The 144,179-nt window shown below is 46.1% G+C and overlaps 5 protein-coding genes across 9 annotated transcripts; 2 read left to right on the forward strand and 3 right to left on the reverse strand.

The window, feature by feature from the left end:
• Positions 1-39,456: 39,456 nt before the first annotated feature.
• FERRY3 (FERRY endosomal RAB5 effector complex subunit 3) lies at positions 39,457-76,127 on the reverse strand. The gene is made up of 14 exons (XM_075275084.1): positions 76,003-76,127; positions 73,345-73,533; positions 67,519-67,664; positions 65,857-66,038; positions 65,511-65,610; positions 64,120-64,241; positions 63,000-63,106; positions 62,709-62,906; positions 61,188-61,316; positions 53,330-53,404; positions 52,181-52,383; positions 45,651-45,708; positions 42,274-42,341; positions 39,457-40,029 (listed from the first exon to the last, which is right to left on the reverse strand). The coding sequence occupies exons 2-14, from the start codon at positions 73,520-73,522 to the stop codon at positions 39,937-39,939; spliced, it is 1,659 nt and encodes a 552-aa protein (XP_075131185.1). The 5' UTR covers positions 73,523-73,533; positions 76,003-76,127; the 3' UTR covers positions 39,457-39,936.
• Positions 76,128-77,476: 1,349 nt separating this feature from the next.
• RAD51AP1 (RAD51 associated protein 1) lies at positions 77,477-86,412 on the reverse strand. The gene is made up of 10 exons (XM_075275910.1): positions 86,396-86,412; positions 85,808-85,862; positions 85,614-85,680; positions 84,391-84,520; positions 83,794-83,942; positions 82,967-83,056; positions 82,579-82,728; positions 80,462-80,620; positions 79,871-80,014; positions 77,477-77,634 (listed from the first exon to the last, which is right to left on the reverse strand). The coding sequence occupies exons 1-10, from the start codon at positions 86,410-86,412 to the stop codon at positions 77,507-77,509; spliced, it is 1,089 nt and encodes a 362-aa protein (XP_075132011.1). The 3' UTR covers positions 77,477-77,506.
• A 3,600-nt stretch (positions 86,413-90,012) lies between these two features.
• RMND1 (required for meiotic nuclear division 1 homolog) lies at positions 90,013-101,608 on the reverse strand. Its single transcript, XM_075276450.1, has 12 exons — positions 101,587-101,608; positions 99,090-99,582; positions 98,626-98,734; positions 98,386-98,461; positions 96,493-96,532; positions 95,213-95,313; positions 95,020-95,126; positions 94,486-94,550; positions 92,883-92,959; positions 91,484-91,604; positions 90,719-90,835; positions 90,013-90,498 (listed from the first exon to the last, which is right to left on the reverse strand). Exons 2-12 carry the CDS (start codon positions 99,564-99,566, stop codon positions 90,466-90,468), a joined length of 1,323 nt encoding a protein of 440 aa, XP_075132551.1. The 5' UTR covers positions 99,567-99,582; positions 101,587-101,608; the 3' UTR covers positions 90,013-90,465.
• Positions 101,609-101,879: 271 nt separating this feature from the next.
• DCPH1 (damage control phosphatase 1) lies at positions 101,880-109,355 on the forward strand. Of its 5 annotated transcripts, none has more exons than XM_075275066.1 (6): positions 101,880-101,912; positions 103,541-103,603; positions 105,300-105,405; positions 106,244-106,485; positions 107,111-107,276; positions 107,992-109,355. In XM_075275066.1, the coding sequence occupies exons 2-6, from the start codon at positions 103,566-103,568 to the stop codon at positions 108,754-108,756; spliced, it is 1,317 nt and encodes a 438-aa protein (XP_075131167.1). In that variant the 5' UTR covers positions 101,880-101,912; positions 103,541-103,565; the 3' UTR covers positions 108,757-109,355. The 5 variants fall into 5 exon arrangements, with proteins under 5 accessions (XP_075131167.1, XP_075131165.1, XP_075131168.1 ...); XM_075275064.1 differs by having other exon boundaries at positions 101,889-101,951; XM_075275067.1 differs by lacking the exon at positions 101,880-101,912 and adding an exon at positions 101,914-101,932.
• Positions 109,356-111,545: 2,190 nt separating this feature from the next.
• Positions 111,546-120,929, forward strand: NDUFA9 (NADH:ubiquinone oxidoreductase subunit A9). Its single transcript, XM_075275069.1, has 11 exons — positions 111,546-111,641; positions 113,130-113,300; positions 114,333-114,430; positions 116,095-116,186; positions 116,408-116,549; positions 117,838-117,940; positions 119,049-119,116; positions 119,226-119,302; positions 119,787-119,882; positions 120,292-120,358; positions 120,665-120,929. Exons 1-11 carry the CDS (start codon positions 111,593-111,595, stop codon positions 120,833-120,835), a joined length of 1,134 nt encoding a protein of 377 aa, XP_075131170.1. The 5' UTR covers positions 111,546-111,592; the 3' UTR covers positions 120,836-120,929.
• Positions 120,930-144,179: the final 23,250 nt, after the last annotated feature.

Consider the following 144,179-nt stretch of genomic DNA (forward strand, 5'->3'; position numbering starts at 1 on the left):
TCCATCAAACACAGGATTACAATAGAAGATAACACCTCTGGAGAGAACACCACTGACTCATCATTGCATCACTATAAACAGTAGATGACATCACGGGTTATCTCCTCCCCCTCCCATAGACCTTAAGGAGTCGGCTCCAGTCTATTGCTCCCTGTGGCCATGATTGTGATGTAAAGCAGATCCCTTTATGCTGTTAACAGAGCAGAGGAGAAGCTCAGACAAGATGGCCGCCCCATTATCATGGACAGAAAATGGAATAAAAAAAAAAAATCTAAAATCAGAAAATAAAAAAACAGATTGTAAAAAAGTGGCATTAAATTTTATTTTTTTTAAACTTGGCGATATATTCATTTTAATGTTATTAACCCTCTTCCTGTTCTTTTCTATGCATCCCATACCAATGCTATACCTTGCTGTACCTACCTGACCCTAGAGGAGCCCCATATGATGTGACCGTGGCCGTTCCTACACTGACCCCATTACATGACTCCCAGCTCTTACATGGGCTCGGACGGCTGCATCATAGTATTTTCCCATCACATCGACCTCTCAGCGGCTGCGAAGAAGAAACAGACAATGTCTCATTGTATCTCGGGGGCCGCCCCGCACTTACATCACCAGGAGAGGAATCATATTGGAAATACATAGGTACTTGTTTCCATGGCCAGATTCCCTAAATGCACAAGGCTGAAATACTAGAACTGTAGTATAATCCGGTACAAACCAGGAGATGGGGGGTCACATTATAGGGCCACTCAACAGGGCTGAGGGCCATTGGCCCTTCACCCTTGTTTGCCAAGACTGCGATGACTTCGTTGGTTCACGATACAATGTGACCCCACATTATAGGGGCTTGGGGTTTGTTACCCCTCTATGCTCATCTTATCGTTCCTGGCCCCTTCAACAATCCCTAGTACAAAGACCATAGTACCCTTCTACTTAGAGTAAACGTGTTAGAGCCTGGTGCTTATCTGGGGCTCCGATGGGCCAGCCAGACCCTAGAGGTGAGGTCCATATAAAATCTGTTATTTGTAGAGGCGTTATCTTCTATTGTAATATTGTCTTTCTTGTTTCTGAAGTAAAGGAGTAATCCATTGCTAAGAAAACCCCAACAAAAAATGACAAGTGGTGGTCTATTATTAGGCTTGGTGGCCAAGTTGAAAATTGTCGGATTTAGTACTTTTTTTTTTTAATGTAATTTTTTTTTTTAATTTAGATATTGACATGGAAAGTTAAAGATAAAATCATCAAAAATTCTCATAAAATATGAAAATGTGGTTAAAAAAAAAAAAAAAAAAAAAGAAAGGAAATTTTTTTAGTGACATTCCCTTTAAGGAACCATTACTAGTGAGTATATATATAATACATCACCTTCTGTCATACGAAGTCAAAAAGTTGAAGCGATCCGATTCCTCCATATTCCCAGCCCTTGTCACGGCGAAGACATGACGAGGCAGGAATCTCGGAGTTATTATGTCTGCCGTGTCTGACCTCATTCCATCTTCATTGGTTTTATTCCATACAGCTGTGTTTACACGGAGTCCAAAACTAAACTTACCCCCCTCCCCATATGTTACAGTTATCACGAACCAGCTGCAACCGAATGTCTCTCACTGGCCACAGCCGGGTCTGACAAGTGCAGATTTAGCAGAGCTGAGTTTGTTATTCATGAAAAAGCAGCTTTGGCTGCGGAGGATAACACGCCATACTGACACAATGCACCAACCACAACCTACAAGAATGACATCTCTACAATCTTCATTTAAACCAGCAAATAGGACACACACTATATATACCTAGAAAAAGCGGAATCCACATATGGAAGGATCAGTAAACAGCATTTCCTCCAAATACCTCATTGCAGATTCAATGAAAGGGCTAATCCAATAGGCCACAGGAAAAGAGACGAAAGCTAGGTATACAGTATTAAATACTGATGATATGTAAAAGGGTTAATAATAACATCCCTGGTGGTCTAGGGCAGTAAAGGGGTTAATAATAGCATCACTTGTGGTCTACGGCAGTAAAGGGATTAATAATAACATCACTGGTGGTCTAGGGCAGTAAAGGGGTTACTAATAGAGATGAGCGACAAGTATTTGAAACTATAGTTTCGAATACCACGCTCCATAGGAATGAATGGAAGCGGCTGGCGTGCGGCCGGTGTCGGCGCTTAACCCTTTGCTGTTTGCTGAGCGAGGTATTCGAAACTATGTTTTGAATACTATTCGAATCAACTCTAGTTACTAAAAACATCCCTGGTGGTCTAGGGCAGTAAAGGTGTATATAATAGCATCCATAATGCTCTAGGGCATAATTGGGTTAATAATAACATCACTGGTGGTCTAGGGCAGTAAAGGGGTTAATAATATCCCTCGTGGTCTAGGGCAGTAAAGGGTTAATAATCACATCCCTGGTGGTCTAGGGCAGTAAAGGGTTAATAATCACCTCCCTGGTGGTCTAGGGCAGTTAGGAGGTCAATGATAAAACAGTCTAGATAGAATTCTAAGGGGCGATCATATTTTACAATTTATGTCCAGGGGTAAAGCTTCAGCTCCGAAATGTGAAATTTTTCAAATGGCTACACCCAATTTTAGAGCAGTCAAGCCCCTTTTGGATCACGTTACACTCCTTTTATGTCACGTCCCATTTTGTGATGTGGACACTCGATATTGAGATCCCACCTCTTCATCATTATGTGATCAATGCACTTCAAGTCCACATCACAAAAAGTGGCGTGTCACACAAAAAATAGGAGTGTATTACATCCCAAAGGGGGCAGGGGTGGGCCGAACAGGTAGTATGATCACTCTGTATAATTCTAGTGCCCAGGACACATATAGGATGACAGGGTCAGGGATTCACCCACCTTTTTGGGATGCTGAGTGGTCACCCCTATGTGGGAAACGGGTGAGAAAGCAAATCTGGGTGTAATGTATAAGATACCCCTAGAGAAGCTGCGCACCCCTGACATAACCGCCACTAACCTGCATATTCTAGTGGGTAACCCCAATGTTATCCGAGTACCCCCCAGCTATGCACACCCTTGGAGCATTCGGGGGCTGTTTATACAATTCAGGAATTTTTCGGATGCCACGTTGGGTCGCAGTAAGTGAGTGATCAAGTGATGTACCATAATCTACATTCTGCAGGATTCACGGAGAGCACATGACAAGTCACCGCAACGAGTGAGGTAAAGGTCACAGCTTTAGACAAGACTATTTAAAGGCACAGGCCTTACCCCGGACTCATCTTAGCAGACAGCTAGCTGTCCAAAATCTGAGAGGAACTGCTCACACCTCACATGTACCCCACATATACAATAACGCCAAAACCACTGTATACGGTACAAATCTGGGAAAACAGAAAAACACCAAAAAATTTACAAAAAATTGTAACGTCTGAAGCCCGTGACTACCTGTCTTCATATATGAGGGCTCTTGGTCCCAATTGTATCATCAATTTGTCTATAGTCTTGAATCAGACCATTGTGTATACACAGCTCCAATGCAGAGCTATCTGTCTACATGGTTACAGACTACAAACAAATCTTACATGTAGTCTGTTCCGCCCCCTCTTCTTGAGGATTTGTTTTCTGTTGTAAATTGTGTATACAAATAAATATGGGGCGCCTTGCTAGATAACAGAGTGACAAAAGAGGGCATTTCTTTCCGGAAGGGCCCAAATGCCCCTATATTACATGGAAGATCTAATTCTTTTTAGTGGAAGCTGTGTAATACCTCATTTCTCCTGTGGGAGTGCTGCAGGGAAATTGCACACCTACGCTGGCCACAGCAAAAGCACTACCTGTAATCTTTCTAACAAAAGTTTCCAAAAATTTCAACCTCTATAATGTCAAGTAAGTATCCTAAAGAGGACAAAGGGGTCCTGCTATTAAGTGACCCTCAGGACCCCTCCCATGCTTTTAGCTCAGCTCGGAGCTCATCGATATCTTCTAATGTATCTAAGACTTGGAAATTGGAGAATCCCTTTAAGGGCCCAAATGGGAAACGGATTTGTCATTGTATACAAAGGCTCTGTATTGTGCATTGTTCATCTGTCAGTCACAGCGGACAGAGACCGTCTGTGCCCCTACAACAAAGACGGATATTGGCAACACGAACCGGGTCTGGTAACACGACCCACCGAGCGCGGAGATGCGGGGACTAAAATTTCACATTCTTAAAGGAACAAGATAGCCGGGAGAGAGGCCGATTTTATTTTTTGGATAGATTTGACTATATTTAAGTACGCAAAGAAAAGAATGCGAGGCCTCAGGTCCCAACTGGGCCGGTCCTGAGGAATACCTGGTAACAGTCCCGGACTATACGAAATTTTTGTCTCAAAGGTCACAACCAACCTCGGGATGGGGGGATGAGAAAGCAAGTAAATGGAACAACCCTCAGCCTTCCTCCAGGGGCCATATTTTTAGGGCATCCATTCTATTGGCTGAAATATAGAGGGGACACAATAGAATTAGGCAGATTGGGAATCATTTCTGGAATGTTAAACATCTCCGGAGACCGATGGGGGCCCGGCCTGTGCTGGGGGGGGGGGGGGGGGGGAGTCTTAGGCCACACTTAATGGCCCGAAATCTGATCTCAGTTTCAATAGGGACAATTACACCGCCATTAGCACAGAAACAAATGGAGGGTGTACTGGTAAACTTGCACATTACGGGCCGGTCCCACTGCCCCCTCCTCGAATATATTCTAACTACAGGTGACAACTATGGAAACCTTAGGGGGGTGTTCACATGAAGGAATTTGTCGCCGATTTAGGGGAGAGAATCTGCCTCAAATTCCGTCCACTATTCATTTCAATGGGAAGCAGTAGCCGATTTCTTTCAGTTAGTGTTCACGCACAGGAATTTGAAGCAGTGCAACTATAACCTGCATTTTTCACTCTGACCACTAAGCCTATTAATAGGTTGACACTTGCCAAGGTAGATGCTAGAATGGAAAGGGTTATATCAGGTGCTGTCTGGTACGCTGTGGATCCAGTAGGTGGCGCTACCTCTCGTGACTGTTAGTATGAGGTCGCTGTGTCCAAGTCAAAGCAGGCAGGGTAGGGTTCCATATAGGAGAGGCATAGTTAGACGAAGCAGCGTCACTTACTTGATCCATGACACATTATATTTAATCCACTCCATTCCAGACTCTGTAAGGGGTTTTCTTTGCAGCAGTCACCTCATTTACATGAGTCTTACAATAGAAGATAACACCTCTATAGATAACACCACAGAGTCATCATTACATCCACTACTCATAGATGATGTCACAGCTTATCTTCTCCCCCTTCCCACACAAAACTTTCACAGACCTCGTGAGTTGGCTCCAGACTATTCCATCACAGGCAGGATTACAATAGAAGATAACACCTCTATAGATGGAGGAAAGAACAGGGAATCTGTGGTGGTCACAATACACTAGGACATCAATTCTCAGGCTGGATGATATCCATGAAAAGAAGACCCCCTCCTCTAATACTGACCCATGACGCTGAAGAGGAAACCCGTATAGGATGAGGTTACACAAGACTTCATCATGCTCCCAATAACCCAACAGGGGACCTAGAGTTTTACATGAAGGCGGAAATACAATAAAGCCCTGATCCGGGCCCAGGTGGCCGCCATATGCTTCTAGGGGACACGCAAGCTCAGCCATTCTAGGATATGGAAGAATTGGACAGTACTGTACCTTTAAGACATCGCTATAGGCTTTGTTCCAGACGTTACCTATGAAATCGGGGTCACAGTAAGGACCAGATAGGCATGTGAAGCACATTGTGAATGTTTTTTTTTTGTATTGTCCCTCTGTTATTCCTCCTGGAAATATATGAACATCTGTATGTTACGAGTTTGGGGAGGGGGGGGGGGGGGCACCCTCTGCCATCAGTGCAGACACTATAACTACAAACCTCTTTGACAAGAATGGTAGCATTCAGTTGTGAATTTAATCTTACATTTCCAGTAGGAATAACAGGGGAACGACACAATGCAGAATGCTAAGAAAGGCTTGTTTCAGAATTAGTCTTGCACGGCACCTCCTAAAGTAGACCTTTAAGAATGTAAAGATTCTGGCAGTACTTTACGTAATCTTAGATCCTCAAGGACCCCCCTAAATCCTCCCAAATAAATCGCCTCTTTATAGAAGGACATACTTGACAGATCTCCAAAAAGTCACCCCGGCCCATAGGGCATCACTGAGAGAAGACGCAGCACCTGAAAGCTGCCACTGTGATATACTCCTAAGTCCACTGTGCAGGTATATAGGAATCCTATAGAGCCCTGTTGTGTACCCGCCATGCCCAACGCAATTAAATATTTACTTTGGAAAGTTTCCTTACTAGACAGACGCGGCCATATAAAGGACGTGCGATAGGATGAGACAGTGATACAGAAATTCTTCCTAAAATAAAAATCTTATTGCATTAACCCCATTCCCCAATACTCACAGTTAAAGGGAACGTGCCACCCAAATTTTGTAAAGAATATTTAATGATTTTATGTTTAATTTATTTTTAATTTAACTTGTATAAAAAAAAATATAATATTTTTTGCAATATTCACTCTGGCCACTAAGCCAAAGAATGGAACAACACTTTCCATTTTGGTAGGGGTTTTCTTTGCTACACAGCAATAGAAGATAACACCTCTATAGGTAACACCGCTGACCCATCATTACATTCTCTATTGAGAATAGACAATGTCACAGTCACATAAGGAGTTACATCTTTGTCTATGGGACTTGTTAGAGGTGAGGAGGGGGCCGGCGGCTCACGGACCCCACTACGGTAAGCTCTTGAGTTATAACATGTGCGGTTTTATTACTGGTTACCATATGGACATCCTACAATACATAGGGGAAGTTGTGTAAGATTCTGTGACGTAGGGGAAGATCTGTCAGATTTATGGCCTCTGCTCCGCGCCTGTTTCCATGAATAGCCCTCAATGGGGATCATTCTGGGAAATGTGTGAAATTGGGATTTGTAATCCTGACGCCAACTCGTTTTAGGAGACAGGACGGTAGTTGTGACCGAAAGGAAATGTCTCACCAAAATGAAGTTTTCATATATATTTATTAATTTTCCAAGTCACTCCAATTCTGTCGTTTTCTTGGCAGCGGTCACCTCATTGACATCCCAGACTGGATTACAATAGAAGATAACACCACTGACCGATCATGACATCACTACTGACAATAGATGATGTCACAGCTTAGCTCCGCCCTCTCCTATAGACCTCAGCGAATCAGCTCCAGTCTATTGCTACCTATGGCCTTGACTATGCCGTAAAGTGTGTCACTAAATGCCGTTAACAGCGGAGGGGAGGTTCAGACAAGATGGCCGCCCCCATCATCATGGACAGGAAATAGAATTTAAAAAAAATCTACAAAATCAGAAAATAAAAACTGATTAGAAAAAAAAGTGATTGATCTCGATGCCTTAATAATTTAATAATTTTAATTTAAAAAATTGTCGGTTCATTCCTTGGGCTTAGAAAACCCATTTTCATGTTCTTTATTAGGGGATTATGAGGATCCTCTTTTTAGGATCCGCGTTTCCAGACTACAAAGAGTGTCCCCGGCTTTGGAGGACCAGACCCGTCCTGCATTACACAAGCAATGCATTGATTTGAATGGACACAGTGTAGTATTACATTTGACCAGCGGTGGTGCTGCAGGGAATTTACTGCCACAGGTTACAGTCTATTGCCAGTGGTCCCGCTTTGGGATCAATTTAGGGACTGTCCAGCGAAGAATCCCTTATTACGGTGCTTTCCATCACAGTCACATGGGGTGGGGGGGGATTGATACACCCCACTATATTGTTACCGAGACACAAAGTATCGGGTATGTCTGGAATGGAATGTACCATCCGTTCCACTGTAGGACCGGCTTATAGGGACGGGTGATAGCAGCCAACTATGTGTCAATGTATCCAACGAGATCCCATCTGCATTCCCCACTAGATTTACTGTCCTGTCCCGGATTAGGCACTAGCCCAAATTCTAAAGGTGCTGGTCATCAATTAACTAAATCATTAATACGAGGCAAGTACAGGTATGGGCACAAGGGCCATAGATGAGCTAGTCCAGAGTGAAATTACATGACCAATTTGCAGCTCAGTCCCATGCAAGTGAATAGGGCTGAACTGCAATACCAAGTACAGCCACTATACAATGTATGGCGCTGTGCTAAGATTTCAGTGAAGAGGCCGTAAGATACGGTGTTTTTTTCCGAAACAGCTGATTGGTGGGGGTGTCGGATGTTAAACCCCTACCAATCTGATTTTGATAACCTATCCCAAGGCCATTAAAATCTCTTTCCCACCTTTTCTAATATTTTATTATATCTTTACAGCTGTTTTGCAGAGCTTCAATATAAAAATGTGATAAATTTCTCCTTGCCTGCAGTCACCACTAGAGGGAGCCTGGGAGCTTACTGCATACTGTGTTACTATAGAGTTCTATGTATAAACAGTATGCAGTAAGCTCTTTGGCTCCCTCTACTTGTGACTTCAGGAAGACAAAATGGTATTCAGAGGATTTGGAGCCATTGTAAAGAGATATTAAGAAATTAATCAGCGCTGGTGTTCCTAGGTGGAGATTCCCTTTAAGGATGCCCGAACACAGCAGACGTCACCAGATGTGAATGTTTTCTCTATGGAGGGGTAGGGGGCTGCCTAATGTTTAGGATGATGATCATACCCGGGAAGATAAAATCCATCATGGCTGATTCTATCCTAAAAATGGCCTGAGAGCCTGTCTATTAGGGCTTGGTGCCTATAGTCAATAGCAGATACAGCCATGATAACAATAGGGGTGGGGGTGGGGGGGTCTTTGAAATGCAGATTTGCTGTGATAATGGACAGAAGTTGCCTCTTGTGACTTCTTTTGATCAGTAGATAAGGGAACATTGCCCTACAACAATGGGCTACAGGCTGGGCAACTACAACTCCCATCATTGTCCATTGACTTCATTGTTTGGTGCAGGTAAACAGATGGTAAGATCAGTGTCAGTCTGCTGTAGGTACAGCCACACCAGCTTAAATAATTGATGGCACCCTATATCACATTAGGATATCCCCAAGGGGTATGGAAGGGGTTTCTGGGGCATATTAATGGTCATATTAGTATGTCAATTTAAGATCAATGCGGATCAGACCCCCAGGACCAACTACATGTGACGTCACCTATTGGTCAAATGGCCTGTTCACAGCTCAGTCCCACTCAACTAAATGGGGCTCAACGCAATACCAAACACAGCCACAATACAATATATGGCGCTCTGCTTGATTCTTTGATCCTAAGGATAGGTCATCAAGGAATAAGTCTGAGAAACCCCTTTAAAAAAAAAAACACTCCAGAACTGAAGCTGTGGCAATAATAAACCAACACTGTAATGAGTGAATGCTACTAAAAGGAGCCATTCATGCCCATTTTTATATTTTTTAAACAGCACCACTCCTGTCTACAGGTTGGTTGTGGTATTGCAGCCCGCACTGATATACAGTAGAATTGAATGATAAAATTCTGTGTTCCTGCAGCCAACACTAGAGGGAGCATGGGAGCTTACTGCATACAGTGTTACTATAGAGCTCTATGTATAATCAGTTTGCAGCAAGCTCCTCAACGCCCTCTAGTGGTGGCTGCAGGAAGACACATAGGTCTCTTAATGCCTACTACAGCTCAAGAGGAACCGAGCAGAAGTAACCAATGGCATGTTGTCTTTTGGTCTAGAAGAAAGCAGCCATGTTTTTTTTTATACCAGGAAATCCCTTTAAGCATAATATTTTTAACCTGACTGGAGCTGAGCTGCAATACCCAGCATGGACAGGAGTGGCGCTGTTTCCTTAATTGAAAAAAAAAAGCCATTTTTTTAATAATCTCGTAAAGCGCCTTTAAATATTTTATTAGCCAGAATGTTTCACTTATGTAACGAGATTGTCCCCCAGGCCGAGGACATTCCTGACAAATGTAATTAGCGCTGCTATCTCTAGAGCGGATGTTTACGATGTGACAGTGTGGGGGCGCCGTTGATACTGTCACTCACACAGAGGGTTAATTCTCAGAACAAATGGTCTCCGATATTAAGCAGAAGCGCCAATACTGTCGAGGGCGTAGATGAGAATTTCTATTACATGGTTAGACAATCCCTTTAAATAACGGGACCCAAAAATCAATAAAGATTAACCCCCTGGTGGCTAATCATGTTAAGAGCATCACTAAAGGTCATCAAAAGTGCAAGGAAGGACCAAGCCACGGGGAGACCCAAAAATTCACAGAGGTGGTATCCAAAAGCTGTGCATGATAGGATATTGTATGGGCATCCGATTTTATAAGGGGGGCGCAATGGGTCTAATATGGAGGCTACATGCTCACAACAGTCTGCAGATGGGTCTCTCTTACTCTTGGAGGTGATATTCTGGCTTGGCTTTAATCCCAGATCACTGCATTAGGTTTCAGGAAAAAACAGGCATTGATCTGTAAGGGGCTACCCTGCAAAAGGTGGCGCTAGAGCACAATCCCATTTCATTATTCACCATGGCGCCATCATTCTGACACAAAGGTGTTCACAAGACATCAATTGACTTTTTAGGACATAGGAATGACAGCGGGGATCCCCTTTTATTGGCCAGAACTGTTAAGGACAACTTCATAAAGGTATAGTCGATTTGTGAAACCTGGACTAAATGTCATCTGTAGTCCCTGAACTGAGACCTGAACTCCAAGCATCATTTCTCCCACCCCGCAGGTCTGCTGTCCTATAAGCATGATTACAGGACAGGACGGCAGCCCCGCGGGGTGGGAGGATCCCCTAGCATCATACATGACCGATACTTGGAGTCCATGATCCTGCTCGGTGATCAGTCCAGGAAACATGACCGACACCCAGTCCGTGTTTCATGGACCTACATGCTCCTCCTCTGACAGATCAGGCCCTTCACCTTTTACATGGTCGCCCGATCATTAGTTAAAACATGTGGTTGGCCTGGAAACCCGATTGCAGGTGTGAACCAGGCCTTAAAGGGGCTTTCCAGGGCAGATACCGTAACATCACGCCCTGTATGGCGGCGGGGCACTGTTACTGCAGTTTGGTCCCCATTAAAGTCAATGGAAACTGAGTTGCAGTCACTATACGGGGACCAGAGCCCCTCATAGTACAGGAAGCGGCCCTGTCCAGCTGATCCACGCGGCTCCCCACCGGTCCCATGTTTATGGTGTACCCTATGAAGGGGTCTCAGTTTAGGCGACAAGTCACCTGACCGCGGTTACCTACTACAGCGTATCACAAGGAGTATCAAACAAGTCAGGTGACAACTTTTTGGGGTCTCAGCGATGTTTTGTCTGAAGAACTTGACACCGTACACTTTATATACACACGGAAATTTTTTTTCGCCTCTTCCAGATCCCATTTGTCTCCTATACTAGTCTACAGTCCGCCATCTTATAGAATCTATTGTTAGAGACGAGCGAATACTATTCGGAACAGCACGCTCCCATAGAAATGAATGGAAGCGGCCGGCACGCAGACTTTGCCGGTGGCCGGCCGCTTAACCCCCCGCGTGCCGGCTACGTCCATTCATTTCTATGGGAGTGTGCTGTTCCGAATAGTGTTCGCTCATCTCTATTTATTGTGTATAATCGTCCTCCAAATCCCCCGTTTCGCTGCCATTTATGTTCCATATACGGACAGTCCTATGGACTAAGACGCACGTGGCGGAAACGCAGTATTGTCGACGCGGTTAGAAAGAACGCTGCCTTTTACGGTCCCAACATAATGAATGAGATTTATTTACAAGCGTTTATGAAAACCGCAACGGGTTAGTTTTAGTCGCCGAAACGCTGAAGGAAACGCCACTTTTAGCTACAATGGGTCGCCCTGCGACACCTTCACTCAGGTTAGCGTATTGCAACTTCTTGTCGCAAAAAAGTAAAGCGGTGTCTGCCTCGAAGTCATGACGGTTCCGTCCACTAATATAGTCACAGGACAACATGGCGTCCTTCGGTCGTGCAACAGGAGTCGCCGCCGTGGAGAGGACAATAAAAAAAACGCAAATGTCGCAACTGCTTTTCCGTGGCGTTTCTTAGCGGCACCTTATTTCAGTCCGATGTCCGATAATCGCAAATATCGCCCATTCTATAGATGTCCATTGTCTACCCCATCACTGTAGAACTACAAGTCCCAGCAGCGCCCCCTAGTTGTACAGGCACATGTGGGGTCCTCCTCAGCTATATTGTGTCAGGGGTCTACCAGAGACTTAGTCCACGTCTCTTGGGATTGTTGAGGGGGGGAAAAGTTGTACAAAAGTTTCCCCAAAAAACTTTGGAGAGGTCCCAGCAGCGCGAGCCCCGGCAGAGAGGACACGTGACCCGCAGGGGATACAATGTATCAGCCCGGATTCTCTTACCTCATCCTTCCGGTGAGCGCGGCGGACGATTGCGATCTGATTGGGCCAACCCTCCCGGCACCGGGGGCCACTGACAATGTGATCGGTGGTCGGAAGTTCCAGACTCCAGGAATTGGAGGCAGCAAAAACAGCAGGAAACGGAAACTCCAAAGAGAGAGCAGGGGAGTGTGAGAGAGACTGAAGGGAGTGAGAGAGACTGACTGAGGGGGGAGAGACCTGAGTCACCACCGAGAGACTGCACCACACTGGAAAGTCTGACTGAGAGACCTCACAGTGCTATGGAGGAGGGGTGGGCTTAGCCTGGCCGGCAGGGAAGGGGTTACTAGTGACCTAATGCCTCATTTCCATATTAATACACTTTATTGCACCAAGAAACCCCCGGTGTGTATTGTGTCCTAGTCATGTAGCAAGCGTTACGCCGTAAGATTGTACGTATGTGGCGACTTAGATTTTACGACTGGCGCTTCCTACGCCGGTCGCCATCCATTTGCCCGCCGGTGAATTATTTAGAGGTTTACGCCATAATAATTCTGGCGCTATGTAAGAGGCAGAACTGAAATGGATGCCAATTGGGGACCGGTGTAGATTTTGGGGTTTAACGCGCGCCACTTTTTTTTGTCGATTTGTTGTCCGAGGCGTCGCTGGTCACTTTCGGGGCTCGGGATAAATAATTTGCCGTGAGAAAAGGTGTCGTAGATGGATGACTAAATTCCATAATATTTCTGATGTATCCACAATAGTGCCACTGCTAGCCGGTGGCTGTGCTTGGTATTGCAGGTCAGGATGGCTAGGAGAATTTTCCAGGACAGAACGAATAAAAGCAGTGATCTCATTGGTTAGTATGGGCAGCCCCTCCATTTTTTGTTTTGTCTGAACAAGTTTTTCTAGTTGAGGCCCCATCAAACACCTTCGGTTACCATAAAATATTTATGATCATGTGAAGACTGCTGGATATGTATGGAGACTGATGGATGTGCTTGAGATATGTCCGTGTTCTATGGGATGTGCTTGAGATATGTCTGTATTCTATGGGATGTGTCTGTATGCTATAGGATATGCTTGAGATACGTCTGTATTCTATGGGATATGTATGAGATATGTCTGTATGCTATGGGATATGTATGAGATATGTCCGTATTCTATGGGATGTGTATGAGATATATCTGTATTCTATGGGATGTGTCTGTATGCTATGGGATATGTATGAGAGATGTCTGTATTCTATGGGATGTGTATGAGATATGTCTGTATTCTATGGGATGTGTCTGTATGCTATGGGATATGTATGAGAGATGTCTGTATTCTATGGGATGTGTCTGTATTCTATGGGATGTGTCTGTATTCTATGGGATGTGTCTGTATTCTATGGGATGTGTCTGTATTCTATGGGATGTGTCTGTATTCTATGGGATGTCTCTGTATTCTATGGGATGTCTCTGTATTCTATGGGATGTCTCTGTATTCTATGGGATATGTATAAGATATCATTGCCTGTATATGAAGGAGGGGGGGGAGGGGGGGGGGTGGTCTGTGGATCCTATTGGATATGAATCGGATCTATATGGATGCTTTTGGGATATTTCTGGATACTATCGTCCCCAGCAGTATATGTATTGGATGTGTATGGTATGCATAGGGATACTATTGGATATGTATGAATCCTGTTGCATGTGTAATAATACTGTTGGATATATATGGCAGATACACGGACACTATTGGATATATATGGCAGATACACGGCCACTATTGGATTTATATGGCAGATACATGAATGCCTTGAGACGTGTATGGATACCATTAGTTATAGTTTTGGATATGTATGGGAAAGTTGGATATTTCCCTCAGATCGCTGATATTATGTCATGAGAAGACCTGATGGCCATGAATGATAAGCTATGGATTGTCGGAGGCCACTGTTATGAAACATCCCATTGTGTTCCTCCATTCCCACAGAATGATCTTTTTGTCTCCAAGAAATCTTGATATAGGATTGTGACTTTACGTCACTGCTTCCTTGGCATCTGAAGAAATCTCCAACACTCCTGGTGAACGATGTCCGTGTATCTCTGACTTCACCTCTTGGCAGGAAACAGAATAGGATCGCTTCCTTTAAATGGAGATCCTCAAAAAACTTCCTCCCAAATGCATCCCCAGAATTTGAAATGGGGCGGTTGCTTTCTTTCAAAAATAGCGCCACACCTGTCCACAGGTTGTGTGTGGTATTGCAGCTCAGTCCATTCATTTCAACCTAGGTAAGTTGCAATACCACACATAACCACTGGACAAATGTGGCACTGTTTTTAACAGAAAGGACATTCTGATGAACCCTATACAACCCCTATACTGTAAATGTGGGTATATTAGGATCACTTATTATTATTATTACAGAACTATTGCTTCCATCTAGATGCTAGACATCAGAGATCAGAGTTCTTTCTAGAACAGAGGCTACAAAGAGTGTCCTTCACTCTGGAGGACCTAACAAGTGATTTCAATGAGAATTGTGTAGTACATCGTTTCCCCTGCGGAGGTGCTAGAGATAAAGTGAACGCTTGCTGCCAGGTTTTCCTACAGACCACAGCTTGGTCAGTGGTGGTCTCCCGCATTATGACCCCCTGTGGTCAGCTTAATTGGCCTTGTCTGGGGGATACAATCTTCTGTTCTTTGTGTCTTCTTGGAGTCATTGTCATCATGTCTTGTCCTATCAGGTGACATTTGTCTATAGAGGCCGCCCATGTTACACATCAATGGGGTTACAATAATGGCCCCTGAGAGGCTGAGGCCAGAATTAGGATCTTAATTGACTTTCTTTTGTTACAAGAGTATACAACATATACTATACAAATACCTTTTATCTCCGCTTCCCCTCCCCCGCTGTATCCTTCTCCAGACCATCCCAAGGCTTGCTCAAATAATCTTTTGTCTTCAAGTTTTGATCCCAGACAGGAGTCCTGTGCGGGACTATACGTAACCCTACATATTAAAGCGGTATTCCCATTTTGCAAGCTAATCGGAAGGATATGGCATCCCTTTAGAGATTGGAAGCACAACCACCAATCCTAAGAATGAGAAGGCCATACAGAGCTACTTTAGCGCCCGTCTAACCCTTTCTGGCTAGCCAGCTTCATTCACTTTAATGGGGCTGTGTTTAGAGTTTTCTGCCTGGGGGTTGAGGGGGGTGAGGGGGGAGATTAGTGAAGGGGGCACAGGGCTAAATCAGCACAGTGGCCCCTTCATCCAATGTCAGTTCCCAAAATTGGATCCCCACCATATACCATAAAGTGATGTGAAGGGACCCCAGAGTCGGGCGTAACTACCGTGGTAGCAGCTGCCACAGGGCCCAGGACATTAGGGAGCCCGGCGACAGCCGCTGTTGGTAACGGGCCCTATTTACATACCGATCTGGGTTCCCACCCGCGGCATCCTGCGGAGGCTGCTGTGAGCAGGATTGGGGGGATTGGTAAGTAAGGCTGCGGGCCCCACAAACACTATTATGGGGTAGATAATGATCGGAGGCCCGGGAGAGGTAAGAAAACATAAAAAACACTGTTACTTACCTCTCCGCGCTCCAGGCGTGCCATACATCATTGAAGATGGCCGATATCAACAGGGATCGCATCGGAGACAGGGAAAGATAAGTAATGGTGTTTTTTGTTTATGTTTGTATCCTCCTCTGAAAAGACCCCAGAGTATAATAATTGTACATGTTTGTCCACTATGGGACATAATACTGTGTGCAGGGGCCACTATGGGACATAATACTGTGTGCAGGGGCCACTATGGGACATAATACTGTGTACAGGGGCCACTATGGGACATAATACTGTGTGCAGGGGTCACTATGGGACATAATACTGTGTACAGGGGCCACTATGGGACATAATACTGTGTGCAGGGGCCACTATGGGACATAATACTGTGTGCAGGGGCCACTATGGGGCATAATACTGTGTGCAGGGGCCACTATGGGACATAATACTGTGTGCAGGGGCCACTATGGGGCATAATACTGTGTGCAGGGGCCACTATGGGGCATAATACTGTGTGCAGGGGCCACTATGGGACATAATACTGTGTGCAGGGGCCACTATGGGGCATAATACTGTGTGCAGGGGCCACTATGGGGCATAATACTGTGTGCAGGGGCCACTATGGGACATAATACTGTGTGCAGGGGCCACTATGGGACATAATACTGTGTGCAGGGGCCACTATGGGACATAATACTGTGTGCAGGGGCCACTATGGGACATAATACTGTGTGCAGGGGCCACTATGGGACATAATACTGTGTGCAGGGGCCACTATGGGGCATAATACTGTGTGCAGGGGCCACTATGGGACATTATACTGTGTGCAGGGGCCACTATGGGGGATAATACTGTGTGCAGGGGCCACTATGGGGGATAATACTGTGTGCAGGGGCCACTATGGGACATAATACTGTGTGCAGGGGCCACTATGGGACATAATACTGTGTGCAGGGGCCACTATGGGGCATAATACTGTGTGCAGGGGCCACTATGGGACATAATACTGTGTGCAGGGGCCACTATGGGGTATAATACTGTGTACTGGGGCCACTATGGGGGATAATACTGTGTGCAGGGGCCACTATGGGACATAATACTGTGTGCAGGGGCCACTATGGGACATAATACTGTGTGCAGGGGCCACTATGGGGCATAATACTGTGTGCAGGGGCCACTATGGGACATAATACTGTGTGCAGGGGCCACTATGGGGCATAATACTGTGTGCAGGGGCCACTATGGGACATAATACTGTGTGCAGGGGCCACTATGGGGCATAATACTGTGTGCAGGGGCCACTATGGGACATAATACTGTGTGCAGGGGCCACTATGGGGCATAATACTGTGTGCAGGGGCCACTATGGGACATTATACTGTGTGCAGGGGCCACTATGGGGCATAATACTGTGTGCAGGGGCCACTATGGGGCATAATACTGTGTGCAGGGGCCACTATGGGGCATAATACTGTGTGCAGGGGCCACTATGGGGCATAATACTGTGTGCAGGGGCCACTATGGGACATAATACTGTGTGCAGGGGCCACTATGGGGTATAATACTGTGTACTGGGGCCACTATGGGGGATAATACTGTGTGCAGGGGCCACTATGGGACATAATACTGTGTGCAGGGGCCACTATGGGACATAATACTGTGTGCAGGGGCCACTATGGGACATAATACTGTGTGCAGGGGCCACTATGGGGGATAATACTGTGTGCAGGGGCCACTATGGGGGATAATACTGTGTGCAGGGGCCACTATGGGACATAATACTGTGTGCAGGGGCCACTATGGGACATAATACTGTGTGCAGGGGCCACTATGGGACATAATACTGTGTGCAGGGGCCACTATGGGGCATAATACTGTGTGCAGGGGCCACTATGGGACATAATACTGTGTGCAGGGGCCACTATGGGACATAATACTGTGTGCAGGGGCCACTATGGGGCATAATACTGTGTGCAGGGGCCACTATGGGGCATAATACTGTTTGCAGGGGCCACTATGGGACATAATACTGTGTGCAGGGGCCACTATGGGGCATAATACTGTGTGCAGGGGCCACTATGGGGCATAATACTGTGTGCAGGGGCCACTATGGGACATAATACTGTGTGCAGGGGCCACTATGGGGCATAATACTGTGTGCAGGGGCCACTATGGGACATTATACTGTGTGCAGGGGCCACTATGGGGCATAATACTGTGTGCAGGGGCCACTATGGGGCATAATACTGTGTGCAGGGGCCACTATGGGGCATAATACTGTGTGCAGGGGCCACTATGGGACATAATACTGTGTGCAGGGGCCACTATGGGACATAATACTGTGTGCAGGGGCCACTATGGGACATAATACTGTGTGCAGGGGCCACTATGGGACATAATACTGTGTGCAGGGGCCACTATGGGGCATAATACTGTGTGCAGGGGCCACTATGGGACATAATACTGTTTGCAGGGGCCACTATGGGGCATAATACTGTGTGCAGGGGCCACTATGGGGCATAATACTGTGTGCAGAGGCCACTATGGGGGATAATACTGTGTGCAGGGGCCACTATGGGACATAATACTGTGTGCAGGGGCCACTATGGGGCATAATACTGTGTGCAGGGGCCACTATGGGACATAATACTGTGTGCAGGGGCCACTATGGGACATAATACTGTGTGCAGGGGCCACTATGGGGGATAATACTGTGTGCAGGGGCCACTATGGGGGATAATACTGTGTGCAGGGGCCACTATGGGACATAATACTGTGTGCAGGGGCCACTATGGAGCATAATACTGTGTGCAGGGGCCACTATGGGACATTATACTGTGTGCAGGGGCCACTATGGGGCATAATACTGTGTGCAGGGGCCACTATGGGGCATAATACTGTGTGCAGGGGCCACTATGGGGAATAATACTGTGTGCAGGGGCCACTATGGGGCATAATACTGTGTGCAGGGGCCACTATGGGACATAATACTGTGTGCAGGGGCCACTATGGGGCATAATACTGTGTGCAGGGGCCACTATGGGACATAATACTGTGTGCAGGGGCCACTATGGGACATAATACTGTGTGCAGGGGCCACTATGGGGCATAATACTGTGTGCAGGGGCCACTATGGGACATTATACTGTGTGCAGGGGCCACTATGGGACATAATACAGTGTGGAGGGGCCACTATGGGACATAATACTGTGTGTAGGGGCCACTATGGGGCATAATACTGTGTGCAGGGGCCACTATGGGACATAATACTGTGTGCAGGGGCCACTATGGGGCATAATACTGTGTGCAGGGGTCACTATGGGGCAATAATACTGTGTGCAGGGGCCACTATGGGACATAATACTGTGTGCAGGGGCCACTATGGGGCATAATACTGTGTGCAGGGGCCACTATGGGACATAATACTGTGTGCAGGGGCCACTATGGGACATAATACTGTGTGCAGGGGCCACTATGGGGCATAATACTGTGTGCAGGGGCCACTATGGGACATTATACTGTGTGGAGGGGCCACTATGGGACATAATACTGTGTGCAGGGGCCACTATGGGGCATAATACTGTGTGCAGGGGCCACTATGGGACATAATACTGTGTGCAGGGGCCACTATGGGGCATAATACTGTGTGCAGGGGCCAATATGGGACATTATACTGTGTGCAGGGGCCACTATGGGGCATAATACTGTATGCAGGGGTCACTATGGGGCAATAATACTGTGTGCAGGGGCCACTATGGGACATAATACTGTGTGCAGGGGCCACTATGGGGCATAATACTGTGTGCAGGGGCCACTATGGGGCATAATAGTGCATGCACGTGGGGGGGGGGGGCGTTCGATCGGGGTCTTCGGCATCAGTCAGTGGGGGCCCCCATGTCAAAACTTCACTACGGGGCCCCGCCATTCCTAGTTACGCCACTGCCCAGAGTATAATAATTTTCCATAATGCAGGCCGCTGCGGTGGCCATTTTAGTTTGCCCCCAGACACATCTCCATTTGTTCCGAACAATTTGGAATATTTGGGTTCAACCTGGCTCATAACAAAGAGGTTCACCCATCACTAGATGCAATTTCCAAGGGCTTTTCTGGGAGCCATAACAGTAGTGGGGTCTATATGGACATGAACCAGAGCATATGTCCAACCTCCGAAATGTATGGAGCCATCACATGACCTCTGTAGACTTCTATAGGGCCAATACTGGACCTCTGTATGAATCTGACTTCATACAGGGAAGGTTTCTTGGCTCTATTCACACTACTGATGTTCGCGGCAAAGTGCTATCAATCTTCTGTGAACACTTGGAGCACGCCCTACATTTTGACCCATCGTAAAAACGTCTCTTGCGTTGAAAGTCAATGTACCCGTGAAAAAAAGCCCGCAATACTAATGACTCGGCCACGAACAAAAATGGCTGACAATCAGTACGCAGCCTAAACCAGGATGAAAGTAGTTTGGTTATCGGCTTTACAGCACACACCGGAGGTTGAGTCAATGCATCTTCCATTAGATTGAATGGATTACATATTTTTTCTCCTTCTGTCAATATTGATTAAAATCAGTCGTCTCGATTAAAAAGGAGCGAAGAAGAAAACAGGCGAAGGGATTCTCCGGGGAAATGAGGCTCAAGACAAGTGTAAACAAGGAGAATAGATGGTGACACTTAGAGGAAGGTGCGAGACGGAGGAGAAAGACATGAATTCTTCATTCAGACTGAGTGGAGTCACCGTAAAGACTGGCGGGTGCGAAGAAGGGATGTGATTCATCGGGGTGTAGGTTCAGGGTCCGTAATGACACCTTGGTCATAGTCAGTCTGTAGACGGGATGAAATTATCCTGTGAGACATTAGTAACACCTATTTATAGTATATAGGTATTGGGTAAAGGTGTCCATGCACTCAAATTAAAGGGATTTTCCTTATATACAGGGTGGCCATAATATAACCTCAGGTGTTTGGAATCGTGTGCAGGCTGACCCAATGGACGGAATTGCCTGAAAATTTGTATGTGTGCTAATCAAGGCATGGGGAAACGGACAGCATGAAAAAAAAAACCTAAAAATCATCACCAACTGCTTCCCCGTGACAATGACACCCGCATGACATTTGCATTAATGTTTCTGGCCAGAGTGGAAGTGGATACCAATTGGCCGTGGAATATCCTGTGGAGCGACGAAGCGCATTTTTACCTGAATGGAACAGTCAACACACAGAACTGTCGCATATGGGCCACCGAAAACCCATGTGCGCTCAAGGGGGTTCCGCTGCATTCGCCCAAGGTGACCGTTTGGTGTGGGTTCAACTCAACGTTCATGATTGGACCGTTCTTTTTCGAAGATTTGGGCCCAACTGGGGTTGCCACCTGTTCCGTCACAGCAGCGAGGTAGCAGACAATGCTGGAAACAGTGGTCGTTCCCCAACAACAGCGGTGGCAGTGTCTGCAGACAATCACCTTCATGCAGGGTGGAGCCCCTCCTCACATCGCAAATCCTGTGAAGAACGCTCTTCGTGCACATTTTCCCAATGACAGGATTTTGAGCTGCTCATTTCCTACAGCGTGGCCACCGCGCTCCCCGGATCTTACAACTTGTGATTTCTGGTTGTGGGGACACTTGAAGGAGCGTGTTTATCGGGGGAATGTCAAAACCCTGCCTGACCTCAAAGACCGCATCACGTTGGAAGTGCGCAGCATCTCACCAGAGACGTTACACGCAAGTGTCGAACACGTTCTGCATAGGATGACCATGCTCACCATGCATGACGGCGGCCACATTGAACAGTCATGCTAGTCGGTGGTCCAAATGGGACATCCCCAAGTATCGACAGACGGGTTTTGCGCCGCGCGCTCCCTGTACAGCGCCACATTATCCCCTGGTGGGGAGTTTTCGTATAAAATTTTTTTTTTTTTACATTTTTTCATGCCGTCCGTTTCCCCATGCCTTGATTAGCACACATACAAATTTTCAGGCAATTCCGTCCATTGGGTCAGCCTGCACACGACTCCAAACACCTGAGGTTATATTATGGCCACCCTGTACAGCATTTATTTATCCTTACTTTACAGTCACTGTCTCATATACGGCTCACAAGCTACATTCCCTATCAGTATGTCTTTGGAGTATGGGAGGAAACCCACGCAAACACGGGGAGAACATACAAACTCCTTGCAGATGTTGTCCTTGGCAGGATTCGAACCCAGGACTCCTTACGATAGGTCATGATATATCATTGGTAGAGGTTCAATACCCGGGACCTCGACAAATCAGCAGTATGAAGTGGGCACAGTATCCACCAGCTCTATGATGACATCACAGTCATGGGTCACATGCTACAACAGGAGCGGCTCAGCCCCATTCAATGGTGCTGTGTTTGGTCACAGTGCTCACCCAAATGCAGCCCTATCAACCAACGGATGGGGGGTCAGACCCCCATCAATCACAGGCTGATGACTAGGGATGGGCGAACCTCTGAAGATCTGTCTTGGTGGGCTTCAGATACTTTGGCCCAAAGATTTGTTTCGGATCGAACAAGATTGGATAGAACTGGAAGTGAAATTATGGAGAGGAGCCGAAATCTGCTAAAATTGGAACGACGTTTCTTATAGTGAGTGTCTCGGCTCATAGACTTCCATGTTCGCTCCAAGGTTGGGTTCACGTCTTTGTTTCTAGTTTTCTGTTCCGATACAGAAGCAGAGAACTCTTAATGTGTCATGTGACAGATGCCCACAGTGCCCAATGGACCCCAATGACTTGTGTTGCGTTCTGTTGGGTAGGGTTGAGGGATCGGGAAAAATTGGATCCCAATCGGCGATCGAGCAAATTTCAGGATCGGCTGGAAAATGATCGAAAATCGGATTTTTAAAACGATCCTGAAATCTCAAGATCAGCTCAACCCTACTGTCGGGTTTCACGATGATTGTCTGACGCAATAGAATCTACAATGGACGCTCCAAACCGAGCAGCCAACGAGGACGTGAACTGAGCACACAGGGTTAAGACTTGCATCAACAACCCGCCTATTTTATGTATAGACGGAGACGTATAGAAGGAGCTTAGGTGGAAACTTGAACAAAAGTATATTTTTAGCCCAAATCGCAGGAAGCCATGATAAATATAGAGGAGGAGGCTGTGTCCTCCATTCCCTGTAGTATGTGCGATACAGCATGCAGCGAGCGCCGCTAGAAACGCCTGCCCGTAATTTATGTGCTGTCTGAAAGGAAGAAGGCTTTCCACGGGAGGGGAATTGCCCAGAGCGGATGGAAGCACTTCCAAGATAAAACCTTGTGGTCAGACAGTGGTCTGACCACAGCTGCTCTATGGTAGGGCTCCACATCCTTTTGTTTTGATGGTTTAGGCTTGAGGGGAAAACACGTGTTGTAGACCGACTGCAATTTGCACTGTCCGTCGCTTAGACTCGTGCGCAGGAAATACGGTATTGAAAGACAATACTTGTCTGTTATCAAGGAGGAGGCGAGGGAATGAAACATGATTCAGATGGACCTTTCCTAAATCACTGTAGACTAAAGAGTCCCAAATGGACTATATGGGGCCCAATACATCAAAGCTGTACGACGATAAGTCAGGACAACGCAAACCCCTCATTGTGCTGACCATTGGGGACGTGACCCTTAGGTGGACACCAATGATCAAACACTGACGGTCTATCCTTTATGAGGGGTCCGGTTCACGGTTCTGTGGAGTATGGAGAATGTCTTGTCCACTTCCGAGACGATGGAACCGAACACCCCACTGAAATCCGTGCAGGATGGAAGGCACTCGGATGTCGTCCAAGTGTCTTCCATTAAAAAAATCAGAACCCCCTTGGTCTGCACACTCGGTCACATACATGAGGCCTTAAAGGGATTCTACCATTAAAAATCTTTTTTCTGTGGCTAACACGCCGGAATAGCCTTTAGAAAGGCTATTCGTCTCTTACCTTTAGATGGGATCTCCGCCGCGCTGTTCCTTAGTAATACCGGTTTTTACCGGTATGTAAATTAGTTCTCTGGCAGCGATGGGGGCGGGCCACAGTGCTGAAAATGCGATGAGGGCGTCCCCACCGCTGCCCGAGAACAGGATCCTGCGCCGCCTCCATCTTGTGCTGGATCCTCCCCTTCTTTCTTCGGCGGCTTCACCTCTGTCGGCTCCGACACTAGTAGAGCCGAATGCGCATGCGCGCAGTTGCGGCCTAGGAACTATGGCCGCGCATGCGCATTCGGCTCTACTAGTGTCAGAGCCGACAGAGGTGAAGCTGCCGAAGAAAGACGACGAAAGAAGGGGAGGATCCAGCAGAAGATAGAGGCGGCGTAGAATCCTGTTCTCGGACAGCGGTGGGGACGCCCTCATCGCATTTTCAGCGCTGGGGACCGCCCCCATCGCTGCCAGAGAACTAATTTACATACCGGTAAAAAACGATATTACTAAGGAACGGCGCGGCAGAGATCCCATCTAAAGGTAAGAGACGAATAGCCTTTCTAAAGGCTATTCCGACGTGTTAGCCACAGAAAAAAGATTTTTAATGGTAGAATCCCTTTAAGGAGAGTTCAAATCTGCGTCATTACACTAAGTTCACACTGGCATTTTAGGTTTCTGTTCTTTGGGTCCTATGGGGACTCGAAAGACGGAAACCCTATCCACGTCAATAGCGGTTACACGCAGAAACCCGTGGACCCCATAGACTATAAAGGGGTCTCCCGGTCCTTGCAGAACTTTTCTCTGTTCATTTTAAGCGAAACCTACGGCAGAATCTCATACAGAGAATCCAACGCAGATGTGAACCTATAACGGACCAGAAAAACGGATTAGCCCCCTAACGGTCACATTAACATGGCAAAAATCCTCCCAAAAATGTCAGTTTTTTTTACAACAGAAAACACAGTTTGTTTGTTTTTTACTCCATTTTCTATAGGTGATCGCTGCATGGAACAATGGCGGTCAGTCCGGAACGTACAGAAGATATTAGAAGACGTAAGTAAAAGGGAGACATGGCAGTGTTGAATATTAAGACTGAACTTTTCATGTTGGTATAACCCGACCTCCATATTGAGGTGTAACTTAAAGCTCCTCTTCACCAATGTAGACTATGTAAGGGGCCCCTACATACTATGTGCTATCTATAAACCGGTGTCTTCCTATATGGTAATGAGGTCCTTGGGGCCCCTGACACTCCAGGGCCCAGTAGCGATTGTGACCTCTATAGCTATGCCCCCCACCCTATGACATACTGTACCATTGTGATAGAGGAGCAGCTGGGGAACAGCCGGACACGTCTTTGGCCTCCATTACACAGATGTCACTTTCCTTCCAGGTTTCTTCTTTTGTCTCTATACCCAGGACTTCAATCTGATTCCGGTCTGTAAAATGAGCTTTACTTTTCCTGTCCTATGTCAGAGGTGATGGGTAGAGGAAGATGTTAGGCCTACGTGTAAGGCCGCCATACACGTAGGCAGAACAACAGCTATCTCTACTGAATTCCCTTTGGACATGCACACTCTGACGGGCCAACCATGGATGTTCAATGCACTGGAGATGTGGATAGGCATCTTCCATCCATTTTCCTCTGGCAGCGGTATGTAGGGCTAGCTTCACTGCAATTTAAGCTGGTGTGACCCATTAACCACGACATTCTTCTCGCCCCATAGGAGTCTCGGGGGATAAAATCCAAGAATCCTCTATTTGTGTGTGTCCCGTTAGATTTCCAATGTTGTATTGAGCCTCTACTTAAATAGTCTATTAGGATTAGGAATAAGTGTCTGTTCACTAGAGGCCGGACCACTGGGACCCTCCAAGATGAAGAGAAGAGGGGTCTGCAGTTGCCCCATGTGAATAGAGCATTGACGTGCATGCTCGGCTCTCATGGTCCCAAAGAAATGGATGGAACAGTGTTTGAGCAGTTCCCAGGCGATGGCAGTACGTATTATATTAGTGTTGGATGAACCCATCAATTTTAGTAAGACTGGTGTAACAATATGGGTCACAATGGTTGCAGTTGTGACCGGGCCCAGAAGCCAGAGGGGCCCATAGGTCTTCCTCATCACACTAGGGCTTGTTAAACTTTTTCGATCTCCTTTCTGATTCCCTCTGATGGCGCAGTCTGTGTACAGTTAATTTATTCCTCCTGGAAATAGAAGATTTACGATACACAGCCTTCCACTGTCAGAAAGGAGAATATTAACCCTTTAGTGGCAAAAGCTTATAGTCAAGGAGGGATTCTGTGGGGGTGGTTCGGGCACAAAAGGGGGCATGTAAATGAGGATATCCCAACTTTCTCCCAATGACCAATGTTGGGGGGGGGGGATCAAATCAACTTGTTCTCAAGGGAAATCTGCCACTGCCGAGGAATCTGACTCCCCTCTACTCAATCTGATGACATGCACACTTGGCTGAGCCGAGCCTGCATGTGTATGGAGGAATCAGACCAAATAGGTAGTCAGTAACCATTTAATGAGTATGGCCAATCTTGGCTATAAGGCCTTCACTGTCCACGTATACAATATCTGGAACAATATAGACCATAGGATGAAGAATGCGCCACGTATCCCGTTTCCTACTGTGACTGTGTCCTCTGTGCAAACGGATATGAGAAAATGAATTTTTACGGCATGCCAAGTATGCTCAGTATGTGCGGATGACCTCTTGTCTTTGTTAGGCGCAGTAAAGAGTTAAAGAAGTAAGAGGGAATTTTTTTGGCAGGAAAGGAACAGGGTTAAATAAACTGTGACACAGTCAAGGGCTGACTCCATCCACGCTGTCAGGAAAGATGTCAAGTTCCCTCCAGCTGTTCTTGGAGAGCTGTGTGCCCGCCGTCCCGAGGCTTCCAACAATTACGGAACAAAGTTTACTTCGGCCGCCACCTGCCTTATATGTGTCAAATGGACGCTAGCGTAAAAAAACATTAAAAAAATGTATCCTGATCATATTTGTCCACGCTGTAGGGATCCACTGACAATCTAATGTGTACAGGGGACGTACAGCTGGATCTCATGCCTAAGCCTTTCCTAACTTAAAGGGATAAGCGGCACCAGATATGTCTGCTGGCTGCTTATCCCTTCTCCCTATACAGTATATATACATGCTTGACCAATCCAAGCATGCATGTTTATGGGGCTGTCCTCTTAACTAGTAAGTAGACGTGCCTCTACGGCTGTCCAATCCCTCCCAATCCCTTTCTGCCCCCACACAGAATAATGCTCGTTTAGCAGTCCCGACATGGTATAATGACCCCATAAATTATCATGCCCTCCCACAGTGTAATGCCTCCCAGTGGCCCACATATGGTATAATGTCCCCCACAAATTAAAATGTGTTGCCCCCACACAGTACAATACAAAAAAAAGAGCTTCATGTCTTATATAACAGCTGTTGTAACTTGACTTATCTCCCTAAAAGTGTATGTGTGGGAGGCTTTTTACGAAGACCTTTGTGACTAAGTGATAGCTTCATATCTTATATAAAAGCTGCTGTAACTTGACATCTTCATAAATGAAGAAGGGAGATCAGGGGCTATGCATTTCTGTTACTCTTTGAATGAATTGAATCTCTTATATAACGGCTGTTGTAACCTGGCTTCTTATCAACATACAATTTTGGGAGGATTGAGCAGGGGCTATGCATTTCTGTGAAGGCTATGTGACTAGGTAATATAAAAGGTGATGTAACCTGGCTTCTTCTCCTCCTCACAAAAGTGTGTAGGGGTAGGGGGGAGCAGGGTATATGCATATCTATAAAGACTGGGTGAGTGTGACTTAGTGATAGCTTTATATCTTATATAACAGCTGCTATATATTGAGGAAATAGAAGGGGTTATGCATTTCTATGAAGCTTATATGACTAAGTGATAACTACAACTGCTGTTGTAACCTGACTTATATTCATAAATGTGGAGGAGGAGAGAGCAGAAGCTATGCATATCTATGAAGCCTGGGTGACTTTGTGACTACGCCTGGGTATATATATATATATATATATATATATATATATATATATATATATATATATTTCATATATTTCTATGACGCCTGGATATATATTGATATCTTATATGACATCTATTGTAACTTGATTTCTTATCTTCATAAATATAAAGGAGGAGAGAGCAGGGGCTATGTATATCTTTGAAGATTGGTTGACTCTGTGACTAAATGAGATGTTTATTGCTATCTTATATAACGGCTGTCATAACTTGACTTCTTATTGAGAGCAGGGGCCATGCCTTTCTATGAAGCCTAATTGATTGTAATACTGGCTGTTGTAACTTGGCTTCTGCCTGAGCCATATAAGTGTCTGACAACAGAAATCACAGTGATAGATGGGTCAGTTGTCAGCTGTCTGAATGTATTTTTGAGGATTTTATATAAATATTCTATTTTTTCTGTCTTATCTCCTCCACACAGAGCCTTGGATCTGCTCCGTAGCGGGAATCCTTGCCCATGTCCTAAGTTCAGTCGGCAGACTGTGTAGTTGCAGCCGTGCACGTATACTCATTGGCTGCCTGTCTGTCACCGTAAATATCCCAGACATATAAATCACTCCGTAAAAATCAACAGAAATGAACTTTTTTATTTTTTTATTTTCAAGGAAACCCTTTATCTGGGGATCTTGGGTACAATAAGGATTTCCTGTAATGCTCATTAACCTCAGCGTTGGGATCTGAGATCATGACAATAATGTACGCAGACGACGGGGCTCTTAATACACGGAGATTGACACCCGGCTTCCGCCCGCGACACTCTTTTTTGTATCGTCCGACTAATAAAATCTTGACCTAAATACTTGAATTGTTTCCCAAGGGGTCACCTGACAATGGGCCGTTCTTGGTGGAGTCGGTTAAGTCCAGACTGATCTGGTTTGAAGTACAAACATTTAGAGGAATCTCGGAGCCTTTAATACGCCGGATTTGGCGAATATTGTGTCACAAACACTGCCTCACTTGACAACAGGAAGTCATCGCTGGCTCAGAGGTGCACGTTACTCCATGTCCTTAAAGGCGGAAATAACCTCTATTGTGAGGGAGCGTTCACGTGTCTCCGTAAATACGTGAAGAGTGCAATATTAACCATATATAATACTCCATATATATATATATATATATATATATATATATATATATATATATATATACACACGTCTTGACAAACAGGAATGAGAGCAGCCATGTTTGTTCCTTGACAACTTGGCGTACAAGGCAACAGCGCCATCTAGATGGATGCCTATAGCAACAGCGCCAAAGAAAGGGGTGACCTCCAAGGCTTCCAGAATCGCAGACCGCTGGGGTAACAATCAGGTCTGAAAAGGGGGGCCTGGCCAACTTATTGAGAGCCCAAAGGGGCGAGGTGATATGGAAAGTGGGTGTGACAATGTCATGAAGGGGTGTGGCTTAATCCAAAAATTTCCTTGGCACCCTGCACATGCCATTTCCCTGGAGCGTGCCACCAGAATATTGGCTACTTTGTAGAACTGCAGCATTCGGGAGTTTCGGGCCTGGTAATGATCGCCCCACCACCACCTATTTCCGGACAATAAAGCCCCATTTACTTCCCCTTCAGAAGAAGTCTTCTTAGTTATACTGTCATGTACTTCAGATGCTCTGCTCCTTCCCTGATAAGTAGGGCAAGAAGCTATTTCCAGACCTCCCGACTTTTATAGGACAGAAAGAGGGACAAAATGAAATGTGGGCGGATCCCAACATATTTAGCTCCACCCACTTCTAAATTGACTTCACCCATTCCCATCCATTTCTCATTGGGTACACCCTCCACCACACATCTCTCCCCCACAGTACACCCATGCATCCCACATCTCTCTCCCACACAGTCCACCCTGCATCCCACATCTCTCCCCCCACAGTACATCCATGCACCCCACATCTCTCCCCCACAAAGACCACCCTGCATCCCACATCTCTCCCCCCACAGTACATCCATGCACTCCACATCTCTCCCCCACAAAGTCCACCCTGCATCCCACATCTCTCCCCCCACAGTACATCCATGCACCCCACATCTCTCCCCCACAAAGTCCACCCTGCATCCCACATCTCTCCCCCCACAGTACATCCATGCATCCCACATCTTTCCCCCCCACAGTACATCCATGCACCCCATATCTCTCCCCCCACAGTACATCCATGCACCCCATATCTCTCCTCCACACAGTCCACCCTGCATCTCACATCTCTCCCCCCCCCCACAGTGCATCCATGCACCCCACATCTCTGCTCTCACCCACAATCAACTTTGCACCCCACATCCCTCACAGTACACCCTGCATCCCACAGTACACCCTGAACCCCACATATTCCCCTCACACACAGTCCACCCTGCATCTCACATCCTCATCACCCCAGTACGTTAGACCACACATCTCTCCATCTCTTCCTGGACTGCACGGGATACAAAGACACGCCTCCCGAGTCACGTGACCGTCTGATGTCCGTGCAGGACCGCGGGACAGCAGTCTAAAATCGGGACTGTCCCATGGAAAGCGGGGTGGTTGGGATCTATGCCTATTACAATGAGCTGCCCCATAGTGATCACTAGGCCTAGACCTAGACCTGACTGCGAGGAGAGTAACCGAGCATGTGTGTCCACCAGCTCTAGACTTATTAGGTGGACATGCACATTACTATACACTTTGAACACCAGGTGGCGCCATACTAAGCAAGAAAATGTCATAACTCTTCACTGGATTGTTCTTTTAACCGCATCTAATGGCAAATAGTGTTCATTTATTCATCCCTTTAAGAGTGCCATCCAGCTGTATACAGGATGGCTGAATGTAAAGTATGTTACAGTTGTACAATTTTTTTTAGTTAGGGCAGACAGTACCTTTAAGGGGTTAAATACTCGTGGCAATACCAAGCGACTAAAACCGCCATCCTGCCATAAATGCCTCATGTCCTCCTGCACGTCTACAGGAGCAAATAGATCGTCATCCTTTAAATATGGCCGCCGAGGTACATGTCCGTTCTCAAGGACAGTGAGCAGAGTACATGGGAAGAGGCGCACAGGACTATTTTTAAGACCCCCGAATCTGCACGGTCGCTCATCCAAGGCATTTTTTTTTTTGTGCTGACATCTGCAAAATCCCCCTTTCTACTCCTGTCCGACCGTCCGCATGGCAGGAGAGACGTTCCCATGACCCAAGCGGGATCTCCTGAAGGAATCTGCCCCATAAATACAGATGTCACATGGGATGTTTCAGACATTCGTGATGAGAAATCTGCGCAAATGTATTTATTTTTGGTTATCTTACCAGTCTGCACCTCAAAGACGCCCAAGGATGGCCGCATGTGTCCCCCAAATACATGTGTAGGATCACGTACTGACTGTGTCCATGGGATAGGGACATTGCGTTCTGTTATACTGTCATGTGCCATTGTACCAAACTCTCAGCTGTGACAAGCAGAGTACAGGCTTAGGATGTAAATAAGAATAAAGCAGCACTTGTTCGGTGGGGGCCATTTATTTATATGGGGTCGCTGGTGTAGGGAGACATTAAACTGTGTGGGGCCACTGCTGGGGGGACATTAAGGTGTACGGGACCGCTGCTACGGGGACATTGAGGTGTACGGGACCGCTGCTACGGGGCATTAAGGTGTACGGGACTGATGGTACGGGGCATTAAGGTGTACGGGACCGCTGCTATGGGGACATTGAGGTGTACGGGACCACTGCTACGGGGACATTGAGGTGTACGGGACCGCTGCTACGGGGACATTGAGGTGTACGGGACCGCTGCTACGGGGCATTAAGGTGTACGGGACTGATGGTACGGGGCATTAAGGTGTACGGGACCGCTGCTACGGGGACATTGAGGTGTACGGGACCACTGCTACGGGGACATTGAGGTGTACGGGACCGCTGCTACGGGGCATTAAGGTGTACGGGACCGATGCTATGGGGACATTGAGGTGTACGGGACCGCTGCTACGGGGCATTAAGGTGTACGGGACCGATGCTACGGGGACATTGAGGTGTACGGGACCGCTGCTGCGGGGCATTAAGGTGTACGAGACCGATGCTACGGGGCATTAAGGTGTACGGGACCGATGCTACGGGGCATTAAGGTGTACGGGACCGCTGTTACGGGGCATTAAGTTGTACAGGACTGCTGCTACGGGGCATTAAGGTGTACGGGACCGATGCTACGGGGCAATAAGGTGTACGGGACCGATGCTACGGGGCATTAGGGTGTACAGGACCGCTGCTATGGGGACATTGAGGTGTACGGGACCGCTGCTACGGGGCATTAAGGTGTACGGGACCGATGCTACGGGGACATTGAGGTGTACGGGACCGCTGCTGCGGGGCATTAAGGTGTACGAGACCGATGCTACGGGGCATTAAGGTGTACGGGACCGATGCTACGGGGCATTAAGGTGTACGGGACCGCTGTTACGGGGCATTAAGTTGTACAGGACTGCTGCTACGGGGCATTAAGGTGTACGGGACCGATGCTACGGGGCAATAAGGTGTACGGGACCGATGCTACGGGGCATTAGGGTGTACAGGACCGCTGCTATGGGGACATTGAGGTGTACGGGACCGCTGCTACGGGGACATTATGGTGTATGGGACCGCTGCTACGGGGACATTGAGGAGTTTTTTTCTCTGCGCGGCCCATTTTGAGACCCCTGCTGCATGAATGGAGCTGAGCCACAGTACCAACTACCAGAAGGGTAACGCAGGACTTTCGAGAGGTGGGAGCTACCCTTATACAGTATAATGCCCCCCCCCCAGCACACAGAGCATGAGGCCTAGTACTTGAGTGGTGAGTATGGTTTCTCTTCCATTCCTGGTTTCGGCACTCACTACGTCACACCAATGCCAGAACCCGAAGCTGGGGGAGAACCGAGAACCAAACTGACTGCTCGCTCTCCAGGCCCTATTGGTAACCACAAGCCCTTCCATCAGGATTAGACTAGTATGTCTGGCCCGAACTTGGCTGTGTGAATGTGGCCCTACTGGTAAATGACCTGCAAGTCATCCCAACCCATGGACAGGTGTGGTGCTGTTTTTGGACGTAAGCAGCCAAGTTTTTGTAATGCTGGACAATCCCTTTAGGATAACGTGGTGCACCATTTTGATTAATGCCCTGACGTTCCCCTACTGGGTTGAGCAGTTATCTATAGATTTGACCCATTTCACAGAACCATAGTCTTCAGATGTTCATCCAGAGTCGGATTGGGGATCCTTGTGTCCACCATTCATATTTGGTTGTCTTCTGCTGGACCATTACTGTGTTAGAGCTTGGGCCCCCTGGAGGATCCTCTGGTGGGCCCGTCCGAGGCAGTGCTCACCTGTACAGATAAGATGGAGGACGGTATTCGGAGACAGTACATTTGCTCTGCACCTTCTCCTCTTTAGGACTATGGAGGGGAATGATGAAATATGACCAGATTAGATTTCCCCCGGGGGGTGACGCGGGGGCATTTTCTCCTTTTGAGACGTCTGGATTGTCATGTAAAGCTGCCATCCCCCGCTCCGGGCAGTGCCACATTCATCTCCTCAGAGTAATGGCCTTGATCTGTCACTTTTTGGTCAATCTACCGCACACAGCAGTAAACAGGGCGGCCAATCGGATGGGCCCGCTGCAGATCAGCGAACAATAGGGGCTCCTGAAAAGAAGTGGCGAAGAATTGGGCTTTTAGGGGAAAATCGGCAGGGGGGCACAGCACGCCAAGGAAATTTACATTTTTTGGACATAATCCCTTTCAGATTTTTTTCTTCTGCATTTTATATAATGTGCGTGTCAGATTAACTGGTGAATGCTGGAGGTTAGATCGCTGACCACCGGGAGATTGGCCATATTAATATAGGTGACATCATCAGTCAGTATTTCAGGAAGTTCTCACGTTTTTTTTTTTTCCTTTCTTTCTCAAGACGTACATTTAAAGGGGTCATAAAACATCAGGAAACATGACGGCTTTCTTCAACAAACTGCACCACCCCTGTTCACAGGTTGTCCATGGTATTGCATTTAAAGAGGACCTTTCACCATATCTGGGCACATGCAGTGTTATATACTACCAGAAAGCTGACAGTGCGCTGAATTCAGGAGGCAGAGCTGCAGAATTCTTTCACAGCATTGGTGATGCCCCCAGTGCTGTTTGAGTGCTAAGGACCGCCCCCAGTGCTGTGAGAGAACTAATTTGCATACCGATAAAAACCGGATTATATACCGAATGGCGGCGCGGAGAAGACATCTAAAGGAAGGAGAAGAATAGCTTTTCTTACGGCTATTCCTACGTTGTAGGCAGAAAAAACTGAGTTTTAATGATAGGATCCCTTTAAGCTCTGCGGATGTGATTGGCGCTGAGCTGTAACCTCTAAGGGTAAGTTCACACAGGGTTTTTTGGACCGGAACCTGAGGCGGAGGTCCAAAATACCGGTAGCCGTGGCCAATGTTGCACACTCCGCTCCGGATTAGGCCCAATGAATGGGCCTAGTTGGGAGGGCGGAGTGTCTTCAGGCCAAATCGTGAGGTGAAACGGCCTGAAGACTCTGGCTCCCGGAAAAAAACACCTGACCGGATCCCATTGATTTCAATGGGAGCCGTCTTTTCGGTCAGGATTTTGAGACGGATACAGCCTTAAAATCCTGACCAAAAAACTCTGTGTGAACTTACCCTAACGTGCCCTAATGCCAGTGTCATGGGTACCATGGACACGGAGTGAGATTTTTTTGGAGTTTCCAGAATTTTTCGCTGCAGGGAAAATAGTTATAGTTTAATACTATTTTTTTTTTTTTTTTTTTTTAATTGTTTAGCTGTTTTATTTATGTGAAAAATCGAAAAAGTGGGTGTATGACTTTTTGACTCCATTTTTTTAAAACTTAATTTTTTTAGTATTTTGTTACTATTGTTTTTTATAGCTCAATATGGAATTGGATGAGCAAAATCTAATATAAAAAAAATTCAAAAAATTATATAAATTCAAACATATATAAAATATTTATATTTCCAAAAATGATTTTTTTTTTTCCCCTTGAAAATCCTGAATAGAAATTCCAGTGCCAATTATGTAAATGAGAGGGTCCGCACTCCCCCGCATGTTATCGTTTCACGCCATGAAGTCATTTCCTCGGTGACAGCGGGCATCCTATAGTCCCATCTATAAATATTCTGCAGGGGAGTTGATTCAGCCGCCGGTCACTAGAGCCATATATCACAGTCGGATATAAATGCTTCTGGTTGAAGGGACCGTTTTAGCATCCCATAATTCCTATTTACCCACAGAACCAAGATTGCAAGAGCGCAGGCAAATCTATGAAAATATCAATTTCACTTCCTTAAATACATCTTCTAAAATGAAGGAAAAAAAAAACCCCGTGATCCGAAGATAAAGATAGAAGGGAACTGCGCAACGTATCATAGGCAGCTAGTTCCTGTGTTATACGTCCACATCTGTCCTAAGTGGGGAGAGGATTGGGCTGAGGGTCACGGGAAAGGTGTGGAGGGGTAAATATCTGGACCATAATGGACGGTGTATGTGGAAGGTCTGTATAGATAAGGGTCTGGTCTGAGGCCTGAATAGATCAGGGTCTTAAGTCTGTACAGATGGGATAATCTGGTCTGAATTGAAGGAAGTCTACTGTATGTCTGGTGTCTATATAGATGGGTCATCTGGTCTGTCTGTATAGGTCAGGGGTCTGGTCTAAGGTCTATATAAATCTGGGGTCTGTATAGATTGGTGGTTTGATCTGAGGTCTGTATAAACGGGACGTCTGCTCTGAGGTCTGTATAGATGGGACGTCTGGTCTGAGGTCTGTATAGACGGGACGTCTGGTCTGAGGTCTGTATAGACGGGACGTCTGGTCTGAGGTCTGTATAGACGGGTGGTCTGGTCTGAGGTCTGTATATACGGGACGTCTGGTCTGAGGTCTGTATAGACGGGACGTCTGGTCTGAGGTCTGTATAGACGGGTGGTCTGGTCTGAGGTCTGTATAGATGGGACGTCTGGTCTGAGCTCTGAATAGATGGGACGTCTGGTCTGAGCTCTGTATAGATGGGACGCCTGGTCTGAGCTCTGTATAGATGGGACGTCTGGTCTGAGGTCTGTATAGATGGGACGTCTGGTCTGAGCTCTGTATAGACGGGTGGTCTGGTCTGAGGTCTGTATAGACGGGACGTCTGGTCTGAGGTCTGTACAGATGGGTCTGGTCTGAGGTCTGTATAGACGGGACTGGTCTGATATAGATGGGTGGTCTGGTGTAGATTCTGTATAGATAGGACGTCTGGTCTGAGGCCTGTATAGACGGGTGGTCTGGTCTGAGGTCTGTATAGATGGGACGTCTGGTGTGAGGTCTGCATAGGCGGGACGTCTGCTCTGAGGTCTGTATAGACGGGTGGTCTGGTCTGAGGTCTGCATAGATGGGACGTCTGATCTAAGATCTGTATAAACGGGACGTCTGCTCTGAGGTCTGTATAGACGGGTGGTATGGTCTGTATAGATGGGACGTCTGGTCTGAGGTCTGTATAGATGGGATGTCTGGTGTGAGGTCTGTATAGACGGGACGTCTGGTGTGAGGTCTGTATAGATGGGACGTCTGGTGTGAGGTCTGTATAGACGGGACGTCTGGTGTGAGGTCTGTATAGATGGGACGTCTGGTGTGAGGTCTGTATAGATGGGACGTCTGGTCTGAGGTCTGTATAGATAGGACGTTTGGTCTGAGGCTTGTATAGACGGGTGGTCTGAGGTCTGTATAGACGGGACGTCTGGTGTGAGGTCTGCATAGGCGGGTGGTCTGGTCTGAGGTCTGTATAGGCGGGACGTCTGCTCTGAGGTCTGTATAGACGGGTGGTCTGGTCTGAGGTCTGTATAGGCGGGACGTCTGGTCTGAGCTCTGTATAGATGGGTGGTCTGGTCTGAGGTCTGTATAGGCGGGACGTCTGGTCTGAGCTCTGTATAGATGGGTGGTCTGCTCTGAGGTCTGTATAGACGGGTGGTCTGGTCTGTATAGGCGGGACGTCTGGTCTGAGCTCTGTATAGATGGGACGTCTGGTCTGAGCTCTGTATAGATGGGACGTCTGGTCTGAGGTCTGTACAGATGGGTCTGGTCTGAGGTCTGTATAGGCGGGACTGGTCTGATATAGATGGGTGGTCTGGTGTAGATTCTGTATAGATAGGACGTCTGGTCTGAGGTCTGTATAGATGGGACGTCTGGTCTGAGCTCTGTATAGATGGGTGGTCTGGTCTGAGGTCTGTATAGATGCGACTGGTCTGAGATCTGTATAGACGGGACTGGTCTGATATACAGTGGGGCAAAAAAGTATTTAGTCAGTCACCAATAGTGCAAGTTCCACCACTTAAAAAGATGAGAGGCGTCTGTAATTTACATCATAGGTAGACCTCAACTATGAGAGACAAAATGAGAAAACAAATCCAGAAAATCACATTGTCTGATTTTGTAAGAATTTATTTGCAAATTATGGTGGAAAATAAGTATTTGGTCACCTACAAACAATCAAGATTTCTGGCTCTCACAGACCTGTAACTTCTTCTTTAAGAGTCTCCTCTTTCCTCCACTCATTACCTGTAGTAATGTCTCCTGTCTGAACTTGTTATCAGTATAAAAAGACACCTGTGCACACCCTCAAACAGTCAGACTCCAAACTCCACTATGGTGAAGACCAAAGAGCTGTCAAAGGACACCAGAAACAAAATTGTAGCCCTGCACCAGGCTGGGAAGACTGAATCTGCAATAGGCAACCAGCTTGGATTGAAGAAATCAACTGTGGGAGCAATAATTAGAAAATGGAAGACATACAAGACCACTGATAATCTCCCTCGATCTGGGGCTCCACGCAAAATCTCACCCCGTGGGGTCAAAATGATCACAAGAACGGTGAGCAAAAATCCCAGAACCACGCGGGGGAACCTAGTGAATGAACTGCAGAGAGCTGGGACCAATGTAACAAAGCCTACCATCAGTAACACACTACGCCGCCAGGGACTCAGATCCTGCAGTGCCAGACGTGTCCCACTGCTTAAGCCAGTACATGTCCGGGCCCTTCTGAAGTTTGCTAGAGAGCATTTGGATGATCCAGAAGACTATTGGGAGAATGTCCTATGGTCTGATGAAACCAAACTGGAACTGTTTGGTAGAAACACAACTTTTCGTGTTTGGAGGAAAAAGAATACTGAGTTGCATCCATCAAACACCATACCTACTGTAAAGCATGGGGGTGGAAACATCATGCTTTGGGGCTGTTTCTCTGCAAAGGGGCCAGGACGACTGATCCGGATACATGAAAGAATGAATGGGGCCATGTATCGTGAGATTTTGAGTGCAAACCTCCTTCCATCAGCAAGGGCATTGAAGATGAAACGTGGCTGGGTCTTTCAACATGACAATGATCCAAAGCACACCGCCAGGGCAACGAAGGAGTGGCTTTGTAAGAAGCATTTCAAGGTCCTGGAGTGGCCTAGCCAGTCTCCAGATCTCAACCCTATAGAAAACCTTTGGAGGGAGTTGAAAGTCTGTGTTGCCAAGCGACAGCCCCAAAACATCACTGCTCTAGAGGAGATCTGCATGGAGGAATGGGCCGACATACCAACAACAGTGTGTGCCAACCTTGTGAAGACTTACAGAAAACGTCTGACCTCTGTCATTGCCAACAAAGGAGAGAGAACAAAGTATTGAGATGAAATTTTGTTACTGACCAAATACTTATTTTCCACCATAATTTGCAAATAAATTCTTACAAAATCAGACAATGTGATTTTCTGGATTTGTTTTCTCATTTTGTCTCTCATAGTTGAGGTCTACCTATGATGTAAATTACAGACGCCTCTCATCTTTTTAAGTGGTGGAACTTGCACTATTGGTGACTGACTAAATACTTTTTTGCCCCACTGTAGATGGGTGGTCTGGTGTAGATTCTGTATAGATAGGTGTTCTGGTCTGAGGTCTGTATAGATGGGACGTCTGGTCTGATATAGATGGGTGGTCTGGTGTAGATTCTGTATACGCGGGACGTCTGGTCTGAGCTCTGTATAGACGGGACTGGTCTGATATAGATGGGTGCTCTGGTGTAGATTCTGTATAGATAGGACGTCTGATCTAAGGTTTTTATTATGGACGTCAGGTCTCCATTTCTTTAGGGCTCTGCTGTGCAGTCTGGATATGTTTAGTTCCATTTCACTTTAATATGTGATGAAGGGGCGATCTGTAATAGTTGTGATTATAATGGTATAAATTTGGGGTTTGCCTCTATAAATGGGCAGGGCATAAGGCCAGAGATTTTGAGCAAGTGCCTCTATATGACTCTTTCCTGTATCTCTCTGATGTCCCTTTATGATGACTCAGCGGCCGAGGACTATAATATTGAGCTCCGCTTCCTCTTCTCAGACTATACTGCAGCTCAGTCCCATTCTAATGAATGGGGCTGAGCTGTGCTGCTAAGCACAGCCACTATACAATGTAAAGAGCTGTGATCGGTGAGTAGAGAAGAGGCCGCAGCACTCAACAGCATAGTCCTGGACAATCCCTTTAAGACGACATGATATGTAAGTACACTTACCCCGATATATACAGTAAGCACAGACTCCATCATTGTACTGGAATGTGTATTAGTATTGTATATCATCATACACACACAGACCACCCTGGGCCAGTGGCGCCTACTAATGCCCATTTCGGCAACTCTCTTAAGTCCAATATCCCTCTCGGTTGCCAGTTATATTTTCCCCCGGTCCCTACATCCGGTGACAAGTAACAAAGCAGAGATCACAAGGGACGGCCGCTTCTGTACAGGCTTAAAGGAGATATCCTGGACCATGATACTACTGACCAAGCACAGCGCCACCTATTGTATAGTGGTTGTGCTTGGTATTGCAGCTCAGCCCCATTTACTTGAATGCAATGTGACCAGTGGCTGTGATGTCACCAGCCCGAGAATAGGAAGTGGCGCTCCGTATCATAGTCCCGGACAATCCCTTTAAATAATTCACAGATATGTGTCATCCCGGTAACTTCAGCGCTTCGACGTCAGGGTGAGGGTGGACGAGACTCTGAAGATCTGAGGGAGCATGTTACTGAGCTGGTAGAACATTTCTTCGGAGATGTTCTGTAAAGGCAGAAAAGGAAGAGTCAGGAACAACGGATATGAAGGAAATGTGACAACAAGGAGGGGCCAGTCCTGATCTGAAAGAGTTAATACTGAAAATAATACATAAAATAAGGAATATTTCACTAGGCCATATTGGAGTCTGGAAATCTGATCTTCTCATCCTGAAGATCTGCTTGTTCAGAGCGGCTGCTGTGTATTAGCACAAGCCCACCATTCACTAAGGAAATGATAATTGGGGGAGCCCCCCTCTGGTCACAGAATGGTATTGCATGGCAGCCTTTCAAATGAATGGTAGACAGTGTAAGGCTCCGTTCAGATCTCGCTTTTTACATCTATGATCTGAATGGAGTCTAACACGTGGTCTCTTCTGGTTCATGGGTGGGAATGGGGGGGGGGGGGGTGTCTCCCCTGTGACATCCACATGTCCTACTACACATGGAAAGGGGTAGCCACCATAGGCCAAACCCTTTAAATGAACCGCATCTATGATAAATAACCACCAGGTGGCAGGATTTGATGCCTTTATTTCCACTAGGTGGCAATGTTCTATGAAGTAACTTTATATTTCTACCCAGTCACATAACTACTAAGTTCAATGAACCAATCACTGCATTTCCACTAGGTGGCAGTGTTCGGTGAGTCATTTATTTAGCACCACCGAATGTACCATCAGATGCTCCCCGAAGGGGGTGTCCGATGGTCCATTCTGTTCTGATGATTATAAAGCAGGTCCTAAACTGCACAATGGAAGCCACTATAGAGGAAAGTAGATCATGGAATGCACTAGAACGTCAATGCAGTGCATTCTGCTGAAAACTCACATGCACACTTGGTCGAGTGTAGAGACAATAGCAGAGGACAATGAGGTCACGTGATTGCATCATCATGTACACGCTTCTATTCTTAGACTGCCTTTAACCCCTTGTCCTCCACCCCATTCTTATCTGCCGTCTCAGGCCTATGACAGAAGGGTTAAAGCCCCCTCCCCGCCCTGTAAGGATACGTGTCCCTGTGTCACACACCTCTCAATGTCTCTTCCTGTTAATATAGATGATCCCACTAGACAAAGACCTAGAGCGAGAGGTTTTCCTTTTCATCTCGGTCACTGTGTCGCCTGCTAATAACTTAATGACCGCCGTGGGAACGCGAAGGACCGGCCGCACCGAGCCAAAGCGACCGGCGCTGACTGGATGTGGAGACCGTGGCCTTTAAGACATTGAACAAATACTTATTGTGTAAAGATAAGATGATCAGAGGATAAATAAGAGGTGGGGGCTGTGACTACCTCGCCCGGATGCGGCAAACCCTGCGTGGCGGCGATCAGACGCTTCTATAGTGTACGTGGAGATTTTCCAATATGCAAGATTATGCGGACTGACCCGATGTCTAATCGTGCCTGGACATTGAACATTATAGCCAGTGCTGTGCAAAAGTTTTAGGCAAGCGGGGGGACAAAAATGCTGTACAATATTGGATTATTTTTGCCTATTAACCCCTTCTTGACCCAGACGTTTTCTTATTTTCAATTATGGTGTTAACAAATTTATATCGTTTTTGAGACCCTGTATTTTCCGTAATTTATTATTTTTTTTTGCAGGGCCAGATATTTTTATTGATACCATTTTGGGGAATGTTTTGATGTTTTTTGGAGACGAAATGGCGACAAAAACGAGGATTCAGTATAAAAATGGCAAAGACCCCATTATAGTTTATGGGGTACGCGGGTAACTTCTGTTTTAGCAGTCCGGGATCCCCAGCAGACGCGAACGATGGTGCACGCCCAGTGTGAACCTAACCCCAGGAGATCTGATCACTAGTACAATATACTACAATGCTGATGCATTGCAGTCTATTGTAACATCCATAGAGTTCTATTACTGCCCTCACAGCAGGTAGAGATGGCTCTGGCTGTAGCTGCCCATGAGATTAATAGGAGAGCTGGACTGCTCTTTAAAGCTGCCGTTATATAGGGTCTTGAGGACGTAGAATTATAAGGGATTTTAATGGGCATAGACAGATGGCAGTCACAGGAGATTTCTGTCCCCACATCGCCCCTGTGAATAGGTCTGAGCTGCAATACCAACCACAACCACAAAGGGCACTATATCAAGTATGGCAGTAAAGGGGACATTATGGGATCCACTCCAGATGAGTCTCCCTATAGCTCTATGAGTGACTTATGTACTGGTGACTTTTCAGCAGCCCTGGATTGAATCGCTCATAGATTTTCTTCAGTCTTACCTGAGGTACTAGAAATTGCACAGTTCTCGAAACGCCTCCGTCCCAGGAAACCATTTCCATCATAAATCCTACAACAAAAACAAAATGGGAGATGTTACATAACATGGAGGACCCTGCACCGCTCTGTCATATATAATACCTTTTATCGGGCCTGGGCATTAAATGAATAGGAGCCACGGAAGCAGGGCCGAAAAATTGGACAGGAATAGGACTGGTTGTATATTTTGAGGCCCGGATCAAGTGTATGGGCCCATAGAAATGAATGGGTCAGTGTGGTCAGTGATCTCAGCCAACGTCGTCTACAAGAGGCCTTAAAGAATCAGATAATCTATATAAGTCCCCGCCCCCTTCTGGTGACCAGGGGAATATCAGGTAAGATGTCAGATCTGCAGCAGGAAATACGACTCCCTAAAACTACAACTTCCAGCATAGCCCGATATCTGAGATATGTTGTAATACCTGATGGACAGTAAAAAGATAGTCAATATGGCTGTAACTCCTATGCTGCTCATCATCCAGCTTTCCCAGATATCTGAGTACCAAATATTCCTGGTTATGCAGTGTTACATTTCTGTTCATGGGACCCCATAGGAAAACATTTATTGGGCCCCAGTGTACTATCACTACCGTACACAGCAAGATCAGAGCGTAAAACTGTAAGGGGTAATACACACAGTGATGTCACAGTACAGGGATAATACACACAGTGATGTCACAGTACAGGATAATACACACAGTGATGTCACAGTACAGGGATAATACACACAGTGATGTCACAGTACAGGGATAATACACACAGTGATGTCACAGTACAGGGATAATACACACAGTGATGTCACAGTACAGGGATAATACACACAGTGATGTCACAGTACAGAGATAATACACACAGTGATGTCACAGTACAGAGATAATACACACAGTGATGTCACAGTACAGGGATAATACACAGTGATGTCACAGTACAGGATAATACACACAGTGATGTCACAGTACAGGGATAATACACACAGTGATGTCACAGTACAGGATAATACACACAGTGATGTCACAGTACAGGGATAATACACACAGTGATGTCACAGTACAGGGATAATACACACAGTGATGTCACAGTACAGGGATAATACACACAGTGATGTCACAGTACAGGGATAATACACACAGTGATGTCACAGTACAGGGATAATACACACAGTGATGTCACAGTACAGAGATAATACACACAGTGATGTCACAGTACAGAGATAATACACACAGTGATGTCACAGTACAGGGATAATACACAGTGATGTCACAGTACAGGATAATACACACAGTGATGTCACAGTACAGGATAATACACACAGTGATGTCACAGTACAGGGATAATACACACAGTGATGTCACAGTACAGAGATAATACACACAGTGATGTCACAGTACAGGGATAATACACACAGTGATGTCACAGTACAGGGATAATACACACAGTGATGTCACAGTACAGGGATAATACACAGAGTGATGTCACAGTACAGAGATAATACACACAGTGATGTCACAGTACAGGGATAATACACAGAGTGATGTCACAGTACAGGATAATACACACAGTAATGTCACAGTACAGGGATAATACACACAGTGATGTCACAGTACAGGATAATACACACAGTGATGTCACAGTACAGGGATAATACACACAGTGATGTCACAGTACAGGGATAATACACACAGTGATGTCACAGTTCAGAGATAATACACACAGTGATGTCACAGTACAGGGATAATACACACAGTGATGTCACCGTACAGAGATAATACACACAGTGATGTCACAGTACAGGATAATACACACAGTGATGTCACAGTACAGGGATAATACACACAGTGATGTCACAGTACAGGGATAATACACACAGTGATGTCACAGTACAGAGATAATACACACAGTGATGTCACAGTACAGGATAATACAGTGATGTCACAGTACAGGGATAATACACACAGTGATGTCACAGTACAGAGATAATACACACAGTGATGTCACAGTACAGAGATAATACACACAGTGATGTCACAGTACAGAGATAATACACACAGTGATGTCACAGTACAGGATAATACACACAGTGATGTCACAGTACAGAGAATACACACAGTGATGTCACAGTACAGGATAATACACACAGTGATGTCACAGTACAGGCATAATACACACAGTGATGTCACAGTACAGGGATAATAAACACAGTGATGTCACAGTACAGAGATAATACACACAGTGATGTCACAGTACAGGATAATACACACAGTGATGTCACAGTACAGAGATAATACACACAGTGATGTCACAGTACAGGGATAATACACACAGTGATGTCACAGTACAGAGATAATACACACAGTGATGTCACAGTACAGAGATAATACACACAGTGATGTCACAGTACAGGGATAATACACACAGTGATGTCACAGTACAGGGATAATACACACAGTGATGTCACAGTACAGGATAATACACACAGTGATGTCACAGTACAGGATAATACACACAGCGATGTCACAGTACAGAGATAATACACACAGTGATGTCACAGTACAGAGATAATACACACAGTGATGTCACAGTACAGGATAATACACACAGTGATGTCACAGTACAGGGATAATACACACAGAGATGTCACAGTACAGGGATAATACACACAGTGATGTCACAGTACAGGGATAATACACACAAACAAATAGATGACTGTGTACACTGTGACATCACAGAATATGAAGAATTTAATTATGATGTCACATGTAGACATTGATATTCCCCAGTACAGTAATGGAGGTGCCGTCAGTTTTTCACATCCCCTTTTATCATCCATGGTTATCAGTATTTGCACCCTAGGCCTCAGTGATGCCCGCATAGTATTTGGGCTCCACAGCTTTGCTCATATACCCCCAATTCTCTGCTACATAAATAGTCAGAAGTAACATTCAGGAGACTGGAGAAGTTGGGTAGTGACTCCAGTGGAAGAGTATATGTGGTTTCACCCAACGATCTCATGAAAGTCTTTATATTATACACCCCATCTGATAGTGAGGCTCGGCCATTGGTATTGGGGTACAATCAGTGACCTCATGTGACCTGGCTATATACAGCACATACACAGGAAAGTGTCAGGAGCCAGGGATACGGCCAGGACCCCTCCGCTGACTGCGCTGCTTACGTGAGGTTAATAAAACAGATTAGAACCTTTCCAATTCTTTTCTTTCCCTTCGAGCCAGGACACGATTTCTCTGCTCATAAAATATGCCTGGATTGTAGACGGGAACAATGGGATCCAGAGACGTGTTTACTATGAGGTCCCACCATAAAAATTCACACGTTGCCTTACCTTTCACACACTTAAACACCAGCTCGGCTCTCTTCAGGCACCATGGTATAGTCATTTCCTAAAAAGACAGAAGCAATGCCGTCAGGAAGTGTTCATTATTAGTAGGAGGTGGCGTGTACGTGTGGTTGTGCGAGTGATGTACTCCATAATGGGGAGACTCCCTGCACAGGTCAAGAAAAATATACAACATTCTTAAAAGGAAATGGTTACCAGGACCGGGGCCCCCCAATACACCAGTATGTGCTTGTACAGCTGTGGGTTATGGTCCCAAACCTGCACGATATCAGTCCCTGCAGTCCCAAGACTTTGACTTTAGCAACATTTAACTCGCCAGGGATCAGTCTGGGACTCTGGATCTCTTGGATATGCTCAATGACAACTCCATTGAGTACTGATCCTGAGTTACATCCTGTATTATACTCCAGAGCGGCGCTCACTATTCTGCTGGTGCAGTCACTGTGTACATACATTACATTACTTATCCTGTACTGATCCTGAGTTACATCCTGTATCATACTCCAGAGCTGCACTCACTATTCTGCTGGGGCAGTCACTGTGTACATACATTACATTACTTATCCTGTATTATACTCCAGAGCTGCACTCACTATTCTGCTGGGGCAGTCACTGTGTACATACATTACATTACTTATCCTGTATTATACTCCAGAGCTGCACTCACTATTCTGCTGGGGCAGTCACTGTGTACATACATTACATTACTTATCCTGTATTATACTCCAGAGCTGCGCTCACTATTCTGCTGGTACAGTCACTGTGTACATACATTACATTACTTATCCTGTATTATACTCCAGAGCTGCGCTCACTATTCTGCTGGTGCAGTCACTGTGTACATACATTACATTACTTATCCTGTACTGATCCTGAGTTACATCCTGTATCATACTCCAGAGCTGCACTCACTATTCTGCTGGTACAGTCACTGTGTACATACATTACATTACTTATCCTGTATCATACTCCAGAGCTGCGCTCACTATTCTGCTGGTGCAGTCACTGTGTACATACATTACATTACTTATCCTGTATTATACTCCAGAGCTGCACTCACTATTCTGCTGGTACAGTCACTGTGTACATACGTTACTTATCCTGTATTACACTCCAGAGCTGCACTCACTATTCTGCTGCTAGAGTTACTGTGTACATACATTACATTACTTATCCTGTATTATACTCCAGAGCTGCGCTCCCTATTCTGCTGGTGCAGTCACTGTGTACATACATTACATTACTTATCCTGTACTGATCCTGAGTTACATCCTGTATCATACTCCAGAGCTGCACTCACTATTCTGCTGGGGCAGTCACTGTGTACATACATTACATTACTTATCCTGTATTATACTCCAGAGCTGCGCTCACTATTCTGCTGGTACAGTTACTGTGTACATACATTACATTACTTATCCTGTATTATACTCCAGAGCTGCGCTCACTATTCTGCTGGTGCAGTCACTGTGTACATACATTACATTACTTATCCTGTATTATACTCCAGAGCTGCACTCACTATTCTGCTGGTGCAGTCACTGTGTACATACATTACATTACTTATCCTGTATTATACTCCAGAGCTGCGCTCACTATTCTGCTGGTACAGTCACTGTGTACATATGTTACTTATCCTGTATTACACTCCAGAGCTGCACTCACTATTCTGCTGCTAGAGTTACTGTGTACATACATTACATTATTTATCCTGTATTATACTCCAGAGCTGCGCTCACTATTCTGCTGGTGCAGTCACTGTGTACATACATTACATTACTTATCCTGTATTATACTCCAGAGCTGCACTCACTATTCTGCTGGTGCAGTCACTGTGTACATTACATTACATTACTTATCCTGTACTGATCCTGAGTTACATCCTGTATCATACTCCAGAGCTGCACTCACTATTCTGCTGGTGCAGTCACTGTGTACATACGTTACTTATCCTGTATTACACTCCAGAGCTGCACTCACTATTCTGCTGCTACAGTTACTGTGTACATACATTACATTACTTATCCTGTATTATACTCCAGAGCTGCGCTCCCTATTCTGCTGGTGCAGTCACTGTGTACATACATTACATTACTTATCCTGTACTGATCCTAAGTTACATCCTGTATCATACTCCAGAGCTGCACTCACTATTCTGCTGGTACAGTTACTGTGTACATACATTACATTACCTATCCTGTATTATACTCCAGAGCTGCGCTCACTATTCTGCTGGTGCAGTCACTGTGTACATACATTACATTACTTATCCTGTATTATACTCCAGAGCTGCACTCACTATTCTACTTGTGCAGTCACTGTGTACATACATTACATTACTTATCCTGTATTATACTCCAGAGCTGCGCTCACTATTCTGCTGGTACAGTCACTGTGTACATACATTACATTACTTATCCTGTATTATACTCCAGAGCTGCACTCACTATTCTGCTGGTGCAGTCACTGTGTACATTACATTACTTATCCTGTATTATACTCCAGAGCTGCACTCACTATTCTGCTGGTGCAGTCACTGTGTACATACATTACATTACTTATCCTGTATTATACTCCAGAGCTGCGCTCACTATTCTGCTGGTGCAGTCACTGTGTACATACATTACATTACTTATCCCGTACTGATCCTGAGTTACATCCTGTATTATACTCCAGAGCTGCACTCACTATTCTGCTGGTACTGTCACTGTGTACATATATTACATTACTTATCCTGTACTGATTCTGAGTTACATCCTGTAGTATACTCCAGAGGTGCGCTCACTATTCTGATGAGCCGATCTGAGCGCACGGGCAGCACTACTACACCGGAGAACCGCTGCTACACCAGAGAACCTGAGATGCAGCAGAGCTGAGTGTGCAGGAGGGTTCAGCACATCTCTGATGCAGTAGAGCTGAGTGTACAGCAGGGTTCAGCGGTTCTCCGGTGTAGCAGCAGCTTGGCTGTATCTCCGGAGTAGCAGTGCTGGCCGTGCGCTCAGCTCGGCTGCATCTCCGGAGTAGTCGAGCTGAGCTCACGGCCAGCAGTGCTACATCTCGGCATAGGAATGCATTGACCAGCGTTGAGTCTAAGATTGGTCCACAGCAGTCTCCATTCTGGTCCGATCTTAGACTCCGCCTCCTCACAGCGTTGACTGGCCGAATGCTGTACCCGACCAGATAGAGCCCCAAAGAGCTAGGTGAATGACATTCCCCCCTAAATAAAGGTAACCCCTAGCTATCCCTGCCTGTACATCTATCCCTGTCTCACAGTCACATAGTTCACAGTCTCATATGACCCGGATATTAAATCCACTATTCGTATAAATTGGAGGTCACCTGATTTAGCCAGCCAATTACTTTTTCAGATTTTTTTCCGATGCCTCCGGTGTCGTAGTTCCTGTCCCACCTCCCCTGCGCAGTTATTGGTGCAAAAAAAGCGCCAGGGAAGGTGGGAGGAGAATCACATTTTTAGTGAGTTTGCCACCTCGAACTGAACATCTCGAACGGCCTGATATCCGATCGCACATGTACTCGATGGAACGCCGTTCGCTCATCTCTAATAATTACATGTGGATGATGAGAGTCGTCGTCTCCATATTGGAATTATCTTCACAACATATCTCTTTAAAATCCAATTCTGTAGAAATAACCTCTGCGAGAAGCCCGGGCTGTGAGAGCCATAATTCTGGGAGTGATATTTTTCAGAAGTCGGGCATCATCGTAATTTATCTGCCTACACGGAGCACACGCTTACATTTCATGCTGTCAACAGTACGTGTGGGCGTCTGACAGCGGTTGCAGCCCTGTATTTTGGATAATGATCACAACCCATCTGCTAAAACTAAAATGAACGGTCCTTTGTATTTTTTTTTCTTCTCCTTCGTGCGGCACCGGAGATGTTCTCAGGTCACCCGTCAAGGTGAGTAAGTTCACTTACAACCGTTTAAAGGGGTTCTCCACTTTGGACAGAAAACCCCTTTAATTCACCTTCCCTGTAACCTCTGTCCCAATCTATACAGTAAAGCTGATAAGTGCGTCACATAAAACAGGGTCGGTGAGCCTTAAAGTTCCTCTGTCTCCATGACCGTTGTGAGATCAGGTCCTTGATTTTGGTGAGCGGCAGCTGCGCTCCCCCGATGGACCTACATGGTGCTCTCTACCGTAAATATATGGGACATCTTTTTGATGCCGCTTTAACACCAGAACCCACAATTGTCCTCTTTGAAGCAGTTTTCCGGGACTTGCATATTGGTGACCTATAACTAGGATAGATCATTGATATGTGATTGGTGGGTCCACATCCAGCATCCCTACAGATCAGCTGTATAACGAGGCCCTTTCAAACAGCTGATCTATGGGGTTCCCGAATATTCTATTCTACACAGTCAGCACCCCTACAGATTAGCTGTATAACGAGGCCTCTTCACACAGCTGATCTATGGGGTTTCTGAATGTCCTATTCTACACACCCAGCACCCCTACAGATCAGCTGTAGAACAAGGCCCCTTCACACAACTGATCTATGGGGTTCCCAAATGTCCAATTCTACACACCCAGCACCCCTACAGATCAGCTGTATAACGAGGCCCCTTCTCACAGCTGATCTATGGGGTTCCCGAATGTCCTATTCTACACACCCAGCACCCCTACAGATCAGTTGTATAACAAGACTCCTTCACAAAGCTGATCTATGGGGTTCCCGAATGTCCTATTCTACACACCCAGCAACCAAACAGATCAGCTGTAGAACAAGGCCCCTTCACACAGCTGATCTATGGGGTTCCCGAATGTCCTATTCTACACACCCAGCAACCCTACAGATTAGCTGTATAACGAGGCCCCTTCATACAGCTGATCTATGAGGTTCCCGAATATCCTATTCTACACACCCAGCACCCCTACAGATCAGTTGTATAACAAGACCCCTTCACACAGCTGATCTATCAGGTTCCCGAATGTCCTATTCTACACACCCAGCACCCCTACAGATCTGCTGTATAACGAGGCCCCTTCACACAGCTGATCTCTGTGGGGTTCCCGAATGTCCTATTCTACACACCCAGCACCCCTACAGATCTGCTGTATAACGAGGCCCCTTCACACAGCTGATCTATGGGGTTCCCGAATTTCCTATTCTACACTCATCGATATTAAAGGTCCTTTAAAAAGGACCTTTCACTGCCTCCACCAACTCCAGCTCATTGGGCTCCGCTCCACTGATTCGGGTGCGGTTGGATCTTTTTCTGTAGCCCCCACCATTCCTGAACAATCAGTGTGGTCATGTGAGAGGGCATAATTGGTCATGTGATCAGAAGCAGTCCCCCCATCCGTTGGGTCGCTCCAACACTTCCATTCTTCCCAATTTTCACAGGCACTTACCTGACCATCGTAAAGCCAGCCCCCATGACACCGTAAACTACCTGTGAAAATGGGAAAGGAAGGATGAGGTGGAGTGACCGGGGGATGGGGGCTGGTTCCAATCATGTAACTAATTATGCTTTGCAGTATCAGGTGGGTGGTCCTGGGATGAAGCACCACCCACCTGACAATGGACAGCATAATTAGCCAAGTGATTGGAACCCACTCTGCTTCTTCCACCCTTTTTTTTTTTTTTTTTTTTTTTTTACTTACCTGTGCTATGGAGTCTACACACCCAGCACCCCTACAGATCAGCGTTTTTTTTTTTTTTTTTTCCTTAGTCTGGACCCCCATAACACAGGTAACTACATGCGAAAGAAAGGAGGGGATAAAGTTGGTATTCAGTTGATCCCCATCTGCACCCGGGCAAACCTTAATAAAGTGTCACAAGTCTGCACCCTTTGGATGTCCTACAGGTCGCCGGAGGTTATCTCCGAACCCGAGCATTGGGACATCCTTGTCCAGGTCACGGAGTTCCTTTCTGCGCCCGTGTACGTGCACGGTCACCTCCTACACATCCTCTCTGGTTTCACATTTGGCATTCGCAGCCTCTCGCCTCTGTTCCCACTCTGCAGAGAGAAGTGATTTAAGCTGCGGTGTCGGTGGTGAAGTGAGGGGGGTAGGGGGGCAATAAATGAAACCGCTGGATTCCATATGTCGCTCCGCCGGCTCTCTGACACCCTGTAATAGACGGCTGCGCTGCCTGCGTGGTGTGAATGTCAAGTTCGGCCACAAAAGAACACTTGCAGCAGTCAACAATGCGGGAACCAATTATCGCCCGAAATAAGTCGCAGCACATCAATTCTTAATTAAACGCAAATAAGATAAGTAATGAGAAGTCGCCTACGGGCAACGTCATTGTGGATACTACTGAGGACGCGCGACCTACCAAAAGTTGTCCTCAAATGTTCTGCAGCATCTCTTTCCTTAGTCCCTATTAGGCGGATAGTGATGTCATCATCTGCCACATGTAATACCACATTTCTCCTGTAGTGGCCACTGCAGGGAATGAGAAGCCAAAAGGAATCTTCTCACGGCAGCGAACTAATACAAGTCATATTAAAGGGGTGATCTGTCACGGGGCCCGCCCTTACCTCTGACATCTCGTGGACAAGCAGCAGCGGGATATTGATAGTAGTGATATCGTGGGTGCAGCACACCTTCAGGATGTTCCTTAATCCCATAATAGCGGGATCGCGGGCGGTGATGTTGCCGCTTCTGACGTTATCGTCCACACAAAGGTGAAAAACCACATGAGTTTCGGAAAGGTTGGAGTGCCTGGTCACGTAAAATTCCCCTGGAAGAGAGTGCGGGTTTAATATGGCTCAGGGATAACCACAGAGATATCTATAGAGCGCTGGCGTGACATCATCAGAAGAGACATCCTCCTCATATAGAAATAGTGACAGGATTATACCATGTGGGCGGTGGACACAAGGGGGAGCTCACTCCTTGCGGATATTTATGTCTATACTAGCCATATGTAGTGAGCTCCATCTAGTGGTGGCTACAGGGAGTCCAAATTTTACCATTTAGCCTCTTACTGTCACAATCCAGTTTTTCTTTTTCTGACGCACCTGGCCAGGGGACTGCAACACAGCCTCATGTCTTTAAATGATAGTTAAGGTGCAGCAGCACTGTGTGGCCAGGGTGCAGGAATTATTGGTTGATGACCCATCTTAATAAGAATCCCTTTAAGGAGGACCTTTCACCACCTGTAATAGTCGCCGCTCCGCTGATGGCGGCTCAGTTGGAATTTTTTCTCTAGCCCCTACCGTTCTTGAGAAATCAGTGCTGTTAGTTCCAGCACTCACGATGCTAATTAGATGGGCGGTCCCTGACTATCTGCTCCAGCCCAGGACCGCCCACCTGATAGCAAACAGCATCATTAGCATAGGGGTGCTGAAGCTAACTGCACTGATTGCTCAGGAACGGTGGGGGCTAGAGAAAAAATTCCAACTGCACTGGAATGGGTGGAGGGGCGCCTATTGAAATATGCCAAAATTTGGGAGTTATTGGAGGTGGTGAAAGTTCCCCTTTAAACGGTACTTTACAGTATATATTTAGTATACATATATTGCTTGTATTAGAACAATCCGTATATGATCTTAGTTGAATTTCCCTGAAGAACTACTATAAACAAATATTTTTTTCACAGGGACAACTCGTCCCCTCATCCCCGGGTTATACTTCTGGATACCCTCTTCTGCGTATCCTTTTACCTATACGGAGTGTGCACTCACCTGGTAACAGATTAGACTGGTTACGTTCGACATTTTTCATCTTGTCACTGCGTCCTTCACTCCCATTTGTCACCTCTAGTTAGAAAAAAGACAAAAAAAAAAAATCAGCCTTATAAGGACTTGTTTTTTGCTAGACGGGATGTATTTTTCAATGACACCATTCTGAGGTACATATAATATATAGTCTAAGTTTTCTTTGTGTTTTTGGGGAGTTACGACTTGAGACAGCAGCAGTTCCCTATTGTTTTTAGTAGATATAAAACTAACTTTTATGGTTGTGTTTACACGGTGCAGTCAGATTGCGGTTTTACTGTGAAATTGTGGCAAAATACTGCGGTTTTGCACACTCACTTATATGTTCACATGGTGACTATAGAGAACATGTGGCAATGCCACAGTTCTGCTCCAGTATTACAAATCTGCAGCATTTTGCCTCAATTTTGGAATAATAAAAATACTAAAAACAAAAAAATCCAAAAGAAAAAAACTCAATTAACATGAATTAGGCTACAGCTGCTTTTTTCATTTATTGATATTTCAAACCATAAAAAAATTCCTAATTTGTTCCTTTTCCGGCAAAATGTTAGCGTTCCTCTATTACTCCTCCTGGAAATGCAAGAATATTGATGGAGAGCACATACACGCACAGACATTGTCTAATTCGTGCTGACAAAAGGAGGAAGCATGAGGAATTCCTAGTTGGTTCTCAGTGTAGGGTACATGTTGCTGTTCCTCCTTTACTCCTCCTGGAAATGCACGGATGGTTCAGGGGAGTGCCCCTATACATGCCGACATTGTTTAATCCCTGTTGACAAGGGGAATGAGTGGCAAAACCAAGCATGAGGAATTCCTAGTTGGTTCTCAGTGTAGAGTACATGTTGCTGTCCCTGTTACTCCTCCTGGAAATACACGGATGTCACTGGGGCGTACCCCTATACATGCTGACATAGTTTAATCCCTGCTGACAAGGGAAATGAGTGACAAAACCAAGCATGAGAAATTCCTAGTTGGTTCTCAGTGTAGAGTACATGTTGCTGTCCCTCTGTTACTCCTCCTGGAAATGCACAGATGTCGATGGAGCATGCCCCTATACATGCTGACATTGTTTAATCCCTGCTGACAAGGGGAATGAATTGCAAAACCAAGTTGTTAGTACGGTTCTGCATTTCCAGGAGGAGTAACAGAGGGATGTTATAGTGTAAAACCTGCTTTCTGATGGGGAGTATGGGTCTACCACATCTAACCTACTAAAACAGACATATCTGACACTGAAAGGTCCTCTTTAAGATCAACGCTATCATTTGTCCCGTGCCTGTCAGCGTGGCCTAAGGCGCGGCATCCACTTTAGAGGTGTATAACGCTCACTTTAAGCGCATGACCCCGGGCATCATTAAAGTCCTGTCATCGGCCCTTAGAAATACCACTGAATTGACAAACACGTGTAACGTTGGAGCGCAAAAACGCAGCCTCACTAAAAATGACTTCATCCCCATAGGCGGCCATATATCGTCCCCTCGGGGCCGCGGCGCTCACATCTGTCTTCACATCAGAGGAGAACATGGCACCCCATCACTGACACACACCAAGACGTATCATCGGATGTGCAAAAAGGTCCCCTGACGCCCTCCGAGGGGATCAGTTACTGGCTGGGAAGGTTTTTGGCACCGGCCGCGGACTCTCTATAACCCTTAATGGTGCACGATGCGCTCTTAGGGTCCATTTGGAATAATTGTATTTTTGAGTAGTGGGCTCAGGTTACCTCTGAAGCCCTGCTTATCCCTGAGGTATGGGGCGGGTGAGGAGGTTGTCGCAGGACATGAGCTAAAGGAGGACAAGCCTAAAACATCAACCATCTCTGCTATGTGTGAACCCTGTCCATCAGATACGCATGCAGATGGATTACTGACAAGATTTCAAGGCAAACGGCTACCTTAAAGGGAAGGTGTCACCACAAAATGAACAAGATTTTAAGAATTTTTTTTTATCCTGAAATTTCCACTCTGGCCACTAAACCTAATAATACTGACAAATTGCCAATTCTATAAGTTTTCTTCTTTGCAGCAGTCACTTCATTTACATCACAGACAGGATGACAATAGAAGATAAGCTGCTATAGATAACACCACTGACCCATCTTTACATCACTACTGACAATAGATGATGTCACAGCTTATCTCCTCCCCCTCCCTGCACAGAACATGTCTAGAAAACTCTCCCATAGAACTGACTCCAGACTATTGCTGCCTATGGCTATGACTGTGCTGTAAAAGCAGATCACTAAATGCGGTTAACGGAGCAAAGGAAAAGCTCAGGCAAGATGGCCGCCCCCATAAGCATGGACAGAAAATAGAATTAAAAAAATACAATCAGAAAACAAAAACTGATAAGAAAAAAGTGGTTTTAGCAGAAAAAAAAATTGGTATCACATTCCTATTAGTTTGAGTTGTCATTCACAACGGTGAGTGCTGAGTGCAGAATCTCCAGTGTATTTCTATGACAGGACACTTCACTATGACAGGCTCTCTTTTGCCTCCTGCTTGTAAGAGTTATCAGGAGAAACCTATGACAAGCAGGAGGCAGAGGAGAGCGGATAAAGCTTCTTTTTTCTGCTACCTCAAAATCTGTGTCAAAAAACTCTGTGTGAACTTTTTAATGCCAGTTTTCTGGTATACAGGCCATGAAAAAGTCACAGATTTTTGAGTTTTCCAGCCTTGTCCAATATCCTTGATCATCTACCCGTACTTGTCTCTGACCTTCTCAAGAAAATAGGGGGTGGAGCTGTGACCACGTATCACTCAAAACGAGAGATGCTCTTTATTCCAGAAATAGCGCCACACCTGTCCACAGGTTGTGTGAGGTATTGCAGTCCATCCCCATTCATTTAAATAAGCCGAACCGCAATACCAGACATGACCCGTGAACAGGTGTGGCGCTGTTTTTGTTTTCCTAACCCTACCACTCCCTCTCCCGAATTTAAGACACACGATCCTGATATAAAGGTGATTAGGAAAATTCTAACCCCTCGAGAACACGTTGGGCAGATACTGGAACACCCGGTGCAGGGTCCGTTTTGGATGTAATGAAAGCTGACCCGAGGCGTGCGGCGTTTTCGCTCCATTAGGCATTAGTTTAGCAGTATATTTATGTCACCTTAGGACGATGACAGCGGGATAATTAGAGAAACAGCCCCGGCTTTGGGGATTTACATGTACAGGATTTTTTTGTCCTCTTATTTTTGTGAGTCATATGATACCAGAGGTTCCTCACATGCCGTAAAGAGCCCGTAAATACCCCCGGCAAAGGTTAAACGGAGGCAAATTAGGAGAGGCCACGGACAATGAATGCCTAATGGGCCAGGTCAGGTGACCCCCTGGTAGAGAAGGCTATGAGTGAGCCACGGGGTCAGTATATAGATATTAGGATACCCTATGCTGGCCATACAAGGACCACTACCGGATCAGGTTGTGCAGGGGAAAAATGGTTAACCCCATAAATGTGGAAGCCACAGCATTGACTCCATGGTGACCCCATAATAAGTACAGCCAGTCACAGTGCCCAGGCTGTCAAATGTGGCCACAATCCCCCCTACAGTCAGTCACAGGGCCCCAGTCGTCTTATGTTTTAGCTATAGCTATAATGCCCCTACAAGACCTCAACCGATCGGCTGCTTGAAGAGACCACAACATTTAGGTTGCGGCCTCTTTACTACTTACCAAGCACAGCGCCATACACTTGAATAGTGGCTGCGCTTGGTATTGCAGCTCAGCCCCTTCACTTGAATGTGACTGAGCTGTGAAGCCGTAACGGCTGACCCGTGACGGTCCCAGATTCTGCTGATTTTCATTTGATGTCCTATCCCTCATATGATGACATATCCCTTATATAGTGAACTATCCGGGTGGTTGGGCCCCCAGTGATCAGACATTGATTATCTATCCTGTGACTAGGGAATAAATTAGTAGGAAAAATCCCTTTAATAATCGTCTGAGATCGGGTTCAGCCATATTGCCCCAGTCTTCATGTGTGACCACAATACCCCTACACTCAGCCACTGTGCCCCAGCTGTCGTATGTGGCCCCAATACCCCATACAGTCAGCCTCAGTGGTGTCTTTTGTGCAGAGACATCATACCTCATTGATGATAAGATCTACACTCACCGGCCACTTTATTAGGTACACCTGTCCAACTGCTCGTTAACACTTAATTTCTAATCAGCCAATCACATGGCGGCAACTCAGTGCATTTAGGCATGTAGACATGGTCAAGACAATCTCCTGCAGTTCAAACCGAGCATCAGTATGGGGAAGAAAGGTGATTTGAGTGCCTTTGAACGTGGCATGGTTGTTGGTGCCAGAAGGGCTGGTCTGAGTATTTCAGAAACTGCTGATCTACTGGGATTTTCACGCACAACCATCTCTAGGGTTTACAGAGAATGGTCCGAAAAAGAAAAAACATCCAGTGAGCGGCAGTTCTGTGGGCGGAAATGCGTTGTTGATGCCAGAGGTCAGAGGAGAATGGCCAGACTGGTTCGAGCTGATAGAAAGGCAACAGTGACTCAAATAGCCACCCGTTACAACCAAGGTAGCCAGAAGAGCATCTCTGAACGCCGCACAGTACGTCCAACTTTGAGGCAGATGGGCTACAGCAGCAGAAGACCACACCGGGTGCCACTCCTTTCAGCTAAGAACAGGAAACTGAGGCTACAATTTGCACAAGCTCATCGAAATTGGACAATTGAAGATTGGAAAAACGTTGCCTGGTCTGATGCGTCTCGATTTCTGCTGCGACATTCGGATGGTAGGGTCAGAATTTGGCGTCAACAACATGAAAGCATGGATCCATCCTGCCTTGTATCGGTAACGGTTCAGGCTGGTGGTGGTGGTGTCATGGTGTGGGGAATATTTTCTTGGCACTCTTTGGGCCCCTTGGTACCAATTGAGCATCGTTGCAACGCCAAAGCCTACCTGAGTATTGTTGCTGACCATGTCCATCCCTTTATGACCACAATGTACCCAACATCTGATGGCTACTTTCAGCAGGATAATGCAATGCCATGTCATAAAGCTGGAATCATCTCAGACTGGTTTCTTGAACATGACAATGAGTTCACTGTACTCCAATGGCCTCCACAGTCACCAGATCTCAATCCAATAGAGGAGCATCTTTGGGATGTGGTGGAACGGGAGATTCGCATCATGGATGTGCAGCCGACAAATCTGCGGCAACTGTGTGATGCCATCATGTCAATATGGACCAAAATCTCTGAGGAATGCTTCCAGCACCTTGTTGTATCTATGCCACGAAGAATTGAGGCAGTTCTGAAGGCAAAAGGGGGTCCAACCCGTTACTAGCATGGTGTACCTAATAAAGTGGCCGGTGAGTGTAGACCTACCAGTCCTAATCTCAGCCGATATTAAAGGGATTTTTCCTACTAATTTATTCCCTAGTCACAGGATAGATGATCAATGTCTGATCACTGGGGGCCCAAACACCGGGATAAGTCACAATATAAGGGATAGGACATCAATTGAAGATCATCAGAATCTGGGACCGTCACGGATCAGCCGTTACGGCTTCACAGCTCAGTCACATTCAAGTGAACGGGCTGAGCTGCAATACCAAGCACAGCCACTATGCAAATGCATGGCGCAGTGCTTGGTAACCTAAACTTTGTGGTCTTTTCAAGCTGCTGATCGGTTTAGGTCTCGTGTGCTGTTCAACTGATGGATCCATTCACATAGAGCACTGAGGAACTTGCAGACCCCAGTTCTCCGGATTGCTGAGTGTCACTGCTGTAGGACCCCCGGTGATCAGACACTTGTCCTCTATTCTGTGGGAAAAGAGATAAATGTCTACACTGGACAAAAACCAGCTTTAAATTGACTAATAACCCTGTGTGTGTGAACAAGATCCTAAGTTTTTCCCAGACATGTCCTGTTGATGAAACCCTTGAGGGGTTGTTTCTCCTTATGGAGACCACCAGGGGGGTGTAGTAATGGAAACTAGCTCTCCTTCAGTGCCTCTCTAGCGCCACCTACAGGAGAGTTATCCTAAACGTCTACTACTTCTTGAAGATAAGCGGCGCCATGGGCTCTCTGCCGCCACTTATCTCACCCACTGATGGAACAACATGCATATACAGCTTGGGGGAATCTAGAAAGATGGCCGCCTATAAGTGCCTGTTTGGTTACGAAAATTATTTCTCTTTGAGCCATGGGGTAGAGGATAAATAGCTTAGCAGTGGGGGAGGGGGGTTGACCACTGAGACCCCACGATCCTGAGAACAAGGGGGGGGGGGGGTGTTTTAATCACATTGAGAATGTAGCGGTGGACGCAATTGCACCCTCACTCTTGCTTGGGGCGCAGCTGTGCCCATGGATACATTCTCGCCCCCTTCCGTTCTCAGCAGTCGGACCCCCACCGATCAGTAACTATCATGGCATCATCCCTTTGAATTACACTGAGTGCCACCCAGCTTTCCTAAGACCCTCACCCTACCTAATTTTTATTACTGTGCTCGAGTAAACGTTACAGTAGTCCTAGTATTCTACTAATGAACCAGGGAGCTCAGGATGAGCAGTGCAGCACAACCTATAGGGTAAAATACAGAAAACACAAGTATGTCTGCAATGTACAGGGGGCGGCCCGGAATAGCTCTTTAATACGACCCCTGAAATTTACGGCCCTTTGCTTTGAGATTTGGCCCGCACTATAGATCAGAGAGGATTACGTAGGTCCTGCGAGTTCCTCTTAGACGGGGGGGGCTCGGATTTGGTGCCAAATTGTTGAAATGACCGTGCCGACCATTTTCTTCTTCCTTCATGCGACTTGGTAAAAGCCGCCGGCTGTATTTAGGAGTGTCCGAGCAGCGTTTCAATTTATAGAGCAGCAGCGAGCAGATGACACGCCAAATACAGACACGGATAAATATAGACGCGTCTTCATTTTGTTATGTGCTGATATATATTCACGTCACGGGTTTGAGCTGTTTACAACCCCCCTCCCCGGGCTTAAAGGAACATATAGCAAATTAAATAGAGGGGCGAAAAAGGGGGGAGACCCCTAGATGGGGAAGGGGGGGGGGGACATGGTCACCGAATATATCAACTGGGAAATCAAGACCTACACAAAGCTCTATAGAAAATGGATAGGAAGGCGCAGTCATGAGATCTTGCTGCCATTTGGAAGAAAAACATGGCCCCCTTCCTGTAAAACCACGCCCTCCTCGGGGGTGTAATACTCCCTCTATTTGTTATATCTCACGCCCCCTTTACTGTCAGATATAATAAGACCTCCAGGCCGAGGAGATTTGACCCCGAGACATCGGCAGGACGCCTCTTTTTGACCCTAAAATGGGCCATAGCTGCATATGAAGGTTATTGAGATACAGCAGGACACCCCGATGCCGCTTATCTCTGGCCGCCAAACGATGGGGTCTGGCTAAAAGAAAAGCTGTCTTTGTTGCCCGTAGCAGCCAATCACAGAACAGCTTTCATTTTTCATTGTGTACTTGGAAAATGAAAGCTGCCATGTGATAGGCTTGCCATTAGACCACAGCAACCAAACATAGCTCAGCTCTCATTTATCAAACTGCTCTGGTAAAATGAAAGCTGCCCTGTGATTGGCTGCTATGGGCAATAATTCTCATTTATCAAAAGTGGTTGTCAGGGCCTAAATTGGATTTTCATACAGTATACAAGTATTCAAGCAATCATTAGCCCCCCCCCTATACTATATTCAGCAGGAACAGTCCCAATACAGTTTGTAATATGTCACCAAGATCCTGCAGCGGGCACTTCTAAGGTTCTGTGATGTCACCATTGCCCGTCACACATCATCATCCTGAAAGCCACTGACCGTGATGGTGTCTTGCCTTTAGGTTCCTCTGTGCCCGGGCGTATAACACCACCTGCTGCACCACATCCAACTGCTCCTGCAGCTGCGGGAAGTGGAAGTCTGTGCACTCCTGGCCGACTGTGGCAAAGTCTGAAAGGATGACAAAAAAAGGCAACTAGTTAATAGACATTGTAAAGCCGACAAAATACAGCATATCAGCAGATAGATAGGTTACTGTCACCAGATCCAGCATATCACCCCAGCCCTGCAGATAGATAGGTTAGTGTCACCAGAACCAGCATATCACCCCAGCCCTGCAGATAGATAGGTTAGTGTCACCAGAACCAGCATATCGCCCCAGCCCTGCAGATAGATAGGTTAGTGTCACCAGAACCAGCATATCACCCCAGCCCTGCAGATAGATAGGTTACTGTCACCAGAACCAGTATATCACCCCAGTCCTGCAGATAGATAGGTTAGTGTCACCAGAACCAGCATATCACCCCAGCCCTGCAGATAGATAGGTTACTGTCACCAGAACCAGCATATCGCCCCAGCCCTGCAGATAGATAGGTTAGTGTCACCAGAACCAGCATATCACCCCAGCCCTGCAGATAGATAGGTTAGTGTCACCAGATCCAGCATATCACCCCAGCCCTGCAGATAGATAGGTTAGTGTCACCAGAACCAGCATATCACCCCAGCCCTGCAGATAGATAGGTTAGTGTCACCAGAACCAGCATATCACCCCAGTCCTGCAGATAGATAGGTTAGTGTCACCAGAACCAGCATATCACCCCAGCCCTGCAGATAGATAGGTTAGTGTCACCAGAACCAGCATATCACCCCAGCCCTGCAGATAGATAGGTTAGTGTCACCAGACCCAACATATCACCCCAGCCCTGCAGATAGATAGGTTACTGTCACCAGAACCAGCATATCACCCCAGCCCTGCAGATAGATAGGTTAGTGTCACCAGAACCAGCATATCACCCCAGCCCTGCAGATAGATAGGTTAGTGTCACCAGACCCAACATATCACCCCAGCCCTGCAGATAGATAGGTTACTGTCACCAGACCCAGCATATCACCCCAGCCCTGCAGATAGATAGGTTAGTGTCACCAGAACCAACATATCACCCCAGTCCTGCAGATAGATAGGTTAGTGTCACCAGAACCAGCATATCACCCCAGCCCTGCAGATAGATAGGTTAGTGTCACCAGAACCAGCATATCACCCCAGCCCTGCAGATAGATAGGTTACTGTCACCAGAACCAGCATATCACCCCAGCCCTGCAGATAGATAGGTTAGTGTCACCAGAACCAGCATATCACCCCAGCCCTGCAGATAGATAGGTTAGTGTCACCAGAACCAGCATATCACCCCAGCCCTGCAGATAGATAGGTTACTGTCACCAGAACCAGCATATCACCCCAGCCCTGCAGATAGATAGGTTAGTGTCACCAGAACCAGCATATCACCCCAGCCCTGCACATAGATAGGTTAGTGTCACCAGTACCAGCATTACTGTGCATTTTACCTCTTTTAATCCCGCTATATGAATTGATGCGGTTGTCTACCAGCAGGACCAGGCCACACAATGAGGTGGAATACAGGGATAAAGCGGTTTGCAGTCTATGTAGCTTCACTCCGCTGCGGTGGTTGCGCTTGTGTCTGCAGAAGTCCAGCATGTCGGCCCTCAGCAGCCTCAGGTTGTGCATGGTCTTCAACTGAGCACCTGGAGAGAAGATGAAGGCCATGAGACTGCCGCTGGGCCACCACTAACTTTTTCCCAGTTGTGGAGTAAAAAGGGAGTCCCGAAAGCTCTTACCTAAGTGGATGGTAAAACTTTCCTCCAGCTGTCCGTGCTCCTCATACAGAGGCTGACTTGCATCTGCAGATTCTTGAAAGCGGTTCGGTTGCATTTTGATTTCGTCACTGCGAAGGAGAACGTGGTGAGAAGATACAAAGAAAGAGACTGAGATCAAAAGGATCAGCTGGTCACCCTTGGAACCAAATTTCGATTATGTGTGTCCCTTTAAAAGGGCTGACCAGTGGGGGCCTGACATCCGGGAGCTCCATACATGAGCTGGTTGAAGAGGCCATAACGTTAGGGGAAGACTACGGTCTCTTCACTAAATACCAAGCACAGCGCCGTACATTGTATAGTGGCTGCGCTTGGTATTGCAGCTCAGTCCTATTCACTTGTATTGATGCTGAGCTGCTGCTGTATCATGTGACCAATAAAAGTGACGTCATAGGCACGGGGAAGAGGTCACAGGCTCTTCACAAAACTGGTCTGTGATAGGCCATCAGTATGCAAGTCCCAGAAAACCCCTTTACTCGTGTAACCCGAAAAGTTCAGCAATTTTGTAATAATCTTTTTATCTTAGGACAGAGGAGAGATTGCTGCCTATTCAGACTGCAGCCTGTTGGACACTTGCAGCATATTTTTCCCTTTGCCAGAAGTATCACAGACACCAGCGCAACAGCGCCACCAGCTGTGAGATTTCAGACATGGTAACAAGACGACCATGATATGACTAAGCAACTAGAATCGCTGATATAAAGAGAAGGTAGAAAGTCGGGTCCATTAATTCTAACATGCCAGGAACTATTTTGGGATTTTCAGTCCTCAAGAGTGTAAAATACTGGAATATAGAGGGTCTTGTGTGTACGACTAGGGATCCCCCATATGTATGCGTCTACTAATAATGCCTCATTCGCACCACCCAGCCGAGACTCAGGTGTGTATTTAATGGGTCACCGCAGAATCTGTACTGTACCCTTTTTATCATGGTCCCATTCACATCAATGGGTGAATTGGGTCCTTGAAAATGGTCCCAATAGTTCAAGCTATGCCCAAAATTTCGGGTGCCACTTGGCTGATATACTGGTGGGGTTAGGCTCTGACGTAGAATGAACCTGCCCCCCCATCTGGATAGGCTCACCTTATAAAACTGTTGTTTGGATTCTTGAGGTCTTGGTGTAACTTTATCACCCACTCCTGATATTCTTGTTTCTGGATCGTGGACAATTGCTTGAGTTCTGTGCTCCATTTATTTTCTAAAATCTGCAACCCCCCCAAAAAAAACAACGTATGAAGGTTAATATATATATAATATACGGTAATATAACATAATTGCCTTAAAGGGGTTTTTCACGTCCAAATCAAATTTTGGGGGTGTGATGTGTCGGGGTCTGACACCTGGACCAAGCACAGATTATCTGGTTTAGAAGTCTCCTGGTGCTGCAATCTGCTATTGGACAAGTGGCACAGCAGCGCCACCCACTGCATAGTGGTGGTTCCGAGGTACAGCAGCGCCGCCCACTGCATATGAAAATAATGGGGTTTTTGGCACTTTCACTTAGGACAGCTCAGTAGAAAACCAGTGAAGTTCTGACAACCAGGCCCCCTGCAGATCAGCTTCCGCTTCACAGGCCAATGTCACATCATTTTCATAAGTCACATGTACAATGTATGGCGCTGTGCTTGGCTTTATGTGAAGATGTCTCAGCATTCTTCTAGTCTCTTCAAACAACTGATCAGCAAGGGGCCCCAGGAGTTGGATCCCTGTGGATCTTCAACCAAGGATAAGTCATCAATTGATAAAACTGTAAAAACAGTATTTTATGCCGATGACCTCGGATATCAGGTGACTGAATAGGCAGCGGCACTCCAGTGACAACACGTTCATTCATCACATGGACCATTTGCAGCTCAGTCGTCTTCAAATGAATATGGCTGAGCTGCAATACCAAGCACAGCCACTATACAGTGGATGGCGCTGTGCTTGGAGGGCAGTGAAGACTCTGCAGAGCTCATCTGAACCCTCTAGTTGATCAGTGGGGTGATCAGCCGATCACTAGGCCAAATTCACTACCATGCCAGGTATGTGACTGTTAAGGGCCGCTCACATGGCTGAGAATAAAAAGGAATTTTCTTTCCGGCCGCCGGCTCCCCGTGACGGGACGCCAATGAAGGGCAGATGAATGGACCTAGTCAGCAGGGAGTCTCGGCACGATCGAGCAGGAGAATTGTTTTCTCTGTGTCCTGCTGCGATCTCTGCATCCCTTTAAGAACAATGGGAGGCAGAATCTGGGGGGAATACACCAACGTCAAATTCCCACGTGTGGTCCCCTCCTTGGAGCCCCTGGACGTCAGAGGTTACAGTCAGGGACAGAACCCATTGAAATCAATGGGAGACCTGCAAAATTGGGTTGGGCCAAATCCTCCAAAAATAGAGGGGCTCATTGCAGGGATTCTGCTGTGACTGATATAGGGGGTCCCGCATGTCCATGACCTCTACATTACCTAAGACGTTACAATGGTGAAGGTTACCTGTTGAGACTCAAAATGTTGAGCGGCTACGGAGTTGACATCTTGGTCACTTAGTGACTTGCCCAATTCTTGCATCACTTTATCCATCTCCACGCCTTGCCTGTAGGGACGGGATGAGCGATAATCTGAGTATTTCTATATCCTAACACCTCCAATGATATGGCTGTCCGTGCCCCCAAACTGGAGAGAGCTTACAGTATACAATATATACAAAAAAAAAAATACAGCAGACAGTAAGCTCCCCCTAGTGGCAGCCGCAGGCATTCAGAATGTAACCATTTCACTCTATCCTGGCCATGTGCTAATCACACAGACACGTCACCAAGCCTATGTAATATACAGTCACCTCTCTCGTAGCTTCTTCAGCTCCACGTCCCTTTCTCCCAGGAGCTCGGAGATGCTGACGAAGTAGTTGTGCTCCAGGTTCAGGAGTGTTTCGGATGCCGGGGAGTGGATGAGATCGTGGTAAATGTCGGCAAAATCCTCATCCCAGTTGGGTTCCTCTGGACGGGCATGCTCTAAGGTGGTCTGCAGGAAAGAACATTTACTATAGCTTAGCCCTGCACAGTTAAAGGGATCCTATCATTTTTTTTCTGACTAACACATCGGAGTAGCCTTAAGAAAGGCTATTCTTCTTCTACCTTTAGATGTCTTGTCTGCGCCGCCGTTCGGTAGAAATCCCAGTTTTCTTTGTTATGCAAATGAGTTCTCTTGCAGCACTGGGGGCGAACGGCGGCGCGGAGAAGACATCTAAAGGTAGGAGAAGAATAGCCTTTCTTAAGGTTACTCCTATGTGTTATTCAGAAAAAAGGGTATCCCTTTAAAGAAGGACATGTCCTCTAAATAGGCAAGGGTAATGCCTAGCTGTATATTTAGCCCAACACTTCCAGGAGGAATAACAGAGGGGACAACTCAACGCAGCTGTAAATAAACCAAAAAGTGCACCCGTGTGATTTCTGGTACTCCAGTCCTCAATTTTATTGTTACCGCTACACCTCTGGTCTGCTGCATTTTGTACATGTATACACATGTCAGCAGATCTTATCTATGCGTATATACGTGTCTCGGCAGCAGCGTTCTACTGCCCCCTACCTGCCGTTCACTTAATAAAACTATACTAAGCTCAGATCAACTTTTTAACATGGGAGGTTAAGCTACTGTCTGTTAAAGGGATATTCCCCCTGATGGTTTCAGATTCCAACCCATCTTCAGAACGAGGGTCCCCTAATTCACGATCCGCCTGGTGAACACAACGTTTTTGGAACTCCTATAGAAGTGAATGGAGAGAGCGGCAAATAGGGGAGGCCACCTCTAAATTCATCCTAGAGACTCTCCAGGCAGGAAGGGGGTCAGGGGAGATAAACCCTGAAAATGAGGCGGCCTTCAATCACAAGGTATATAGAAAGTTGTGCAATTGGACCGTCCCCTTTAAAGGGACAAGTGTAAAAGGTTGTCCCCTATCCACAGGCATCTCCATTCACTTGGGGGCTGTGACCTCATAGTGGTTGGACCCCCACAGATCAGATGTTGATAGGTGATAACTTTTTAACTTGAGCTAATCTGATGACAAGGAACCGCCGCAGATCAGCTGCAGTGTTCAGGTGAGTGTTGTGGCCTCTTAACTGAATACCAAGCACAGTGATGTACATGGTGTAGTGACTGTGCTTGGCATTGCACTTGAATGGGACTGAGCTGCTGCTGTACAAGAGGCTGAAGTGCTCATGAGAGCCATGGCTTCATCAAATTGCTGATCTGTGGGTGTCCTGGATGTCAGATCCCACGAATCACATAATAATGACCTATCCTAAGGACCGGTCATCAATCTATAAGTCCAGGAAAAGCCGGCTGTACACGCGCTCCCATTGAAGTGAATGGGATGTGTTTTGAAGTGCTCGTGTATACGTGTCTGAATGAGCGGAGCGTAAACTCCGTGTGAAGGGGCCCTTAAGTGAGGATAGGTCGTGTCCTTGGTTACTCCGGCCTCTTTACTATGGTCTTCCCATCTCACCTCTTTATAGGCTTTCATCCAGGTATCGGCCAAGGTTCCTACATCCACCTGCCCCGACTTCACCGCCTCCAGGGCCTGCTCGGCCTCCCTGTCATGATCTTTAATGGTTTCCTCCTTGACAAACTGGTTGAGAGATTTCTTTAAGTCTGTTGGAAGATGAAAAAAAGGGTTAATTTAAGAAATGCAACTTTAATAGAATGGCACGACGTGAGCCGCGATGTTACAGGAACATCTGTCCGCTGTATTTAAGGGGTAACTCCGCTCATGAGAACACGCCGCTTCATTCACATGATTATTTATGGGAATTACTCCGGACACTTGAAATAGGTTGTGTCCGAAAACTCAGGCGCCCCGTGTTACTGCCACATAGGGTTAGCAATAACATGAGACCGCCCTACTAAAATGGGCGCGGGACACTGACAGCTTCCATGGCTGCAGGATTGACTCACAGGGGTCTTGGTACTACAGGCCTCATGCACGTGACCGTGTCTCTTCTGAGGGGTTCCATTACAAAATTGGACCTCCTAATATGAAAAACCTGGTGTGATAATGGTACCGTAACACAGTGTCTCTTAATAGTACTCCCATACAGTGCTCAAGTAATAACACACACATAATACCTGCACTATATTAGGTCACTACATAATACTCCCATACAGTACCCACAACATACCGTCATAGTGTATCTACATAATACTCCCATACAGTAACCATATAATAACACCGTAGTGTGTGAACACAGAACAGTTATACACTATCACTTATTACCGTATGATATCCACATAATGTCATAGTATATCTACATAATACACCCATATAGAGACCAATCGCGTACCCACATCATCATGCCATAAAGTATCACACACTACTTTTATACAGTGCTGCCATAATAACAAAGTACCCACATAATACTGTCATAGACTTCACATATAATTCTCCAAATAAAGAGAACAGGTCAGAGCACCATAATAATAATGTAATAATCATACTATAATAATATAGCACTCAATAATGTTACTGTACAATACACAAATAACATTGCTATAGTCTATCTAAATAATACTCCCATATGAGGAACAAATAATAGCACAGATTGCCTACATAATACTGTTACAGTACTACAGACAACCTGCTCAAATAATACTATCATCCTGTGCTCACGAAATGCGGTCACAGTGTATCCAATACATAATACTCCTATATAGGGAGCACCATAGAGTGCGCACATAATACAGGTGGGGAATAGATCGCATATTTTACGCTAGTTTCTGGCATAAAAAGTATGATAAAAGTCGTACCAAATTTGTGACTTTTGGCAACTGCAAGGCTTACACCCATACAGTGACCTGACAATAATACTACAGTACAGTGTGCCCACATAATGCTGCAATACTAGATCTACATACTACATCCATACAGTGCCAAAATATGACCATTATAAAGTAACCACATAACATGGTCTGAGAGGTTCTCCACACTCCCATACTGTGCCAAAATAACACCACCATATAGTAACCAGAAAGCAATGAAAGATACAGTAACTACATTACAGTCCCATACAGCATTAAATAATACCACCATACAGTGCCTGCCTAATGTCACCATAGGGAATCTACATACAAATATCATATAGTGTCTAAATGCTAACATATGGGGCCTAAATAATGGTGACCCGGGTGTCTACACGATAGGCCCATACAGTGTACAAATAATAGCACCATAGGGAACTCACATAATACTGCCATGGTCTTCAAAAAAGGGCCTTACAGTGGCAATATAATAAGGATAGAGTGTCTACATAATGGGGCCAGACAGTGCATAAATAATAACTCCAAGTAATACTCACATAATAGTGCTACAGTGTCTACAGTATAGTGCATAATGAAATAATAAAACCATAGGGTAGCTATATAATACCTCCATAGTTGTCTACATATTATCCCCATACAATATCGTCATAATGTGTCTACATATTAGCCTTATATAATACCGTCACAGTGTGCCTACATTTTAGCCCCATATAATACCGTCACAGTGTGCCAACATTTTAGCCCCATATAATACCGTCATTATGTGTCTACATTTTAGTCCCATATAATACTGTCATAGTATGTCTACATATTATCCCCATATAATATCGTCATAATGTGTCTACATATTAGCCTTATATAATACCATCATAGTTTGCCTACATTTTAGCTCCATATAATACCGTCATAGTGTGTCTACATATTATCCCCATATAATACCGTCATAGTGTGTCTACATATTATCCCCATATAATACCGTCATAATGTGTCTACATATTAGCTCCATATAATACCGTCATAGTGTGCCTACATTTTAGTCCCATATAATACCGTTGCAGCATATCTACATTTTAGTCCCATATAATACTGTCATAGCATGTCTACATATTAGCTCCATATAATACCATCATAGTGTGTCTACATTTTAGCCCCATATAATACCGTCACAGAGTGCCTACATTTTAGTCCCATATAATACCGTTGCAGCATATCTACATATTAGCCCCATATAATACCGTCATAATGTGTCTACATTTTAGTCCCATATAATACCGTCACAGCATGTCTACATATTAGCTCCATATAATACCGTCATAGTGTGTCTACATATTAGCTCCATATAATACCGTCATAGTGTGTCTACATTTTAGTCCTATATAATACCGTCGTAGCATGTCTACATATTATCCCAATATAATACCGTTATAGTGTGTCTACATATTAGCCCCATATAATACAGTACTGATCAGTCCCATAAAATACCCAAATAAAACCATATCCAGGGTCACAATGTAAATATTAGACTGGGTGTGCGTGGTGGATCGGGCCAAACAGTCAATCAGGGGCAAATGCCCATTCTATAATTTGGCCCACGTTAATGTCAAGATTCACTGGCTTGCTAGACAGTGGCGAATAACTAACGGGTGAGAAGTAAATAATACTGAGCAGCCAGTGTCGGCGGGTATGTGGCGGGCGGCAGTCAGGAGTCAGGTGCTTGGCCAGCTGTCTGGGTCTCGCAGGGTCAGGGTCACACCAACACGCTCATTAACTGTGAGCAACAGCATCTTGTGCAAAATTCCCAGCATGGCAGCGGCCCATTTGGCCGACCTGTTTACTGGGTGAGGGTTTGTTTATGCCCCTTCTGTCCTAGGCACCGCCAGGACTCAACCTGTCACTACCAGCATGTCCGTAGGTGCGGAACTACAAGGCCCAGCAGAGTGCTGCTGCTTGGTTTTGACTATGCACTACTATGTACCCTTGTTGATATGCCCTGTGCCTGCGGGGGGCGCAGTCCATTTATGACAAGGCCATGATCAGGCCCCTCCTCAAGGCCGCACGCCCGCACTGAACACTACACCAGGTCACAGTGGGCGAAGATTTCAGGCCACTAACCTGGCGTACATGGCCATAATTCTAGTGGGTCATTTACGCCACAGCCCTCACCAAAGGCAAGGGTGTCCCAAATTTTTCATACCCCGGCATACAAAGCAAAATAAATCTGTCTGAAACAGTCACAATTAAAGGGACACTCCAGGCAAAGCTGACACCACAACTAACAAAACTGTCTGACAACAAGCGTCCACCGACCAATCACAGCACAGCTGTCATTCTGTCAGAGCAGGATAAGCAATACAAGCTGTGCTGTGATTGGTGGCTATGGGTAACAGGGATGTTTTGATGACTGAGGACTAACACACTAGGTAAAAGAAAAGCCTGTCTGTGTTGCCCATAGCTACCAATCATCAATCAGCTTTCATTATACCACAGTAGTTTAAAAAATGAAAGCTTCTCTGTGATTGGTTACAATGGGCAACAGTGTGGATGAATGAGGCCCAATGTGTTACCCTCACGTAGCACCTGAGGTGGCGCTATTCTCTGAATCCCTGGGTTATGCAGTGCCCCCTTATGCCCAGCTCCAATATAATATATATATATATATATATATATATATATATATATATATATATATATATATATATATATATATATATATATAGTATCGCCCCCCCTGCAGTTCTGTCAGACAATGATCACAAGCACAAACTCTTTGGTAATATCTTCATTTATTTTGCTTGCAATGAAAAAACACAAAAGAGAATGAAAAAAAAAAGTCACATCATTGATCATTTTACACAAAACTCCACAAATGGTGCGGACAGAAGTATTGGCGCCCTCAGCCTAATACTTGGTAGCACAACCTTTAGACACAATAACTGCGCACAACCGCTTCCGCTAACCAGCAATGAGTTTCTTACAAGGCTCTGCTGGAATCTTAGACCATTCTTCTTTAGCAAACTGCTCGCGGTCCCCCCTGAGATGTGAAGGGGGCCTTCTCCAAACTGCCACCAAGAGATCTCTCCCCCTCCCCCACAGGTGTTCTATGGGATTCAGGGCTGGACTCATTGCTGCCACTTTACAAGTCTCCAGGGCTTTCTCTCACCACCATTCTCTAGTGCTGACCTGAAGTGTGTTTTGGGTCCTTGTCCTGCTGGAAGAGCCCTGACCTCTGAGGGAGACCCGGCTTTCTCACACTGGGCCCTACATGATGCTGCACAATGTGTTGGTCGTCTTCAGACTTCATAATGCCATGCACACGGTCAAGCAGTCCAGTGCCAGAGGCAGCAAAGCAACCCCAAACCATCAGGGACCTCCGCCATGTCTGACTGTAGGGGGCGTCTTCTTCTCTTTTTTCCTGTAAACTCTATGTTGAGGCCTTTTCCTACTTTTGTCTCATCTGACCAGAGAACATTCTTCCAGAACGGTTTTGGCTTTCTCAGGTAAGTTTTGGCAAACTCCAGCCTGGCTTATGTCTGTGGGTAAGAAGTGGGGTCTTCCTGGGTCTCCTACCATACAGTTCCTTCTCATTCAGACACTGACACTGGATAGTACGGGGTGACACTGTTCTACCCTCGGACTGCAGGGCAGCTTGGACTTGTTTGGATGTTAGTCGAGGTTCTTTATCCACCAACCGCACAATCTTGCGTTGAAATCTCTCGTCAGTTTTTCTTTTCTGTCCACATCTAGGGAGGTTAGCCACAGTGCCATGGGCTTTACACTTCTTGATGACACTGCGCACGGTAGACACAGGAACATTCAGGTCTTTGGAGATGGACTTGTAGCCTTGAGATTGCTCATGCTTCTTCACAATTTTGCTTCTCAAGTCCTCAGACAGTTCTTTGGTCTTCTTTCTTTTCTCCATGCTCAATGTGGTCACACAAGGACACAGGACAGAGGTGGAGTCAACTTTAATCCATTTCAACTGGCTGCAAGTGTGATTTAGTTATTGCCACCACCTGTTAGGTGCCTCAGGTAAGTAACAGGTGCTGTTAATTACACAAATTAGAAAAGTATCACATGATTTTTCAAACAGTGCCGATACTTTTGTCCACCCCCATTTTTATGTTTGGTGTGGAATTATATCCAATTTGGCTTTTGACAATTCTTTTTGTGGTTTTCCATTGAAGACAAAATAAATGAAGATAATACCAAAGAATTTGTGATTGCAATCATTTTCTGCAAGAACAGGAGTATTATCTGACAGAATTGCAGGGGTGCCAATACTTTTGGGCAACACTGTATATATATATATATATATATATATATATATATATATATATATATATTTTTATGAAGCAGGTGGCTCAAGATGACCAATGCTAGAGGTTTCTATAGGTGTGAGATGAGGAAGGGAGCGGCCGGCTGAATCGCTCCTTTGCTCGGAGAACAAAGCCAATGAAATGGCCCATCTCTAACTATATGCTATATATTGTATGCTATGTATTAACCATGTGATCACCTTGTTCTATGAAGCAGGGCAGGTCATGGAGAAGCATTAGCCGTCCATGCAGGTGATCGAGGTTTTCATAGACAGGAAACTGGAGAGGGACATTGAGGATGAAGCTCTGAGAGCCTGCGCTGAACCTGTACACAAAATCCCGCTCCGTGTAGCAGGCCTTCCCTTTCCCGGGTTTCATCTTGTCTTCACCTGGAAGAGAAGCAAATACTGCTCAGGATATGGAGACGCGTCCTCATAATGTACTGGACGGAAACATTATCTGCCCTGATCACACAGCTGGGAGATTGTTACAGAGTCTTATCATTGGTGAGAGACAGCAGAGACCGATGTACTTCTGAGGTAAATTGTCTGACACACTGTAACAACTGTAGCAGCTGTGTAAGGACATTACATGTAGTGCATCTACCCACTGTGGATGCAATGAATGAAAGTGACCTCTTATCTCATATCCTGTATTATACTCCAGAGCTGCGCTCACTATTCTGCTGGTACAGTCACTGTGTACATACATTACATTACTTATCCTGTATTATACTCCAGAGCTGCGCTCACTATTCTGCTGGTACAGTCACTGTGTACATACATTACTTATCCTGTATTAGGGTGAATTCACACTGAGTAAACGCTAGCTTATTCTGAACGTAAAACACGTTCAGAATAAGCGGCGTCTAAAGCAGCTCCATTCATTTCTATGGGAGCGGGGATACGAACGCTCCCCATAGAAATGAATGGGCTGCTTCTTTCACTCCGTGCAGTCCCATTGAAGTGAATGGGGAGTGTCGGCGTGTACGCTCCGGCATGAGCAGAGCTTGCCGTATACGCCGGCACTCCCCATTCACTTCAATGGGACTGCACGGAGTGAAAGAAGCAGACCATTCATTTCTATGGGGAGCGCTCGTATCCCCGCTCCCATAGAAATGAATGGAGCTGCTTTAGACGCCGCTTATTCTGAACGTGTTTTACGTTCAGAATAAGCTAGCGTTTACTCAGTGTGAATTCACCCTTATACTCCAGAGCTGCACTCACTATTCTGCTGGTGCAGTCACTGTGTACATACATTACATTACTTATCCTGTATTATACTCCAGAGCTGCGCTCACTATTCTGCTGGTACAGTCACTGTGTACATACATTACATTACTTATCCTGTATTATACTCCAGAGCTGCGCTCACTATTCTGCTGGTACAGTCACTGTGTACATACATTACATTACTTATCCTGTATTATACTCCAGAGCTGCGCTCACTATTCTGCTGGTGCAGTCACTGTGTATATACATTACTTATCCTGTATTATACTCCAGAGCTGCGCTCACTATTCTGCTGGTACAGTCACTGTGTACATACATTACATTACTTATCCTGTATTATACTCCAGAGCTGCGCTCACTATTCTGCTGGTGCAGTCACTGTGTACATACATTACATTACTTATCCTGTATTATACTCCAGAGCTGCGCTCACTATTCTGCTGGTGCAGTCGCTGTGTACATACATTACATTACTTATCCTGTATTATACTCCAGAGCTGCGCTCACTATTCTGCTGGTACAGTCACTGTGTACATACATTACATTACTTATCCTGTATTATACTCCAGAGCTGCACTCACTATTCTGCTGGTACAGTCACTATGTACATACATTACATTACTTATCCTGTATTATACTCCAGAGCTGCGCTCACTATTCTGCTGGTACAGTCACTGTGTACATACATTACATTACTTATCCTGTATTATACTCCAGAGCTGCGCTCACTATTCTGCTGGTACAGTCACTGTGTACATACATTACTTATCCTGTATTATACTCCAGAGCTGCGCTCACTATTCTGCTGGTGCAGTCACTGTGTACATACATTACATTACTTATCCTGTATTATACTCCAGAGCTGCGCTCACTATTCTGCTGGTACAGTCACTGTGTACATACATTACTTATCCTGTATTATACTCCAGAGCTGCACTCACTATTCTGCTGGTGCAGTCACTGTGTACATACATTACTTATCCTGTATTATACAGTGAGCAGAGCTGTGCTCACTATTCTGCTGGTGCAGTCACTGTGTACATACATTACATTACTTATCCTGTATTATACTCCAGAGCTGCGCTCACTATTCTGCTGGTGCAGTCACTGTGTACATACATTACATTACTTATCCTGTATTATACTCCAGAGCTGCGCTCACTATTCTGCTGGTACAGTCACTGTGTACATACATTACATTACTTATCCTGTATTATACTCCAGAGCTGCGCTCACTATTCTGCTGGTGCAGTCGCTGTGTACATACATTACATTACTTATCCTGTATTATACTCCAGAGCTGCGCTCACTATTCTGCTGGTGCAGTCACTGTGTACATACATTACATTACTTATCCTGTATTATACTCCAGAGCTGCACTCACTATTCTGTATGGAATCAGGCCGAGTAGGGGTAAAGCTCAGTCCAGGTAACATAAGGGAATTACACATTTACAGTCCATAGATGTCTGTGACAGTCACTTTCTACCACCAGAGCTGTGAACAGCGCCCTCTAGCGCCCATCAGCCTTTACCCTGTACTGCCCCCTGTGATTGCCATCTGGAGGTTCTGCGGGATGAACTTCCGGCCTCAGCACAGCGCCCTCTAGTGTTTCCCCTCATTGTACCTGCGCACAGACACCACCGATGCAGCGAGTACTGAACACGGAGACTGTCACAGCCCGGGCCGCTATTTCACATCCACAACATCATCCTAGACAGCCATGACAGGAGCCATCTTTCCGGGTCACCCAGGAGCCTTAGCGGACTACGGGTGGCCACTAGGACCAAACATATATGACGAAGCGCATTAATCAGTAGATCTAGAGCACCATCTAGTGTTCGTATCAGATATTACAGGCAGATTTGGTAAAGACAAGTATACGAGACTTTTATTTCCTGGGGGTTTTGCCTTCTTCTCGATCAACAATTTTAGTAATAGGGATCGCATAGATGTATTGTGAGAGTAATAATTGGGATCTAAATAACAATATTAGACATTATATCTATAACTTGTGTGTTCTCCTCTATCCGCTCTACGGAGCGGAGCTGGAATACCAGACCCCGACCGATTGGATATCGATGACCTATCCCTTTAATAAAGAAGCACAAACCAAGGGACAAATAATAAAATATTCACTTTTATTCCATTGTGGACAGACTATTTTACAATGTAAGTATTCCCAGGTCACATAGAACTGGAGCGGGGCTAAAAGGTAACACTTATACACCATTAAAATACAAGGTAAAGGATACGGTTAGAGATGAGCCAATAGTATCCGAAACTGCCCCTCAGTCCATAGGAATGAATGGGAGTGGGCGAACTGCAAGGGGTTAAGCGCCGGCCGGACGCTCCCATTCATTCCTATGGAGTGAGGGGCAGTTTCGGATACTATTGGCTCATCTCTAGATACTGTACAAGAAAGATGGGGGCGGTATACAAGAGACAACACCGGCGCCCTATTAGGTGCTGGCATATTACTATCCTATGGGTGCGGGTCCGACCTCTGGGGCACAAACTGATCCTGGGAATGCTGGAGAAGCGCTCGCACTGCAATGCTCAGATGCCCGGCTGTACCGGGACCTGCCTCCGGCCCCCTGTATAGGGAGGGGGTGGATGGGGAACGCTTGTGTAATAGGGATCAGTGTCGCAGCCCCTTCATTGGTGGGAATCCCAGAAGTCAGGCCGCACCGACCGTAACATGAAGGCACATCCTAGCGACATCACCATCACCCAGCATTGCTATAGCTGAGAGGCAACTCTCCATAGTAATGTGGTGGACCACATAGCAGATGGACTTGAGGACCCCTAGGGTGACTGGGCGCCAACCTACGTAGTAGATGGAATCATATTGGTTGTTATCCGGCTTCTCTGCAAACAGATACAACTCGCAGCAGAGGACCCGGATGATGTAACGTGACAGAAATGGCCGATTCTGGCTTTATCGAGGGGCTTCATATGTTTTCATGAAAGATTAAGTTCAGTTTCAAATAAAAATCCCATATATCGAAATAAAGTTCAGCAGGGAAATGTCCCTATGACCAATGCTGGCGGTCAGAGTCCGGCACGTCTCTGCTGTAGGTAATAGGACCGCAGCGGTATACTGCAGACTCTCCAGGCGATGAGAAGGTTCAGTGCAGGCCGGTGGATGGATGTAATGGTTTCACCCGTGCTAGTCTGGATAGGCCGAGGCGCAGACCTTGATTTGGAGACTTCACCGTTACCCCGGACAGGGGACTCTTCGCTGCTCCACATGAGGCTGCAGAGACAGGAACAAAGCTTAGGTAAAAACAATTATTTCTTTATGTAGATTGTGAGCCCCATATAGGGATCGCAATGTACTATTTTTCCCCTATCAGTAGGTCTTTGTAGAATGGGAGGAAATCCACACAAACACGGGGAGAACATACAAACTCCTTGCAGATGTTGTTCCTGGCGGGATTCAAACCCAGGACTCCACCGCTGCAAGGCTGCAGTGCTAACCACTGAGTCCCCGTGTTGCCCTAGGTAAAAATAATTCTGAACTTAGGAATTTAAAGCAGAAAGTCCTGGACCTTATAGGTACCCCCATCTTAGTCCTTTATGGTGTATTCCATGGTGTTCCAGAAAAGAGACCCCCCCCCCGATCTACCTCCAAACCATGACTGGAGTGGAGTAATAGCCTGGCAGGTATGGCTCTCTCCATTCACTTCAATAGTAGGTGCATTCAACATGTTTTTTTGGAACTCCCATAGAAGTGAAAGAAAATACGGCGGCACGATTGGCCATCTCATTAGTCACAGTGGCCACAACACTGGGGTTGGAGGACCCTTGTTCTCTATATAGATGCACTTGTGGGACTGGAATCTACTGGACATTAAAAGAGGTCGTCTAGGAATTTGGTATTTACGGCCTATTCTTATCTGATCAGAGGAGCCGACACAAATCAGCTGTGCGGGGCCACTTCCGGCACGTGCACCATACACAACATAGGGAAGTACCGTATTTTTTGGACTATAAGACACACTTTCCCCAAAAAAAAATTTTGGAGGAAAATGAGGGTGCGTCTTATAGTCCGGGCCGTGCTCCTGCCACCGCTGGTTTTCTGCAGCGGCAGGAGCGTGGCAATACTGGCATCAAAGTCGTCCCCCCCCCATCAAATACCAAAGCTTATGTCTGCAATCAGAGATCGTAGGTACGAGCTCCAACAACTCCGCTGTAAAAATTACAGCGGAGATGCCCTCCCCCCCCCCCCCCCCCCCAAAAAAAAAAAAAGAAGTTTAAAGTCAGCGTTGGGGCCCCATATATTTAATGTTGCATGCCGGCTCCTGCACGGTGATATTGCAGGAGCCGACCGGTTCCGGTGACAGCCGGGAGCCTACTGGAGGCTCCCAGGCCGGTCATCGCTATATTACTATTGCGGCAGGTCTATGACCAGTCGTAATAGTAATATACAGAATACACTTGTATTGCCGTCTATGGGACTTGCAATCAAATGATTGCAGGTTCAAGCCCCCTAGGGGGCGCTAATAAAATAGTAAAAAAAAAAAAAAAAAAAAAAAAAAAAAAAAAAGATATAATAAAAAATAAAATAAATAAAAGTTCACCTCTTTTCCAATAGTATAACATTTCTGTGAAACACATACACATTAGGTATCCCTGTGTCCGAAAATGCCCGGTCTACTGATATTTTTCCTCTACGGTGAACGTCAAAATCGAAAGTGCTAAACCTGACGGGTTTTTCTCTCTGTTTTGCCTCTGATTTAAATAAAAGGTGATCTAAGCAATAAACATTTCCCAAAATGGTAGAACTAAAAAGTACATCTGGCCCCACAAAAAAACAAACAAACAAAAAAACGCCCTATACATCCCCGTACAGCTGCAGGGTCACCTGTCAATGTGGCCTTGCAGCCGTTGCAAAACTACAACTCCCATATGTTAAATATTTTACCATTTTTTGCTTGAAAATTTTTTTTCCCTATTTTTCTCCTCTAAAACCTGGGTGCGTCTTATAGTTCGAAAAATACGGTATTTGGCTCTATGACCGGTGTAGGGTCCAGGCTACACTATTGTAGCTATGCATCAGACTGGTGTGTGGGGGGGGGGGGGTCCAACACCCAGCGCCCCATCAATCACCTGTTTCAAGAGACCAAAGCATTCGGATGGGCGCTGCTGCCACTTTACTTCGTACCAATATAGCGCCATATATTGTATAGTGGCTGTGCATGGTATTGCAACTCAGCCCCATTCACTTGAATAGAACTGAGCTTCAAACAGGCCAGATGACCGATGATTGTGAGGCCACTGGCCTGTGAAGCAGAAGCAAGAAAGCCAAAGCCACTGATCTGTGGGGAATTTGCATCATCTCCGATCAGATATGGATACAATATCATAGTAATAGATCAATATCCCTTTAAAAGCAGAGATCGTGTTAGGAATCCATGACTATGAGATCTCTGAATACCCCAGAAGCCTTTGCTGTAGTATGCTGTATGTAGTTTGTTGCACAAGCTCACCTGGAGGGGTCCATGCCGGTCTCTTCATGCCCACTGGGGGGCTACTGTGTAAAGCTGGTTTAGGAGCCGCAGGTGAGTTGATCGGCGCCTTCCTTTCTGGCATGGGTTTAATTTTAATTTTCACTTTGATAGGCGGTTCTGCTGCTGCATAAAATGTGAAGTAATACAAGGTTAATGATGGTGAAGGAACGATACCAGAGGGCAGCCATGGTTTACTCACCCCAGACATCCCCTTTAATGAAATACCGTGTCAGGCATGCAGCTGAATTAGACATTAGGGAGGAGGACTAAAGGGATATCCCATCTAACGCCTTCTTTAAGGAAATCAGCATTTCTGAGGATACTTCTGGGGGAGGCCGACTGGTCAGAGGAGGGGTGCTCCATAAAATGGTCTCCCTTAATGTCCTTTTAGGTGGATGCCGGGCAGAGCCTTCCCAACCAAATGACACAGGGTAGGTGAGGAGTGTTCCAACTCTGAGACCCATAACAAACACGGCAATGGGTGTCCTGTGCCCCCATTTGAAAAAAGCAATGGCTGCCCATGTGCACTATAACAGCCATCCATGCCAATGATACCAAGTCTCGTCTTACCAGCTTTCTGTGCCTTTGGGACTTTTTTCTCCTTTTTTCCACTCTGTGGCTTCTGTTTTTGTGCACTTTTACTGGTCTTTGACGGTTTCTTAGGTTTTTTAACCTCAAATTCTTCATCATCTTCACCACTAAAACTTGCGTCGCTCTCAGAGTCTTCATCTGCAACGAGAAGGTGAGTGGACAAGTTTAGCTCCTGCATTTTACTTAAAAACCTAAAGGACGAGAATGCAAAATTCCTTTAATCTGTAACAGAGGTGACAACGCTCCCCGAGTGGTATCTAGCAGACCAAATAAGCTTCTAATGGGGCCCTTTGGGTTCCTCTGCATGGTCTGTTGTTCTGACAGTCAGCTGGTTAAAGGGCCCATACAGTTTGTTGTGGCTGAGCCTGGTGTTCTAGTTCATTCCCATTCACTTTAAAAGGGTTGTCCAGGGAGAGCAGAGTCACTTACTTGTTTCGACGGACTCTTGATGAAGGACCCGAGGGTTGGAGGTTACACCAAGGATCATGTGATCAGAAGTAACTCTCCGCTCCCCCTTCCCCCCAAGGTGGTCAATTCACCCCTTTCCTGATCTCACAGGTAATTACCGATGCTCAGCCGGCTGTGCGCTGCTCCCAGTTACGTGACCCAGGAGGGCCAGGACTCCTAGGTCCACCATCAAGAGTCCGCTGGAACAGGTAAGTGATTCTGCACTTCTTGGATGACCTGCTTATAGGGTTTTTCTTAGGACTTATCCTAAAGATAGGTCATCAATATGTGATCAGTGAGTGTCTGACACCCGGGGCCCCCACGCATGAGCTAAGCTCTTACAAGTGGATGGGGCTGAGCTGCAATACCAAACACAACCCTATGCAGTGTACGGCGCTGTGCTTATGATATAGAGCAAAGAAGCTGCAGCCCTTACCTGAATGACGTAACTTCTTCAACCAGCTTACCTGTGGGGTATCCTGGGAGTCAGACCAGCATCGCTCACATACTGATGATCTACCTCAGAGGTCAGCCACCTTCCGCACTCCAGTTGCTGTGAAACTACAACTCCCAACATGCTCCATTCACTTCCAATAACTGCAGAGCAAGTATGCATGCTGGGAGCTGTAGTGTTACAACAGTTGGAGTTGCCTATCCCTGACTTATCTTAAAGAACTGGTCATCAATAGAGATGAGGGAGTAGTATTCGATCGAGTAGGTATTCGGTAGAATACTACGGTATTCGAAATATTCGTACTCGATCTAATACTACAAGCTATTCGCAGTAAATATTCGATTCAGAACCAGCGTTGATTGGCCGAATGCTATACACTGTATAGCATTCGGAAAATCAATGCTGGTTCTGCAGCAGGCTCGTCCTTGCTAGTCGGGAGAGCTGGCAGCTTGCTGTTACGAGGGAGCTTACTTTTTCTCATAGGAATGCATTGACCAGCGTTGATTGACAGCATTCGGCCAATCAACGCTGGTTCTGCCGAAGGCTCGTCTGTAAGGAGGCGGAGTCTAAGATCGGACCACAGCAGTCTCCATTGTGGTCCGATCTTAGACTCCGCCACCTCACAGACGAGCCTCCGGCAGAACCAGCGTTGATTGGCTGAATGCTGTACACTGGCCAATCAACGCTGGTCAATTCATTCCCATGAGAAAGAGAGTCAGCTCCCTCGTAACAGCAAGCTGCCAGCTCTCCTGACTAGCAAGGAGTAGCCTGCTGAAGAACCAGCGTTGATTTGCTGCAGGCTCGTCTTTGCTAGTCGGGAGAGCTGGCAGCTTGATGTTACGAGGGAGCTTACTTTTTATCAGCGCAACTGCAAGCGCTGCGCATTTAAAGTGCACGGACCCGTAATAGTCTATGGGGTCCTGCGCTTTAACTGCACAGCGCTCCTCCTAAACACTCTCCTCCTGCTATTTGTGGACTTGGTGACTCTCCTTTAGTCGAATAGTGGTTTCCCCTGAAATGATAATTTTTTCCCATAGACTATAATGGGATTCAATATTCGATCGAGTAGTTGAATATTGAGGCTCTACTCAAAACAAATATCGAATCTCAAATATTTCACTACTCGCTCATCTCTAGTCATCAATATTTAAGTCCCAGGAAACAGCCTATCTTCCCCATTACTGCCAGTACATACCCGCTGCTGTATCTGGATTGAACTCATCCTCCTCCTCTTCATCCCCGCTATCTTCTCTCAAGAGTTTTCTCTGCTCGGTAATGGCTTTAGATGCGGCTTGCCTGCGACCTCGACCCGTATCTTCATTGTCATCTGTGATCTCATCCAGACCTGTGAAGTCAAGTCCGCATCAGTATCTGATCATGTAAGGGGGTGAAGCTGCAGCTGGATCAGCTGTTTGGTGTGGGGACCGGGTGTCAGACCCCCACCATTCAGATTATATATATATATATATATATATATATATATATATACACGTGCACACAGATGTTTATTGTTTCTTTGTTGTGTTCTGTAATAAGATATCCCATAGAAGCAGTTTAACCAATTGAAGGGGTTAAATTTTTACCTAAAGTGCCGCTGTCTACACTGCAATTTGTGAAGGAGCGTTCTGACACATCAGGCTCTTTAATACACGTATACGTATCTTCAGGGGTGCCTGGACAACACAAAACAAAAATAACATTAATATAGTAGAAAATGACACCAGATAACTGGAAGTGTATCAAGGGGGTATCTCACACACATATGGCATCTACAATATAGACCATGTCTTATAGACACTGCTCACACTTCTACTTCCACAGTACAGATCCTCGGACCTCCATACTGCAGCGGCTATCTCTATTTGTTTCAGGATGATGAACTGAGGATAAGGAACCCCCCACTATGCTGAGGATAGGTGGGGGTCCCACAGGCGAAAGGCCTACCAAGACATCTAGAGAGAAAAAGCTATTAAGGCGGCAACACGGTGGCTCAGTGGTAAGCACTGCAGTCTTGAAGCCCTGGGTTTGAATCCTGCCAAGGACAACATCTGCAAGGAGTTTGTATGTTCTCCCTGTGTTTGTGTGGATTTAATCCCATACTCCAAAGACATACTGATAGGAAAAACGTACATTGTGATCCCTATATGGAGCTCACAATCTACATTTAAAAAAAAAAAAGAAAAAGCTATCAAGACAGTTATGCCATAGCCAGTGGTGGTGAAACCCAATTAAATCAATACTAATGATCTTTCCAGTACTTTCTTCCCGGCTGCTTTCTTGCTGCCCCCTATGGGTACATTTAACCGTTGCCTCAGTTGGGTGACTGGGTCCTTGTAACTTACATAGGGGCTTTCATGGCACATACACATAATACACAGTGTACACAGTGTTACAGTGAGTATGTACATACAGGGGGCAGAGGCTTCAGGTCCAAAAGGTGAATTGATGCCATTTCTGGGAATGTTCTCGTCGTTCTCTATAACAACAGACGTCTCCTTCACCGACAGCGCCAAAGCGACTTCTAAATCCCTCTGATACAGTTTATCTTCCAATGGCAGCCTGAAAACACAAAAAAAAAAGGAAAAAACAGTCACTTTTTGCATCATATATCAGTACGGATACCTATGAAAGGATGTTCCTCTGCTACTCCTGAGGGAAATGGTAGTCGCTTGTTCTATTCGAACAGAGATGGATAGGTCATAAGTTTGACCCCTTTAAGAGACTACCTGCATCCTCATGTGCCCACTACCTGCAACTGTAGTGCCACTACCTGCTCACTGGACATCAGCACTGGAGGAAGAGGCCTGGGAGTGTTTGTTATGGCAGTGCCAATCTCTATATAAGAACGTGCAACATATTTACTAACATATTGCAAAACTGATGCGCTAAACTTGGCTCCTAGACAACACAACCCAAGTAAACGCATCGTACTCCAATACCCCATGACCCGACGCTAATCGTGCCATCATTGGGTCTGCACCAACCCATCCCATGCGGACTCGCTCACCTCTTCTTTTGGGAATTGTCCGGCGTCACCTCCTCTTTATGACTTTTCTTCGTGGGTTTTTCCCTTTTCTCTTTCTTGGGCTCCACTCGCGCTTTTTTACTTACAGGAGCAGAAGCGGCAAAATCCTCATCTGATAGGGGGAAAAAAAAAAAGTAGATTGATCCTTATTTTAGATTATCATATTACTAGCTTATACCATTATGATTAGTAGGGGGTTTGACCACAGATCACATACTGATGACCTGTGCTGTGGGTTGGTCATCAGTATGAAAAATCAATTTCAGAAAATCCCTTCCCTATGAATTTATGATATTTCCGCTGCTACTATCTCCTTGCCATTGGGCATAGCACTGTCAGAGAGGGCTGCCCCCCACTCGTGGACCTCCTGCTCCCCATGACCCAGTCACTGCAAACAGAAGCTTCTGCATTGGCAATTTTTGCCTTTCCATATACTACATAGACACAGGAGATGGGCGGTATTTATATATATATATATATATATATATATATATATATATATATATCAGAGCAATGGCAACTTTGTTGGTATGCGTCAGGGTGCCAGAGATATTGGTGCCGTTAGTTTCATCATTGCTTGGCTGTAAGGAACGCCCCCCTGACAATACAAAGCTATGGAACAGTACCGTCATGGGGCCATCCTCACAGCCTAGCGATGATGTTAGGCTGTAAGACCTGACAGTGGAGGGATATCAGTGCTGAGACTAACGGCACTAATAACAGTAATAACTAATAACACTAATAACTAATAACTAGTAAACCCACCATAATAGCACCCATATCTCCAGCACCCGGGTGTATACCAGCAAAGCTGACAGTGTGCTGAATAGAGATGAGCGAACACTGTTCGGATCAGCCGATCCAAACAGCACGCACCCATAGAAATGAATGGAAGCACCTGTGACACCGGCCGGCACCGGCAAAGTCAGCGTCACAGGTGCTTCCATTCATTTCTATGGGAGCGTGCTGTTCGGATCGGCTGATCCGAACAGTGTTCGCTCATCTCTAGTGCTGAATATAATGCCGCCTGAGGACATGAAAGGTCGTCTTACCGCCAGGTACAGCAATACCACAGCAGCTACTAATAATGCATTGTCCCGGCACCGGAACTTTCTAGAGATCCATAACATGGCCATGTGCATAAGCCCTAAGGCAGACACTTATACAACAAATCACACAACTAGATACATAACCTGTCCACTTACCATCGTCTTCTAAATCTAAAAACTGGGAATAATCCACGGACTTTTTATTCCTAAAAAACAGAATTGACTCATTATACGTGTATTATACAGTAACGGGCAGCATTCACCACTCAGGTGCAGCACTCGTGTATGAATAGAAGCAAATAATGCTGTAAATCTTCTATGTAGTCACCACTGGCCCCGCCCTAGAATACCCTAGCCACACCCACAAGATTATAATCTGAAGAAAGACTGTCGGGGTGTTCAGATCTATTAAGACATTTCATACGCTATTATTAATCCGCATTGGCGTCCTCGGAATAATTTGGGCGTACCTCAGGAGGTCTCACGTCTATACCAGTCTCACCCCCCAGCCTGGTAACATCCCAGGCCTGTCATTGGACGACACCATCCCATGACATCATCAATAGGATAGTGACATCACTGCTGTGTCATCACCAGGAGTGTATGGATCGGTGATGACGTCCGGTCATGGTCATGTGACTGCTACAGCCAATCACTGTTAACTGGTCACATGTCCAGGTGACCACCACCAGACTAGTATATAGGTACCACCAGGCTAGTATACAGGTAAGTATATAGGTACCACCAGGTGACGTCACAGTTGTCAGGGCAGGCGCAGTATATCGGTAACCTGACTTATTTTATCATTTTCTAGTATTTTAAGCAGGTTCATAAACAATGTTCAGGTCCCTGGACAACCCCTTTAAGGGAATGTATATTACACCTGTCTATGAAGCAGTGTGTGGTATCAGCCGGCCATTATTGTGTAGCGGACTCACCTGGAGGGTCTGTCCATAGTCCTAGTAGTATAAAGCTGCCCCCGTCTATGTCCCCCTATTAGATCTCATCACCAGCTCCGTCCGCCTCAGTCACTGCGCTCAAACCTCCCGCGCAATATTCGCCTCTGACCATTCACATCCGCACATTCGCCAAAGTAAAAATATCTGCCCCTCATCCTCCGTACTGTACGTACCGTAAATAGACTGACAGCTCACTCACGGTTTATCCGCAGCACGAATATTAATTTACTCACGAACCTGGCCATGAACGGGAACCGGCGAATCTGCTCTGGGTAAATTTACGCTTTCTGGTCACGTGATACAGATAGCTCTCCGCTTGCTTTCTCCGTATCCTTGGTAAGCCTATGCGCTACTCACGTGACTCGATCACATGACCGTACCATAGACGCACAGCCTATTGGTGGCTAGAATCTATGTGGAACTTGTAACAAGTAGTGAGACACCTACTGGCCGCATCCAGCATTGAACCTGTTGTTAGTGCAAGCAATGCTTGTATTTGTAGTACTTCAGCAAGGGTAATGCATGAACAAGGACAGAGAAGCGCTTTATGAGTGTCCACATTTTGGAAAATATTTAGTTCTCATCATATACCGCTCCTTTAAGGGAATTCTATGTAAATAATGCAGACTGAGTTAAAGGGATATCCACTTTCTAACAAAATTAGTTCCTATAGCCAGGGCCCTCACTGATCAGCTGCTCTGGGACAACTTGGCTCCCAGTAATGTACCACAGTCTTTAATGCGATACCTAAAGCCGCTGTTAAACTTTGTATGGTGAGTGATCAGCGTGGCTCCCGGGATTACTGAGACCTCCGCGGTCCTAGAGAAGTTGTTCGGCATGGATCCCGGCTGTTGTACCCTCACAGATTTAATATTGACCACTTGTCCTAATAATAGGCCATCAAAATCACAAACGTGACAATCCCTTTAAGGTGCCGTTTCGCAAGGTGGAAAATCAAGAGGATTCCTCTAATCAAAGGAAAGTCTTGAGCTGTTGACTCCATGGCTAAATATCAGCCTCAGCATCCACGGCAAGAGCAAGACACTTATTTTTTCAGTGTCCTGCTGCAGTCTCTGCCTCCCGTTGAAAAGAATGGGGGGTCAGAATCCGCCCCAAATCAGAGTCAAATTCCTACGTGTGAGCACGCCCTAAGGGCTCGTCCACATGGGGCGGATTTTGGCGCTGAATCCACCTCAGAATCTGCCCCCTCACAATAGAGGTCTATGTAGACCGCTAGCTTATTTTTTTCTGTGAGCAGTATGTTCCCGCTCACAGAAAAAAAGAAGCAAGCTGCCCTTTCCTCAGGCGGATTCCGCAGCTGATTTAGCCCCGGCATCCGCCTCGCGACAGCACCACCTGGACTAGGCCCATTCATTTGGGCCTACTCCAGAGCGGGAAGCCGCAACTGTCGGAAGTCGCGGCAGGCGCATTTTGGTCCTATTCTGACGCGGCTTCGCACGTCAAAATCAGGACCAAAATGCGCCATCCTGTGCCCCGTGTGAACGAGGTCTAAGATTGTCATAAGAAACACCAGTCTTGACAAGACAGTGTGCTAGTTCAGTGTGCTATCCAGGTTTTTTCCCAGTAGCACACCAACCTATTCATTCGTATGGGCCCATACACATGACTGGGATTTCCACGGTGCAGTGTGCAAGCTGACAGCCCACGCTGCAAAAATCAGGACAAGTCCCATACCCGTACAGTTTTGAGGCTGAGCTCGCTAGCCACAATGAATGGGGCCGCAGAAACACCGCCAGTGCACAGATATGATCCGGGTGCCACCCATGCCATTCAGTCACGGCCGACGTCCCGCACACAGTCGTGTGCATGACACCTTAACAGACACCTCCATTGAGTCTGCAGTCATCTGATGATCAGCCAAAAGGGGTCAATCCTGCCAAACACTAATATTTTCAGCAAACCGCCAGACAGAAACATCTAACATGGCCCCTCTTCTTTTAGCAGGCTAACATCTGTCGTCAGCTGCTGCTTCACATTATTTTTATATCGAAAATTGGCAATGTAAGCAATCGGCAATGAAAATCTAATGTGTATGGCCAGCTTTAATCTTTTGCTCTCGTGGTAGGGTTTGGTGCATGAGAACTGTCATCTTGACCATTATCTGGAGAAGGCGGCAGAAACATTGGCTCACATGAAACCAGAGCTTGACTGGCTGATATCGGCCCATTCACTAGGAAAAATATAGCAGGTAGAGATGAGCAAGTAGTATTCGATCGAATACCTCGCTGCCATAGGAATGCGTGTAAGCGGCCGAACACCAAGGGGTTAAGCGCACCGAATCTTCGATGTGCATAACCTCTTGGCGTTCGGCCGCTTACACGCATTCCTGCGATCGAATACTACTCGCTCATCTCTAATAGCAGGGAAAGCCGAGGAAGGACATAGTCCGGTGGTCAGACTGTAGCCTCTTTTTAGGATCTGTATTATGGCCGTAACATCCTACTGAGGTTCCAGTGAACCGAATTTCCATTAGCGTAGGATTCTGTTGCGACTGTAATATGGGTGATAAAATATAGCCACATTAAGTAGCCAAACAGGATATTTCCTAAAACTTCATGTACAGGTGAGGTTTCTAAGAGGCTCTAGGCAGCGCCGCACCTCCCATGAGGCGACCTGAAGCGACCGCTTCAGGCGGCGCTATGCCAGGGCCCCGGGGGGGATGGCGGCATTTTTGCTGACCTAAGCCAGTCCAGGACAAGCGGTGGATTGGAGCGGCCCTGTGGACGCAGCACTGCTCCAGCAGCCGCCCCTCACGCTTAGCAGAGAGCAGGTCCTCTCCCTGCCTGCTCTCTGCCTGCTAACACCACTCGGCCCGCCCCGCCCCCTCTGCTCGGCCCCGCCCCCTCCTCGGGGGGGGGGGGGCTTTCTGATGTCCGCCTCAGGCAGCAGAAATCCTAGGTTCACCCCTGGATCTAGGTTAGGCCTCAGCGCAAGGTCTCGATAGGCCTGAATGTAGACTGTACGAGATACGGTACGCAGTACGTCTAAGAAAGCCGCCGAATATTACAGAATAGACTCGCGCGTTCATCACGATCATATAAACAGATTGGTCTTTATTCCAGCACATAATATCCATACCGTAACCAATCCAGGTCACATTCAGAAAAAATTGCACATCTCAGTTGTCAGTCCTATGGAATAGTCTGCAGATGAACAACATATAACAGCACGAAGCGCGATAATAAATTACAACACGATGAAAGGCAATTCTGCACACTTCTGCCATCTCATACACAGGTCACGTGGTTTCACATTAACAAAAAACGTTCATATAAAAATCTGTTTTTGGTTTTTAGAAATTTGCAGAGTCTGAGTAAACTTTATTCATGATTAAAAAGAAATCCTGCAGCTTTGTAATATACCTTGTGTGCAGATCCATGATGTCCGCAGTGAATGGAAACACTGATGGTCTTCCTTCATAGGTAGCAACACTGAACCATCCCTTTAAAGAGCGTGTCTCAAGCAGCTCACCCAAGTGTATGGGCCCTATTAAAAAATATGGACATAAAAGGGTAGGGGGCATTTGGGACCCCTTCTGTGAACCAGAATGGATAGACCTCATCAGTGCCTCAGTTTCTGGACCCCAAAAAACTATGGTCTCCATAAGGCGTCAGTCAGCACCTTCTCTAGGGAGAGGTAGTTGATGGTCCCTCTTAAAGGGGTAGTCAGGTAAATTTTGAATTTCCCATTGTCTCTATTATGCAGTCAACCTGACTCCGTAATAATGGGTTGCAACGCACTGACATGGCCTGTGGGTGACTTTGATGGTGCAAGAGGTGGAGTTGGATGTGTAGTATATTATATATTTGGTGCCGTATTTTTAGGATATGACAGCTAGCCTCAGCTATACCACAAATCACCGTCAGTAGTCAGATATTTATGAAAGTGCTCTGCTGGGAGCTAAAGGGGCAGCCCCTGTTCAATACCATAAGGCGGTGCATCAGTTCTCCCTCTGGGGCAGCTGTGTAATATATGGCCGCCATCTTATTCCAGTGGCAATATAGGACAACCCTTCAAGTGTTCAGCCATCAAAAAATGACTCTTCCGAGCTCAAACAGCACCTGAAAAACAGCAATATTCAAGGAGTAAGCGGATAGGTCATCAGCATGGACATTTCATTTGGGCCCGGACAACCTTTTTACACCAATGCCAGTCAGAATTATTGAAGTGTATTCAGATAGTGCAATTAAAAAGGTAAGGAGTAGCAAGTACCAAGTCTACTCCAATATGGAGACTGCCTCTTTATCCGTATGGTCCCTGTAATTTTCGGACGCTACTTACTTCTATAGTGATGAGTATAACGATCATCCATTCCAGTCGCAGGCCGCGTTTCTCACTTAAATGGTTCCGCATCAGATCCGTCAGTTCTATACAGTGCTGCAGCTTTTCATTTATCACCTAAAATATAATAATAACAAAAAAAGCGGAGAAGATAGTTAAAGGTAAAGTCTTCTGTATTACCCAGAGCCATTGCCAGGTCACCCCTTGGGAACCCCTGGATTATTACATGCCTGTCAGTTGCAATATATGGGGAATGCATAAAACTCTGGGCAGATCTCAGGTTGCTTCAGGTATAATATTCGCCACCTCCACTGACCGGCGGCTCAATGTTTGAAGCTGGAAGAAGACAGCTCTGTACACTGTGTACTACTGCTCAGCTCCTATTCAAGAGATAAGGCATCAATGTCTAGTCTTGGACCACCCCTTAAACCTCTGATTCGGTTCGGGAGATTGTTAGATGGCAACCCCTTTAAAGTCCTGCTTATGCCTAGTTACTGCAGTCATTCCCCATTTAGCTGCAGTACCAGTGTATGGAGCTATTTATTTCCAACAGACATAGCTCCATACAATTGTAGTTCTGCAGCGCCAGATGTAAGATAATCGATGAGGTTGTCAGATTTCGGACCCCCATCGATTGCATATTCATGACAGATAATAAAGGACAGAACATCAATATATACAGTAAGTCTTGGAAAAATAATTTTACAGTGTATTTGTTTCTTACATCTGAATAAAAGTTTTTCAAAGGGTTAATTAAAACTGCACCTTGACTCTGCGGTTTATGCTGAGGAACTGACAGGTTTTATCGTAGAGGTGCTCAAGATTTTCTCTGTCCCAGTAGAAATCAGGAGTGATGAGAAGGTCCGAGCTCAGGTTTATTCGATGCCTGGGATACAGAAAATAGTGATGTTACCAAAACCGGCCATGCCAGGGGTGTAGGACAAAATCAGAAGCATGCACATATACAACTAGCTGTGTGCACACTGGAAAGGCAGCCAAATCCATGCCCTCATTATAAAGCAAATAATACTACCATAAAGTGTACATAGATAATGCCGCCATACTGTACACAACACCGGATAGGCATTCAAACCTGTGCCCTCATAATAAAGCGAATAATACAACCATAAAGTATGCATAGATAATGGCGCCATACTGTACACAACACTGGATAGGCAGTCAAATCAGTGCCCTCATAACAAAGCAAATAATACTACCATAAAGTGTACATAGATAATGCTGCAATACTATACACAACACTGGATAGGCAGTCAAATATGTGCCCTCATAATAAAGTGAATAACTACTACTATCATACAGTGTACATTGATAATGCCGCCATACTGTACACAACACTGGATAGGCAGCCAAATCTGTGCCCTCATGCTATAGAGAATAAATACTACTACCATACACTGTACATAGATAATGCCGCCATACTGTACACAACACTGGATAGGCAGTCAAATCAGTGTCCTCATTATATAGTGAATAAATACAACCATAAAGTGTACATAGATAATGCCGCAATACTGTACACAACACTGGATAGGCAATCAAATCTGTGCCCTCATAATAAAGCAAATAATACGACCATAAAGTGTACATAGATAATGGCGCCATACTGTACACAACACTGGATAGGCAGTCAAATCAGTGCCCTCATTATATAGTGAATAAATACTACAACCATAAAATGTACATAGATAATGCCGCCATACTGTACACAACACTAAAGTACCATACTGTACTACTACCTACCTCATAAACCTGAAGACACTCTCCCCATCTACTGTTCACTATCCTGCTCCTCCCCTAATTTTTCCACCTTTAGGCCCCTTTTTATACCTAGATGACCACAGAGCTCACCTTCCCCCTTCGCCATTCTACCTAACCCTCCCTAACTACTCGAGCCTCTGCACATCCATTGCCACCACGACTACTCCCATCCTCCCCTGCAGTACTTAGGACATCTTGGCCCCCTCATGTCTACTTGGGCCTGCAGGACTATGGGGGTGATAATTCCTAATAAATACAGTGGGGAGGATTTATCAAGACTGGTGTACAGTATGCCAGTCTTGACTATTCTTGCACAATAGTAACAAAGGTGTCCCAGTTCTTTGTCAGCCCAATGTCTGTGCTGGTCGGGGCACCATACCTTTACCTTAGGGCAAAGAGTTCCCCGATTTTCTGCATAACATCATCGTGAGACAGTTTCAGTTTTTTTCTGGCTTTCAGCATCTGAAATATGAAATGAAGAGATTTTATGTGCAGAAATAAAACATATTTACTTTTCGGACCCCCCGAGTATAACGATCGGAGGCCCAGGAGAGGTAAGGGAGAATAAAAAACAGTGTAAGGGTGCATTCACACTACGTAACGCCAGCGTGTATCACAGCCGTACACGCCGGCGTTACAGCAGGGCTGCCGAACACTTCCCATTCATTTCTATGGGAGCCGGCATACAAGCGCTCCCCATAGAAATAACAAACTGCGTATACAGCAAGCTCTGCTCATGCCGAGCCGTACACGCCGGCACTTCCCATTCACTTCAATGGGACTGCTCGCAGTGAAAGAAGCAGCCCATTCATTTCTATGGGGAGCGCTCATATGCCGGCTCCCATAGAAATGAATGGGAAGTGTTCGGCAGCCCTGCTGTAACGCCGGCGTGTACGGCTGTGATACACGCTGGTGTTCCGTAGTGTGAATGCACCCTTACTTACCTCTCCGGGCTCTATGCAGGTTTCGGGCCTACTTTCATGACGTCACATGACTGGGACCTGCGTCCATATGTATCGCGACGCAGGCCCCCCGATCACACGATGTCCCGGATGTCATTGAAGATGGCCGATAGCGGTGGAGAGTACAGTGGAGCCAGAGATAGGTAAGTAAGTGTTTTTTATGGTTTTATCACCCCGGGTCTCCGATTATTATACTCTGGGGTCTGAAAAGACCCCAGAGTATAATAATTGTTCATGGGTGTCCACAATGGGCTATAATACTGTGTGCAGGGGCCACTATGGGGCATAATACAGTGTGCAGGGGCCACTATGGGCGATAATACTGTGTGCAGGGACCACTATGGGGCATAATACTGTGTGCAGGGGCCACTATGGGGCATAATACTGTGTGCAGGGGACACTATGGGGGATAATACTGTGTGCAGGGGCCACTATGGGGTATAATACTGTGTGCAGGGGCCACTATGGGGTATAATACTGTGTGCAGGGGCCATTATGTGGCATAATACTGTGTGCAGGGGCCACTATGGTGCGTAATACTGTGTGCAGGGGCCACTATGGAGCATAATAGTGTGCACAGAAAAGCAAGGGGGGGGGGTCAGTTGGTTGAGGTTTTTTGTGTTGGTCGGGGGAGGGGCCATGTCAAAAGTTCGCAACGGGGCCCCGCCATTTCTAGTTATGCCACTGGTATCACAATATCCACAGGATAAGGATTGTGTCCAATCACTGGGGTCCTGAACACCGAGTCCCCCCAATGATCAGTAGGATATAGACTGAAAGTCCCCCTAAAGCCTCCTTGTGTATGGGCACCAGTGCACTTGTGTGCCCGCGCTCCATTCACTTCTATCTCCTGCACTGTCCGCAGCCCCATAAAAGTGAATGGAGCGCCAATCACACATGTGCACTGGAGATCCATTCATAAGGAGGCTTTAGGGGGACTTTCAGTCCATGTCCTCCCGAGGTGTCAGCAGGGATACCTGTCATGTAATGTGCATGGCTGACCTCCTTAGTGGATACATGACTTACCTCTGGTATTGACTGGATGGACTCAACAAACGTATCCAGGGCTGACTCCCACATGGCCAGCTTCACTGCAAAACACAATGGGGCAGATTCACTAAACTTACACTAGACAGTCTGCAACTGCGCTAAAGTGATGACAGCGGCCAATGCTGGATGATAAAAAAATGAGTAGTGCTCTGTTTGTTATTTTAACCCTTCTCCTGCCAGTGGATAAATTGTAGGTGGACTCGGAAAACCCTTTAAAATAGTCATGTAACGTACAGATGTAGCCTTCATCTATCTAATGTTCAGAAAATGTGGTTTCATGTTTATGCAATCTGCAGATTTTGTCCTCCATTCACTTTAAGTGTCCACGAAACCCGTAGATGACATGATGTGCGATCAAAAGTGCTCTAACCTAATAGCGGAAGCTATGAACAGCGGCCACTGCAGGTAAAATATGGTATTGCAAGATGACCGAGCAAGTAACACAAGGATGGTTGGGGTCCATGATGGAGGGGTGGGGGGGCACGTGCATTGGACAAAGATGGACCTTACCAGACAAGCAAAGAGCATTGGAGAAGGCAAACTTCTGAAGAATGAGATCGTCGGCCTCCAGTTGGGGATCCAGCACAATTTCGCCTTTCACGAGTCTTGTGTGACCCCTGAGAAAACCAAAACCCCATTATATCCCTATATCACACTACTGTGTATATCCTGGACAGTCCGACCCAGCTCAACCCGAACCTACTCTCCAAAGCTATAGTTTATCTCTTCGTTCTCCCAGTGCACCAGCGCCACCTCGTACGGCTGAATTTCGTGGCGCTCCAGAATCTGCATCACGTGTTTCATCTGGAATACAGAAATTATCACAATAGATATAGGCTAGGAAAACCTTATCAGCCGTTCAATAGTCCTGGTTGATAAAGTTTAAAGGGGTATTCCTATCTTATAGTCATCTCAGTAGGTTATACCATCACTTATGATCAATGGGGTCCAGACTAGAGCTCCCGAATCAGTTCTATTGCCCCTTTACAGTCTTTCACTGGACATCGAGGTGATTGGGGTAGCTGCATGGCCAGGAGCGTTGCTGTCCAGGGGTTGTGGTGCTGAATAAGGCCGAGTTCACATCTTTGCGTTGGAGACTCCGCCGCAGAAACTGCCAAATATTGGCGGAGAGAAAAGTCCTGCACGGAGAACTTTTCTCTCCGCCAGTTCCAGTATAAAAATGGTGGACACCCGGCTCCATTATAGTCTATGGGGTCTGCCGTTGTTCGTGGGTAACCAATATTTTAGCGGTCCGGCTCTACGTGGACCCGAATGGAGAGCACAGTACAGATGTGAACTTAGTCTTAGTGCTGGAGCCTATTCATTCTCATGGTTGATGGGGGTCCCAGAGCTTGCACTCACTGTTCTCATAAATCCAGAGAATATCCCTTTAATAGGATTCTACCATTAAAATGAGAGAACTCATTTGCATACCGACAAAAATCGGCATTTCTACCAAACGGTGGTGCGGAGAAGCCATCTAAAGGTAGGAGAAGAATAGCCTTTCTGAAGGCTATTCCTACGTGTTAGTGAGAAAAAAAATTGATTTTAATGGTAGAATCCCTTTAAAGGGGTCGTTCAGGATTTAGGGAAAACTGACGGGTAGCCAAGGTGGATGGTAAAACAAAAAACATACATCCCCAATGCTTTGTTGGCCTCCATTCTGTCCCGTCCCCAAGTGGAGAGGATCACATGACTGCTGAGACTAATCAGTGGCCTCCGTGGTTAAGGGAGTGGTGACATCACTCAATAATATTACCGCCGATTCCTGAGGCCACTGATTGGTCTGAGCAATGTTGCAAGTGAGAGACGAGTATGACTTTTCTTTGTTTGTTTTACTCCCACCCCACCTCTGAGTTTCGGTCACCATTCTGCTGATCACCGAGGGACCCGATGTTTGGACACCTGTCCTGTGGATAGTGTAAGGATAGAGTCTGTCCTCCTAGGAAAACCCATGTAAGAAAAGAAACTGAATTTACTTACAGTCCTGTCTTCAATGTTCCAAAACACGACCGCCCCCTCCCTGTATGAAGAAAAGGGTAACATTGAAAATACAAATATCTCCAAGACATGGCACCTCATTAAAAATATCTCCAAGACATGGCACCTTAGTCTCAGAAATTGTCTTAATGTGAAATCCAGAATGAAACGTTAAGCAACATTTTTTCATTTTTTTGACCTAGAGTCCTAGACCCACTGCCCTGGTCAGACACGTGCCGGCCGACTGTCACTGACAGGACTTTGACCGACCGCTATGTGGATGATGTTGTAACCTGCTTGTGTAAATCAGATAATCCCAGATTTGTGATAAATTCTCCAGATCTAATCTGACCCTAAATGTGGTACCAAATTTATATACTCGAGTATAAGCTGAATTTTTTTTTTTTTTTTTCTTGGGGGGGGGGGGGTGTCTGTGACCAGCCGCAATAGTAATGTATAGAATCTCCCATAAAATAGTGAGAAAAAAAAAGAAGCTTTAAAAAAATATAGTAAAAAAAATAAAGGAAAAGTTGTAAATCCCTCCTTTCCCTAGAATACATATAAAAGTAGAAAATGACTGTGAAACACAAACACATTAGGTATCCCTGTGTCTGACATTGCCCGGTCTACTGAATATAGGGGATCTGCAATGCTCCTGTTCCGTCAGGAAGGGGTTAATAGGAGCATTGCAGATACCCTATATTCAGCCAGGCTGAATTCCAAGTGGGGGGAAAAAAACCCAGTCCTCAAGCTCAGGGAAGGGGCAGACAGACAACCAAAACACCCCCTCCCCTTCCCCAGCATCTACTGCACCCAAAAACTCCGACCATTTTAATTTTTGAAATTTTCCAGCAGCTGCTGCATTTCCCCCCCTCGGCTTATACTCGAGTCAATAAGTTTTCCCAGTTTTTTGTGGTATAATTAGGGGCCTCGGCTTATATTCGGGTCGGCTTATACTCGAGTATATACGGTATTTCAGGTCCTTCCTTGCTCCCACTTTTCATGGATCCTTCCAGGATGAATGGAGTTAAAGGCAATGTCACTTAATACGTCACCATAAAGGCAGCAATTAGTTTCCGGTGACGCCAGATTCACACTAGCGTTCGGGTCTCCATTGTGCAGGATCCGAAAGATGGAGACCCTGTCTGCTAAAAAGCGGTTACCCGTGGACCCCATAGACTATAATGGGGACTGCCGGGCTTCCTCCTTGCAGGACTTTTCTCTCCACTGATTTTAAGCAGAATCTGAAACCTCCGTTGACATGTTGTCATCCGAACCAAAACTGCTGTTACTCTGTGGGTTCTCTTCAGGCCCCATAGTATAATAACCGGAGGCCTGGGGAGGTGATCAAACATAAAAATATGATACTCACCCCTCCTGGACTCCGGCGCAGCTCCCTATTTTCTTCTGACGTCAGGGACTGTTCATCTGTGATTGGGGCTTAGCGGATCACCCAGTGTCGAGATGCATAGACGCATGCGCCATGATGCTGTGTGACCCATGTGACTTCTGAGGCCAAATCCCGGGCCAGAGAGGTCCCTGATGTCAGGCAGAAGACCAGAAGAGAAGAAGAAGCTGCGCTGTGGGCAAACCTGTCAGTAACTGTTCAATTTCTCAGCAGCGCCACCACAAGGTAAATAGAGCATTACAATGTGCCCATTCAAATCAGAGGGTTGTCTGTGTAATGCCGGACAGGTCGGGTCCTCCAGAGCGAGAGACACTCTTTGCAGCCATTTTAAATCAGGAATCTGGACAAAGGACCCCCCTACCTAATAGGGTGTATGACAATGGGTTTTCTAAACTGAATGACCCCTTTAATTCTGAGAGTTTTTTGACAATCTAACAAGTAGAGGAAAACCTGTTACTATCAATGATGTATACAAACAAATCACTGACCTGAAGAAAAATATCACCCCGGAGTCCTGCTCCTTAGAGACGTTCTCCACTCCGACTAGTAGCACATTGGAGGCATCTGTAAAAGGGGAATGGTAATACAATTATTACAGTGTGGTGCAATACCATACACTGTCCATGCACAAGAGTGGCGCTCTTTCTGGTGAAGAAGAAGATAAAAGAAGACATCCCCTTTAAGACAATGGGCAATGTGACATACATACAATAAGCTTAAGGACTCACCCCGAGGTAAACTTGGCAGCTCATTGTACCCTTGTGATGCCAAATCATGGCACAGGGTGCCCAGGTGAAATTCATCCGCTGTTGCAAAGGCAGTGCACTGCATCAGATCCTGTAAGGTGCAAACATAAGAATGAACGAAGGGAGTCACAACTGCAATACTACACGTACAGCATGAAGTCTATGTTCTAGAAAAACATGGATGCTGTTATAGGATTATATCCCATGACTTTTGCCTGGCGCGGTGCCCCCATATTATGTATGGTCACACAGTGTACTACCGGTAGTCACCATACAGTGATGCATTTTGGTATATTTTATGTGGGCCTTTGGGGGTAACGCCTGCTACCTCTGCACCACCAATAATGCCCCTGCTTCTAGGGCTGGCTCTGCCCAACAATCATTCATGGATGGCATTGAGTCAACCCCATAGACTGAAGGACTAGGACTACAATGTGCCACATCACCTTAGTCTTTGACAGGAAAGGCAGATTGGATCTAGATGGCTGCTTGGTTCTGGAGGACTTCAGAGGTCTCTTGGTGACTGGTCCTGGGATGGTCGGTGTGGATGCCAATTCGGAGTATAATCTACTTGTGGACAGTGTCTTCCAGGTGACATTACTACTTGTGGACAGAGTCTTCCAGGTGACATTACTACTTAAGGACAGTGTCTTCCAGGTGACATTACTACTTGTGGACAGTGTCTTCCAGGGGACATGATGGTGGCTCCAGCATCTACAGCATGGGAACATCTTCCTGAGTGGAGACACACGTGTGACATCCCACTGCGGGTGTTTTATAGGTACATGTATGGCAGGTAGAACACTGGGCCTTGTACTTGTAAATCCGGTAAAGAGTCTGCTCTGAAAGTCCATGTTTTGTGGCTTTGTAGTCCGGCATATCTGTCTTACAAGATACGGCGTCTTCCATAGTAGTCCGCTCATGGTAGATGTCACTGAGCTGGAAGAAAAAAATAACCGGATACTCTGTGTCCTTCTAGACACATGTATTATCTATTGACAGGCTATGGAACATACAATACAATGATATCCAACTACTGGGACCACCATGAGTACTAGGCAGGGGACACCCATCTCTTCTATAGTAGTAAGGGTGACCATTCCATACAACTATATGGGGGGTGCTGAAACCACCGAGGGGAAGGTCGGCAGCCAGGTGCTGGACCCCGCAGATAAGTGATAAATTACAACCGGAATAACCCTTCAACGTTACGATCACATCTGCATTGTCCTATCCAGAAAAATGGACGACAACAGATCCTGGGGTTACCCCATTGGGATCCATTTTTTTTTCTTTTTGTTAGATTACTCATCTCTGCTAGATGTCAGTGAACGGGATCATTTTTGTTAACATCAAAAGGCTAAAAACCCATTTAGACTTCTAAGTCTCACAGCTGAGAGTTTGCTACAATTACACTGTGGGTCCAATATATTGCATGTGGGGGGCATTATATTATACGTATGGGCACTGTGGGCCCATTATATGACATGTGAGGGCCATAATATTACAAGGTGGGGCACTGTGTGTACATTATATGACATGTAGGGGCCATTATATTATAAGGTGGGGCACTGTGGGCCCATTATATGACATGTGGGGGCCATTATATTACAAAGTGGGGCGCTGTGGGCTCATTATATTACATGTTGTGGCCATTATATTACAAGTTGGGGTACTGTGGGCCGATTATATGACATGTGGGGGCATTATATTACAAGGTGGAGCACTGTGGGCCCATTATATTACAAGTTGGGGCACTGTGGTTCATTATATGACATGTGGGGCCATTATATTACAAGGTGGGGCACTGTGGGCCCATTATATTACATGTTGGGGCCATTATATTACAAGTGGGGGCACTGTGGGTCCATTATATGACATGTGGGGACTAGAGATGAGCCGTTTTGAATAGCACACACCCATAGGAATGAATGGACGCAGCAGGCATGCAGGGGGTTAAGCGGCTGGCCGCCGGCAAAGTCTGCATGGAGGCCGCTTCCATTCATTCCTATGGGTGCGTGCTATTCGAAACGGCCGTTTCGAATAGTGTTCGCTCATCTCTAGTGGGGGCCAATATATTACACATTTAGGCACTGTGAGTCCATTATATGACATGTGGGGACACTGAGGGGACCATTTTGCCAACTGGGTTGTCATTATAATACATATAGGGGAACTAGGGGTGTTATATAACAGTTGACAGAAGCCTTATGCTAGGTTCACACTAGCGTCGCCTCTCCGGTGTATTGGTCCGTTACAGGACTAGAACAAAGAAGAGGCGGAACACTAAAATAGCGGTAACGTGCGGGGTCAGATGTATTCCATTGACTATAATGGGGTCCGTCTTGTGCAGTATTTTTTTGTCCACCAATTTTAAGGCAAAAATTGTGATGGAGTCTCCCTTCAAATGTGAACATAGCCTTATTTTGGGGGTACCTTGTTGGGACTTTTGCTCACTAGGGGTTAATTTGCTTGAAAAGTTTGAGAATCACTGCCCTAATCTATCGGGGCTTTGGGGTAACATACTGGGTTCTGATGACACACTCCCTTTAATGGATCTATATGCTGTCCATGGTCTGCAAAAAACACAGAAGTGTGAATAAGCCCTAAGACTTGTTTCCCTGCAGAACCACAAGGGGCATTCTGGTTAATATGGTTAGGGTCCAGACATGACCTGACAAGTTCCCTTTAAATAACCTTGTTCAATTTTTATCTAATGACTCATTTCCAATTTTAACTCTTGAAGGGCATGTCATCATAGCTGATCATTTCAATGCTAAATGACCTTGTGCTGTCATGTGCTACAGCCCAATGAGATTTCACCATATATTCACCCTTGACATCATGTACACCCCATATAGAGCCCAATATTACATCCATCACTCCGCACAGCACTCGGGGACTCGAACCTGCGACCTTCACACCGCAAGACACTGCACTTACCTGCACGAAGGCAAACCCCGCCCACTGCTTGGCTCTCACTAGCCCCGCCCCTTACCGTTCCTTCATGTTCTATAGACTCTTCCCTCTGCCGGACGAATCTTGTTATTGGTCGCAGCAGATTCGATAAAATTAAATTTTGATCTTAAAATGAAAAGTATTAAAATTATTGTAGAAAATTTAGGACTTTTATGTGATTTTTTTTGCTGAACAATCCAATGGAAAAAACACAAACTATAGTGAAAATGGCGAATGTGCCGAGTATGGGAGAGAGATAAGTGTGAACTCCGGCAACCTGCTGTCTAGTGTCTGCGGAGACGGGAGGAGATGTATGAGAGCCGCGCTGTCTGTATGCTCTGCTAGTGCCTGTATGTGTATATGGCTCTGCTCTGCGAGTGTCTGTATATACTGTATATGTGTCTGCTAGTGCCTGTATATATATGTCTGCTCTGTCAGTGCCTGTATATATGTGTCTGCTCTACTAGTACCTGTATATACTCTGCTAGTGCCTGTATGTGTATATGGCTCTGCTCTGCTAGTGCCTGTATATATGTCTCTGCACTGCTCGTGCCTGTATATATGTGTCTGCTTTGCTAGTGTCTATACATATGTGTCTGCTCTGCCAGTGCCTGTATATATGTCTCTGCTCTGCTAGTGTCTATACATATGTGTCTGCTCTGCTAGTGCCTGTATATATATGTATATATGTCTTTGCTCTGCCAGTGCCTGTATATATATCTGCTCTGCCAGTGCCTGTATATATATGTCTGCTCTGCCAGTGCCTGTATATATATGTCTGCTCTGCCAGTGCCTGTATATATATATCTGCTCTGCCAGTGCCTGTATATATATGTCTGCTCTGCCAGTGCCTGTATGTATATATATGTCTGCTCTGCCAGTGCCTGTATGTATATATATATGTCTGCTCTGCTAGTGCCTGTATGTATGTGTATATATATATATATATATATATGTCTGCTCTGCTAGTGCCTGTATGTATATATATATATATATATATATGTCTGCTCTGCTAGTGCCTGTATATATGTGTCTGTTTTGCTAGTGTGTGTATATATGTCTCTGCTCTGCTAGTGCCTATACATATGTGTCTGCTCTGCTAGTGCCTATATATATGTCTATATGTCTGCTCTGCTAGTGCCTATATATGTCTCTGCTTGTGCCTGTATATATGTGTCTTTTTGTATATTATAGGCCTGTACTTAGTGTGGCTGTACTTTATGCTTTTGGTTGCACAGTGCCTGGACACACAAGTACAGCAACTAGGAGCTATATATGGGGACACTCTAGGGTAGAGACTGTATATGGAGGCACTCTAGGTTAGCGCTCTGTGTGCTGGACACTCCGCTGGCTCTTAATAGGGGGTATTCTCCTGTGATACTGTATATCTACATACACTCTGCTGGCTCTGTATATATGGGAGAACTTTTTGCTAACTCTGTATATGGGGGTGCAGTGCTGTCTCTGTATATGGGGGTGCTCTGCTAACTCATTATTTGGGGGAACTCTCTGAGAGCTCTGTACATGCAGCACTGTGCCTGACACTGTATAGGAGTGCTTGGCCTGGCACAGAGCACATATGTCCTCTCTGGCTAATACTGTATATGGGGGCACTCTATAGCACAACATATGGAGGATTTCTCCTGCAGGGACTATATATAGGGGCACCACACCTATACTGTATACTGTACTGATAGATTATTCCATCCAATATTAACATGTCACATAGATCTGCTGTTCAGAACTCTTGAAAAGTTGCTTGACGACCACTGTCAGAACTGCGGTAGCAGCCATATTGGTTGTCACACAGCTTTCCCAGAACCAGATAAACCCTTATAACTAGATGGAAGCGTCTCCTCTGCTCTGTCCGTATCATCTCATGCTTTCTCTTGCAGGGGCCGCTGTGTAATAATGTGTAACTTCATGTTCTTTCTTGCAGTCTTTACACCCCGTGAATCAACAAGATGGAGACTCCCTGCCCGCTGTCTGCCAAGTATGAAGGGTGTGTGCCTACTCCAGTCATCCCGCATACAACTTGAGCAATCTGTGTGATATCAGGCCATGTATTTCCTTGTCATGAGTTTTGGGGAAGTTGCAAAACTTAGAGCTTCATCTTCCTGGTCCAGAGGAACCCTGTTACTCAATATCTGCTGCTTTTATTCCCTGGGTGGAAAAGTATCTGCCCCCCTGAGTGACTGGCTGCAACTCTTTTAAGCTGATGGCTGGGTGCCCTGATGGAGCCCTCAGCGATCAGCTCTGATCCACTGGTGAGCTTGGCTGAAAGTGTGCAATTTCCCTGCAGCGCCAGGAAAGATGAAGCATTACACAGTTGCTTTTGAAATCAGTGGTCTTGGTGTGTCATGTATGAACATCCTGGGTCCTCCAAAAACATAGAAGGCTCTGAGTAGCTTCTCTCCAGTCAAAAAGGACCCTTTGGTGCAGATGGGGTGGGCTTTGGGCTGAATCAGTCTCCTTTCCCCTCTGGCAGCTAGGGTGGGCTTTGGGCTGAATCAGTCTCCTTTCCCCTCTGGCAGCTGGGGTGGGCTTTGGGCTGAATCAGTCTCCTTTCCCCTCTGGCAGCTGGGGTGGGTTTTAGGCTGAATCAGTCTCCTTTCCCCTCTGGCAGCTAGGGTGGGCTTTGGGCTGAATCAGTCTCCTTTCCCCTCTGGCAGCTGGGGTGGGCTTTGGGCTGAATCAGTCTCCTTTCCCATCTGACAGCTGGGGTGGGCTTTGGAATTTCCCCTCTGGCAGCTGGGGTAAGCTTTGGGCTGAATCAGTCTCCTTTCCCCTCTGGCAGCTGTAAATGTAGTCCTTTCTGCTGAAGGAGTGTTCCCCCTATACTGCCACCTGCTGCTCCTTCCCTGACAAGCGGGGTAGGACACTGTCTATTGGCTTCTCTCCAGTGATTGTTATACAGGCTTGGCTATGGAGAGATTGTCTGAGCATGTGTGTCCACCAGCACTGAGCTCATTAGGTGGACGTCCATATTGCTATACATTTTTAACACCAGGTGGCGCCATGCTATGTTAGTACATCGTAACATGAGCTAGACGTGTTCATTTTTTAGGTTCTGTACAATGAATATGATATTTAATGGTAGATGGTTTATTAAAGGTTTGTGGGAGTTAAATATTGATGACCTATCAGTAGGACCCTCACAGATCAGCTGGGGGGGGGGGCAGTGTCACCTAGGTCCATAGGATAGGTGATCAATGGAGTCTGACCCCTGGGACTCTCACAGATCAGCTGTTCAGATGAGTTTCGTTTTCCACTTCACAAACCAGTGATGTCATTTTCATTTGTCATGTGATCAGCTTGGCACCTCAGTCCCATCCAAGTGAATGGGGCTGAGATGCAATACCAAGCACGGCCACTACACAATGGACGGCACTATGGTTGGGATTCAGTGAAGAGGTCGCGGTGGTCAACCATACACTCTGGTATCTATAACCAGCTGATCAGTGGTGGTCCTGGGTGCTGGACCCCCAGTGATCTGATATTGGTGACCTATCCTAAACTTACAGAGGTAGCCAAAGGTGAACTGAACATTTGCCATTGGTATAGTACAGTATAATATATTATCACAGGCGACATCAAAAACCAGTGCAAAGTCATGAATATATGTTCCTAGCCGGTGTATACGGTCAGTGTAATATACTCTATATAATTTTTTTATTTTATTTTTTTTGTATTTTCAGGTCCTTTGCTTACTTCACCGTGAAAGACCGGCTGCCCCAGATCCTAACAAAAGCGATAGACACTGTTCACCGCAATAAGAATACGTTCCTGGAAGCTCATGGCGAGGTGAGGGCCGCATTAGGGAAGACAAACTAGGAAACCACCCGGGGGCCCGAGAGCCCATAGGGCTCGTCATGACCTATAACCTATACAGTGAGCCCCCCCCTCCCCCCCAAGTCTGCAGCTTGGCCGTCGAGCTGTGTGCATCTATAATAAGCCGCGGCCGGTGCTGCCCTTGACTTCCCTCTTGGCCTGTAATATTGGAGGAATGGACGTTGCCAGGAGGGATTCCTCTCTCCTATCACCTTGCAATGTCTGTGGCAGCTGAAGGAAGACTTCCCCATGCCTAAAATTAAATTTAAAGGGGCGTTCTAGGGCTACGATATTGATAGCTGCGGCCTCTTCACAGTGCCGTGCATTGTATAGTGGCTGCACGTGGTATTGCAGCTCATTTGAATGGGACTGAGCGACAGCAGGGTCATGTGACCGGTGGTGGATTAGTCACTGTCTCCTAGTCCTGGCCAAGGCCTTGAAATGGAGGATATGCAAATACTATAGGAGGGCTGAGAAAAAGTATTTGCCCCCTATTCTTACATAATTAAATATCTTTTCCCTTAAAGGGGTTTTCTTGATAGAAGGTCCCCTTGTTCATAAATTGTCTCCCAGCTGTAATCTGTATGAAAAGCTGACAGTAATCGGTCGGTTTCCCTGTAGCGCCTCCACTGGTGAAACTTAAGTATTACACAGTGTCCATCCAAATCAGGATAGGACAGGTCCTCCATAGACTCTCCCTACAAGCACTCTCACCAAGAGATGAGCCTTCCTCTATTACCTCAGAGTTATGTATTAGGGTGTATGGTGAGTGGAGGACCCCTTTAAACTTGTTACACCTGCTTTGTTTCAGGAAGGCATCGAGGCGGAGAAGAAGGCTTTGTCTTTCTTTTCCAAACTACGGAACGAAATGCAGACGAATAAGCCCATCCTGCCGCTGATCGACGGACAGCCGGACACGCAGATCTGGAACCAGTACCTGGACTACCAGAAGACTCTACTGAGCGACGGAGAAGAGCCGAGCTGGTTCCGATCCCCTTGGCTCTATGTGGAGTGTTACTTGTATCGCAGGATTCAGGAGGGTTTGTTACTGAGGTGAGAACTCGTGATGTCCGGGACTAGACTAGAGACTGCGAATCTGCAGAAAGCTGGGTGACAATGATCACTATAGAGGTAAGGGGTTTGTGATTGTGGGGTCCAACATCAACCACGCCGATCAGCTGCTCCCTGTGCCAACGATGTCAGCAGCAGCTCAGTCCCATTTAAAATATATCTGTCAGGGCGATTTGGGACACAACCCCCAGTCCATAAAGTCATCCTTGCCCACGATAAAAATAACACCGTACCCCTATACTCCCTGCGCTGGCACAGTACACCTCGGCTTCAGTGCGCATGCGCCTGACATCTGGCACTTGCACAGTGAAGCCTTGGCTTCGCTGAAAAGCAGTGCTCCAGAGAAATACCCCTTTAAAGGGATGTGCAAGCGAGAAGCAGTTATCGCCTCTCCCCTGGGTAGTGGCCGGATCAGTAGGGGTTGAGCACCACATGCCAGAACAGGACACCCTACACGGCTAGGAGATGTTTGGATGGGGCTACGTTCAGGCCTGCGCACTGCTGGTGGTGTTTTTTGACTTCTTCAGACTAGACACCGATCCTACCTATGTTATGAAAGCGGCCAAGACTGGAGAAAGTAACTAAGACACCTTATGTTCTGTCACAGCCCTCCAATATCTGAATATGACGTCTTCAGGGAAGCAAAATATGAAAGTTTCTTTCAGTCCCAGCCAGCCATGTTGTCTCTGTGCGGCCATCTGCAGGAGCTTAAAGGGAAAATGAATGGTCTGAGTAACAATGAGGTGCGGGAGGAGATCCACAGACTGCTGCAGGTGGGTACGGTTATCATTTCGGCCGTTTAAGACACAGCTTTTATCAAACGTCTTAAAGGGGTATTCCAGTTGGAGCAAATAACCCCCCCCCTCCCCTTTCATGAGAACTGGGGTGCAGGGAGCAGCAGGACGTAGAGCAGGGGTAGGGAACCTTTGGCTCTCCAGCTGCTGTGAAACTACAACTCCCAGCATGCTCCATTCACTTCCATGGGAGTTCCCAGAACAGCAGAGCCAGTATGCATGCTGGGAGTTGTAGTTTTGCAACAGCTGGAGAGCCGTATGTTCCCTACCCCTGACGTAGAGCATGCCCCGCTCTGTTCACTTCAATGCTGTGTTTCGGCTATCTCCAGCAGCCCCATTGAAGTGAACAGGATGGCGCGTGCTGTCCCTCCAATTTCTCATCATCCTGGGGGTCCCAGCGGGCTGACCCCACTGATCAGGAAATTCTCTCCATACCATTTGGCCTAACTGGAATACCCCTTTAAAGGTGTGCGTCCCACCTCTGGGTCCTGCACCCCCGACAGGACCCGCATCTATAAGACGTTGATGTTGTCTGCTATTTCCATACAGTTTTATTGAAGTGAATGGTGTTGAGCTGCAATACCTCTCACAACCAACACAACAGTTGTGGCGCTCTATATGACACCTCACATGTCTTTCTAATCAATAATACAGGTATTCACAGAGTGTAATATTCCATGTTTCTCACTTGTAGGTGTCTCTATGGGGAAACAAGTGTGACCTTTCAATATCTGGGGGTCAGGACAACTCCCAGAAAACCAGCATCCTGTCCTCCCTTGAAGACTTCCGAGCTCTTATACTGGTGGATGATATGGAGTCTGTCTGGAAAATCCTGTCTAGGAACAGAGACGGGCACACAGAGTCCAGGACCAGAGTGGACATTGTCCTAGATAACGCCGGCTTCGAGTTGGTCACCGATTTCGTCCTGGCAGACGCCATGTTGTCCCTAAATCTGGCCACAGAGGTCCATTTCCACGGGAAGGTCATGCCATGGTACGTCTCCGACACCACAAAACACGACTTCGACTGGACAATTCAGAAATGTTTGGCCGTCAACAACAAGTGGATGTCAAAGTGCGGCCAAACCTGGAAGGAGAACCTGAAGAAGGGGCGCTGGGTCTATCACGAACATCTCTTCTGGACCCTGCCCCATGAGTACTGCACCATGGCCGAAGTGGCGCCAGATTTGTACACCGAGCTGCAAAAATCGGATTTAGTCTTCTTTAAGGGAGACTTGAACTACAGGAAACTGACCGGGGACCGGCGGTGGGACTTCAGCGTGCCCTTCTCTCAGGCGCTCAGGTCCTTCCATCCAGCGCCATTGTGTAGCATCAGAACCCTGAAGGCCGACGTGCAGGTCGGGTTGCAAGCGGGTGTCGGAGAGCGGCTCGCAGCGGCTGAGGCAGACTGGATGATATCCGGCAAATACGGCGTCATCCAGTTCAGTCCTGTAGTCTGAGGCGGACTTTCTTTTCTAGGGTCTCTTCACGCGCCGCGCCGCATTCATCTACTAAGGCCCCAGCTCCAGTTTACAGCAGCCTTGGCCGTCATCTAGACAAATGGAAGTCTGGCATCTGCTCTTAAAGGGATGAAGCACTGGGTGTTAAAGGGGTGGTCAAATGATAGAAAAATATTCTGAAATAACAACCAGTTTTGGTTCTACATCGATGACGTCATCTTCTTGGTCCCATTCTTCCATTTTTTTTTTTTTTACTAGAAGGCATAGCTCGCACTTTAGGAGATTTCACAGGAATATTTTTGTACCTATACATGAATATCTATTGACATAGTGAATGTTGACATGATGTTTTCTAACCTCCTATACATTGATGGAAGGTGACCATACATGTAAGGTCCCTCGACACAGAAGGGTCAGACATGTTGGATTTCAGCATGTCCGATCTGCCCTCTTCCTATGGAGAACACACACTGCATGAACATGGTGTTATTCACTAGGCCTGTGCGATCTATATTACAAGCTGTATATTCTACCGTCTCATCCATTCTTCTGCTCTAAAGACTTCAGCATAACCTGAAAATATATATTTTTGCCTATCACGTTGTGCACGTTGTCTCACTTATTTCTATGACGCCATTAATGGTTTATTTCTATTAGTGAATTGAGACTTCACCTTTAATTAAGCCAGGGGGTGCGATGGTAACATCACTGGGCCATTAGACCCTGGCTAGAACCAGATTTGTAGCCCTAACATGGATGTATCATGGTAGTGTGAATGCAGCCATGTATGAGCCACGTGATCATGTATAGTCGGGGTAAAGAGAAGGAAGAAGCTTCATATCGTCCAAAGAATAAAACCGCCATCCTAATGTCTTCCTGAAATGTCCAATCCAAAAAGTCCATATCCGACGAATGAAAAGCTGCAACACCAAGTTAGGGCTCGTTCACATGGGGCAAGAGGGGGCGGATTCTGACGCCGAATCCACCTCAGAATCCGCCCCCTCACAATAGAGGTCTATGTAGACCGCTAGCTTACTTTTTTCCGTGAGCGGTATGTTCCAGATCACGGAAAAAAGAAGCGAGCTGCCTAGAGATGAACGAACACTGTTCAGATCAGCCGATCCGAACAGCACGCACCCATAGAAATGAATGGAAGCACCTGTGACGCTGACTTTGCTGGCGGCCGGCCGTCGTCACAGGTGCTTCCATTCATTTCTATGGGCGCGTGCTGCTCGGATCGGCTGATCTGAACAGTGTTCGTTCATCTCTAGAGCTGCCCTTTCTTCAGGCAGAGTCGGGCTTGTGACAGCACCCTCTGGACTAGGCCCATTAGTTTGGGCCTACTCCGGAGCGGGAAGCCGCGACTGTCGGATGCCGCGACTGTTGCAGCAGGTGCATTTTGGTCCTATTCTGATGCGGCCAAAATACGTGGTCCCATGCCCCGTGTGTTTACGAGGCCTAAGAGGTTTAGTCACGAAGGCCTCAACCAGTGCACGGTATACAAGACATCAAAGGATCTGCTTCACTGTGGCCCCTCCATGTGTTATCGTTGCTTTTCCCGGGTGGTCCCCCCGGTGATCTTTGCCATTCCCCCCTCCCTCCAAGGGTTATCATTGCCTTTCCCCAGTGGCCCCTTCAAGTGTTATCGTTGTCTTCTCTCTGGTGGTTACCCCCCCCCCCCCCAACATAGGTCTCCCATCTTTGCCATTCCCCAGTTCCTCCCCCATGCGTTATCATTATCTTTCCCCAGTGGTCCCCTCCTACGTTTCTGCTTCTATTTTACGGAAACCGCCGGCGTTCCCATAGGTATAATTGACATGCTGCGATTTACACTTTTTGAAATCCCAACATGGCCACTACGGATATTTTTTTTTTTGCAATGTGTGGATGGGATTAGCCAGAATCCCACCCACTTGGCAGGTACTGTAAAACACGGCCAAACCGTGGCGTTTCCACAACACGGGGTGCTGGCCTAAAGTGATTGTCACTAAACGTATTTATTAGAGATGAGCGTATAGTATTCACAGCTATAGTTTGGAATACCTCGCTCCCATAGGAATGCATGGGGGCGGCCGTACAGCAAGGGGTTAGGCGCCGGCCGCTAATATGCATCCCTATGGAGCGAGGTATTGAATTAACTCTAATATTTGTCCTGTATACATAGAAGAGATGATTGGTGGGGGTCCGACCACTGAGATCCCTGCGGAGCCTACGAACGGGGTGTCTTATCATTTATTGTGAAAGCTGCTGATCCCCCTGGTGATCTAGTGTGTGGGCCATTGGGGACGGGGTATATACTGTGTAGGGACGACAAGGGGGTCTTATACTATGTGGGAGCAGAGCGAGGGTAAAGGTTCAGCCCTCTGTATCAAAGTACAACCCCAACCAACAGCAAACAGGGCTACGCCCCTGTATAGGGGCCATAAGGGGGGACATTATACTATGTGTGGGGGCAGAAGAGGAATTCATATTGTATGTGGGCAACAAGGGGCATGAAACCATATGGGGGCACTAAGGGGTATTATACATGGGCATGGGCTGGGTGGTACGTAATTTTCCGCAGCAGATTTTGTCCCTATTTCTGTCCCGGGGTTGTCATTGTGTGTGACCCAACTGTCCTAGGTTGTAGGAGTATTATTGGCCTTACAGAACTTGTAGTGGTAGCCATTGGCTATCACCCAGCTCTCCCAGGTTCGGATGTAAATACTTAGACTGCAGTGACACTGCGCATTCTGGCCGCTAGGTGGAGCCTTTGAGCTGTGTCAAAAGTGTCAAAACATAAACGAGTCCGTCCCGGCTTCCGTAGGTCGCGCAGGCTTGTGGGAGCTCGGTCAAGATGGCGGTCATTATCCTCTGCAGGGCGGCCGGTGCCCGGGCAATGTCACGTAAGTCATACGGGGAGAATGCAAGAAAAGGAGGGATCGGTCCCGGGAGCAGAGAACGGGGGCCTTGCCTGTCATTATATGTGTCCACCAGGGGGTGTCACTAGTGTACAGCGCCCCTGTGCGGAACTACAAGTGTCAGCTGTGCTGGGACTAAGGGATTTCATGTACTTAGTAATAGAAGGGACCTGTCACCTGGTGTCAGACTGCTGGGACTTGTAGTTCTACTATCTCTGGGGATCTAACAAATCTCATTGACCGGCTAACAGGAAGGTTCAGTAGTAATAATAATAGTAATACATTATATTTGTATCTCATCATATTCCGCAGCGGGATTGTGTTATTGTTATATGGAGACTTGTACCGAGCTGTTGTAGGATTATTATGTATGTCTGCCATATGCGGAGATCCACATTACCTTCATCTGCCCTATCTATGCCGTTACTTGGCACTTGTGGTTGTAGCGCCTTCATGTGGCCTTGTAGTGTATGTTCACCTCTATACACCATTAGATATCATCTATAAATACATTACTTATCCTGTATTATACTCCAGAGCTGTGCTCACTATTCTGCTGGTGCAGTCACTGTGTATATACATTACATTACTTATCCTGTATTATACTCCAGAGCTGCGCTCACTATTCTGTCGGTGCAGTCACTGTGTACATACATTACATTACTTATCCTGTATTATACTCCAGAGCTGCGCTCACTATTCTGCTGGTGCAGTCACTGTGTACATACATTACATTACTTATCCTGTATTATACTCCAGAGCTGCGCTCACTATTCTGTCGGTGCAGTCACTGTGTACATACATTACATTACTTATCCTGTATTATACTCCAGAGCTGCGCTCACTATTCTGCTGGTGCAGTCACTGTGTACATACATTACATTACTTATCCTGTATTATACTCCAGAGCTGCGCTCACTATTCTGCTGGTGCAGTCACTGTGTACATACATTACATTACTTATCCTGTATAAGGGCTAGTTCACACGTGAGTATAAGGGAAGGTTTTTGACAGCGGATTTCGCGTCCAAAACCTCCCCTTATAATGGTGGTCTATGGAGACCGCTGGGCTTCTTTTCTCCGCTAGCGGCGAGCTGCTGCTAGCGGAGAAAAGAAAGGACATGTCCTTTCTTCAGGCGGAAGCCACGCAGGCTCAGCCGCGCGGCTTCCGCCCCCGGCAGCTCCCTCCTATGTCGGCTCATTCATTTGAGCCGACAGCAGAGGGTTAAGCCACGACAGCGATGGTCGCGGCGGGCGGGTTTTGACAAGAGAGAGACGCGGCGAGCCGCGTCTCTCTCTGTGTCAAAACCCGCGCGGGCAGTTCACGTGTGAACTAGCCCTTATACTCCAAAGCTGCGCTCACTATTCTGCTGGTACAGTCACTGTGTACATACATTACATTTCCTGTATTCCTGCCCTCGTGTGTCTCTGTATGAACCCTCTGCTAATATCTGTTCTGTCTCTTTTATTCCAGGCTCACAGATCTCCTCACTGGCCGCCTCTGTCCCTGTGGTCTTACAGCAGAGGGGCGTCCATCATTCTGTCATCCCCCGCGGGAAGCCGGGACGCTCTGCTGTCAGCGGGATAGTAGCCACGGTCTTTGGAGCGACAGGTTTCCTGGGCAGATATGTTGTCAACAGGCTAGGTAACTTGTAGTACTATCTTCTGTCCTTGTGTAACCACCAGGGGTCACTGTTTGCCTCCACTATATGAATCTATTAAAGGGGATATCCATTTTCTTCTGGTGTTGGTGCCACCAAGAGACCCTATTACAGTTTGTATGCCACGTGAGCAACTCTGCCCCCGGTATGCAAACATTACTGGGAGCAGGGCTGTCTTGGTGCTGATCTGTGTCGGACCCTCATAGATCTAAAATGGATAGCCTATCAGTCAATAGAAACTGAGGACAAAGATATTGATAATCTTTCCTTAGGATAGATCATTAAAGGGGTTGTTCAGGACTCAAAAACATGGCTGCTTGCTTCTTAGCAATAGCAAGTGACATCATGTCGGTCACATGGCTGCGCTGCAGCTCAGTCCCATTCATTTTAATGGGATGGAGAGGCAACCAATGAACATAATGAGTCCTGCACAACTCCTTTAATATCAGATCTAGTTGGGTCCTACACCCAGAACCCCATCTGATCAGCTGTTTGGAGACACCACAGTATGTGGACAAATGCTGCCAAGCACAGCGCCGTACACTGTATAGTGGTTGCACTTGGTATTGCACTTGGGCTCCTGCTGACCACATATTACCAGCCGCCATGTAATACTTCATCTCTCCTGTAGTGGCCACTGCTGAGGCAATGCCTGCCATCCCTAATAATATCAGCCAATCCTCTGCATGGCCGTGTTCTGAAAGGGGTCGTCTTTGATGGGACAACCCCTTTAATTTTTAAAGGGATTGTTCGGGATCTGAAAGTAATTGGTCCAGGTCACTTAGGGTCCTTGACCCGGTCTGTTGTTTCGGCTGCCTGTATACTAGGTATACAGCTGGAAGCAGCCCTGTTCTATTTCAGGTGAATGGGATCGGGGCTGCAGTTTCAGGCGCCGCCATAAGAGTGTACGGACCAGGCTCTGTATACAGTGTATGGAGCTCAGTACAGTGTAGTGGTGGTGCCTGTTTCATTTGACTTAATTTTTGGTTTTAATCTCTTTTAACCCTTTATTTCAGGACGTATCGGCTCGCAGGTGGTCATACCCTACCGATGCGACCAGTACGATGTCATGTACCTCCGACCTATGGGAGACCTGGGACAGTTACACTTCATGGTAAGTGGCTTCATTCAATTTTCCTGAAGGTAAACCACTGCCAAAAATGAAAATTTAAAGGAATTGTCCAGGATTGAAAACACGTGGCCGCAGAACAGCAGCGCCACAGTTATCCACAGGTTATGTCCGGTATTGCAGTTTTGCTCCTTAGTGGTTGGGATTGAGCTGTAATACCACACATGACCTGTGGGCAGCAGTGTTTTTGTAATCCTGAACATTCCCTTTCCCTTTGCTCAGGTTCCAAATCAAGTCGTTATACTTGTAACCTATGCAAAGGATTCGTCATCAGTATGTGATCTTGGGGACTGATACCTGGACCCTATGCAGATCAGCCGTATGCCAGAAGCTGCAAGTGGATGAGTGTTGTATACAGCACTGCAGCCCTGACAGCTGCGACAGGGTTGTTCAAGGTCCAGTTGTTGGACCCCCCTCCAGATTACATACTGATGACTAGAGATGAGCAAACACTATTCAAAACAGCCGTTTCGAATAGCACGCTCCCATAGAAATGAATGGACGTAGCTGGCACGCGGGGGGTTAAGTGACCGGCCGCCGGCAAAGTCTGCATGCCGGCCGCTTCCATTCATTTCTATGGGAGCGTGCTATTCGAAACGGCTGTTTTGAATAGTGTTTGCTCATCTCTACTGATGACCTATCTTGTAGACTTGTTTTGAGGCTGGAAAACCCATTTTAGGCCCAGTTCACATCTGCGTTTGTGTCATTCTGTTCCAAGCAGCACTTTTCTCTCCGCATTTTTCATATGGAAACCACACGGATCCCATTGTAGACTAAGGGGTCTGCAGGTTTCCTAAGGTAACCGCTTTTTTTCCTGAACGGAAACCCATTTGCAGATGTAAACCGAGCCTAAGTAGCAGATTTTAGAGATCTGCTCACTGCAGTCTTTCCTGATGTGTCTAAACAGGCAGTTTGGCCACTAGAGGGAGCCCCGGGCAAAATATTAAAGGGATCCTATCACTGGATCCCCTTTTTTTCTCCCTAACACGTGGGAATAGCCTTAAGAAAGGCTATTCTTTTCCTACCTTTAGATGTCTTCTCCGCGCCACTGTTCCGTAGAAATCCCGTTTTTCTTCGGTATGCAAATGAGTTCTCTCGCAGCACTGGGGGCGTCCGCATGCTGTGAGAGAACTCTCCAGCGCTGTTTCTATCTTCTTCTGGAACGGCCTTTCCCTGTGTCTTCTTCCGTCCTGGGTTTCAATCTTCACAGTAAGCTGGTGTAAGCGGCCATTTTCTTGTGGCCCAGGCATGCGCAGTCGGCTCTGCCCGAGACCTAGAAGATTGAAAGCCAGGATGGAACAAGACACAGGGAGAGGGCGTTCCAGAAGAAGATGGAGGCGGCGCTGGAGAGTTCTCTCGCAGCATTGGGGACGCACACAGTGCTGTTTGAGTGCTGAGGACCGCCCCCAGTGCTGCAAGAGAACTCATTTGCATACCAAAGAAAACCGGGATTTCTACCGGAGAAGACATCTAAAGGTAGGAGAAGAATAGGCTTTCTTAAGGCTATTCCTACGTGCTAGTCAGAAAAAAGGGGATCCAGTGATAGGATCCCTTTAAAATCAGATCTTTGTAGTAAGGGACCCTATTTAGTTTTGGGGTGGAATTCACATAATTCAGCAAAGTTGTTAATGGCTCCCTTGTCATTTCAGGAGTGGAACCCGAGAGACCGAGACTCCACCCTGCAGGCGCTCCAGCACTCCGATGTGGTCATAAACCTTGTGGGGAAGGAATGGGAGACGAAGTAAGTGTCCCGAACCTTTGTCGCTCTTACACCGGGATCAGTCTGCCCCTCTTCTAGACCATTCATAGCCCACAACCTAGATCTGGAGCCGGACTGGGAGGAGTTTGGATCCCGGGATGTTGGGCGCTGTTTTATGCTGCGTTTATGTCGTTTTTAACACAAATTCTTTTGGTCTGATGTCACAAATAGCTTTTTTTTTTTTTTTTTTCTCTTCATTTTAGTAATTTCAAATTCGAGGACGTGTTTGTCAATATCCCGAGAGACATTGCATCATTGGCGCGAGAGGTGGGCGTGGAGAAGTTCATCCATGTCTCCCATCTTAACGCTGACATGAAGAGCCCCTCAAAGCTGCTGCGGAATAAGGTGGGATGCGGACATTAATGGGAGATGGGAGGTTTTTGTTTAAAGGGGTTGTCTACAACTCAGGATAGGTTATAGGCATCGGATCGTCAGGGTCCGACACCGAGGCCCCCAGCTGATAAGTTATCCAGTATACGGCTGCAGTCCCAGGCTCCGCCATTACCGGGTACAGACAGGAGGCTGCAACTCTGATCCCATACACTTTCATGATAGCTGAGCGGCCGTATACCTTGTATGTGACTTCCAGCGGCTGATCAGCATAGGGTTGTCATGTTAGACCCTGACCGATCTGATACCGATGACCTATCCTGTGAATAGTCAGCATCCAACTTTGCTGGGTCGTGGACAATCCCTTTAAGCTGAGTTTTGTTCACATAATCTTACAGTCTGTTGTCATCATTTTAGGTTTGGATCCAACTTTTTGGGATCTTGAGAATGAAGGGGCTGCTGAGCTGGTTTATCGCTGCCCCCTCCTTTCCATCTGGCTGTGTAGAAAACTGCAGCAAAGCCCCTTTAATGCCAACGGGGTTTGGTGCAGTTCCCTGCACAGTAGGGTGGGCTGGAAAATATAGAAAGCAACGCAGTGCTAAACCAGTGCTGCACCTCTTTCATTTTTAGGATTGGTATTGTTGAGCCCACACGACTCGTAAAGTGGTATTAAAGGGATCCTATCATTGGATATCCTTTTTTCTCTCGATTACACGTAGGAATAGCCTTAAAGACTATTCTTCTCCTACCTTTAGATGTCTTCTCTGCGCCGCCGTTCGGTAGAAATCCAGGTTTTCTTCATATGCAAATGAGTTCTCTCGCAGCACTGGGGGTGGTCCTCAGCGCTCAAACAGCACTAGGGGCGTTCCCAATGCTGCGAGAGAACTCTCCAGCGCCGCCTCCATCTTCTTCTGGAACGGCTTCTCCCTGCATCTATTTCCAGTGCTGGGTTTCAATCTTCTAGGCCTCAGGAAGAGCCGACTGCGCATGCCTGGGCCACAAGAAAATGGCCGCTTACACCAGATTACTGTGTATGCGGCCATTTTCTTGTGGCCCGGGCATGCGCAGTCAGCTCTTCCCGAGGCCTAGAAGTTTGAAACCCAGCACTGGAAGAAGACACGGGGAGAGGGCGTTCCAGAAGAAGAAGAAGGAGGCGCTGGAGATATCTCTCGCAGCATTGGGGCCCGCCCCAAGTGCTGCGAGAGAACTCGTTTGCATACCGAAAAAAACCATCCAGTCCAGTGTGCCGCCATCCATTGCTTCTGCCTTAATGTTATATTGCTGTTGCTTTCTCTGACATCAGGCGGTAGGGGAAGAAGCCGTGAGAGACGCCTATCCTGACGCCATTATTCTGAAGCCTGCAGAGATGTACGGCCGGGAAGACAGATTCCTCAATTATTATGCAAGTAGGTCTTTTTTATCAGAATTTTCGGCTAGGTTCACGTCTGCGCCTCACTCTCCGTTGTTCGGGATGGTGTATTCCACATGGCAATAGGCGTCTCATGTCGAGTCCTGCAGTTTACCTGCCATCTCTGTAACCCCGATCATTCTCCTTCTCTTGGGCACTGTGGACGACACCATATTAGATAGGATCTGCCCCAACTTACTTGAATGAGACTGAGCTGCAAACGGGCCTTGTGACTGATGATCATAAGGTACATTTAACCCCTCCCCGACATCTGCTGTAATATTAGAGAGGATGTCGAGTATTTAAAGAGGACCTTTCATGGTTTGGGCACAGGCAGTTCTATATACTGCTGAATTCAGCACACTGTCGGCTTTCCTGATCTGTGCCCCAGGTAAAGAGCTTTCGGTCCCGGTACTGTAGCTCTTCACAGTCAGAAGGGCGTTCCTGATAGTCAGTCAGGAACGTCCTTCTCCACAGCAGCGCCTATAGCGCTGTACAGTGTGAGCAGGAAGGAACGCCCCTTTCCTCTGATCACAGTGCACGTCCATAGACGAGTATTATCAGGAGGGGAGGGGGCGTTCCTCCCCGCTCACACTGTACAGTGCGATGGGCGCTGCTGTTTAGAAGGACGTTCCTGACTGACTGTCAGGAACACCTTTCTGACTGTGAAGAGCTACGGTACCGGGACCGCTAGCACTTTACCCGGGGCACAGATCGGGAAAGCCGACAGTGCGCTGAACTCAGCAGTATATAGAACTGCCTGTGCCCCAAACCATGAAAGGTCCTCTTTAAATATGGCGGCCGCTCAGAAGAGACCTGGCGCTAATGCCCTCAATCAGTGCCCGGACTGATCGCGAGCATTAAGGCCCCTGACACCTCGGTCAAGGCACCAGGGCCAGCATCCCGCCATTGCTATTGAAGGCTCCCAGATTTGTCCCGCAGCCCAGCTCCGGTGATATGTCTAGGCTACTCCACAACCCGTGCCAGGCGTAACTACAGAGGACAACATGGTTCTCTATGACCAGACAGAGTGTGTGAAAATCCAGTAATTTACTATTTTTGTTTTATTTTTCCCCATTTCTGTGACTTGTCTTCTTTCTGCGCAGACATGCGGTGGTTTGGCGGAGTGCCCCTGATATCCTTCGGTCAGAAGACGGTGAAGCAGCCGATTTACGTGAGTAGTCGCTGCAGTCCTTATGACGGTACAGGTGGCTGTGATACGTATTTCTGGACTATCCTATATACTGCCCTATAGATTTGTCACGCGGCTTTTCTATACGCAGGTCGTGGATGTCGCCAAGGCTATCGTCAATATCATCAAAGACCCCGACTCTGCAGGGAAGACGTATGCTTTAGCTGGGTAAGTCGCTGGCGCTGACTAAATGGGGGACGTCAGGGGGGTCGTACCGTGCGGCTGTTCATAGGAACGTCTCTTAACCCTTTAGTGACTGGTAATATGGCATCATAAAGGCTCGCTTAGCCGGCGGCTTGTTTTTCTTTCTTTTTTTTTTCTGCGGGATCTTTCGGTCAAGCCTTGAGATCCGCGGAGACGAAAATGGGCACTTAAGCCTCACTTTTATCTTCCATAAATCATTCCCACATAATGGACCGGCGACATGTCCATTTCGGAGGTTGTTTTCTCCTCGGCTGAGTGCAGGGATGTTAATTCTTAATCGTTCAGGGCAGGTCTTAGGCTTGGCAGCGAGGATGAGGAGGATGTCTACGGAGAGGCGGCTGCGCCCTGTCCTGATCCTTGTATGTGTGGTGTTATGGCCGACCCCCAGAGGGTCACTGTGGGAATTGGGTCAGTGATAACTCTTGTCCTCTTTTTTTCTCCCTATTAGACCTCACCGGTATCTTCTTCAGGACTTGGTCAAATACATATTTGCCGTTACTCATAGACCTTTGCTGCAGTACCCGATGCCTCGCCCCATCTATCAGTAAGTAGGAGTCGTCTTTGTAGCCCTTAAAGGGCTCATCCAGCTTCTAGTATTGATGGTCTATCCTTATGATATTAGATTCACAAGGGTCCAAGAGCTGAGACCCCCGCAGGCCGTCAGGACTGCTCCCCGATATTGCTTACATGCCGGGAGCGGTGCCATTCACTTGCCATAAGATTGATAGTGGAGGGTTTTGGTTCATTGCATTGCAGTACCTAAACTCACCACTGTATGGCAAGAAGCAGTGCAGCCCCCGGTATGTACACCATATTGGGAGCTGATCTGTACTGCACAGATCTGATATGATTGACCCCTTTAAATGGGTTTCTCATTTGTGTCCTATAACGTATATGGTTTTTCTGCTTGCCGTCATTTCTCTCTAAAAATCCTCGGTGTCTCCTCTTTGTAGTCTGATCGGCCGATTCTTTGAACTGAATCCATTTGACAAGTGGACGAGCCGCGACAAAGTGGATCGAGTGAGTACTGCCTGCACTGCCAAACGCAATGGAAATGTTGAGCGGACAATATCTATGCCATCTGTGTATAGGGGATCCCTTTAAGATAGTGGTCTCCAGTCTGTAGCTCTTCCGCTGTTGCAAAACTACAACTCTCAGCATGCTGTATCCGTGTTGGGACGGGTTGTAGACCTCCCATCTTACCCCCTTGGGGATTTACTAGCTTTGTGTATAGAGGAATTGCTGTAGGACGAGGTGTCATGTTTAGTGTGACCACACGTCTACAGCCCAGGACCATGAATAACATAACTCCTTGTTGCTCCCTAGTTCCACATCACAGACAAGAAATATCCCGACCTCCCCGGTCTGGAAGACCTCGGCATCGTTCCAACGCCCATCGAGCAGAAAGCCATCGAGGTCCTACGTCGTCACCGTAAATACCGCTGGTTGGATGCCGAGTTGGACGTGGCGAAGCCGGCCACCCCTGTGAACTTCTAAGGGGTCATGGCCTGTGGGTTCTTTATAAGGATTGAGAATTGTGCTTACACCTCCCGTGTACATAAATAAACTATTAATGGTATTGTCCACTTTATCTGGGGGTGGTTTTCCTTTTATGGTTCAGTCTGTGCTAAGTGTGACAGAGGAGCTGGACTCTACAGAGTGTTCAGTCTCCCTGCAGCGCCACCACAGGGGGAAATCGAGCATTACCCCGTGTCCACTCTGATCTATGGGTTGTCTGTGTAATGCTGGACAGGACGGGTCCTCCATAGACAATCTTTGCAACCGCTCTAGGATGAGGACCTTTCCCCCAGATGGCTGATCCCGTGGAGAAGTGAACAGATCATAGTGGGAAATTTAGATTCATCTTGGGATAGTTTTACTTTCTTTGGTGTAATTTTTTTTTTAACTGTTTGCACATTGTTGGCCTCTAGGTGGCAGGCTTGTCTTGTTGAGCATTCTTATTCCGTATGTATACGCTTCTAGTCCTTTTCCTTGTATATATATCTGCATTACATTCTATACTAAAACTACATATACTAGTGTTCATTAAAGGGGTTGTTCAGGCCCTTGAAATTTTTGATAGAAGGCTTAGAAAGGCCAGAGTATAATGTACGTCTCCGATCGCAACCGCCCTCTGTGTCTCTGTATGCTAGGACCTGAGAATACAGTGGGGATCGGGGTATGTATATATATATATATATATATATATATATATATATATTATAACTCCACTCCCAGCATGCTCTATTCACTTCTCCTAGGGTCCAGGAATAGCAGAACGAGCCACAATAAACACCAATTTGTGTCTATGGTCAAAAATTTCAAGGGGCTGGACAACCCCTTTAATATTCTCAATGGGGCAGATTTATTACTGACAGGTGCATGTGCCAGAATGGGGAGCGTATGTTATATTAAATTGTCCTTGTCCCACTCACATTCAGGTGCAGATCTCCCCACTATACCAGAAAACCGGTGCGGAGGAATTGATAAATCCCCCTCCCAAATTCTCTTAAAGGGCCCTCTGCCCAAGTGAATGGAGATCTAAAGGGGTTGTCTAAGACCACACAAAATTTTGGCAGGAAAGGTGGTAAAATAACCCACTCAGCATTGTCTTACCTCTCACTATTTTGGTCCTCCAGGCTGGTCTGGGAGGACTGGAGTGGGAAGGGGAGCTAAAGCTGTAAGGAGTAATGGGTGCCTTTATTTTTTCGTATTCTCGCCCTATATTTGCCCTGCTCTGAGCTCAGTCCCTGTTCCGGAAATCTTTATCATCCCAAAGAGATTTAGGAAACGCCACTTATCACCTCGGACCCTCGGGAGCTCCCCCTTAAGATAGTGAACATGTCTGTCCGGCCCATGATAAAGATTCAGTTTCATAGTCTTGGCTACTGAGTCCTGCCCGTCCCGTGCCAGCTCATCTGAGGAGAATGCTGGCAAGTTTGAGGAACATCAAGATCCAAGGGCGGGTGCAACCGCTGGCTATCGCCATGTCCAGCCTGTATATAGCGTGTAACTTCATACAAGCCGATCCCGCTCCCTACTCCTCTCCCCGTGTATCACTTACAACAGTTCAAAGCCGCCTTCCTGTGATCTTTCCGGAGACTTCCCCTGCTGGACGCCGCCGGTAGATGTGAACTATTCCAGGGCGAAAATAGACACAAATGAATAACTTCCGTGTAAACAGCGGCATAAATAACCTGCGTGGAGGGGGCGCCTTTTACTTTACAGAGGGGAAATGGCTGCCATCTGCTCTTTGTTATTCCTTCCATCTGGTGTATACATCGCACTGGATACAGGAGCAATAAACACTTCATTTACATGTGTAGGTACGACATGAGTCAGCCGCACAATGACTCCTATTTATATTCAGTTTATATACATTTTACTTCTAAGAAAAAATTCTTAAAGGGGCTTTCTGGGACACGGATCATTAATATGTCATCGGTGAAGGCCTGACACGTGATCCGCCGCTGCAGCATTAAGGCTGGGTTCACACAGGGTTTTTTGGTCCGGGACGTGAGGCGGAGGCCGCCTCAGGTTCCGGACCAAAATACGGGTAGCTGCGACTGGATGCCGGTGCAGTATACTCTGCTCCGGATTAGGCCCAAATGAATGGGCCTAGTCGGGAGGAGGGAGTGTCTTCAGGCGGATGTCGCGAGGCGAATCCGCCTGAAAGAATGAGCATGTCACTTGTTTTTTATGGGAGCCGGAACAAGTAGCTCTCAGAAAAAAGAACTGACCGATTCCCATTGAAATCAATGGGAGCCATCTTTTTGGTCAGGATTTTGAGGCGGATACGGCCTCAAAATCCTGACCAAAATACCCCGTGTGAACTCACCCTTAGGTAACCGCTCCAGCCTATTCACTCAATAGAAAGCACAGAGCCGATGCTTGATATTGCAGCTCAGCCCCTTTAACTTGAATGGGACTGAGCTTCCCCTAGACCATGTGGCTGATTTATGTGACATCGAACACAGATAGAGTCAATGGGCTATGTAGTCGTAGTCAGTAATTCTTTCTACTCGACCCAAAACTGGCCCTGACTCCGACTACAGCTCTACAACCCCAGATGGAGTTGAGTACAATCGAGAAGCAGAGACGTGGCAAGTCTTTGTTTCACCATTCAGCTCCATCTCTCCTGCCGGAACCTTGTAGTCATGTCTATCCTGACACCGGACTCTTGAGTTTTTTGGTCAGGATTTTGAGGCCGTATCCACATCAAAATCCTGACCAAAAAGATGGCTCTCATTGAAATCAATGGGAGCCGTTTCTTCCGGCTCCGGGAAAAAAGAAGCGAGATGTTCATTCTTCAGGCCGAGTCTCCTTGCGATTCGGCCTGAAGACACTCCCTCCTCCGGACTAGGCCCATTCATTGGGCCTAATCCGGAGTGGAGTACGCGGCTGGATGCGCGGCTTTTGGACCAGAACTCGAGGGGGCCTCCGCCTCAGGTTCTGGTCCAAAAAACCCAGGGTGAACTTACCCTTACTCCTACCTGGAAACCATTTCTGTCGTGGGCCCCCCAAACACAAAGGGCCAAATCCAGTCAAATATAATAGGGGTGGTAATGTATAACTTGGGAGATGGCCCTATAAGATCATGTCATGGGGACGGGACTCTTTAAATAATACTAAAAGCAAAGCTAAACTGTAGGTTTTGGATCCATTATTGTATCCCCGATCCTCCGCCAACCTTGGTCCACATTCTATACAGCTGTGAAGAAGTAATAGCGCCATCGCCAGGTGTGCCAGGACTGTCACGTAGGCCTTGACTGCAGCCCTGATATATATTTTGGCTCTAACCTTTGGCGTGTCGAGCGGCCATTTTCCATTCATTTCTTACTTTTACTATATGAGGTTTCTTCATCATCCAAGTTAACATTTCATTAAGTTTTCCCAAGGAAGTGAAGGGTTGCCAAGATCGGCGCAGTAACATCTGCATTTGTTTCCATCTCAAATAGTTTTGCTCAATTTCTTTTATCGATAAAATCCAGTGGTGCGACTGTCGGGGTTGTAGCGGGAGCACCAGGGCCATGGCCCCCCAGCGGGTCTGAAAGTCCCTTGGCTGTATAGAGTCGTATAGATGGCACCTGGTAGGTGGGCATACCTAACGCCATCTCCATTCTGTCCTGCGGAGGTGGGCCGGTTCCTCAGGACGCAGCGTTGACTACAATGGTGCAGGCGTGTGTGATGTTGTGACGTCTGAGCGGCAGGGCGTAGTAGACCCAAAGACAGCCATGGCGGAGTGGGGTGAGGTATCGTATTCCCCAAAGGTGCATTATACTGGATTAACCCACAAGGGGACTTTATACTGTGTGGGTCATTATATTATGAGGGGTACTTAGGTGACACTGTACTGTGTGGGAACATTATTCAGTATGGGGTCACTAAGGGAGTAATATACTGTATGGGGGACACTGAGGGGGTGTTTTGTATTCTTTGGGAATACCTAGAAGATATGGGGTCACTAAAGGAGTATTATACTGTGGGGGGACATTATATTGTGTGGGAATACTTAAGGGACATTATTCAGTACGGGGTCACTAAGGGAGTAATATACTGTGTGGGGGACACTTGGGGGGCATTGTATTCTTGGGAGTCACTAAGGGAGTATTATACTGTGGGGGGGACATTATATTGTGTGTAAGGGACATTATTCAGTACGGGGTCACAAAAGGAGTATTATACTGTTGGGGGACACTTAGGGGGGCATTGTATTCTTTGGGAATACTTAGAAGACATGGAGTCACTAAGGGAGTATTATACAGTTGGGGGACATTATATTGTGTGTAAGGGACATTATTCAGTACGGGCTCACTAAGGGAGTATTATACGGTGTGGGGGACACTTAGGAGAAATTGTATAGTATGGGAATACTTGAAGGATATTACACTGTGGGGCGATACAATATTCAGTTAAGGGAGCATTATATGGGACATTATATTGATGTTTTTTATGTAGATGGTGAGCCCCATATAGGGATTACACTGTACATTGTTTTCCTATCAGTATGTCTTTGTAGGATGGGAGGAAATCCACGCAAACACAGGGAGAACATACAAACTCCTTGCGGATGTTCTTCCTGGCGGGATTCGAACCCTTGACTCCAGTGCTGCAAGGCTAACCACTGAGCCATTTTAGGCTGCATTTCAGTCTCCTGTGGGACTAAGCTGTCATACCAGGCAAAGCCTATTGACAAGAGAGGTGCTGTCCTGTTATATTGTGTGGTGACACAGGATATTATATTGTGTGGAGGACTCTTAAGGCACCTTATGCTGTATGGGAGAGACATTATATTGTGTGAAATCACTTAGGTAACATTACTGGACTCTGAACGTAGCCTTAGATAGTAGCGTGTATGAGGCCTATGGGGAGTTGTACATTGTGTGGGCAATATGTGGACATTATACAGTGTGGGGGACACTATGGAGACTGTATCACAGAGGAGGGCCGGGGCACTAATATTGTCACAAAGGGACTGGGTGACATTGGATGAGGTTAGAGGGGGCACGGACGGGATTGAGGGGGGTTTGACACACGTTTTGTCCCTTTTTCTGTCCTTAGAAGTTTGGAGATATGAAGTGCCCAATAGAAATGGCTCAGTTACAAAATATTTCCAATTATCCTATTTTTTATATCCTATTCCAAAAGGAGGTACAAGCCGTATAATGTGTACAGGGGTGTAACAGTAACCCCGGGGTCTCCTCACTGAACATGTGCCATTTATAATACTGGGGTCTTCCTCTATGGTACCGGGGGCCCAGGCGTGATGGCTCCCTCTATAGCTATGGTAGGGATAAGAGCTATAATAGACGGACGTAGTGACTCGTTCACAGCTCTGCTACATGGGTTGGAGAATTTAACCTTTACCTCATTTTCCCGGTGTCTCCCCTAGGACGGGCTCGCTGCTGCCACTGCTGGATGTCTCATTAGACTCCGGCTCCGATAACTAAAGCTCCAGCATTTGTTGTTGAGGCCGAGCCAGAGACAAAGAGCCGACAGGAAAACCCTCTAAACCCGTGTGCGGATAATACTGGACGCCATATATTAGTTATAATAATAGTCAACAAGAGGTGGGAACATATGGAGAAATCCCTGGAAAGAATAGAAAACAACTTATTATTAGATAGAGATATTAGAGGTAGATAGATAGATAGATAGATAGATAGATAGATAGATAGATAGATAGATAGGAGATAGATAGATAGATAGATAGATAGGAGATAGATAGATAGATAGGAGATAGATAGATAGATAGATAGATAGATAGATAGATAGATAGATAGATAGATAGATAGATAGGAGATAGATAGATAGATAGATAGATAGGAGATAGATAGATAGATATAGGAGATAGATAGATAGATAGAGGAGAGAGATAGATGATAGATAGGAGATAGATAGATAGATAGATAGATAGATAGATAGATAGATAGATAGGAGATAGATAGATAGATAGATAGATAGATATAGGAGAGAGATAGATGATAGATAGATAGATAGATAGATAGATAGATAGATATTAGATAGATAGATAGATAGATAGATAGATAGATAGATAGATAGGAGATAGATAGATAGATAGATAGATAGATAGAAGATAGATAGATAGATAGATAGATAGATAGATAGATAGGAGATAGATAGATAGATAGATAGATAGATAGATAGGAGATAGATAGATAGATAGATAGATAGATAGATAGATAGATAGATATAGGAGAGAGATAGATGATAGATAGATAGATAGATAGATAGATAGATAGATAGATAGATATTAGATAGATAGATAGATAGATAGATAGGAGATAGATAGATAGATAGAAGATAGATAGATAGATAGATAGATAGATAGGAGATAGATAGATAGATAGATAGATAGATAGATAGATAGATAGATAGATAGATAGATAGGAGATAGATAGATAGATAGACAGACATTTACTATTTACAATATTCTTTATCCTGATATATTGCCACTTATTTGGGTTATTGGAAGCGTCTCCAGCGTAGATCGGCCTCCGCCATCACATTTTACCTTTACATTGACAGAGTTCTTGAAAGGAGACGGGAAGACAAATCCACAGCTCCATTTCCTTGCATTGAAGTTATAATTTTCTCATCATATGTGAGGAGTAATATCCAGTCTTCTAGATCTCACCGATCCATTACTCATCCTCCGCTCTCTACAATTTGTGTTCTGATCAATTTTATATTCCATTTGCTTCTTGGCTGCCGGGTACAGTCTCCTCTGAGCCCCAGGAGTCCTGCATCACATATCAAGACGTGATGTAATACCAGAAGTAGTCACTGAGGCCTGCACCGAGTCATCTGCTGAGACACGCTTATAGAGGAGCCATATATGCTCAGATAAAGGGGAACTCTACCAAGTAATAAGATCAGATGTCAGAGCTGTAAGTACACATACCACCTAACAAAATGTGCGGCCGCTATGTGCCCACCCGCTTCTAAATGGACTCTGTCCATTCCCATCTATTTCTCTTTGTGTTCCCCACACAGTATAATGCCCCTAGTCACCCTAATATTATATGCCCCCACATTATAATGTTCTCCTCCAATTGTCTCCACTGTATAAAGTCACCCTCCAGCTTCTCTATAGTTTAATGTTCTCCTCCGGACACAGATGAGTTGAATCTCATATCTATCTATCTATCTATCTATCTATCTATCTATCTATCTATCTATCTATCTATCTCCTATCTATCTATCTATCTATCTATCTATCTATTATCTATCTATCTATCTATCTATCTATCTATCTATTATCTATCTATCTATCTATCTATCTATCTATTATCTATCTATCTATCTATCTATCTATCTATCTATCTATCTATCTATCTATCCATCCATCCATCCATCCATCTGTTATCATCTTATGATCTTATTGGTTACCAGAATCATATCCCCTTCTGAATCCCCCTTTTAAAGACACAAATGTTAATTGAGGTCCATGGATAGGGTTGGGTGAGACTTAGATGAAAGGGATGGCTTTCAATTGCTTGGTCTCCATTGAAGACGGAGTCATGGTCCTTTTCACAAACCTTCTATTCTATGTGCTCTTACAGTAGATGATGGGGTGGAGGATCCTCCATTGGGCCCAGGATCTACACAATAATGGTCCCATAGAAGACACCCAAATTTGAAGTGTACTATTTCCTAGGGGTTGTTGATGGGTGGTTCTCAGAATCATTTGATCTGGTGGGTCCAAAGAACCTCAGTCCAATGCTGGGTGGAGGTAAAGGGTAAGAGGGTAGGCAGGATGGGTTGGGGACCCTTGGTCTGGGGATAGTTGTAGCTCAATACAATCAATGGTTTATCATGTAATTCTATGACCTTGTGATTGGGATAAGGAAATATGGGGCCTAGTTGAGTACCAAACTCATGTCCGGTAGACCCGACGGAACAACCACATTCACCTTGTGCCAATCTTATATCTGAGCCTTGTGGCTGAAGGACATCTGTTATCTGTTATCTATCATGTCCTAGACACAAAGTGCACTCAATAAGTAATTCAATAATCTCCATGTCCTTGCCGCTTCTGGAGAACACTTTCACTTGCTGAAGGTGAATGCGTGGTTCTTATCACTCGGGCTGATCATCTGCCATTCACCGCGTCCTTGAAAAGAATTATTCTCCTGCTGAGAGCGTCAGGAGGTGAAAAATCATTATTATTCAGCTTTTGAGTCATACCGTCCAAGGTCATAGCAAATAAAATACGTGGAAATCTAGAATTTTGCGTGGGAGGCAGATTCCGGTGAGATAAATATTTGTCGTAGAAAAAGTACAATATTGTATTGGCTTTGCACAAAGCAGATTGACCTAGTCTACACTTGGATGCAGTCAGTTTCAGACCAAGGTTTCTCGGGGCCACCGGCTAAAATGATCCCGGGGCCCAGCTTCCAACAACATTGGTAGAGTCTTCTGCTGGACCATTATTGTGTTAGAGCCTGGGCCTATCGGAGGATCCTCTGGTACTCTAGTGGAAGAGTCCAACACTGGATCTAGTCATGACCCAAAGTGCTCCTCAGACATTGAAGGCCCTTGTTCAGATTGCATAGAAATGCTATAGAATAGGTCGCCCTCATAGAAGATCAAGATAATGCCTACTTTGGTGTTGGTTTGCCTCATATGAGTCTTGGCCTAGTTCTCCCTTTCCTTCCTGAATATAAAATTGACCCATAAGAGGCATGGACTCCACAAGACCTCTGAAGGTGTCTTCTAAAGTTTAGCAGCTACAGATTTTCTGTGGATGTAGGCTTGTTCCAATCCTTCTGTCTTCAAGTCATCCCAGACAGACCGGAGGATGATGAGATCAGGGCTCTGCAGGGGCCGGATTATCACTTCCAGGACTCCTCCTCCAAAGGGCAAAAGTCACTCCAAATATTGATGGGGTTTGCATTTCTCTTTAGATTCCTCACATACATTAATGAGTCTTGGGTTTCTATGATCCTGTTGTCCTTACTTGAACCACATTTAGTACGTCTTAACCACGACATACCAGGAACATTCTCCAAGACATGTCCTTCAGGAGATGCTTTGACAATGTTCTTCAGCTTTCACACTTTGGTCCTTATCAGAGTCACTCTGATCTTTACGCTTGCTCATTTCTCCACTTACAACTCATCGGCTTCAAGACCTGACTGTTCACTTTCCTTGTAATATATCCCTCTCCGAGTCCTTGACAGGTGACCTCTGTCGCTTACTTCACCTGTTCTGACTGATCAGTTGTAGGTGCCGTCCATTTTAGCCACGTACCGTTCCTGCTGGCCATGGTAACTGTTCACGCTATGGTCCAGGTTATATAAGCAGATAGTGACGTTCCAGACCATGGGGCTGTCATATAACCAGACGTAACATTACAAGGAGTGTGGATGCGGCTGGTGGTGACTCATAGTGAACCACTGACTCACCACAAGTAGACTTTCTTCTGGAAACGTAGATGTGAATAAAGGGTGGGATGTTCATGTATGAACAGGGAGGTAGAAAGACCGTCCTGTCTGTAGGTGACCGCTCATAGGGAAATACACTGAATCTAAAATTAACTTATTTCTGCCACGTGACTTCCTGATAATCTGGAAATTCACAACTCCAGAAATAGTGAGATGAGCGAATTTCAGTACATGAGATTTTATACCGAGAACCGGAGATTCATTTATAGAAATCTATGTAAGAAATTATAGATGAGAGACAGACGACTAATATGTCACCGGCAATACTAGAAAAGGATTGGTGCTGTGTCTTAGTATACATCACTAGTACTGCTGTACACTAGTGCCTATGGCTATATACGACTAGCCCTGCTGTGCACTAGTGCCTATGGGTATATACAACTAGTCCTGCTGTACACTAGTGCCTATGGGTATATACAACTAGTCCTGCTGTACACTAGTGCCTATGGGTATATACAACTAGTCCTGCTGTGCACTAGTGCCTATGGGTATATACAACTAGTCCTGCTGCACACCAGTGCCTATGGGTATATACAACTAGTCCTGCTGTACACTAGTGCCTATGGGTATATACAACTAGTCCTGCTGTACACCAGTGCCTATGGGTATATACAGCTAGTCCTTCTGTACACCAGTGCCTATGGGTATATACAACTAGTCCTGCTGTACACTAGTGCCTATGGGTATATACAACTAGTCCTGCTGTGCACTAGTACCTATGGGTATATACAACTAGTCCTGCTGTACACCAGTGCCTATGGGTATATACAACTAGTCCTGCTGTACACTAGTGCCTATGGGTATATACAACTAGTCCTGCTGTACACCAGTGCCTATGGGTATATACAACTAGTCCTGCTGTACACTAGTGCCTATGGGTATATACAACTAGTCCTGCTGTACACTAGTGCCTATGGGTATATACAACTAGTCCTGCTGTAGAATAGTGCCTATGGGTATATACAACTAGCTCGACCTTATACTAGTGCCTATGGGTATATACAACTAGTCCTGCTGTACACTAGTGCCTATGGATATATACAATTAGCTCTGCTGTGCACTAGTGTCTATTGGTATATACAACTAGTCCTGCTGTACACTAGTGTCTATGGGTATATACAACTAGTCCTGCTGTACACTAGTGCCTATGGGTATATACAACTAGTCCTGCTGTACACTAGTGCCTATGGGTATATACAACTAGTCCTGCTGTACACTAGTGCCTATGGGTATATACAACTAGTCCTGCTGTACACTAGTGCCTATGGGTATATACAACTAGTCCTGCTGTAGAATAGTGCCTATGGGTATATACAACTAGCTCGGCCTTACACTAGTGCCTATGGGTATCTACAACTAGTCCTGCTGTACACTAGTGCCTATGGATATATACAATTAGCTCTGCTGTGCACTAGTGTCTATTGGTATATACAACTAGTCCTGCTGTACACTAGTGTCTATGGGTATATACAACTAGTCCTGCTGTACACTAGTATCTATGAGTATATACAACTAGTCCTGCTGTACACTAGTGTCTATGGGTATATACAACTAGCCCGGCTTTACACTAGTGCCTATGGGTATATACAACTAGTCCTGCTGTGCACTAGTGCCTATGGGTATATACAACTAGCCCTGCTGTGCACTAGTGCCTATGGGTATATACAACTAGTCCTGCTGTACACTAGTACCTATGGGTATATACAACTAGTCCTGCTGTACACTAGTGCCTATGGGTATATACAACTAGTCCTGCTGTAGAATAGTGCCTATGGGTATATACAACTAGCTCGGCCTTACACTAGTGCCTATGGGTATATACAACTAGTCCTGCTGTACACTAGTGCCTATGGGTATATACGACTAGTCCTGCTGTACACCAGTGCCTATGGGTATATACAACTAGTCCTGCTGTACACTAGTGTCTATGGGTATATACAACTAGTCCTGCTGTACACTAGTGCCTATGGGTATATACAACTAGTCCTGCTGTACACTAGTGCCTATGGGTATATACAACTAGTCCTGCTGTACACTAGTGCCTATGGGTATATACAACTAGTCCTGCTGTACACTAGTGCCTATGGGTATATACAACTAGCCCTGCTGTGCACTAGTGCCTATGGGTATATACAACTAGTCCTGCTGTACACTAGTGCCTATGGGTATATACAACTAGTCCTGCTGTACACTAGTGCCTATGGGTATATACAACTAGCCCTGCTGTGCACTAGTGCCTATGGGTATATACAACTAGTCCTGCTGTACACTAGTGCCTATGGGTATATACAACTAGTCCTGCTGTGCACTAGTGCCTATGGGTATATACAACTAGCCCTGCTGTGCACTAGTGCCTATGGGTATATACAACTAGTCCTGCTGTACACTAGTGCCTATGGGTATATACAACTAGTCCTGCTGTAGAATAGTGCCTATGGGTATATACAACTAGCTCGGCCTTACACTAGTGCCTATGAGTATATACAACTAGTCCTGCTGTGCACTAGTGCCTATGGGTATATACAACTAGCCCTGCTGTGCACTAGTGCCTATGGGTATATACAACTAGTCCTGCTGTACACTAGTGCCTATGGGTATATACAACTAGTCCTGCTGTAGAATAGTGCCTATGGGTATATACAACTAGCTCGGCCTTACACTAGTGCCTATGAGTATATACAACTAGTCCTGCTGTACACTAGTGCCTATGGGTATATACAACTAGTCCTGCTGTACACTAGTATCTATGAGTATATACAACTAGTCCTGCTGTACACTAGTGTCTATGGGTATATACAACTAGTCCTGCTGTACACTAGTGCCTATGGGTATATACAACTAGTCCTGCTGTACACTAGTGCCTATGGGTATATACAACTAGTCCTGCTGTAGAATAGTGCCTATGGGTATATACAACTAGCTCGGCCTTACACTAGTGCCTATGAGTATATACAACTAGTCCTGCTGTACACTAGTGCCTATGGGTATATACAACTAGTCCTGCTGTACACTAGTATCTATGAGTATATACAACTAGTCCTGCTGTACACTAGTGTCTATGGGTATATACAACTAGTCCTGCTGTACACTAGTGCCTATGGGTATATACAACTAGTCCTGCTGTACACTAGTGCCTATGGGTATATACAACTAGCCCGGCTTTACACTAGTGCCTATGGGTATATACAACTAGTCCTGCTGTACACCAGTGCCTATGGCTATATACAACCAGTCCTGCTGTACACTAGTGCCTATGGGTATATACAACTAGTCCTGCTGTACACTAGTATCTATGAGTATATACAACTAGTCCTGCTGTACACTAGTGTCTATGGGTATATACAACTAGTCCTGCTGTACACTAGTGCCTATGGGTATATACAACTAGTCCTGCTGTACAATAGTGCCTATGGCTATATACAACTAGTCCTGCTGTACACTAGTGCCTATGGGTATATACAACTGGCCCTTCTCTACCTGCCGTTCATAACTCCCCCGCCCCCGGCCCCATTTCACCTTCTATCATTTGCTGATCAATTCCCTCTAACCTTTTCTTTATAGGGATTTTGAAGTGGCCGGACCTGAGCTGCAATACCATATACCACCTGTGGACAGGCGTGGCGCTGTTTCTGAAAAAATGCAGCTATGTTTTCCTAAGAATTTAAGAATGCAAAGTGTAAATATTCTTGGAACAAAATGTACAGCGATGTCTTAGGCAGGAATGGGGAAAATGCCACAGGGTAGCAATGTATTTGGTAATAGAAGGGTTAATAGTTTATTTTTGTCAAGTACCAAAATAAAGTGAATGAAGAAAAAAGGAATGTGAATCCCATCAATATTCGGTGTGACCTTTGCCCTTTGCCTTCCATCAATTCTTCTCAATACACTTGTAGATAGTTCTTGAAGGACCTCAGCAGGGAGGTTGTTCCTGCCGCCATCTTGGAGAACTTAGCACAGATCTTCTGTGGATGTAGGCTTGCTCCAATCCGTCTGTCTCCTCAAGTCATCCCAGACAGACTGGATGATGTTGAGATCAGGGCTAAATCTGTGGAGGACGAATCCTTAGAGGGCACCTTGTTCTTCTTTATGCTGAAGATGGTTCTTCATGATGTTGGTGACAAGACACAAGATAAGCAAGGTGTCTTCCAGGCAAAGAATTCATAGCAGACCTGGGCTTCAATGTGCTATTCAAGCTCTTTCGAAGAAAAACCAAGAAATGGTCAACGTTGAGGATCGTAGACATAGTGGTCAACCAAGGAAACCAAGTGCAGCAGATGAAAGACACATCATGCTCACTACTCTTCGAAATTGGAAGATGTCCACCAGTGCCATCACCAGAAGGTACACTCATCTACCATACAGAGAGGTCTGCCAGAAGTGGTCTTCATGGAAGACCAAAAAAGCCTCATACCATTGACATGGAAACAAGGCCAATCCACCCAAGTATCAAAAACGACAGCAGGTTCTCAGGTTAAATGAGCCAAAATGTCAAACATGTGGCTGTAGAAGAAGGCAACTTGATCACTGAGGGGCTGGAGAACGGGACAATAATGTGTTTGAAGGCAACAATGGGTCACGGTGGACGTTCCTTGCAAATTTACGGTTGAATTTCGGCAAACGGAGTTGGGGAGTTGGTCAAGATTGTCGGTATCCTCAATGCTGAGAAATACAGAGAGATGCTTATCCATCATACCTGTAGCTTCTACAACCCTAAGCACGTGAGAAAGTAATGAACCATCTTCAGCGCGTAGAAGAACCAAGGACTTCTCGAAGTGATGACGTGGGCCCCATTGAGCCCTGATATCAACATCATCAAGTCTGTCTGGGATGACATCAGGAGAGAGAAGGATTCTGGAGTAAGCCTACATCCACAGAAGATCTGGGTTTAGTTCTCCAAGATGGCGGTGGGAACATCCTCCTTGCTAAGTTCAGTTCTATCGAGAAGAACTGATGGAAGGCAAAGGCCAAGAAGGTTGTTTGTGGCCACCACTGGATGTCTGAAGATTTACCGACAACACTGTGTGGCCATCGGGTGGGCAGGGCTTTGGACACTTCAGCGGCCGTGGTGTGTACCTGGGGTTGAATACTTATGCAAACAGACCTGAAGTGAAGAGTAAGGCTCCTGGTATAGCGTACTGATGGTTGCACAGACAGATCTGGAGATGTTTAGGGGGTTGAATATTTTTGTAAGACACTAAAAATGGATTCTATAATTAATTTGAGAAGGAAATCTTTCCGAGGCAGAAGAACCTGTTGTCTGCTTGTTTCTTACTGGTAAATGTTGTTTTAAGACCCTTGGCAAAGTTACGATTTTCATGCGATGACGTCAAAGGAAACAAAAAAATTCAACAGCGAGGATGGAATTCAGTGAATGTGAGCTGTGGGAATAGACTACGTGGAGTGACAAGGTTTATTTAGGGAAGGGAAAGGGACTGGGATGAGATGTCACTTGTTCTTCACTATGGAGACCATCACTCAACAAAATATCAGGTCAAGATAGGGCAGATCGTATCTGGAGGAGGCAACCAATCAGAAGACGGCGCAAATCCTCCTAAATGATCTGATGGCTGACGGCGTTACAGCGACATATCATGTATGACATATTCTTCTGTCATAATCTTATATTATTATCCCTGTACTGTGACATCACTGTGTGTATTATCCCTGTACTGTGACATCACGGTGTGTATTATCCCTGTACTGTGACATTGCTGTGTGTATTATCCCTGTACTGTGACATTGCTGTGTGTATTATCTCTGTACTGTGACATCACTGTGTGTATTATCCCTGTACTGTGACATCACTGTGTGTATTATCCTGTACTGTGACATCACTGTGTGTATTATCTCTGTACTGTCACATCACTGTGTGTATTATCCTGTACTGTGACATCACTGTGTGTATTATCTCTGTACTGTCACATCACTGTGTGTATTATCCTGTACTGTGACATCACTGTGTGTATTATCTCTGTACTGTGACATCACTGTGTGTATTATCCCTGTACTGTGACATCACTGTGTGTATTATCCTGTACTGTCACATCACTGTGTGTATTATCTCTGTACTGTGACATCACTGTGTGTATTATCCCTGTACTGTGACATCACTGTGTGTATTATCTCTGTACTGTCACATCACTGTGTGTATTATCCCTGTACTGTGACATCACTGTGTGTATTATCCTGTACTGTGACATCACTGTGTGTATTATCCCTGTACTGTGACATCACTGTGTGTATTATCCCTGTACTGTGACATCACTGTGTGTATTATCTCTGTACTGTGACATCACTGTGTGTATTATCCCTGTACTGTGACATCACTGTGTGTATTATCCTGTACTGTGACATCACTGTGTGTATTATCCCTGTACTGTGACATCACTGTGTGTATTATCTCTGTACTGTGACATCACTGTGTGTATTATCTCTGTACTGTGACATCACTGTGTGTATTATCCCTGTACTGTGACATCACTGTGTGTATTATCCCTGTACTGTGACATCACTGTGTGTATTATCTCTGTACTGTGACATCACTGTGTGTATTATCTCTGTACTGTGACATCACTGTGTGTATTATCCCTGTACTGTGACATCACTGTGTGTATTATCTCTGTACTGTGACATCACTGTGTGTATTATCCCTGTACTGTGACATCACTGTGTGTATTATCCCTGTACTGTGACATCACTGTGTGTATTATCTCTGTACTGTGACATCACTGTGTGTATTATCTCTGTACTGTGACATCACTGTGTGTATTATACTGTACTGTCACATCACTGTGTGTTTTATCTCTGTACTGTCACATCACTGTGTGTATTATACTGTACTGTCACATTACTGTGTGTATTATCTCTGTACTGTGACATCACTGTGTGTATTATCCCTGTACTGTGACATCACTGTGTGTATTATCCTGTACTGTGACATCACTGTGTGTATTATCTCTGTACTGTGACATCACTGTCTGTATTATCCCTGTACTGTGACATCACTGTGTGTATTATCCCTGTACTGTGACATCACTGTGTGTATTATCCCTGTACTGTGACATCACTGTGTGTATTATCCCTGTACTGTGACATCACTGTGTGTATTATCCCTGTACTGTGACATCACTGTGTGTATTATCTCTGTACTGTGACATCACTGTGTGTATTACCCCTGTACTGTGACACCACTGTGTGTATTACCCCTGTACTGTGACATCACTGTGTGTATTATCCCTGTACTGTGACATCACTGTGTGTATTATCTCTGTACTGTGACATCACTGTGTGTATTATCTCTGTACTGTGACATCACTGTGTGTATTATCCTGTACTGTGACATCACTGTGTGTATTATCCTGTACTGTGACATCACTGTGTGTATTATCCTGTACTGTGACATCACTGTGTGTATTATCCCTGTACTGTGACATCACTGTGTGTATTATCCCTGTACTGTGACATCACTGTGTGTATTATCTCTGTACTGTGACATCACTGTGTGTATTACCCCTGTACTGTGACACCACTGTGTGTATTACCCCTGTACTGTGACATCACTGTGTGTATTATCCCTGTACTGTGACATCACTGTGTGTATTATCTCTGTACTGTGACATCACTGTGTGTATTATCTCTGTACTGTGACATCACTGTGTGTATTATCCTGTACTGTGACATCACTGTGTGTATTATCCTGTACTGTGACATCACTGTGTGTATTATCCTGTACTGTGACATCACTGTGTGTATTATCCTTTATTGTGACATCTCTGTGTGTATTATCCCTGTACTGTGACATCACTGTGTGTATTATCCTGTATTGTGACATCACTGTGTATATTACCCCTGTACTGTGACATCACTGTGTATATTACTCCTGTACTGTGACATCACTGTGTGTATTATCCCTGTACTGTGACATCACGTAAAGAGACAATGGTGCACAGCTGAGGATTCTACTATAGAGGCTTTTGGCCTAGGTATGAAGTCCAATGCACTCTCTGTATTTTTTATGAAGCCCCTGGCCGCCAATTTCATGCGTTTTCCTAATTTTTGGTCTCAGGGCGTGGTCTAAACGTGTTAAATTTACATATTTGCATAAAGATGGTGCTTTTTTTACATTTTTATTGCAGGATGTCGGCCATGTAATTGGGATGTGGGTCTGCGAGCACCTGCTGTATATAACATTTTCCTCCTTCTACCAGGATCCGTTTTCTGTTCCAGAGCTGCTGTATATAAATAGCGCGTGACCTGAGGACTCGGAGAGGGACACCGGACCCTGTTATTGTCAACCATTCATACAGTGTCTGCCTATGTAAGTTCCCAATTATAGTGCCTTTCGCACCGTCTGCTTGTATGTGCTGTGGATTTGTCTCTGGAGCAGATGGAAGACACTGATGTTACTCATCGGTACGAGGGGGAGTAAAGCAAATTATGATAAAAAAGGGCCATCGACACGGGCGCCATCAGCAGGTATCACATCGGTATGACCTCAGATACGAGAACAACTATAGACCTACGACTCACTGCAAGAAATCACAACCCAAAAATTTCACTAAAGTCATCGTAACGGATTCAAAGATGTAGACTCAAGACTGTGTCTTGGATTGTCAATGCCCATACGGCCTATACAGGGCGTAACTACCATAAATTGGCCGTTATGGGCCCTATTTACTTGCCGATCCTGGACATAATACTGTGTGCAGGGGCCACTATGGGACATAATACTGTGTGCAGGGGCCACTATGGGACATAATACTGTGTGCAGGGGCCACTATGGGGGATAATACTGTGTGCAGGGGCCACTATGGGGGATAATACTGTGTGCAGGGGCCACTATGGGGCATAATACTTTGTGCAGGGGCCACTATGGGACATAATACTGTGTGCAGGGGCCACTATGGGACATAATACTGTGTGCAGGGGCCACTAAGGGACATAATACTGTGTGCAGGGGCCACTATGGGGGATAATACTGTGTGTAGGGGCCACTATGGGGGATAATACTGTGTGTAGGGGCCACTATGGGGGATAATACTGTTTGCAGGGGCCACTATGGGGGATAATACTGTGTGCAGGGGCCACTATGGGGACATAATACTGTGTGCAGGGGCCACTATGGGGGATAATACTGTGTGTAGGGGCCACTATGGGGGATAATACTGTGTGTAGGGGCCACTATGGGGGATAATACTGTGTGTAGGGGCCACTATGGGGGATAATACTGTGTGTAGGGGCCACTATGGGGCATAATACTGTTTGCAGGGGCCACTATGGGGGATAATACTGTGTGCAGGGGCCACTATGGGGGGTAATACTGTATGCAGGGGCCAGTAAGGGACATAATACTGTGTGCAGGGGCCACTATGGGACATAATACTGTGTGCAGGGCTTACTAAGGGACATAATAGAGTGCGGAGTAGGGGGTCGGTCGAGGTCTTCGGTGTTGGTGTTGGTTGGGGGGGGGGGCATGTCAAAAGTTCGCCATGGGGCCCCGCCATTCCTAGTTACGCCACTGGGCCTATAGGGTCAGAAAGATATGGATGGCCATCAACTGTAATACAGAAATATTCGTTATAGTCACAATATACAAGAATGGTAAATGCGCCCTCTGGTCACTTTGTTAAAAGACGTATTCTACGTTAAGGCAAATTTTTACACTCCCGGGGATCGAGTGGCGGATACACATAGGGGTAAATTTCTCAATGGACTTACAACAGTATTGGCCGTATATGTGGAGCTTTTCTGGTTCCATTCAGTTGTAGTCAGGAGGGAGGGGACCGAACCAAAAAAAAAATTAATCAGTAAATTTAGAAAATTGAGCAAATATTGGTACAAATCTGCTTTTTGACTACCCCTAATATATTAAATTTGGCGTATTTTACCTAAAAAAAATGTATGGTCTTCTGTCTGATAGCCCAGAGTTGGGCGCTAAGGAAAACATGAGTTGGAAATGATGCATCATGGGACACAATGTATAGAAAAAATAAGGTTTATTCATATATTTTCATTGTCTATTTTCCACCCCTTATGGTCATCGGTGTCCTTCAACATGTGGCATCAGATCTACTACCGATGGCTTATGGAACCCTTGACATGGGTCTATGTCCCATACGTGGCCCTTGGACATAGGGGCCCCTGCCCAGGGGATGGGTTGTCCCATCCCGTCCTGTCCTTTGTGCTATTGAGCAGAACTTCTCTCTCTATAGAAATATCATAGTTAGCACCAGGCCAAGGGTCATGGGTCTGTCTGAGATAAGAGGACGTGGCCCGTTCTTGCCTCGTTTCATATATGGGAAAAACATTGAGATCCCGGGCTCTGTTGTCTTGCTGTTTACACCCCTGGGGTCATGGCCATCGTCATCTCATTCAGGATTTTCAGCACAACAGTGTGGCCGGCTTGTTGGACTGGCTGTTCCGGTTTCCTGCAAAACAAAAAACATCTGTCACCATTTTCTCAGAGCAGAATCTGCAATGTCAGGTATTCTGTGACATGTCATAAGCCGATCATTCCAAGGAAAAATGCAGAAATTCTCCTGCGCTGAGAAGCCGCGATCTGATGGTGACCCTTCTCATGACACTCGAGTGTTATTAAAAAATTTTTTTTTTTAAATTCCCAACACCTGTCAGACTTACATAGACCATAGGTATGTCACGGTGACGCCATGTATAGAGGAGGTGTTATACCCAGAGTACAGGGGACCACAAAGCAGGGTAAAGACATAGCTGGCCTGGGGCAATGGCCCTTGCACATTGAAGAAGGCCAAAAACCCCTCAGCCATGTAAGTAGACACCAATATGATAAATGGCAGATGGTTAGTGGAGGGCCAGGTTATAGATCTTGTATTGAGGTGAGGACTGGAGCTTAACATTTTGGCCCTATTGCAAAAATTAACATGACCCTCAGGACCCTTCACCCGACTACTGTTTCCTAGTATTGAAATTTATGATTACATTTACAAAATAGATAGGTTAGTGTCACCAGACCCAGCATATCACCCCAGCCCTGCAGATAGATAGGTTACTGTCACCAGAACCAGCATATCACCCCAGCCCTGCAGATAGATAGGTTACTGTCACCAGACCCAGCATATCACCCCAGCCCTGCAGATAGATAGGTTACTGTCACCAGACCCAGCATATCACCCCAGCCCTGCAGATAGATAGGTTATGGTCACCAGAACCAGCATATCACCCCAGCCCTGCAGATAGATAGGTTACTGTCACCAGACCCAGCATATCACCCCAGCCCTGCAGATAGATAGGTTGGTGTCACCAGAACCAGCACATCACCACAATGTAACCTATCTATCTGCAGGGCTGGGGTGATATGCTGGTTCTGGTGACAGTAACCTATCTATCTGCAGGGCTGGGGTGATATGCTGGTTCTGGTGACACTAACCTATCTATCTGCAGGGCTGGGGTGATATGCTGGTTCTGGTGACACTAACCTATCTATCTGCAGGGCTGGGGTGATATGCTGGTTCTGGTGACACTAACCTATCTATCTGCAGGGCTGGGGTGATATGCTGGTTCTGGTGACAGTAACCTATCTATCTGCAGGGCTGGGGTGATATGCTGGTTCTGGTGACACTAACCTATCTATCTGCAGGGCTGGGGTGATATGCTGGTTCTGGTGACAGTAACCTATCTATCTGCAGGGCTGGGGTGATATGCTGGTTCTGGTGACACTAACCTATCTATCTGCAGGGCTGGGGTGATATACTGGGGTCTGGGGATGCTCCCTTTAAGTCTGGCTTAACCACATGTGCCTCAGTGCCCAGTATTAACCACTCACCTTCCATATGACCCTCATCTCCTTTGTTTCTGCCCCATCATCTCCTCTGGTTTCTCCATGTTCTACGCCAGGCGTTTACTCTCCTAGAAGATAATCTGGCAGAGAGAATCTCCCAAGTGTATCGTCTCCTCACATCTCAGTAATGGCTGACTCTCTCCTCATTAACGTTCCAGTGGCTTCTCTTTATTCCTGTCACATACATGTGAGCTCTCCTCACTGACGGGGGGGGGGGGGGAATTGCCTTGTCTTTTGTGTTACCGATGGGGGTGGTGGGATGTCTCATTTCAGACAATGACTTGTAGGATCCATTATTTGCGGTGATAAAATGCTTTTTACTGGAAATTTCCTTGATAATGGCCCCAAGGCTACTATATATGATGAATAATGCAGATGGTCCTAGTAATGGAGGGTAACATCTGTCTATAAAGTGAGCAACGCAAAGCTGCTGTCATTGTGGTGGGGTACGGAGGGGGCGCAGAGGGTTTGGGTGCTGTTGGATGAGGAGACGGTACAATTTTGGTAAGACTATGAGACATATCAGCAGGTCCTTTAGGTTGTGGTATGTTCTGGGCCTAAGATATCATCGCTGACAGATCCAGAAGCCAAGGGGGTTCACCAGGGTTGGGTTGACCCACCAGGGCACCAAAAAATCCTCGGTGGGTCCAGTCTTTAACACAATAATGGTCCAACAGAAGGCACCCAAATTTACAGGGTACTATGGTCTATTTCCAGGGAACTGTTGGAGGTTTGGCCCCCAGGATCATTTTATCTGGTGGTCTCAAGGAACCTCAGTCCAACCCTGAAGCCCACAGGTCGCCCTCACCACATCAGGACTGGTTAAACCTCTTGGATCTCCTTTATGATTCCCTTTGATAGCCACAGTTTGTACATCATAAATGTATTTCCCCTGCCCGCTGGAGCACTGGAGTGAGATTTTTTTTATACACAGCCTTCCACTGTCAGAATGGAGAAGATTAACCCTGTTATGGCAAAATAGGAATGGAAAGCAGCATAGGGGAGGGGAGTCTGTGGCACAAAAGGGATCTCGATTAGGGTTGAGCGATCGGGAAAGATCGGATCCCGATCGGCGATTGAGCAAATTTCACGATCGGGATCGGCTGGAAAATGATCGGAAATCAGATTTTAAAATCCATCCTGAAATCTCAGGATCGGCTTAACCCTTGTCATGATTGCTTCCCAGCAACAGGGTATGGGAATCTTGTGTGCACAGACATGTCGTGAAGTAGTCGTCATGGTGGTCTGGGCCAGATGGAGAAGGAAAGGAAAACATAACTACTAATACAATGGCTGATAGTTGTAAGACGTTGCACAGGGAGGCCCAAGCTGATCTTTTGCACCAGGGCCAGTGGACCTTTAGTTACGCCCCTGGTAACACTAAACATAGACCAGTCTCATTCATGAAATGAAGCCTGCCCTCTAGCTATCACGTTTTTAACAGGGGCTGAGAGATTTTGGGCCGTCTCAGGCTCAGTAAACCCTACACTTCTATAGTTGTGCCTCTTCCTACAAGGCATCTGTACTATCTTACATTATGTTCCTGCATGCAATGACTAGGAGGGCACTAGAGAAGAATCCAGATGGTAAAAGATACATTCTACAGGGCAGGAGTATGAAATAAATGTATATACCAAACACAATGACAGTATATTTGTGCCTTCTCAATGACTTCAGTGTATAGTGTCCTCCTCTGTATACAGTGAGAGTGACATTCCCGGCCTGTTGCCGTGTGACCCTTTCTTCCCCTGATTTCCATAAATCATCTGTAACCTGCGGTGATTAAGGTCTTGTAACTTGTTCCATTCACTTAATAAATGACCCAATCAATTCTGCAGGGAAGGATCACAGTGCGCGCCGCTCAACCCCAGAGTCTGTGGCGCAGTCATTCCAAGGACATCTGTGGCTAAAGGCGTCCTGCCCTGTGCGATCAAGTGATATTCTGCTGGGATTATTCAACAAAAATAACCAAACAGCAGGAGGGCGACCATCCATCATTTATTATGTGGCCACGTCTGTAAGAGATACCACCAGGGTAACATGGCTGAAACGCGTC

This window comes from Leptodactylus fuscus, chromosome 5 (genome assembly GCF_031893055.1).
Source record: "Leptodactylus fuscus isolate aLepFus1 chromosome 5, aLepFus1.hap2, whole genome shotgun sequence".
NCBI lineage: Eukaryota > Metazoa > Chordata > Amphibia > Anura > Leptodactylidae > Leptodactylus > Leptodactylus fuscus.

Bases quoted from the DNA above. Each gene is read 5' to 3' on its own strand.
- FERRY3 (XM_075275084.1), bottom strand. From the start codon at position 73,522: ATGAAACCCGGGAAAGGGAAGGCCTGCTACACGGAGCGGGATTTTGTG. The intron at 65,611-65,856 runs GTGACTGTATAT...CCGTCCCTACAG, and splicing joins CTGAAGAAGCTACGAGAGAG to GCAAGGCGTGGAGATGGATA. The intron at 42,342-45,650 runs GTAAGGCAACGT...TTTTTGTTGTAG, and splicing joins GGTGTTTAAGTGTGTGAAAG to GATTTATGATGGAAATGGTT.
- RAD51AP1 (XM_075275910.1), bottom strand. The intron at 83,943-84,390 runs GTGAGCGAGTCC...TTGTGTTTTCAG, and splicing joins GACAATTCCCAAAAGAAGAG to GCTGCCATTGGAAGATAAAC. The intron at 82,729-82,966 runs GTAAAAATTTAA...TTGACTTCACAG, and splicing joins TGTAGACAGCGGCACTTTAG to GTCTGGATGAGATCACAGAT.
- RMND1 (XM_075276450.1), bottom strand. From the start codon at position 99,566: ATGAGCGGACTACTATGGAAGACGCCGTATCTTGTAAGACAGATATGC. The intron at 98,735-99,089 runs GTGATGTGGCAC...TGCACCTTACAG, and splicing joins CTTTCCTGTCAAAGACTAAG to GATCTGATGCAGTGCACTGC. The intron at 90,499-90,718 runs GTAAGTAGCGTC...GCTGTTTTTCAG, and splicing joins TTATACTCATCACTATAGAA to GTGCTGTTTGAGCTCGGAAG.
- DCPH1 (XM_075275066.1), top strand. From the start codon at position 103,566: ATGGAGACTCCCTGCCCGCTGTCTGCCAAGTATGAAGG. The intron at 106,486-107,110 runs GTGAGAACTCGT...GTTCTGTCACAG, and splicing joins CAGGAGGGTTTGTTACTGAG to CCCTCCAATATCTGAATATG. The intron at 107,277-107,991 runs GTGGGTACGGTT...TCTCACTTGTAG, and splicing joins AGATCCACAGACTGCTGCAG to GTGTCTCTATGGGGAAACAA.
- NDUFA9 (XM_075275069.1), top strand. From the start codon at position 111,593: ATGGCGGTCATTATCCTCTGCAGGGCGGCCGGTGCCCGGGCAATGTCA. The intron at 111,642-113,129 runs GTAAGTCATACG...CTTTTATTCCAG, and splicing joins CGGTGCCCGGGCAATGTCAC to GCTCACAGATCTCCTCACTG. The intron at 117,941-119,048 runs GTAGGTCTTTTT...CTTTCTGCGCAG, and splicing joins ATTCCTCAATTATTATGCAA to ACATGCGGTGGTTTGGCGGA.